This window comes from Microcaecilia unicolor, chromosome 2 (assembly GCF_901765095.1).
Source record: "Microcaecilia unicolor chromosome 2, aMicUni1.1, whole genome shotgun sequence".
Lineage (NCBI taxonomy): Eukaryota > Metazoa > Chordata > Amphibia > Gymnophiona > Siphonopidae > Microcaecilia > Microcaecilia unicolor.
Genome location: NC_044032.1, coordinates 350,470,843 through 350,615,021, shown reverse-complemented (window position 1 = coordinate 350,615,021; position 144,179 = coordinate 350,470,843). Strand labels below are relative to the sequence as shown.

The following is a 144,179-nucleotide window of genomic DNA, read 5'->3' as shown; positions in this document are numbered from 1 at the left end:
GCATTCTCCTGGACAACTGATGAGTGAACAGATGATGTATGAATTTATTTACAGATTGTAAGTTGCCTAAAACCCCTATGGGGAATAGAAGCAGCTTAGAAATGCCCAGACTAAACCAAACTAAATATATCTTGCTATGCCCGTAAGTAGAACTAGAAGACATGAGCTGAGGTTGTGGGGTGGTAGACTTAGGAGTAATTCAGGAAATTCTTTTTCACGGAGAAGGTGGGCGATACCTGAAATGCCCTCCCGAGGAAGGTGGTAGAGACAAAAACATTGACAGAATTTAAAAAGCTGTGGGATGAACACAGGATCTCTATTTAGAAAAGGGGTGGTAATTTTTTAGAAAACCTTGAATAGTTGTTTTCCGGCTTGGGCGCTAACTGGGCATTCTCAGTAGCACTGTCTGGTTAAGTGCTGCTGAAAGTGCGCAGTTAGCCCTAGACTGGTGATTTAACTGACCAGGAGCCTTTCCTGACCATTTAAATAATTTTGAATATCAGGCCTAATATTTTGGTTACCACCATTATGGAGCATTTTGTGGGGAGAATTCCTCATTGGATTAATTCAGTTAAGCGTTTATCTCCTTTTTCTCTTCCCCCCTCCCCCGAGGTTCACCAGCACAGAGAAAGACCAGGACCTCTAATCTTTCCCAACTTTGCACCTTAGAGAGGGTAGAAGAGGGAGAAACTGTATCCAAGTCTAGTGTGGCATCTGATCTGATTCCTTTTCAATGAAATCCATGAGTGGAAAGCCTGAAGCACTCTGCCTTTTACCAATGGTGCAAGCCCATGGATTCCCATGCAAGCACAGATATATACTGGATGTAGCTGTTTACTATAAATAAATATGCACTAGCTAGAAATGTCTGTGAAATAGGTTATTTCCTACTACTACTGCCTTCCCATTTTCTTGGGGATTCTGGGGTTCCAACTGTTGGATTTCCTCCTTCTACTCATCATCTGGGGACTCTTGGCTGAAGACCCTCTGGAGGAGTTAGCCTGCAGATCAAGGCTACGTTATGGAATGTAGATCAGGCTAGGAAAATGTCACATGCCTTGGATGGGTGCTACAGGAGCTCACCCCTGACCTGTCCAGCCACCTGAAGTGTGTCTTTCACAGGACAAAAATCCATTTAGTGATTGCCCTTGTCTGCCTGTGGGCCATGTTGTAGTGCTTCTGTGCTTCACCATGGGAATTCGTGATAGGGATCATAAGCCATCTCTTCTGGAAAAGAGGGCAGAGGAAAAGAAAAGTGAACAGGTAAGTTGTAGTGTGTGATCCTGGTAGGCATTGTTGGAATGGCACTGGTGCTTCCTCAGCTGAATGGGCAGAGGTCAGAGAAGGTTTTATGGAGAGAAAAGGGGGGTGTTGAGATGAAGCAGGGGCGGACTGACCATATGGGAACTGGGCAGTGCTCGAGGACCCAGAGGCTCTAGGGGGCCCAGTGGCTGTCTCTCTCTTCCTCCCCCCCCACGCACATTATAGCCCCCTGATCCTCAGTGGGCCCTCCCTGGTCCTACCTTGAAGGGCCTTGGTGGTCTAGTGGCCTCTGCAGGGGTCAGGAAAGAACCCCACTCTTTCCTGCCCAGCGCTGCTGTGTTTTAAAAATGGCTGCAGAGACTTTCTGCGGCAGTCTTGTGAGACGGCTGAGACCCGCGGGAAGTCTCGGCAGCCATTTTGAAAACACAGCGATAGGCAGAGTTGTGGCAGTGGGCAAGAAAAAGTGAGGTTCTTTCCTGCCCTCGCAGAGGCCACTAGACCACCAGGGACCTTCAAGGTAGGAATGAGGAGGGCCCTCTGAGGCTTGGGGGGTCTGTAGTGTGCAGGGGTGGCAATTGTGGTGGAAGGGGGTGGTGGCAGCAGCAGCAGCATTGCAATGGGGGGGCAATGGTGTAGCGGGGGGGGGGGGGGTGGCAGGCAGTGGCCAGGGGCCCAATGACCTTTACTGCCTGGAGACGCAGATCACCATCAGTCTGCCCCTGAGATTGAACGTAAGAAGGAGGCTCAACAAATTATGTAATTTTAGTAGAGAGATACTGAAAATAATCATCATATGTGAATGAATGAATTTAACAATTCTGTTTGTTTCTTTGTAGAATGTTCTTCCGTGTCTGGCTTCTATAGAATTCGTGCTGTCGACTACTGGGGCAAGCCAGGACTATTCTCTATACCGGTGAAGTACATCGAAACACCGTAGCAAGTTGCACTGAACAAAAAGGAAAAAGAATCATGTTTCTCAGCTGCATATTTTTTCTTTCTTTTTCAGAAGTGAAAATTGATCACTGTATTAATAAACCTTGTTATTAAGCATGCTGCCAATTTTAAATAAACCAAGCACTGATGTATAGAGGGTAATTTAATAAAGACTTTTTCACACAGATATGCCAGTGCATGTGTGTACAATGCTGCTCATAACATTTCCACATACAAGTATGCACAAGGACAAGAATGCACTCACTTGTACAGAATTCAGGAAAAGGTGTGTTCAGGGGTGGGCTCGAGGGTGGAGTTGTAATTTACATGCATTTTTTAAAATGCATGTAGTTGCAAGTGTATATTTAACACATTTGATATACCACTTAAGCCTTCACTTAGGCAGAGTGGTTCACACACAAATATCACATTTATACCAGCTCCTGAACTGATGTACAAATCTGTGGCGTAATTAGCGCTGTGATTTCTGCAGCTTTTCAGGGACAATTTATTAAAGGTACATAGATGCCTGCGTCACCTCTCAGTCTAGACGCCCTGTTATAAAATTATTCTCCATGGGATTTTAAGGGGCCTTTTTGCTAATCTGCGTTAGGCATTAACACATGCTTAATGCAGCTTAAAATGGCATACCATAGGATGCGCTCAGGTGTCCTGTGGTAATATGTGCACTAAAAATATTTTAATTTTTTTAAAGGGGCAGAGAGTGAGTGTTCCTGCGGTAATCAGTGCAGCTACATTACTGTGCACTAACTGGTTATTTATTTTCAGATTATTTAATATATTGCCTTTCAAAATTACAATTATCAAAGCAGTTTACAAACAGGTTCAGTTAACTGAAACACTGACAAATTTGTTGACAGACATCTAACAGGAGGTGGCAGTAATATAGTAAAATTTTCTAATGACCACATGCTAATGGTAACATTAGCACATGGCCATTAATACAAAAAAGACCATTTTTAGAGCTGCAGTAAGAATGGCCTCAGTGCACAAGAAATCTCCCTGTAAGGGCAAGCTAAGACCACTTTCTGGGGTGGATGGTGAGCAACCCTTAAAAACCAAAGTTGTATTTTATGCAGGCTGAAATAGAAAGCCAGTATTACGGTTTCAAGAGAAGTGTGACTCAGAGCGATGAGAGTTGTGTAATATTTTCACGACTGTGGACTGGATTAGCTGTAGGCATTATGAAGCATAGTCTGGAATATAGTGAGTTACAGCATTCCAGATGAGTTATCACAAAACTAAGAATGAGTGACTGGATACAAGGGGTGAGGAGATTTATTTATTTATTTGTAGCATTTATACCCAGCTCAATAGCAGGTTCAGTGCGGCTTACAATAAATGGGAACAATGTGTAACAGAGATAACACAATGTATGGATACATCAAATTACAGAAATAACAAGTTGTAAAGAGAATAAGATGAAGGGATATGGGGGCAAGATAAGGTGTGGATAGTGTTAGTGGTTTGGATTAGTGATGTAGTATGGGTACTTAGATTAAGTTGGTTCATTCGAATAGGCTCGTTTGAAGAGGTATGTTTTCATCAACTTTCGGAAGGGTAGAAGTTCGTTGGTTGTTCTAATGTGTCTTGGTATGGCGTTCCAGAGTTGACTGCCTATCACGGAAAAGTTGGAAGTGTAGTAGGTTTTGTATTTGAGGCCTTTGCAATTAGGAAGGTGAAGATTGAGATATGTTCGGGAGGATTTGGTCCTGTTCCTGTCTGGGAGTTCGATTAGTTTGGTCATGTAGCTTGGAGATTCTCCATAGAGGATCTTGTGGATCAGTGTGTGTATTTTGAAGTTTATTCGCTCTTTGATGGGGAGCCAGTGTAATTTTTCGCAGAGTGGTGTTGCACTTTCAAATCGTGATTTACCAAAAATTAGTCTGGCTGCCGTGTTTTGGGCGGTTTGGAGTTTTTTCAGGATTTGGGCAGTGCAACCAATGAAGATGCTATTGCAGTAGTCGGCATGGGTGAGTACTGTGGATTGTACCAAGTTGCGGAAAGTTTTTTGAGGGCGGAATGGTTTTACTCTTTTCAGTACCCACATCATGTTGAACATCTTTTTCATTATTGTTTTTGTGTGAGATTCCAGAGTCAGATGGTTGTCCAACGTTACCCCTAGAATTTTTAGATTGTCAGATATCGGGATTGTAACATCGGGAGTGATCAGAGTGGTTGGGAGTAGAGTGGAGGGTTCTGATGATAGGATTAAGCATTGAGTTTTTTCTTTATTCAATTTCATTTTGAAGGCATTGGCCCAGGAAGCTAATATGTTCATGTCGGTAATTATCTTTTCAGAGATTTCTGCAAGGTTGGACTTGAAAGGGATGAATATGGTGACGTCATCTGCGTAGATGAAGGGGTTTAGACCAGCTTTGGATAAGGATTTAGGTAGAGGAATCATCATAAGATTGAAGAGGATCAGGGATAAAGGCGATCCTTGGGGGACTCTGCATTGTGAGGACCACGCGGATGATATAGATGAGGTTGATTTGACTTGGTAGGTTCTGGTGGTGATGAAACTATTTATCCATTTAATGATATTTCCGCCGATCCCTAGTTTATCCATTAGTTTTGTGAGGATATCGTGGTTTACCATGTCAAATGTGCTGGATAGGTCGAATTGCAGAAGTAGTTTGTTTTTCCCAAATGCAATTTCTTGTTTGAACTTGGTTATTAGGGTGAGTGGTACTGTTTCAGTCCTGTTTCAGAGATGTTCGACCACTCGGACATGGTGTAGCACAAAGAAAGAGGCTCAAAGGGTTGTATTTATCTGAGGATTAAAAATGAGTGTGGGGTCAAATGTGATGTCCAGAATCTTAATATAGGGAAGCGAGTGGTTGTTTATCATAGGCTGAGGGGTTCAGGAGTGTAGGGGTTTGGAAAGTGGATCGCTTTGCATTCAGCGGTGTCTAGAAACAGGTGGTGGTCCATAAGCCAGTCAGAAACAAGTTGGAGACAGATGTTTCGCCAGGTTCTGTTATAGTACACTAGTGTAACTTGGTATTGATGTGTCTTCTGTTTACATGCCCATGTTAATACCAGCCATACACCTAGTGTAAGTGTGGCTGCCTAAATGCAGCAGTGGTGCAGGAAACATACAGTATTTGCCCATCTCCTGCTCGTGCTCCACCTCCTTGCATTTACAAGCTATGTAAGTTACGTGCACCATTGGATAATAGGCACCGTTCTGGCACTTTTGTGGGTAATTGTACACTTACGCACATAAGTGCTAGTATTTTATATATTTACATTCACAAGGGTTGCATAAATACAGGTGTCTCGATTATAGAATTTCCTTTTCCATGTGTACACATGTATTTTATAAAAATATGCTCATATATCACAACCCCACCTCCATTCCACCCAACTATTCCCCTGGGAACACCTATATACATATCACATAAAAGTATATATAATAAACCCAGCACTAAATTATCTTTTGTGCTTGATGAGATACTACAACATGCAAAATCTCCACATAAATCTTCAGACCTCAGTGATGACTCTTTTCTCATAGGAACTCAGTATTATGGCTCACCAACATCATCATTGGTCTGTTAATTATAAGGTAATAAATAGAAGTAAAACAAAACATAGAAAATAAAATAAGATGATACCTTTTTATTGGACTAACTTAAAACATGTTATTTCTATTTATTAGCTTTAAAAGTGGACTAACATGGCTACCACATCACTTTACTCTGTTAATTTTATTTTCACCCATTTTAGCTGCTCTATGATATACTTTTTAATTTTAATAAACACTAAAACTGTACTTACCTAACTGAAGGACCCGCAACCAACATGAGTCATGTTTCACCAATGGCTGCATCAGAGTATGGCCCTTAGACATTCAATCTCTCAAGGCAAGGTTTGAGCATTCAAGATGGCGACTGCTCAAAAATGCCATCATGTATCACATGGATTCCTAGATGACATATTTTTTTCTTTGGGAAAGCACTGTGGCCCAATTGAAAGGATTTTTGAATTGACTCAATGAGAAATCCTCTAACTTGCAATTGACCATGACTTATAGTAATACACAATTGGATTTCGTTGATGTGCAAGTTTTTTGCACTACCGTTGAAACTACTTTATATCAAAAGGAGTTAGCTAGAAATATGCTGTTACATTTTCAGAGTTTTCATCTATTCAAACTGAGAATAAGTCTACCTTTTAGTCAATTCTTGTGAGTTCATAGGAGTTCTTCAAGTATAAGTGAATTTGATCATCAAGCTCATTTACTGTTTCAGTGGTTTTTTGGAGTGGGGATATCCCAGCTATGTGTTAAGGAAAGCGTATCTGAGGGCAAAGTTTGGCCAACAAGACATTGCTTCAATACAACATGAATTGAGTTTTGTAACACCTTATCCCCTGGATTCTATATAGTGTGCTTAGATTTAGGTGCCGAAATTGGCGTGGATTCTATAACACAACGTGTAACTTAATTGGCTTAACAAGCTAATGGTTGCTGATAGCAACACTTATCAAGCAATAATGAGCACTAATTGGCACTTATTAGAATTTAGGTGCACAATTAGGTAAGCGTATTCTGTAATGATGTGCGCCAAACTTCTAACACATGGAGACAAAAAGGGGTGTGGTTATGGGTGGGGAAATGAGCTTCTTGGGCATTCCAAAATGTAGGCATCTAGTTATAGAATATGGCCCAGTGCACCTAAATCTACGTGCTGAGATTTACACCAGGTTTTCATTGGCGTAAATAGATGCACGCAGGTATCGGCGCTAAAATATCAATTGAACATATTCTATAATCGGCTCCTAAATCTAGGTGCCGATTATAGAATATGCTTAGTCGGTACTGATTTCAGTGCCAATTTTTTAGGTGCCATATATAATATCTCTTCTTATATGTCCTTTGTTTCCAAATTGGTAACTCTTTTATTTAAACATTGGAAAGTTTTGACTGTGCATGACTGTTTTTCAGATTATCAGACTATAGCTGATTCCAGGGGACAGACTATTGGGGAAATGCTGATGTACAAGTGTACTGATTATTTACCATCTCCAAGTACTATAGTTGGCCATGTCAAATGCGGTAAATGCCAGTGGTGTGAATGCACCATTGCGAGACAATATTGATACCACATGCAGCTCAGCGAATGTTTTACATCATCCAGAGGGGCATAATCGAACGAAAACGGCTATCTCCATGGGCATTTATCTCCGAGAACGGGTCCGTGAAGGGGCGGACCGAACTGTATTTTCGAAAAAAATAGACGTCCATGTTTTATTCGACAATGTGTGAGCTGGGCGTTTTTGTTTTTCAGTGATAATGGAAAATGAAAGCGCCCAGCTCAAAAACGAATAAATCCAAGGCATTTGTTCGTGGGAGGGGCCAGGAGTCGTAGTGCACTGGTCCCCCTCACATGCCAGGACACCAACCGGGCACCCTAGGGGGCACTTTTACAAAAACAAAACAAAAGGTAAAAGAGCTCCCAGGTGCATAGCACCCTTCCCTTGTGTGTTGAGCCCCCCAAATCCCCCTCAAAACTCACCGCCCACAAGTCTACACCATTACTATAGCCCTAAGGGGTGAAGGGGGGCACCTACATGTGGGTACAGTGGGTTTGGGGGGGTTGGACGACTAATAAGCATTAAGCAGCACAATTGTAACAGGTAGGGGGGATGGGCCTGGGTCCACCTGCCTGAAGTCCACTGCACCCCCTAACAACTGCTCCAGGGACCTGCATACTGCTGCCAGGGAGGTGGGTATGACATATGAGGGTGAAAATAAAAAGTTGTGAAACTTCATTTTTTGTGGTGGGAGGGGGTTAGTGACCACTGGGGGAGTCAGGGGAGGTCATCCCCGATTCCCTCCAGTGGTCATCTGGTCATTTAGGGCACTTTTTGGGGCCTTATTCGTGAAAAAACAGGGTCCAGGAAAAGTGTCCTAAATTCTAGCTAAAAACGCATACTTTTTTCCCATTATCGGTGAAATGCGCCCATCTCTGTTCAGCAGATAACCACGCCCCAGTTCCGCCTTCGCCACACCTCTGACACGCCCCCATCAACTTTGTCCGCATCCGCGACGGAGTGCAGTTGAAAACGTCCAAAATCAGCTTTCGATTATACCGCTTTATTCGTTTTTGTGAGATAAACGTCCATCTCCCGATTTAGGTCGGAACTTGGGCGTTTTTCTCGTTCGATTATAAGCAGGCCAGTGTCCTTGTGACCTCTTTTATATGGGCAGGACTTTGAGACCCATTAAAGTGAGACTGTCTGAACATAACTCTAGAAATTCGAGGGAAGTTAAGATGGCGCCTTTAGTGTCTCATTGGCTGACTGATATTCATTGGAGAATAATAGACAAAATTGAGCTGGGGTGGGAGGGAGGTGATTCTGACCATTTGTTAAATCATAAAGAACAGAGTTGGATTTTTACCCTGAATATGGTGGCCCCTATGGGTCAGTTTGGAGATTGATTGGGCCTCCTTGATTTAGTTTAACATTTCAACATTCTATCAGATGATTGGCGGTCATGACCATGTAATACATTTAAATGATGGTGGTGTTTTTTGAGCAGCCGCAATCTTGAATGCTCAAGCCTTGAGAGATTGAGGGGCCCCTTTACTAAGCCACGTAAGCGTCTAAGCGTGCTCAATGCATGCCAAAATGGAGTTACCAATGGACTATCGCGTGGCTCTTGTGGTAATTTCATTTTTGGCGTGCATTCGATATGCGCGCCTGAAAAATATATTTTATTTTTGGGCGCATGTAACGGATGCACGCCGTGGCATTTGGCACACATAGGTCATTACTACCCGGTTACCACGTGAGTCTTTACCGCTAGGTCAATGGCTGGCAGTAAGATCTCAGACCCAAAATGGACAAGTGGCAATTTTCATTTTGTCGCACGTCCATTTTTGGCAAAAAAAAGGCCTTTTTTACAGGCGTGGTATAAAATGGATCGGTGTGTGCCCAAAACCTGCGCCTACACTACTGCAAGCCATTTTTCAGCACGCCTTAGTAAAAGGACCCCTGAATGTTAGAGGGCCACACCCTGATGCAGCTATTGGTGAAACCTGACTCATGTTGGGTGCAGGTCTTTCTGTTTAGATAAGTACACGTTTAGTGTTCATTAAAATTAAAAGTATATCATAGAGCAGCTAAAATGGGTGAAAATAAGAAATACAATCCAAAATTTAAAATTAACAGACCAATGATGATGCTGGTGAGCCGTAGGACTGTGTTCCTATGTGAAAAGAATCTGAAATTTATAAGACTTATTTAGATTTTGATCACACCTTTTTCAGTAGTAGCTCAAGGTGAGTTGCATTCAGGTACTCTGGATATTTCTCTGTCCCAGGAGGGCTCACAGTCTTTGTACCTGAGGCAATGGAGGGTTAAATGACTTGCCCAAGATCACAAGGAGCAGCAGTGGGATTTGAACCGGCCACCTCTGGATTGCAAGACTGGTGCTTTAACCACTAGGCCTCTTATGTAGAGAGTTTGCTTCTTGTAGCACATCTTCAAGCCCTAAAGGTAATTTAGTGCTGGATTTATTTATATGTATCAAATTGACCGCTGCTATTAAAATTATAAGGCCCTTAATTAAATTGATATCACATTAATTTGAATATCACACAGGTTAATATTCAAAGCGATTTCATGGGCCACAAATGGATTCTGGCTGCTTAAATCATTTGTGTGGTGCTGCTGAACATTACCACAGCACAGACTGCTAAACTCACAGCTGGCTGTTTTGTGGGTGGTTAGTGCAGCAGACTCTGATCCTGGGGAACTGGGTTCAATTCCCACTGCAGCTCCTTGTGACTCTGGGCAAGTCACTTAACCATCCATTGTCCCAGGTACAAATAAGTACCTATATATATTGTAAACCGCTTTGAATGTAGTTGGAAAAACCACAGAAAGGCCCATTCCCTTTCCCCTTATGTGGTTAAGTGCTGATATTCAGCATTGAACTGCTAAGTTTAGAGGTCAAATCAGACTGCATAAAAGTCAGTCCGGCTATATAAACCTGGATATTGAATGCCGGTGCCTGGACGTGGCCCAGCATTGAATATCCGGGAATAACGCTGGTGTCAGCTAAAAAAAAAACACTCACCGCCACCGGCTGAATTTGGATCCTGCTCTTTCATTATGCATATTTTTTATATGTGTATACTGTTATGTGGAGGAGTGGCCTAGTGGTTAGAGAACCAGTCGTGAAATCCCGAGGTGGCCAGTTCAAATCCCACTGCTGCTCCTTGTGATCTTGGGCAAGTCACTTAACCCTCCATTGCCTCAGGTACAAACTTTGATTGTGAGCCCTCCTGGGACAGAGAAATATCCAGAGTACCTGAATGTAACTCACCTTGAGCTACTACTGAAAAAGGTGTGAGCAAAATCCAAATAAATAAAATTTTATAAAAAAGCTTTATAACGTTTCCCGCCCCCCCCCCCCCCCCAAGCATTAATTATTAACCTTCAATAAAGCAAAAGGGATATTTCTTTTGGACCTCTTTTCCTACTAAAATCATACAATGGCGTTTAAGTTTGGTGATTTTGCAAACAGTTATGAAATGTTTTACTGTTTTGTGTTGCTGTGACTACATTTGTTCTGCCATCCTGCTTATTATTTCTTTGCCTTAACTCATTGAGAGAAAATAAAATCTGTTCAAATATCATGTTTATCTGTTTATTATCTACTTCCCCCCACCCCCATACTCCTGAGAGAACACCTGATGGACCTTTGACTAAAATGCATCAAGCAGTTAAAGCAAGAATTATGGTCATGGAAACAGTTGCCACGGTGATATGGAACTTAGCATATGCTAATTCACTCATTAAGGAGCCCTTTTACTAAGGTGTGTAGGTGCCTATGCACATTCAACGTACATCAAATTGGCACTACTGCCCAGCTATTGCGTGCCCTGGGCAGTAATTCTATTTTTGGCATGCGCCCAAAACAAGCGTTAGAAAAGATTTTCTATTTTCTACCGCGTGGCACTTACCCAGTGGTAATCAACAGTTTATGCACATTGAAACCTTACCATCCAGTTAGTGCGTGAGACCTTACCGCTAAGTCAACGGGTGGCAGTAAGGACTCAGGCCGAAAATGGACACGTGCTGGTTTTAATTTTGCCACATGTTCATTTCCCAGCACAAAAAATGCCACGTTCAAAACACATGCCTACACCAGTGCAGGCCACTTTTAAGCATGCCTTAGTAAAAGGGCGGCCCCTAACTGCATACTATGAAAAGCAGAGGAGAATGTGCAGGGACTGTGCCTCGCAGTTAGTGCATGATAACTTACTGCATACTACCATCACAGCAAACAGCACAGATTACAATGCCACCTCGATAGGAGTGGTGAAAAACAGGTAAAAGTGAATCAATTTTTCACTGTTTCAAAATGTACAAAGACCAGGGGACACTCAATGAAATTATATGGAAATACATTGATAACAAATAGGAGGAAATATTTTTTTTCACTCGAAGAATAGTTAAGCTCTGGAACTCATTGCCAGAAGATGTGGTAACATTAGTTAGTTGTGTCCGGGTTTTAAAAAAAAGGTTTGGACAAGTTCCTGGAGGAAAAGTGCATAGTCTGTTATTGAGATGGACATGGGGGAAGCCACTGCTTGCCCCAAGATTGGTGACATGGAATGGTGCTACTAATTGGATTTTGGTCAGGTACTTGTGACCTGGATTGGCCACTGTTGGAAGCAGGATACTGGGCTATATGGTCTGACCCAGTATGGCTGTTCTTATGTCTTATAAGTGGATGTCTCCATTTAGGCTTCCCGATGCTATGCAGTGAAATGCTATTCAAAAAGGGTATCTGGCACCTAGATTCCATTATAGAATACTAGCATAATCTGAAGTCAGCACCCGCAGTTACAACAGCCATAGAGCTGGCATAACTGTGGTCATGTGAATGCGGCCCTGCCCAAGTTCTGTCTATGCTCTACCCTTGTATACAACCCCTTGCATGTACATGCTATGCCACTTGCACAGATCAGCGCTTGGGCCCCCTGCTGGCTCATTTGAGTGTAAGTGCTAGTATTCTGTACATTTTCATGTTCTCTTCACATGTGCAGTAAGTGTTTTTGCTATGAAGAAACTATATTGAAAGATGCTGGGCATGCCCTCGATATTTACTGCATAGGCTGTGCACTAACCATGCATAAGTTTTTGAAACTAATATGCAGTAACTGCACATCTTTACTGCATTTTATGTTTAATTTCTTTATTGGTTTTAATTTATAACATTCACAAAGGAACGCAATAAGAGAAATTATAGAAAACTAAATCATATTCAAAAAATAACATACAGGAAAATATTCTCATTTTCATAGACCACTACCAGTGAGATCCAAGAATCAGAAATTAACTTAAACACAATATCATCTTAAATTTAGAACAGAGGTTAAACCAACTTTACAATCAAACAGCAGCATTATTCTGGTTAATTGCCCCAGAGGGATTTCTCAAACTTTCTTTAGCAATTACAAATTCTTGAAGTTTCATGGGGTCGGTAAAAAGAAAATTATTAGTTTCATAAGAAATTAAACATTTACATGGGAACTTAATAAAGAAAGATGCCCCTAGGGCTAAAACTCTTGCCTTAAAGGCAAGAAGTTTTTTCCTCCTCAACTGAGTTTTCCATGATAAATCAGGAAAACATTTTATCTGTCCCCCCATGAAATCTTCTTTCATATGTTGAAAATATATACGTTGAACATTGATTTTATCCAGTTCAAAAGCGAAGGATACCAATAAAGTATCCTGTTATCACAGAGGATTCTAAGAGTTCTGTTACGTTTAAAAGTTCTTCGCCTGCATTTGGTAATTGTTCAATCTCCCTTTTTCCTTTTATATAGTAAACTTTTGTCATTGGTGGGTAATTGTCATTTGTGAAACTCAAAATTTGTGAAAAATATTTCTTTAACAGCTCCATTGGGGAAATAAATGTTGAGACAGGAAAGTTCAAAAATCGCAAGTTATTCTTCCTGAGTTGGTTCTCAGGGGACTCATATTTTCTAGCAGCTACATTTCTTTCCTTAATTAGTGCTGTTATAGTTTCTTTTGAGGATCCCATTTCAATTTCCAGTTTTTTTATACCATCTGTGTTTCCCTCTACTTTACTGGATTATTGTTGAAGATTATTTCTAAGTTCCTGGGTCTCTCCTTGAAGAGATTCCGAAATTTTAATTAAAGATGAGTCAAGCCTCTGTATGACATTCCAGAGCATGTCAATTGTGACTGAGGCAGGTTTTACCAAACCACAAATTCCCCCGGAGATACCTTCTCTGGGCTGTAACGGCGTCGAGGTAGATCTCAATCCCTCAATTGATGTTTCTCCAGAGAGGGATTCAGCGAGTAAGCCTCCTCCGAGCGCTTTAGGTAACAAGCCCACTTCGGACGTCCTCGAGCGATCACTGCTTAGAGCAACACTGCTTCTGGGTTGTGGCGGGGTTAGGCCTTGCGAAGGAGGACTGCGCGTCACTCCCTCGCTACTGCTGTGTGCGGATGTCTGTGCTATTGAGGTAAGCATTGGAGTCTCCGGCGCCCGGATCCCGTATGCCTCCAGAGTAGATTGACGTGAGGTGGAGTTCCCAACCGGTCCCGAGGAGGCAGGGGCACCGGTTTTCCCCTTTCTCTTGCCCATTTCACTGGGGACGCGCCGCACTGCCAAACACACAACGGAGGTGCGGGAGCTCTCACGACGCACGTCTGTTCACATGCGCCATCTTGGCTCCTTTACTGCATTTTAGTAAAAGAATCCCTTTGTTACTAGATTTGATGCATGATTTTTAACAATTCTCCAATTATTTCACAGAGCCTTTTGTGAAATGCACATAAGGATACTGGAAAATACAGAGGCATAGCCAGGTTTTGACATCAGGGGGAGCAGACTTTTGTAAAACAGGCGCCAGTGCGACACTTGAAGGGCCGGGAGAGAGGGAACGGTTAAAATCCTCATAGGCATATGTGTGATCAGTGGAAAATAAATCTGTTTGCTCAGGCTGCTTGTTATGTGAATATTCCATCACCGTTTCATTACTGCTACCAAGTATTACATATTAAGGTCATTTGCTTTAGGCAAATCCTAAGGGTGGTAACCCAAGTTTGCTTGGGATAATGTGGGATATAAATATTTAAAAAAAATCCTTTATCCTCCACCTTTTAAGACACTGCCTATCCAGCAGGATGGTGCTGGAACAAGGAAAGCAAGTTTGGTCCAGTGAAGACTAACTCCTTAGCTGGGCTCTAGTAAATTGGAAATGCGACCATACCATGCCTCTATGGTTATGTTCCACTAATAAATGATTAACTGGCTTTCTTGAAAGCATTATATAACATTGGGATGCATGACTAGGAACAAAAACAAACTTATTTATTCAATATCACAATTCCTCATGTACAGCCACAAAACAACCTTTTAGGGTGGATAGTGCTCACAATGAGCTCCTTTTATTATGTATTTATTTATTAGTTTATTTGGTTCACTTGTATCCCACATTTTCCCAGCTTATGCGGGCTCAATGTGGCTAACAAAGTTACTAGAAAATTACATAATGCAACAGGATAAAAAAAGTTCCAGAAAAAAGTGTCAAATACAAGTACAGAAGCAGCTGAAATAAGAGAATACGGATGGGAATAGAAGGAGCAACAAAGGGAAGCAGAAAGAAGGTAAAAAGTGGGAAACCAAAACGGAAAAAAAGGTGTTAAAGAGCATTGTGGACTGCAGGGTAGGCTTTATTGAACAAATAAGTTTTTAGTAATTTTTTTAATGTTTGATGATCCGGTATCTCTTTCAGGAGTCTCGGCAAAGCATTCCAGGTTCGCGGGCTGATGAACAAAAAGGAAGATGCGTATATCGTCTTGTATTTTAGATTCCTGCAGGAAGGATAGTGCAGATTAAGATAAGTTCGAGATGATGCCAATGAATTTCTAGGAGGTAAATCAAGCAAATCACATATGTAAACTGGTGCTTCTCCGTAAATGATCTTATGAGTTAAGGCGCAGATCTTTAAATCAATTCGGTCTTTAATGAGAAGCCAATGAAGATTCTTACGGAGAGGTTGCGCACTGTCGAAATTAGATTTTCCAAAGAATAGTCTGGCTGCGGTGTTTTGAACCGTCTGAAGCTTCTTCAAAATATAGAGTGTACAATCAGCGTAAATTCCACTGCAGTAATCGATGTGGCTGAGGACCATGGAATGTATCAGGGTTCGAAATATATCTTTTGGCAGGAGTTGTTTGATGTGTTTTAGCTTCCACAAAGATAAGAACATTTTTTTCTTAATCTGCTTTACATGACTATCAAGTGACAGATGGCTGTCCAGAGTGACCCCAAGAATTTTCAAACTATTTGAGATTGGGAGGGTATAATCAGGAGTAACTAGAGCTTTGGGAATAGACTTTGTAGGAGTATTTGCTGTGATCTCACCCACCCGGTGTGCACATGAGAGCACCTTTACAGACAACATGGACGCTGCAACCTTTCACCTATATGTCTGACTACCAACTGTGCAGAAGTCAGCATTTCAGCTTGTAATAGATTTACTGAAGCCTGCACCACCTCCAAGGTCACTCTGTATCGGGGGAGAATGCATGTCCCTGAGAGAGAGAGAGTTTACGAGATAAGACGGACAATGGAAGCTTCATACAGATGCTGGGAGTACATGGTGGGATTATTTCTGATTGGCTCCCAGAAAACGGATGGGTCGGAGAAGCGGGAACAGAAGGAGAAGAAAGTTAGTTGGCGGGAAGAACGGAAGAAGAACAGAAGAAAAGAAGAGGAGAGGACTTGCATTTCGGCAAGCACCTGATTTACCTGAGAGACTTACTGATAATACCTGGCAAAGCTTTTCCCCAGGTTACAGCTGTCTACAGGATCTATACTGAGTCTGTATCATCTGTTGCTGAGCAAGACAAGTGCATCACCTAAGCTCCTGGGACCTTGCTGAGACATTCAGCTGAGGTATCGGAAGGAACCTGATCTGGTGACCGGAACGGTGAGATCATAGCTTACTTCCTTCAGGCTGGGTTAGATAATTGGTCTGTGCTCGGACCCATCAGATGCGTGACGTCAGGATTTATGATCTCTACTCGCTGTTAGCCTAGTATAAGATTTGTGTGGTAATCATTAGGATCTCGGTATTGTGTTTAGCTGTCATTACAGATTAGCCAATAGGATAATCATAGTTATTCTCTATATTTTTGGTATCATTGTGCATGCAATCAGGAATTGCTGATGCTATAAGCTGATAAGGATTTTTCTATATTTTTGTATATAACCCTGTATAAATAAACTAATATATTCCATTGGTCTGTCCGTTATTTTCCATGTAGCGATTGTCGGGCGGAGGCCACACCCCCTAGACATAAGCGAGTACGTATGTAGGAATTGGCCTCTTACAAAATCTATATAACCACCTACAACTTGCTATGTTGTGAAGAAAAAACAATACATTGAGTTTTATCCTTATTGAGTTTAAATTGAAACGCATTAGCCCAGGATTCCATAATGGAAAAACTGGCTTGGATTGTGCCAGAAATTTCAGTCACTGTGGACTTATTATCAACCAGATAGAAGAGATAACAAGTTTTCAGTTTTGGCACAGTATAAGTCATCACAAGAACAAAATATAAGAAAACCAATGAGCTAAATTAGGGGCTTATAGCTCATTAAGTTATGTTTAAACAAAAGAAATCTGCATGAAACAAAATATTTTATTTTGAGTTATAAAACCACTTGTCTGTGAAATTTGCTCAAAACAGAATAATCTATGTATCTAAAATGTAACCTTCTACAAAACATGAAGTGAAGATGTGATTCCATGAGCCCCAATGAAAGGAGAGTTTAATTTTACTTCCATTTAGTTTCAATATATTCCATTTTCTTTATAACACCAGGCTTCCCAAGGCAGATTACAACAGTTAAGACGAACCCATCAAGAAACAGGATATCCTCACTGAAATCTCGTAATCTGTATTGTATAGAATAGTGTAGAAAAATTAGCACAAAATACAAAGTTTTTAACTGGTGTTTCTATCAGCTGAACGCGTTATGATTAGCTCAGGGACTTCCAGGTCTCAGCTGAGTGAAGCACTGCCAGAAAAGACATTTTTATTATTGCAGGGGGGGGGGGGGGGGGGGGGAATGACGGCCAAAATGGATGCCCATCAAAAAAAACCATCCATCTTGGCCGTCATTCCCCCCTGCAATAATAAAAACGTCTTTTTTTTGGCAGTGCTTCACTCAGCTGAGAGACCAGGAAGTCTCTGAGCCAATCACAGCGCATTTAGCTCGGCTGAACGCGTTGTGATTGGCTCAGGGACTTCCAGGTGCCAGCTGAGTGAAGCACTCTCAGACATGATCATTTTACCCCTCAAGAACACATTGAAGGAGGCAAGGAACTACCTGACCCTTCACTATCCCAGATGTCACAATAACATCTATGAGTCAGTTCACTCAGCGAATTTCCCCTACCAAAGCACCCATCTATGGAATGGCCTAACCAAACACTAAGGTCCTTAATACCATACACTAACTTTAGGAAACATCCCACCTGTTCAAAATGTTCCTACCCACAGACAACAAAAATGAACCAACCTCACCCCCACGACAAGCAACCAGTCCTCCCTATTGCAAACACAATTCAAGACAACAAAATACATAACCAAGCACCCTGGATGAAGAACAACTAAACCCCGAACACGTAGATCCCCTTCTACAATTCCCCTCTCTTGATTCTCTACTCCTCCATCTTTTCTCGTAAAATGTATTTCTCTATCAACTCCACCACCTAACTTTGAAAGCCACATTGAACCAAACATGTTTGAAAAATGTGAGATATAAATGCTGCTATAAATAAATAAATAAAACAAATTATTTCTGTCTATGTTTACGGATGAAAGGCCAGGGGTAGGACCGCAGAAAACAAATGCTAATAGGAATGGATGTTTGGTAGACTAGGACTTTCTCAGAAGACTGTGTTTGTGAGGAGCTAGCTAAACTAAAAATAGACAAAGTGATGAGGCCTGATAGGATACATCCAAGGTTACTCAAAGAGCTCAGGGAAGTTTTGGCAGCTCCATTGTCTGACCTCTTCAATGCTTCCTTAGAGTCTGGAGTTGTCCCGGAGGACTAGAGAAGTGCGAATGTAATCCCTTTGCACAAGAGTAGAAACAAGGAGGAGGTTGGGAATTACAGACCTGTTAGTCTGACCTCGGCGGTGAGTAAACTAATGAAAATGCTTCTAAAGCGGAGGATTATGAGGTTTCTAGAATCAAATGGACTGCAGGAACCGAGACAGCATGGTTTCACTAGAGGCAAGTCTTGTCAGGCAAATCTAACTGATTTCTTTGACTGGGTGACCAAACAGTTAGATATGGGAGGGGAGCTAGATGTGGTGTACTTGGATGTTAGTAAAGCCTTTGACATGGTTCCACACAGGTGACTTATAAATAAACTGAGTGCCTTTGGTATGGGTGCTAAAGTGACTCACCGGTTTAAAAACTGGTTAAGTGGAAGGAGACAGAGGGTAATGGTAAATAGAGTTTACTCTGAGGAAAAGGATGTTATTAGTGGTATACCGCAGGGATTGGTCCTTGGGCCGGCTGCCCGGCTCTATTTAACATCTTTGTGAGTGATATTGGGGAAGGACTGGTAATGTTTGTCTCTTTGCGGACAATAATAAACGTTGTAATAGGGTAGACAACCAGGAGGGTGTGGATAGCATGTGGAGGGATCTGGCAAAGCTTATTTGGCAACTCAGATTTAATGCTAGAACATGCAGGGTCATACACTTAGGTTGAAAAAATACAAGGGAAAAATATAGTATAGGAGGTACATAAGTACATAAGTAATGCCATACTGGGAAAAGACCAAAGGCCCATCAAGCCCAGCATCCTGTCCCCGACAGAGGCCAATCCAGGTCAAGGGCACCTGGCAGCTATGAAAGAAGAGTGAGACATGGGGGTGATTGTGTCTGATGATCTGTAGGTAGCCAAATAGGTAGAAAAGGTGATTGTCAAAGCCAGAAGGATGATTGAGTGCATAGGGAGAGGAATGGCCTGCAGGAAAAAAAAAATAGGTGATAGTGCACTTGTATAAGTCTGTGGTGAGGCCTCATTTAGAATACTATGTGCAATTCTGGAGCCCACATCTATGAAAAGATATAGACAGGATGGAGTCGGTCCAGAGGGCGGCTACAAAATTAGTCAGTGGTCTCTTTCTTAAAGAGTATGAGGACAGACTATAAAGCTCTCAATATGTATACTCTGGAAGAGAGGTGATATGATAGAGGTGTTTAAAATACCTGTGTGGCATTAATGTACAGGAGGTGAGCCTCTTTCAAATGAAGGAAAACTCTGGAATGAGAGGGCATAGGATGAAGTTAAGAGGTTATAGGCTCAGGAGTAATATAAAGAAATACTTTTTCACAGAAAGGGAGGTGGATGCGTGGAATCACCTCCTGGTGATGGTGGTGAAGACAAGGACTGTGTCTGAATTTAAGAAAGTGTGGGACAGGCACATGGGATCTCTTGGGGAAAGAAAGAGATAGTGGTTGCTGTGGATGGGTAGACTGGATGGTTCATTTGGCTTTTATCTGCCGTCGTGTTTCTATGTTTCTAGCACCACAGATTTTGGTTTCTGGCTTTTCTTTTGCTTCTTTATAGCTAGTGATCCTTTGTGCCTATCCAGTGGCATACCAAGGGGGGGGGGGGGGGGGGGGCGGTGGGGGCGGTCCGCCCCGGGTGCACGCCGCTGGGGGGTGCCGTGCGTCTGTCGGCTCTTCATTTTCATGCTCCCTCTGCCCCGGAACAGGTTACTTCCTGTTCCGGGGTAGAGGGAGCATGAAAACGAAGAGCCGGCAGGCGCGCAGCACCCCCTCTCCAGCGGCGTGCACCTGGGGGGGGGGTTCTTTCGCCGGGGGATCGGGGGTTCTTTCACCGGGGGGGGGGCGTCGCGCTGTTCCAGGGGGGGGGGGCGCTGCACCCGGGGGGCGGGGCGCATCGGCGATCCACCCCGGGTGTCAGCCCCCCTAGGAACGCCACTGTGCCTATCTCATGCTTTCTTAAATCTATAACTGGTTTTGTCCTACACCACCTCTATTTGGAGATCAACCCATGTGTCAACCATCCTTTGAGTGAAGAAATAGTTTCTGATGATGTGCATGATGAGTCTACTACCTTAATGTTTTAATGGATCTCTGACCATCTTTCAGCCTCAGTATATAACAATGTAGGACAAAACAGACTAGATGCATTACTGCTAGACATGTTGCACATACTCAAAATAAAGGAATCCTAGTAATCAATGTAGCCCAAGCATTATACAGCTGAATAGTACACACATTTATCATTAATAAATGCTTTAATGCATCCTAATAATTTTATTGGCACTGGAATTGCTGATCTAACGAGGTTAATGTGGTTTGGGCATGCTGAGACGGTTATTCTTGTTTAGAATTTTAGAACAATGATAGAGCGAGCAGATACTTGCAGACTGAGTGTTTCTCCACCAGTCCACTGACTCTGCACTTACAGGATCAACATTTGGAAGTTTCCTCTTTACTCCTATTTAACTGATCAATGTTGCAAGTCATAGCAAATGAGGAGGATTTAAAACCTGAAGCAAATTGCCTGGGGAATCACTGAAATCTTATAGAGAGGAAATGTTATATATGATGATGGTCAAGGTAACCAGCAAAGAGTTTTTTTTCCTGTTCTCATTATTAAAATATTTGTTCAAGTATAGATCATCCACTTCATTTACTTACTATTGTTTTCATTTTTTTTTTTTCACAAATGACTATTTTCAAAGGTTACTGGAATGCCACTAGGTGTTATCTGCTTGTCTCCCTGAGTCATCTGGCAGTACTTTAGCATAGTCATGGAGCACTTATCATGTTTCAGCAGGCTCTGCTTCAGATCATGGGACCTCTCCCTTTTTGCAGCGTGTAAAGAAGGTTCACAAGTGCCTTGGTGGATTTTAAAGAGAATGCACAATTTCATACTTTCTGCAATCTACATGCTAAAATAGGTAGGAAACATGATTAAAAAAAAAAATAACTGGCATCTCATAGACTAACCAGTTTATTGAGGCATGAGATTTCAGGGATCTTTCTTGTCAAATTTTGTTCCATGGTTAACCCTTCTAATAAAATTATGTCTAGTACATCTAGTAGACGTGGAGATCCTTGAAAGCTCATGCCTCAGTAAACTGGTTAGTCTATACAGTGCCACCTGCCTTTGTTAATGTTATATATATAATTGTATTTTTTAAGGTCTTAATTCAAATAAAGTTGCATAGGGACAAGTGGGTAAAACTTCTTGTGTCAGTTACACTGCATTAGCATGACAGTAGCTTAAGCCTGCTGGAGAGGGGTGAGAGACACCCTTAAAAATGCCTCTACTGGTACCTGGGTAGGCTAGGCTGTACTTTGATTGCACGGTGGTACTTCAAGAGGGGAAGACAAATCCTTATTTGGGTTCTGATCCTATCCAGAAAACAAATAGGATATTTCTCCTTTTCAGTGCTATGTGAAACACATTGAGGTCCTTTTACTAAGCTGCAGCAAAATGTGGCCTGCGGTAGTGTGGGCTCGTGTTTTTGGCATGCACCGGGCCAGTTTTTACCGTATCTCCGTAAAAGGGCTTTTTTTTCAATTGGCCGGGAAAAGGGACTGCGGTAAAATGGAAACCAGCGCGCCTGAGCCCTTAATGCCACCCACTGATCTATCGGTAAGGGCTCATGCGCTAAATAAGCGGTGACTGGTTAGCACGTGCCAACTGCCAATTAACGCTGGAAACGCCACTCGGGGTAGGAAATTAAAAAAATACTTTTTCCCAGCATTATGGGAAATTACTGCCAGGGGGGTGCGCTAGCCTGGCAGTAGCCTTGTTTTGGCATGCGCTACATGTGCATAGAGCCTACCGAACCTTTGTAAAAGGGCTCCATTGTTACTGAATAAGATCTTATGTGAGCTTCCTTTCCCATTGCTTAAGGCTGTCAGCCCTATAACGGAAAGACAGAGGACTCAAACCCCTGTCATATATTTTTTGTATAAGATATTTTGAAAACGTACAGAAGAGGGCAACCAAAATGATAGAGGGTATGGGGGTTACCAGATGGCTCCAGGTCATGGAGGACAGATTGAGCCAGTCCGGGTTATACTTTCATTGACAGCAAAACCCAGGCTGCCTCAATCTGTCCTCCATGACTTGGAGCCATCTGGCAACCTTCTCACTTACGAAGAAAGGCTACACAGGTTAGGGCCCTTCAGCTTGCAGAAAAGACAGCTGAGAAGTGATATCATAGAGATTTATAAATCTATGCAGAGATGCCAAGTTACCCAGTTCCAGGCTGGAGATTTTGGGCCAGTCCTGGATATCTGACCACTCCATCCTGGTGCATTATGGGACCTGCAGCATGAATTTCAATGGGCAGGATCAGGTACTACAGATCCCACACTGCTTTGGGATTTCAGTTCAAAACCAGAACTGGCCCAAAATCTCCAGCCTGGAACTGGGTAACCTGGCATTTCTGTTTATGAGCAGGGTAGAATAGTTAAATAGGGAAAGTATATTTTCACTCAGTGCACAATTAAGTGGTGGAATTTGTTTCTTCTGGAGACCTTGCCACAAAGTGACTAATGCTGTGCTATTGACCATTTTACATTCTTTTGCCATAAGAAGGTAAATTGGTCGACAGCACAGCATGAGTTACTTTGTGGCAAGGTCTCCAGAAGAAGCCATTGTGAAACGGGTCCCTGTCGGACCTTAGCCTGCTTTGGAAGAAAACTCAAGCACTACACAGTGCACGGATGCTATTGCCTGTAATAAGTTTGAAGACTTGGTTATCCATTTCCTGGATTCTGTGGAACTGTTAAAACATAATACAGTCAAGCCATTTTTGCTGTGTGCCACAAGCTAAGTGCCGTTTCATTATTATGTTTATGATTATTATTATTATTATTATTGCTTTGCACTTTTTGGACACATGATTGTTTGGTAGACATTATGAATGATAATTACAGTTTTTGGCATTGTTAAATCTACTAAACAAATTTTGGTGGTTTTTCTAGACCGATGATTATTTGTTGACCGATCGCATTATAAAGTGGCTATACTTCAAATGAGCCTAAGTACTGTGGATCTTGGTCTTTATGAGATCTTTTCCTCCTTATTTTTGAAAGAAAAAATATTTTTTTCTTTGATTCTTGTATATCCTTATAGAATTTGCCATTGTTTACTTACTTCAGATAGGCCTTCAGTTTTGGACAGATTTCACTTATTCGCGCTTTACATAGTAACATAGTAGATGACGGCAGAAAAAGACCTGCATGGTCCATCCAGTCTGCCCAAGACAAACTCATATGTGTATACCTTACCGCTTTAATTACTTACGACTGAATTATGCTAATGTCTATGCAGGTTTGCCTGCATCAAAGATAGAATGATAACAAATAAAGCAGAATCACTCTCTAGGGTAAAGAGATTTGACCATACAACTCCTTTATTTCAATATCATTGGCTTCCAGTACAATTCTGGATCCAAGCATCGCTCAATATTTATTTTCCTCAGTCCTCTCTTATGTATCAGCATGAATGCTATACCACTGTATCTGCATTAAGGTACTGGAATGTTCAATGGATTTTCATCCAGTTCTTCCACCCTCCACTGCACGAGTTCATCTAGAATCAACAACACTTTCTGTGTTCTTTTTCCTTGCACCAGTGGCGTTCCTAGGGGGGGGGGCGGTGGGTACGGTCCACCCCGGGTGCATGCCGCTGGGGGGGGGGGGTGCCATGCGCCTGTTGGCTCCGCTCGTTCCGTGCTCCCTCTGCCCCGGGACAGGTTACTTCCTGTTCTGGGGAACAGGGAGCATGGAACGAGCAAAGCCGATAGGCGCGCGGCACCCCCCCAGCAGGTAAAAATGCACCCAGGAGGGGGGGTCCTTTTGCCGAGGGGGGGTGCATCAGCGATCCGCCCCGGGTGTCAGCCACCCTAGGAACGCCACTGCCTTGCACCGTCCCTTTGGTTCAGAATTCTCTCCCTTGACAGCTCAAGGAAGAGTTATCCTTAGGCTGCTGAGAGGGTGGTGTGGCAATTTTCTAACCTTTTAAAACTTTTAAGTGGGTTTTGTGGGGTTCTTGTGGATGTTTTTTTTTTTTTTTAAACTTTCTCTGTCCTGTATTACAATTGAAGTTCCTATCCTTTTTCTTCATAATGATTGAGATCTTCTTATAGACCACTTTGGTGCTTGGCATATTACAGTATATCAAAAAATAAATGCAGAAATAAACTTCCTAGATCCTCATAATCAGATGTGTGCTCTTTGTGCTTTCTGAGCTGCGAAGATCCAAATTGATTCCTTAAGATCTAAGGTTTGATCTAACTGATGCTCAATTGATACTGTTGCAAGCTCGACTAGCTGTTCTTGAGTCATAGTGGAAAGCAGGTATGTTTTTTTAAAATCAGCTTTAGTTTAGGGAAACGATGCTCTCCACTTGCAACAGTTTCTACAAGTGTCAAAATCATATAAAGGCAGTGGAGGCATTTGGAGATATCGTAGATAATTTTTTTTTTTTTGTATTTGTATTCCAAAACTACCTTTGGAGTGGAGTCTTCTCCACCACCGCCAACTCCAGGCTCCGCTCATTCTGCCTCGCCTCACCCTATGCTTGGAACAACCTTCCTGAACCCTTACGCCAAGCCCCCTCCCTGCCCGTCTTCAAGTCTTTGCTTAAAGCCCACCTCTTCAATGCTGCGTTCGGCACCTAACCCTTACCGTTCAGTGAATCCAGACTGCCCCAATTTGACTGCCCCTATCGGACCGACCGTTCACTTGTCTATTAGATTGTAAGCTCTTTAAGCAGGGACTGTCTCTCTTTGTTAAATTGTACAGCGCTGCGTAACCCTAGTAGCGCTCTAGAAATGTTAAGTAGTAGTAGAGTCTGCCAATATGTGTCTAGAAAGTGTACTCAGTTCATGAAACAAATCAACTGCATCAACATCATGCAGTTCACCACTGGAAAGCACACTTTCGCTTGTGGACTTCAGGTGCAGTTTCTTGGAGTTTTGGAATACTGTACAGAATCTCAAACATCCTCCAGGCTGTGTCCTCTGAGCTGGAAGAACCATTCATGGACTGACTGAATTGCAACATCAAGGACTTTGAAGAAAAAAATTTACTTTAAATTACTGTTTTGGTTCTGTGATAGGGGCATCTCGTGATTCAAAATCAAAATGTGTCTTTGTACGGCGAGACCTTACAGGCTCATCTGGAAAACTGTCTTCAATATCAAATTCCTCTGTCATCTTCTGTGTATTTTTCAGGACATCTTCGAATTTATTGTCAGAATGGTAGTTTTGGAGGAATAATTTTGCAGCCTCCAGTTATGTTATGGTTCCAGAAATGTTCATCTCAACCCACCTTAGTATCTTGCTTGTTAGATTTATTTCTAATAGAATATTACATTTCATCTGCCAATTGGAAGACTGGACATCCAAATGCCAGTTGAAATTTAATTTGCACAAATGCAAGGTGATGCACATTGGAAAGAATAATCTGAACCATAGTTACCTGATGCTAGGGTCCACCTTGGAGGTCAGCACTCAAGAAAAAGATCTAGGTGTCGCTATAGATAATATGCTGAAATCTTCTACTCAGTGTGTGCTGGTGACCAAAAAAGAAAACAGGATGATAAGAATTATTAGGAAAGGGATGGTGAATAAGACCAAAAATACTATAATGCCTCTGTATCACTCCATGGGTGACCACACCTTGAGTATTGCATTCAGTTCTGGTCGCCGTATCTCAAAAAAGATATAGCAGAATTAGAAAATGTTCAAATAAGAGCAACCAAAATGATAAAGGGGATTGAACTACTCTCTTATGAGAAAAGTCTAAAGAGGTTAGGGCTGTTCAGCTTGGAAAAGAGATGGATGAGGGGAGATATGACTGAGGTCTACAAAATCCTGAGTGGTGTAGAACGCGTAGAAGTAAATCGATTTTTTTACTTGTTCCAAAAGTACAAAGACTATGGGACACTCAAGGACGTTACATGGAAATACTTTTAAAACGAATAGGAGGAAATATTTTTTTCACTCAACAAATAGTTAAGTTCTGGAACTCTTTGCTGGAGGATGTGGTAACAGCGGTTAGCGTATCTGGTTTTAGAAAAGGTTTGGACAGGTTCCTAGAAGGAAAGTCCATAGTCTGCTATTGAGACAGACATGGGGAAGCAACTACTTGCCCTGGGATTTGTTGCATGGAGTGTTGCCATGATTTGGGTTTCTGCCAGGTACTTGTGACCTGACTTGGCCACAGTTGGAAACAGGATACTGGGCTAGATGGACCATTGATCTGACCCAGTATGGCTACTCTTATGTTCTTATGTTATCATGCCTTAACACCAAACCACAAAGAAATTTGAAATTTCAGATATGGTTTGCGATTCTCGTTGCTTCTGCAATTGTTTTCATGTGAGTAACTCCTGTTAATGCTTCATCTTCCATGACTGCAGTAATGGCATCTTCGACTTTCCCAATCTGGTTGTGGAGGCTGGAGGGCCTTTACTGCCTCCACATGACTTTCCCACCATGTTGTACTCAGTGGTTTCAGTGTAAGATGTGATGTTCCCAGATGTTATTTTGAGAGTTGCCATCGATGAGTGGAGGCACTGAAAAATGCATATGTACTTTGAACAGTGTCAAAGAATGTGCACGTTTCAACAGACACAGAGGCATCATCTCTAACTACTACATTCAATGTGAACTGCAAGACACAAAGAATGCTAGTGGGCTTAGCTCCTGCACCCTAGCATGCATGTCACTCCTTCTCCCTTTCATGTTGGCTCCATCGTCATAGCCCTGTCCTCTCATCTCTGCAATGTTAATGTCCATTTCCTTCAACTTTTGAAGGACCACATCTGTCATCCCAGCTTCTGTACTGTCATCTATGTCAAGGAATTCCAGGAAATGTTCTTGGATAGTTACCAGAGAAGTTTCATTTTGTAATGGTTCTTCTGCTGTTGCAAAATGCACCATTAACATAATTTGTTCTGTATTGCTGATGACATGAGTGCAATCCAAAATGATGGAGTAATATTTTGCATACTTCAGGTGTGCTGAAATCTGGATAATCTCATTCTGAATGTATTTTTTTTATTTATACTCACACCTTTTTCAGTAGTAGCTCAAGGTGAGTTACATTCAGGTATACTGGGTATTTCGCTGTCCCTGGACGTCTCACAATCTAAGTTTGTACCTGAGGCAATGGATTGTTAAATGACTTGCCCAAGATCACAAGGAGCAGCAAGATTTGAACTGAGCACTTCTGGGTGTCAAGACTGGTGCTCTAACCACTAGGCCACTCCTCCAAGCTAGATAGTATGAGTTTCTTTGGAGGTTATTCTTCTTATATGTACCTTAAGTACTGAATCAAACTCTGCCAGCAACTACAATTTTAAGAAAGTTACCGTTACTTGGCAGTAACAACTGATCTGACTTCCCATGCAGAGCAAGGTTCTGAGTAGCAAGTACTCTAACAATTACATAGTAACATAGTAACATAGTAGATGACGGCAGAAAAAGACCTGCACGGTCCATCCAGTCTGCCCAAGAAGATAAATTCATATGTGCTACTTTTTTTATTTGTACTGTCCTCTTCAGTGCACAGACCGTATAAGTCTGGCCAGCCCTATTCCCGCCTCCCAACCACCAACCCCGCCTCCCAACCACCAGCTCTGGCACAGACCGTATAAGTCTGCCCAGCACTATCCCTGCCACCCACCATCAGTATTTTTAGAACATGTTTCCAATGATGAGTCTCAGAATCAAACTTCTGTTGATTGCTTTCATCTATGGTGCCTTAACTCCCTAACGTGTCTGTAACACATGAACTGTACTCTACTACAACATCATTCTGTTATTTGCTCATACCGGTATTGGCGATCGCCTGTATGGTACTATGTAAGCCACATTCAGCCTGCAAATAGGTGGGAAAATGTGGGATACAAATGCAACAAATAAATAAATAAACAAACAAACAAACCTCAGTCTTATCACTAGCTCTGTAGTGGTTTGCTGCCTTATCATAAGTTGCCAGTGTTCTAGCCAGGTTATTCCAGTTTTTTGCTGAAGTAGAGCTGAATGCAGATACAACGGTGTCAGCTGGGAACAATTTGCAGCAAAGGCAGTATGCAGCATCTTGGCTTGGAGTACATGAACCATTGTCTTTCTACTTTCTCACCGCTGGGTTTTTTACGCCAGTAATGATCATGAAGGAAGCTTCTTTTGTATACAGGATCTTTTGGAAACTTGCAAACTTTCACGTTCTTTGGACCATGTAGTACAAGAAAGTCTCTCTGTTTTCTGATCATTTTAGTTCACGGCCCTGGATCTTCTAGGAAGCATGGAAGTAATTCTGAGGAAACTGCAATCTCCAGTTCCATCACACTCCCACATGCAACTGCTTCTTCAACAGGCACAAGCACCTCTTCATCCATCATTGATGTTGGTGTAGATGTAGTGGCAGTCAGTTCTACAGCAGCATCTGTAAGAGCTGTACTGAACTCTGGCACTTGGCCGGGCTAAACCTTATTATCGAAAAAAAAAGATAGCCGGCCATCTTTTTCAAAAATATGGTTCCGGCCAGCTGTTGCACCCCCGCCAAACTAGATCGCTGGCGACCTATTTTGCTGGCGACGTTCGATTATGCCCCTCCACGTAACTTTGTAAGTCTAAGCGCTTTGAAAATACAGCTCACTGTTGTCTCACAAGTTTTTAACTTTTCATGAGTATCCAGATCATTTATTTGTGGGTTTTATTTTGGAGTAGAAAGTGATTTTGCTCCCTACAGTAGATAATCCTTTTTTATTTTTATTTCTCCTATGCTGTATTGCTTACAGAAAATGTGATTTCTCAGTGTTTCCTTTTCTAATTTTGATCCTTTATCTGCAATTGGTGAGGATTGGTCTATGTTCTGTGAGTGACCAAGGTGCAGTGGCGTACCAAGGGGGGAGCGGTGGGGGCAGTCCGCCACGGGTGCACGCCGCTGGGGGGGTGCCGCGCGCTGGTCAGCTTCCTTCGTTTCCATGCTCCCTCTGCCCCGGAACAGCATCGGCGATCCGCCCCGGGTGTCAGCCCCCCTAGGAACGCCACTGCCAAGGTGAGAGATTCTGCTGGCATGTAATTTGTGCGTGAATCCATAGGAGTCTGACTTGTCTGGATTTTCCAATCGGAAGCATATTGCAGTTCTGTATATTCAGTGCTGCCTTTTTAAAGGTACAGTTACTGATATTTGTGTGTTCTGAATTGGTGCTGTTCAACTTGCTACATAGGCTCTGAGAAGCTTATTTGCAGGATTTAGTGTTACTTCACAAAGTAATTTGACAGACAATCCTTTGATGTCTGCTCCTTCGTATGGAGAACGGGGTGGAAGGAACACTGTCAGGAACTCCAGGGACTTGAACTGGTTAATGTCAGCTTCAGAAAGGAGAGAAAGCAGTAGAATCAGAGGAAGGGACAAGATGACTTATTTTATTAATACAGCTTAATAAGGCATTTTACATGTATTATAAACTAAAGTAGAGGGATATTTGCCACAGCAGTAATTATTTTCCAGGACTCTGTGATGTGTGTTGAGAGGTTGACCAGACTCTACTATAATGGTAAAGTTTAAGTTATGGGATATTGCAACTTCATTTAAAAATGTCAGTGTTTCCAAGGTTTCCATAAGTGTGCACGTTTTTTTTATGTTGATGCAGGACAAACTGTTGACTTAGAAATCCAGTATCAAGTGCACTCTAAAGCATTATTTAGGAGTATACCACGCACTACTCACACCTATATGCCTAGTGCCCCCTCCCCTCAAAGAATGTCAGGTCTGGCTACACTTCTGGTCGAAAGTGCAAGCAGAAGAACAAATGGCTACTAATGTAAGAAGGGGAGACAAGAATTTTTTCAGGTATATTAATGAAAGAAGGAAGACTAAAAATGGAATTGTGAGACTGAAAGATGCTGTGAACTGCTATGTAAAGAATGTTAAGGAAAAAGCAAATCTGCTAAACAAATACTTCTGTTCGGTGTTCACGGAAGAAAATCCTGGAAAAGGACCACAATTGACTGGCAAAGGTAAATATGAGAATGGAGTGGATATAGCACTGTTCATGGAAGAAATTGTTTATGAACAACTTGAAAATTTGAAGGTGAACAAAGCCATGGGACCGGATAGGATCCATTCCAGGATATTGAGGGAGCTCAGGGAGGTTCTGGCAGATCTTCTTAAAGATTTGTTTAATAAATCTTTGGAGACGGGACAGGTTCCATGGGATTGGAGAAGAGTGGATGTGGTCCCTCTTCACAAAAGTGGTGACAGCGAAGAAGCTGGAAACTACAGGCTGGTAAGCCTCACTTTGGCGATTGGAAAAGTAATGGAAGCAATACTGAAGGAAAGAATAGTGAATTTCCTGGTTTTACAAAAGGTAGGTAAATTGTGCCAAACAAATATGATTGAATTCTTTGACTGAGTGACCAGAGAACTGGATAGAGGATGTGCACTAGATGTAATCTACTTAGATTTCAGCAAAACCTTTGACACGGTTCCTCATAGGAGGCTCTTGAATAAACTTGACAGGCTGAAGTTAGGACCAAAGTGGTGAACTGGATTAGGAACTGGTTGACAGACACCAGAGGGCGGTGGTTAATGGAATTTATTCTGAGGAAGGAAAGGTGAGTAGTGAAGTGCCTCAAGGATTGGTGCTGGAGCAGATTCTGTTCAATATATTTGCGAGTGATATTGGCATTGTCGAAGAGTTAGAAGGTAAAGTTTGCCTTTTTGCAGATGATACCAAGATTTGCAACAGAATGGACACCTCAGAGGGAGTGGAAACATGAAAAAGGATCTGCAAACGTTAGAAGAATGGTCTAATGTTTGGCAATTAAAATTCAATGCAAAGAAGTGCAAAGGGAGTTGAAATCCAAGGTAGCCATATATGTTAGGCGGCAAGAGGCTGATATGCACAGACAGGGAGAGGGATCTTGGGGTGATAGTATCTAATCATCTGAAGGTGACAAAACAGTGTGACAAGGTGGTGGCCTTAGCCAGAAGGATGCTAGGCTATACAGAGAGAGGAGTAACCAGCAGAAGAAAGGAGGTGTTGATGCTCCTGTACAAGTCATTGGTGAGACCCCACTTGGAGTATTGTGTTCAGTTTTGGAGGGCGTATCTTGCTAAAGATGTAAGAAGACTTGAAGTGGTCCAGAAGAAGGCAACAAAAATGGTATGGGGCTTGCACCAAAAGACGTATGAGAAGAGACTAGAAGACCTGAATATGTATACCCTACAGGGGAGGAGGGAAAGGGGAGATATGATACAGATGTTTAAATACTTGAAAGGTATTAATTTAGAAACAAATATTTCCCAGAGAAGGGGAAATGATAAAACTAGCGTACTTGAATAGAGGTTGTGGAGTGGTAGACTTAGGAGTAATGTCAGAAAATTCTTTTTCATGGAGAGGGTGGTTGATGCCTGGAATGCCTTCCTGGGGTAGGAAGTGGAGAAAAAAATGGTGGTGGAATTTATAAAGGCATGGGATGTACACAGATGATCTCTAATTAAAAAATGAATGCTATAAAAAAGAAAACTTAAAGGGTTGCATATGTGTTTGCATGTCAAGTGGTGCTTAGATGGCAACTCTGGCTGTAAAAACTAAGGTGGGTGCTGGGCTTGCTTGTATCGTCTATGTCCCACATATAGCAATCCAGTTTAGGATGGGCTGGAGAGGGCTTTGACGGAGACTCTAGTAATTTGGAACGTGAGGACAGTGCCGAGCAGGCATAGGCGGTCGGTGGCCCAACTGTTTGGAGAGGCTAAGGGGGCGGGGTTAGGGGTGGGGCCAGGGGTGGAGCTTAAATCCATAATTGTCTGATAACACACACACACACAAAAAAAATAAAAATAAAAGTCACAATTAATACCTTTTATTAAATTTAGATATTAGATATGTATCATATGTCAAATAATAAAGTGGTTGCTCAAAGCATATACTAACCACAATCGCTCAAATGCAAAACACTATGCACAACTTTGTGCAAAAACACACTCAGAACCTTACTGTACCATAAATATTACACTGGGCACAACCTAATACACCAATATACCACTCATACGGACAACATCACAGACCATCAACAATATGAAACAAGGGATCATAATATCACAATTCTCATGTACAGCCACAAAACACCCTAATTCATGTTTAATGTGGGATAAAATGCCATAAATAAGTAAATAAATATAAACTTTTAATGTTGAGCACCTGATTCTCAAAGTGGACATATTCCAAACACTATAATGAAAATAAAATGATCTTTTCTACCTTTGTTGTCTGGTGACTTTGTTTTTCTGATCATGCTGGCCCAGTATCCGATTCTGCTGCTATCTGTCCTCTTAACTCCATTTCCAGGGCTTCCTTTCCATTTATTTCTTTACTTTCCGCTTTTCTTCTTCATTTCTTGTCCTACATCCGTAAGTAAAAGCTGGGTCCTCCGCAGACTTGACTGTCCAGTGGATCCAGCTTCTGCCTATTTTCTCCATCCATGTGCAGTTTTTCTCCTCTCTTCCTTTTCCCTCATCTCATCTCCTTCCTCTCTCTTCCCTCCCCTCCCCTCCCCTCTATGTCCAGCAATTTCTCCTCTCTCCCTGGGCCCAGCCCTCCCATCCATGTCCATCCATGCTCCTCTCTCCCCTGCCCCCTCCATTCATCCATATCCAGCAATTCCCCTCTCTCCCTGGGCCCTGTCCTCCCATCCATGTCCATCCATGCTCCTCTCTCCCCTGCCCCCTCCATTCATCCATATCTAGCAATTCCCCTCTCTTCGTGAGCCCTGTCCTCCCATCCATGCTCCTCTCTCCCCTGCCCCCTTCCATTCACCCATATCCAGCAATTCCCCTCGCTCCCTGAGCCCTGCCATTCCATCCATGTCCATCCATGCTCCTCTCTCCCCTGCCCCAACTACCCACCTTCTTCTCCCCCCCCCCCAAGATCCCTTTCCTTTTTTTTTCTTTTAAATTTACCTCCGAGTCCGGCAGCGCAGCGTCAGTGAAAGCGCTCCCAGTGAAAGCACTTCCCTTCGCTCAGTGTCCCGCCTTACACCTTCCTCTGAACCACTTCAAGTCTTTTTACATCCTTAGCAAGATACGGCCTGAACACAATATTCCAAGTGGGGCCTCACCAATGACTTATACAGGGGTATCAACGCCTCCTTTCTTCTCTATACAGCCTAGCATCCTTCTGGCTACAGCCACCGCCTTGTCACAGTTTTGCTGCCTTCAGATCCTCAGATACTATCATGCCAAGGTCCCTCTACCCTCTCCCCCCTTAACTCATAGCACATATGGCTCCCTTGGATTTCTACTCCCCAAATGCATCCCTCTGCACTTCTTCACATTAAATTTTAGCTGCCAAAATTTAGATCATTCTTGCTTTGGCAGATCCCTCTTGATGTTTTCCACTCCCTCAAGGGTGTCCACTCTGTTGCAAATCTTGGTATCATCTGTAAAAAGGCAGACTTTACCTTCTAACCCTTCAGAAATGTCGCTCACAAATATATTGAATAGAATCAGCCTTAGCACCAATCCTTGAGGCACTCCACTACTCACCTTTCCTTCCTATGAGTATTCATATTCTGTTACATGGATATCAAATTGAATAGCATGGCGGATCCCTGATGTTCTGTCAGTAACTGGAAGTCCATGAGACCCAATTCCCACTCTCTTGGGTCTAGAGCCGGTCTGCTGAAAAAGTCCACTTGAACATTGCTCACTCTGGCAATATGGGCTGCTGATATTGCTGTCGGATTGAGCACTGACAAGCTGCAAACATAGAAACAGAGAAAAGGAAGGCAGATAAAAGATTACATGGCCTATCCAGCCTGCCCATCAGGGGCGTAGCCAGACAGCAGATTTTGGGTGGGCCTAGGCAAGAAGTGGATGGGCACCAAGTGTTCTCCCCAGTGGCGTTCCTAGCCTGGATGACACCCGGGGTGGATTGCCGATGCGCCCCCCCCCCCCGGGTGCAGCGCCCCCCCCCCCCCCCAGCGAAATGACACCCCCCCTGGGTGCACGCTGCTGAGGGGGGGTGCCGCAGCGCGCGCCTCTCGGCTCCGAGTTGCTAACTTCACTCGTTTGCTGCAGCTCCCTCGAAGTAACCTGTTCCGGGGCAGAGGGAGCTGCAGCGAACGAGCGAAGTTAGCGAATCAGAGCCAACAGGCGTGCGCTGCGGCACCCCCCAGCGGCGTGCACCCAGGGCAGACCGTCCCCACCGCCCCCCCCCCTTGGTATGCCACTGGTTCTCCCCCTCCCACCAAAAAAAGATCTCAGCTGGTGGGAAAATGCTTCTCTCCACCTTGGAAGTCTGCAGCAGGCATGTGCTGAAAACAGCATGTGCAGTTGCCAGTATCATGGAGTAACATTTTCGTTACCATCAGAGGGAAACTTCAGCTGGTGGAGCTTGGGATCCCCACCAGCTACCGCTAAACATGTGCTACTGTTGGGTGGGCCTGAGCCCTAAATGGAGGGCCCTAGCCCACCCAGGCCCACCTGTGGCTACGCCACTGCTGCCCATCCATACCATCTATCACTCCTTCCTCTCCCTTAGAGTGAATTCCATTAACCACTACTCTCTGACATCTGTCAATCAATTTTTAATTCAGTTCACTACTCTGGGTCTTAACTTCAGCCTGTCGAGTTTATTCAAGAGCCTCCTATGAGGAACCATGTCAAAGGTTTTGATGAAATCAATAGAAGAAACATAGAAAAATGAAGGCAGATAAGGACCATAAGGCCTATCCAGTCTACCCATCCAGGCCATCTACTCTCCCTTTCATTCCCTTAGAGAGCCTATGTACTTGTTCCAAGCTTTCTGGAATTCAGAAATTTTCGTGTCCACCTTCTCCAACAGGAGGCCATTCCATGAATTCACCACCATTTCTGTGAAGAAGTATTTCCTCAGGTTACTTCTATCTCCTTTCACCTTCATCCTATGGCCCCTCATTCTAGAGCTTCCTTTCAACTGACAGAGACTTGTCTCCCCTGAATTTATGCCATATAACTATTTAAATGTCTCTATCATATCCCTCTCCCACCTTTCTTCCAAAGTATACATATTGGGCCTTATTCTATAAAGGTTATGCTCCTAAATTTACACACCTAAAATTTATGGTTCTAAATGTATTCTCCTAAATTACGAGCATACTCTATGCTCCAAATAGATTATGTTCGTAATTTAGGAGCATAAATTTTAGGAGCATAAATTTAGGAACATAACCTTTATAGAATAAGGCCCATTGAGATTAATGATTTATGATGAAGACCATTGACCACTTTAGTAGCTGCCCTATGGACCAACTCCACCCTGTTTATATCTTGTTCAAGGTGCAGTCTCCAGAACTGACCATAATATTCTAAGGGCTGGATGCTCAAAAGATTTGCAGTAGAGGGAACTCTCCTCCCCCTAAAACCTAAAAAATCCCAGCGGTCCAGTGGACCCCTCCTAGCCCTCTCCTCTAGTCACTGAAGCAAGTCCTTCAACCAGCGGACCATACAACAGGATTCCTTCTGGAACCTGCAATCATGGGCCCTGAATCATAGGAGCCAACTTTTCAAAATGGGTGCTAAACCCAATAGAAAGCAACCCTCCCTGTACACAGTCAACGAGTTTGCTCAATATTGAGAGTGCACAAGCACCCACAAAGCTGGCTCCTAAGCTCTGAATTTAGGTTTCATCTCACTCAAGGCTGTAAATGCAGCAAGGGGCCTGACTCGGAGACTACACCCCAGATCTTCTGCATAGGAGTAGACAGAGCTGTACTGAGTCAGCCCTTGTCTAATCTATAGTGTAAGACTTTCTGAGGAAAGCCCATTTCACTGTATAATGCTTATAGCAGCAGCTCTTTGAAGAAACTGCCAAGAAGGACACTGCATTCTTAATTTTTTTATTTTTCTCTAACCTAATGGATGTTTCTTTATTATGACATCCATTAGATTAGGAAAATATAAACTATTAAGGATGCAGAATAACTCCTCACCACCCTGTACGTGTATGTCTCTGACTGTGTGTTTTCTGTGTCTTTGACTTGGAGTGACAAAAACGTAAAGGGTTTGTAAAGAATTCAGTGAGCAAGCTCTGCAAATTTTCCCCCACTTGTGTTTTCAGCAAACTCTATACAGCCCATACTTAAGAGAACAGCAAATGCAGATATGCTTTCACTCTTGCTTGTATTTTATTAGGGTTATTCATTTATTTGTAGCCTTAATTAATGAAGGTATATCATTGCTAATATGATCCTTATACCATAAGTTTGCACAGACATACCTTTACAGTTTGATAAGAAAGAAGCACATCACCCTACCACAGTGGTCAAACTAGATAAGACCATATGGGTGTGCAGACTAGATGTTTGGTGGGGGTTTTATTTCTTAAGCCACTCCTTTTGCAGAATGCAACTGCAGTTCCTTCTTGATGTTTCTCTACTAATAAGGTACACCATTTTACTGAAAAATAAAGACCACAAACGACAAATAGCAGAAGAATTCTGCAACCGATTTTCACAGACATGGCTGATCTAGAGAAGGACCATCCATACTCCGATTTCACTCCGCAGCACCCTGCTGCTGCTGCTGCTAGGGAGGAGGAGGAGATTGAATGGCGCGAAATTCCAGGTAAAAGTGAGGGGAGCAATTTTAAAATGCTGTAGCTTATGCATCATGTAACTGATATAGCTGAACTGAAAGTTGCATTGCTCGATTTTATCATTAATTTATACCTGCTGAGGTGACCCCTAAACCTGCAAGGTCTGTGTGCACACATTCCCTGGATTTAGTGAGATCCTGTTTAGCAGGGGTCCTTTTTTGTTTGTACTGATAGGGGAAACAATTCATGAACCATCTCCATAAAAAGCACCAAATCCATTTGACAGGCAGTGTCATCAGTGTCTGGGCTGTATAGAGTTTGCTGAAAAAACAAGTAGGGAAAAAAAATTGCAGAGCTTGCTCATTGAATTCTTTACAAACCCTGTACATTTTTGTCACTCAAACTCAAAGACACAGAAAACACACAGCCAGAGACACGTATACACATACATACATACATACATACATACATACATGTATAGGGTGGTAAGGAGTAATTCTGCCCCCCATAGAGGCATTCTTGGTTCGAATAAATAGAAACTAATTCAGTGTAAAACTGAGACTTGTTAAAAAAAATGGCAAGCATGTATTAATTTTGTCATGGTAGGTAGATTTGGGAAGATTTGGCTGAGAATCAACAGATATATTCTCCTTTCACATTCGGCTCTCATATTAACTTTATTATTAGTGAATTGAGAAACTCTAAGTTTGTGGTACTGTTTTTTTATTCTTTTCAATAAAATGAAGGTAGCACAGTTGGGCAAGACGTTTCTATCTCCTTTCTGTACTCTTGCTTGACTGCTTTTACTTACGTTGATGTTATGCCATATTGTAGTTTTCAGGATCATCATTTTTTTAAAACTTATATAAGGTATCACTACCATTGTCTTACAGTGTTAACAGTAGGTGTATTAAACTTACTGTAATAAAATAACAAAATACAATACGAACCTTTTCACTTAGTGTTGATAATACTTTTCTTGATAATTTGAATTTATACTTGAGAGGAAATAAGTTGGGTCTTTTTCAGTATCCAGTGTAAATTCAGTGTGACATTCTTTCAAGGGTATAGAATAAAAACATCACTAAATATTTTTTCAGCATTTATATGCAGTACCTCAGTCCCGTCACAGTTGTGTCTTGTTAGGATTTCTCTTTCTTGTCACCTTTTCTTTGACCACTTTCAAACAACCAAAATGCACATAAGAATAACAATATTTAGTCAGCCAGTGAAAAATATCACAACATGAAATCAAATGTAATGGCTGGTCTCTGAGGATTACTCTTTCATTGTTAGACATTAAGAAGGTGAGCATTTAAACAGTACATAAGTTGAGCAGCAATAATTTTAAAAGCTTCTACATTTCCCTTTTTGTATTTTGGCTTCTGATGGTTCTCCCCCCCCCCCCCCCCCCCCCCCCTGGCCCTCCCACACTGGTAAACTTTCTGCAACTCCTGCACATCTCTCCTAATTGGAATGTTTCAATCCTATTGATGGGATTGAGGTGGTAATGCACTCTTCAATGGATGCTGTGGATCTTCATTCATGGCTGCCAGAGTATTTTACCTTTGATGGTTTAGGGATGGCGCTATCTCCACAGTTTTCTGTCAGTACTGATATGTTTCTGAGCCAGCCAGCCAGCAGAGGTCACTGCTGAACAGCTGACAAAGGGTACCAGAAACAAGATTGCAAATTCCTACATTCAAGCAGGTAATACCAGGACCTGGATTAGCCTGTTGCTTGAAACATGGTGCCAGGTGGCAACCCTGCTTGTAATCTCAGTGGTTTTCAACCTACTCCTCACGACTCACCGAGTCAGTCTGGTTTTCAGGATAGTCACAGCAAATATGCATGAGATAGAATTGTATACATTTTCACATTTGAAATACCACTGAATCAAACAGATCTACGAGCACTGCCTTCATTGTATGCCAATCTGCCCTGTGCATATAAGTTGTGGATATCCTGGAAACCTGAATGACTTGCTGGGTCAAAAACCATTACTCTGACCCCTTACTGGAGTGGGAGTCAGGACTGAGAATCAAACCCGAGTCTCCTGCATAGACCAGAGCAACACTGCTATTGGATCATCACATTAACCCTCATTTTGTTAAATAAATAATACATTTTATTGACTATTTCATACTCTCCTTTATTAATCTATGCTTCTCTTCTGTTAATTGCCTGACTTCTGTTCACAATTACAGTAACTTGGATGTAAAATTTGGATTTCTAGTACTGAGTGGCAATCTGAATGCTCTTTCAGTATAGTTGTTTGTTATTTAACATATATTATAATTTGGATTTAGTGAGTTATATTCAAGTATGGTAAGTACTTCTTTGTCCCCAGAAGGTTTATAGTCTGACACTGAGGCAATGGAGAGTTAAGGGGACAGTTCTATAAGTGGGGGCTTCCATTTAGGTACCCCAAAGGTGCCTGGTAGGAGCCTATTCTAAAACAGATCCAAGATGCCTAGATTCTGTTATACAATACTAGCATAAGGATGCAGAGCACAACTCATAAAATTCTTTCCAACTCTTTTGCAGGTGTATGTGTGTGTCTTGAGTGTGTATTTTATCAGTTTGTCTGGCTGATTTTCAAAGCAACTTAAGTTGGCAGGAGCCTTTCCTGCCTGCTTAAATCGTTTCTTGCCGCCTAAGTAGGGATATTCAGCAGAACTTAACTGGAGAGTCTCCCTGTCTCCCTAGTGGTCCAGCAGGGGTCTTTGGGAGCAGGACACAGCATCTATGCTCCTGCCCCTTCACAGCTCCATGTCAAAATGGCAGCCGCAATCTCTCACAGCAGCTCACAGGACCTTATATAGTACCACGAGCTGCTGCGAGAGGTCACAGCAGCCATTTTGAAATGGAGCCACGAGGGAGAAGGACGGGGGCTGCGCTCCTGCCTCCAAAGACCCCGCTGGACCACCAGAGAGACAGATAGGCCCAAGTGGCCTATCTAGATATAGGGAGATAAAGAACAGGGGATTCGTTTGGGTAGGAGGGACAGGGCATCGCAAAAAAGGGGGTAGGAAGGAGGGGGTATTAGAGAGGCCAGGAGGGGGATCAGGAGGGTTTTAGAAAAACATTTTTATGCAGGCGCCGGCCCAATATTCAGAGCCGGCACCCTCATAACTCTCTTATGCGCCCCCAGCTGAATATAAGCTCCGACGCCTAACCCACCCACAATTAATTTCCAATATTCAGTGCTGGTGCTCGGATATGGCCCAGCACTGAATATCGGGGGGCTAATTTAGGGCTTGTTTTACAAAGCCATGCTAGCAGTTTCTGCATGGTAAATGAGAGGAAGTCCATTCAATTCCTTTGGGCTTCCTCTCATTTGATGCCTTTAGCCAGCAATGGTCAGCACTGAAAAAAATGCTGACCATCACTGGCTGAATATTGGGGTGGGGGAGGGGGGTTGTATATCTCTGTTTTGCATTTTCATCTGTTTTGTTTCTGTGTTCATCTATTTTCTTGTCTGTGAGTGTTTAACAGTTAGATGTGAATTGCTTATTTACTCTTTCCAAAAGTACAAGGACTAGGGCTCACGTAATGCAGTTACTAAGTAGTACATTTACAACAAATTGTAGAACATATTTCTTCACTCAACATATCATTAAGCTGTGGAAATCATTACCAGAGAAAGTGGTAAAAGTGATTAGTATAATAGGGTTTAGAAAATGTTTGAACAAGTTCCTACAAGAAAAGTCCAATACTCTTTGGGGATCTTGCCAGGTACTTGTGACCTGCATTAGCCAATCTTAGAAACAGGATGCAGGTCTGTCCCATTATGTCAATGCTTAAGTATCAATGTACTTAATATGTGTGTGTGTGTGGTGTGTATATTGTGTGAGTGTGTCTGTGGTGGGGGGGGCTAGTTACGGGGTGGAAAGTGTGGAGTGATAGATCTAGTTGGTAATAGAGGCACTTACAAGGAGGTAGTTTATTTATTTATTTATTTATTTGTTACATTTGTATCCCACATTTTCCCACCTATTTGCAGGCTCAATGTGGCTTACATATTATCGGAGAGGCGTTTGCCGAATCCGGTAAGAAAACAAATACAAAGTAGTGTCTGGTAAGAAAGACAAATCCGTTGAGAAACAAATACAAAGTAATGTTGGGTAGTATAGATTGTAGTGGAACAAACACAGTTATGGCATCTTTGAGCGGAAGAGTTATGTACATTTCGGGCTTTGGGTTCGTTGTGTTGCAGAGTCCGGGCAATCGGTAGGGTAGGCCTTTTTGAATAGGTTGGTTTTTAGTGATTTCCGGAAATTTAAGTGGTCATACGTTGTTTTCACGGCGTTTGGCAGTGCGTTCCACAATTGTGTGCTTAAGTATGAAAAGCTGGATGCATAGGTAGATTTGTATTTAAGTCCTTTGCAGCTTGGGTAGTGGAGATTTAGGTATGTTCATGTGGATCTGTGTTTCTGGTTGGTAGGTCTATGAGGTCTGTCATGTATCCTGGTGCTTCACCATAGATTATTTTATGCACTAGGGTGCAGACTTTGAAAGCAATACGTTCTTTTATAGGGATCCAATGTAGTTTTTCCCGGAGGGGTTTTGCGCTTTCGAATTGCGTTTTTCTGAATATGAGCCTGGCTGCCGTGTTTTGAGCGGTCTGAAGTTTCCTTATGGTTTGCTCTGTGCATCTCACATAGATTCCATTGCAGTAGTCTGCATGGCTTAATACCATTGATTGTATCAGGTTGCGGGGCTAAAATAGATCTAGGGTGTAGTTTTGGGGCAGGTGCAGTTTGTAGGATGGGGAGGCAGTTGCAAGGAAATAGTTCAGGGGTAGGGCAATTTGTGGGGTGGTGAAACAATTAAGAGTGATGTTTTGGGGATTGGGGCAGTTTGGGGGTTGGCAAGCAGTTGCAGGAGGTAGTTTTGGGGGCTCAAGCAGTTTGTGATGTAGTGCAGCAGTTGTGGGATAGTTTTCAGGAGTGAGAAAAGTTGTGGGGTGATAGGACAGCTGTTGAGGGTAGTTTAGGGGGTGGGAGCAGTTGTGGGGTATTTATTTTGATATTTATTGGGATTTATTAGCCACCTTTTTGAAGGTTGCTAATAAAGTACACCAAGGTGGTGTACTGCAGGATTGTTTGCCCTAGGCCTAGCTTGGTCTCTCAGTGGCCCTGGGTTAGAGCCTCAGCAGGGAAAACTGGGAGGGAACACAGTCCTGGCCAATCAGTGGGAGTGGAAGCAGGAGAAGGAGGATTTAACAGTACTGTAAAAGACAGGAGACAAGACCAGAGCTCAGTCTCTGTTGAGAGACTAAAGACTGAATAGCTCCTGGCCAGAAGACCTACAAGCCTGACAAGCTTGCTATTTTCCTGTCTTTGTACTGTGGCATTAAGACTGACTGTTAGGGAACTATTTTGTCTAAATCAGAACTGCTTTTGTTTTGTTGTTACTACCTGCCGATGGGAGGATATATCCCTGGAAGGCAGGGGTGTAGCCAGCCAGCCAATGTTGGGTGGGTCTGAGTCCAAGGTGGGTGGGCACAGAATTCATGCTCCACATCCCTAGCCCCCTTCTGCTCTGCTTTGCTGCGCTGTTCATCCCTGCCTCCACCTGCAAGCCCACAATATTAAATACCTGAGCAGGAGGGGATCTACAAACCCCGCCAGCTGAAGATTTACTCCTGCTCAGACAGTCAGCACTCTTCCAAACAAGCCAACAGCACTTTCCTCGAGCTGATGCCACGGACAGCAGGCAGTGCATGCATGAAAACTAAGGCTTTCGACACGGTTCCCCACAGGAGGCTCTTAAATAAACTAGACGGCCTGAAGATAGGACCCGAAGTGGTGAACTGGATTAGGAACTGGTTGATGGACAGATGCCAGAGGGTGGTGGTGAATGGAGTTCGCTCGGAGGAAGGAAAGGTGAGTAGTGGAGTGCCTCAGGGATCGGTGCTGGGGCCAATTCTGTTCAATATATTTGTGAGTGACATTGCCGAAGGGTTACAAGGTAAAGTTTGCCTTTTGCGGATGACACCAAGATTTCCAACAGAGTGGACACCCCGGAGGGTGTGGAAAACATGAAAAAAGATCTGAAGAAGCTAGAAGAATGGTCTAACGTTTGGCAATTAAAATTCAATGCGAAGAAATGCAAAGTGATGCACTTAGGGAGTAGAAATCCAAGGGAGATGTATGTGTTAGGCGGGGAGAGTCTGATAGGCACGGACGGGGAGAGGGATCTTGGGGTGATAGTATCTGAGGACCTGAAGGCGACGAAACAGTGCGACAAGGCGGTGGCAGTAGCTAGAAGATTGCTAGGCTGTATAGAGAGAGGAGTGACCAGCAGAAGAAAGGAGGTTTTAATGCCCCTGTATAAGATGTTGGTGAGGCCCCACCTGGAGTATTGTGTTCAGTTTTGGAGGCTGTATCTTGCTAAGGATGTTAAAAAAATGGAAGCGGTGCAAAGAAAAGCTACGAGGGTGGTATGGGATTTACGTTCCAAGACGTATGAAGAGAGGCTTGCTGACCTGAACATGTACACCCTGGAGGAAAGGAGGAACAGGGGTGATATGATACAGACGTTCAAATATTTGAAAGGTATTAATCCGCAAACGAATCTTTTCCGGAGATGGGAAGGCGGTAGAACGAGAGGACATGAAATGAGATTGAAGGGGGGCAGACTCAGGAAAGATGTCAGGAAGTATTTCTTCACGGAGAGGGTGGTGGACGCTTGGAATGCCCTCCCGCGGGAGGTGGTGGAGATGAAAACGGTAATGGAGTTCAAACATGCGTGGGATATGCATAGAGGAATCCTGTGCAGAAGGAATGGATCCTCAGAAGCTTAGCTGAAATTGGGTGGCGGAGCAGTTGGGGGGAAGAGGGGGTGGTGGTTGGGAGGCGAGGATAGGGGAGGGCAGACTTATACGGTCTGTACCAGAGCCGGTGATGGGAGGCGGGACTGGTGGTTGGGAGGCGGGAAATACTGCTGGGCAGACTTATATGGTCTGTGCCCTGAAAAGGACAGGTACAAATTCAAGGTAAGGTATACACATATGAGTTTGTCTTGGGCAGACTGGATGGACCATGCAGGTCTTTTTCTGCCGTTATCAACTATGTTACTATGTTACTATGTAAGCATGTGCAGAGGGGCTGGTGTTGGTGTCAGCTCAAGGCAAGTGCTTCCAGCTGCTGTTTGAAAGAGTACTGCCTGCCTGAGGAGGAGGAAATCTTCAGCTGGCAGAGTTTGAGGACCTCTGCGAGCCATAGCAAAAGTGCACAATTTTGGGTGGGCCCGAGTCTAATTGGGGTGGGCCCTGCCCCCCAGCCCCCCCCCCCAACATGGCTATGCCACTGCTGGAAGGAGGAATAGATTCCAGGAGATAAGAGGGTGGTGGCAGGCAAGCTAGCAAGCCTGGCCTTTCTTTTTTGTTTGTGATTACCTGGAAACATTCTTTTGAATCATATGATATGAAGCAAAAAAAGTGAGGAGAATGAATGAGGATACCAAAAAATGTGTTTATTCACATAAAAAAATTACATTATTCACATAAAAAGTGACCCGACACGGCCGTGTTTCGGCCCAAAGGCCTGCCTCAGGGGTCTTTAAAACCTCAGAGAATGTGACGTGAAATGTGTACTCCAAGGAAAATGATGAAACAGAACTCTCTTGGGTCTCCTCTCTTCGAAAAAAAATTTTTTGTATGACCAGGAACAAGCCTGTTATACTCCTCTCCAAAGAGACGTTTGCAAACACATTTCACGTCACATTCTCTGAGGTTTTAAAGACCCCTGAGGCAGGCCTTTGGGCCGAAACACGGCCGTGTCGGGTCACTTTTTATGTGAATAACATCATTTTTTTATGTGAATAAACACATTTTTTGGTATCCTCATTCATTCTCCTCACTTTTTTGCTTCATATCTCACGGTTTCGTGAGGGTTTTCACCTCCTTTTTGTTTTGTCTTTGAATCATATGAACCTTGAGTATTGTTGCCTTAGAGTTGTTTTTCTTTTTTTTTTTTTTTTTTGCTGTTGTTTGTTTGAAAACATTGAAGCGAACTGTGTAACATCCTAATGACCTAGGGAAGAATGGGACATTTTCACCTTCCCACAGGGGCTCGCCCTGGGGAAAGGCATAAAGGAACCTAAGTCCAGAAAAGGACCTGGATTCAGTGTTGGAGAGAGACTGGGTGACTGTTGATAATCCATTTTGTGCCAGATTCCAGACACAGCAGCTGTTGGTCAGCTGGAGGATATTGGCAGCCAGCTACTGTTGAAAACACTCCACAGCAAAGGACGCATCTCAGGGGGTTATTCCTGAGAAAACTTGCTGGCAGGTATCACATCGTGTAATTTCTTTTGTTGAAGGTACAGATAGTGATGCTCCTTGAGATGACCTTAAGAGGCCTCAAAGGTGTGTAGAGGGCTATCTTATTTTTTAAGTACCCTGGCCCATTTTGCCTGAGGACTTTGAAAATCAAACAGAATTTTAAATTTAGCACTGTAAGGTATTAATAGCCAGTGTAGTTTTTGTAGGAAAATTGTGATATGGTCATTCTCCTTTTGCAGCCTTTTATCAGTTCAGCTTCAGCATTCTGAATTAGTTGAGGGTTGGGATAGTTATGAGGGAAAATCTTGAGCGTGGGGTAGTTTATGGGGTGCTGGGGCAGGTGTGGGATTGTAGTTTTGAGGAGTGGGGGCAGTTTGTGGGTAGTGGGGCAGTTGCTGGGGTTATTTTGGGGTTGGAGGGCAGATAGTAGGATGGTAGGTAAATAGCAGGAGATAATTCTGGGGACTGGGGCAGTTGTGGAGGTAGTCCAGGGGGTTGGAGCATATAGTATGGTATGGGGCAGTTGTATGGTAGTTTTGGAGGGATGTGCTGCAGAATCTGGAACTGCTTTTCCCAAACAAATGCACTAGGTCATTTTTTGGAGCGGCTTATTTGTGTGGAAACCCCTGGTCCAATCTGGTCTACATTTGAACTTGATGCATCTTTAACCGGTTTTTCCCCGTGCCATGTTTTATCCTATTCTGTTAAATTTTCAGAAAGTTATTTTGCCCCAACAGACAATTCTTGACCCCTTTTTTTTATAATTCTTTCCAAATTCATTTGGGTTGGAAAGAATAATAATGGGAGACTTTAAGTATCCAGAAATTACTAGAATAAGAAACAATAAGAATCTTCCAGTGATTCTTCCTTGCAATGTGATTTTATATCAAATTCCTTGAGTGTTCCTGGTCTAAATGTAATCAAATTTCCTGCATAGAAACTGCACAACTGCTTTCTACCTCGATCTGCTACTTGTTCTCTTGACCCTTTCCCCTCAAATTGGCTCTCTTTTTCTAATCTTGGTCTTCTGCCTTTCATTCAGATTCTTATCAACACAAGTACACTTACAGGAGTTTTCCCTGATCTCTGGAGGCAAGCACTGGTTTGTCTTTTGTTGAAAAAGCCAAGTCTTGATTTTTCATTAACGGAAAATTACTGGCCAGTGTACAGTTTGCCCTTTCTAGCCAAGATTTTGGAGTGAACAGGTTTTCAGCAACTTTCCCAGTACTGTGAGCAGTCTAAATTATCCATCGCAGGGAATCTGGGATTTGAACAGGCCATAGTACAGAGATGATAATTACATCATATTCAATGACCTTCGTATTGCTTTTGAGGCCAAAAAAATTGTCTTAGCTGCTTCGCAAGATTTGTTGGCGGCGTTGGATCTCATTGATTATTCTCTGCTTCTAACCAGACTCCTCTCTATCAGAATTGGGGTCAGGTTCTGAATTGGTTCCAGGCCTTCTTAGAAGACCGTTCCTATACTGCTCACTTCCGTACTGATTCTTCTCCCTTTCAAAAGTTGGTATGTGGTGTCCCTCAGGGATCAGTGCTACCACCATTGCTTTTGCAATATCCTTTTGAGCCCTTTGGCCACAGTAATAGAGAATGCAGGGACTGCAGTCTATTATTATGCAGATGACATTCTGCTTATCCATACTATGGATTCTCATAATCTGGACCTCAGTGCTATACAACATTGTCTGCAGTTGGTTACCTTCTGGCTTTATGAAAACAAATTAGTTTTAAATCCATCAAAGACTACTGCATGTTTGTTTATACGTTCAATTCCTCCTATAATGGATTCCAAAATGCATCTTGCTGAGTCATTTAAATATTTGGGCATCTATTTGGACAACCATTTATCATTCCAGATGCATATTATGGTTGTTAAACAACATTTCTTTATTCTTCATCAGTTTCATTCTGTTCACTCACTTCTCAATTTCTTTGCTCAAAACACAATTCTCTGTGCACTTATCCTTTCAAGACTGGATTGCTGTTATACAATTTTGACAAGTTTACCTCAGACTACTATTAAACGGCTCCAAACAGAACAAAACACTGCAATAAAGATTCTCTGTTAGGCCCATAAATTTGATCATGTGACTCCTCTGCTAATTCACCACCACTAGCTCCCACTTCATTTTTGCTATCAGTTCAAAATCTTGACTATTGTCCATAAATGATTGTATTCTAGTACTCTATCACATCATTTTTCACAGTTACGTTCATATAAACCATCTCTGCATCTACGTTCATCTTCTGAAGTTTTGTTTTTTTATGCCAAGTCTTTTGCGTGCTTGCTTAGGAAGCACATGTCACTGAGTGTTTTATTTTCTAGGACTCAAGCTTTGGAATTCATTGCCAAAGGATATTAGGGCAAAACCGACATTTGCTAGTTTTAAAATTAAATTGAAACTTGCTTGTTTTCCTAAGCTTTCCCTATTTAACTTGGGTTGGGATATTGTAGTGGTGTATAGTTGGATACAGTAGGTTTTTTGTGGGTTATGAACAGCTCACCATACAACATAAGGGGGTAATAGTGAGATGTGTACCTAGGACCTTTTATGTGAAGTCCACTACAGTGCCCCTTAGGGTGTCCCACTGCTCTGCTGGGATGCCTGTATGGCCAGTCTACTAGGAAAGCTGGCTTCTCCTTCGTTCCAATGGCTTGATTTCATGTGTTTTTCACTTGGACACTTTTTATTTTTAATGGTCCAAAAAGACAAAAGACTTAAGACATAAGCATCGCCACACTGGGACAGACCAAAGGTCCATCTAGCCCAGCACCCTGTCTCCAACAGTGGCCAATCCAGGTCACAATCACCCAACAAGATCCACGGAGCAAAGCATTTTGTACTGCTTGTCCCAGGAATAGTGGATTGTTCCCTACGTTCCTTTAATAACATTCTATGGCCTTTTCCTTCAGGAAGCCGTCCGAACCTTTCTTAAACTCTGCTAAGCTAATTGCCTTAACCACATTCTCCGGCAACAAATTCCAGAGTTGAATTACGCGCTGAGTAAAGAAAAATTTTCTCTTGTTTTAAACTTACTGCACTCCAGCTTCATCGCATGCACCCTTGTCCTAGTATTTTTTAAAAGCGTAAACAGACGTTCCATATCTATCTTTTCCACTCCACTCATTATTTTATATACCTATCACCCCTCAGCCACCTTTTCTCCAAGCTGAAGAGCCCCAGCTGCTTTAGCCTTTCCTCACAGGAAAGTCATCCCATCCCCTTAATCATCTTTGTCGCCCTTCTCTGCACCTTTTCCAATTCCACTATATCTTTTTTGAGGTGCGGCGACCAAAATTGAACACAATACTCTAGGTGCGGTCGCACCATGGACCTATACAGTGGCATTATAACATCCTCATTTTTGTTTTCCATCCCTTTCCTAATAATACCTAACATTCTATTTGCTTTCTTAGCCACAGCAACACACTGAGCAGAAGGTTTCAACTTATCATCAATGATGACTCTCAGGTCCCTTTCTCGTTCCGTGACTCCTAATGCTGAACCTTGCATGACGTAGCTATAGTTCGGGTTCCTCTTTCCCACATGCATCACTTTGCACTTGCTCACATTGAATGTCATCTGCCATTTAGACGCCCACTCTCCTAGTCTCGCAATATCTTCTTGCAACTTTTCACAATCTTCCCGCGATTTGATGACATTAAACAACTTTGTGTCATCAGCAAATTTGATAACCTCGCTAGATACCCCCACCTCCAGGTCATTTATGAAAATGTTAAAAAGCAACGGTCCCAGCACAGATCCCTGAGGGACCCCACTAACTACCCTTCTCCATTGCAAATAGTGACCATTCAACCCTACTCTCTGTTTCCTATCTTTCAACCAGTTTTTAATCCATAACAATACACTACTTCCGATCCCATGACTCTCTAACTTCCTCTGGAGCCTTTCATGAGGGACTTTGTCAAACGCTTTCTGAAAATCCAGATACACAATATCCACTGGCTCACCTTTGTCGACATGTTTGTTTACCCCTTCAAAGAAATGCAGTAGATTGGTGAGGCAAGACTTCCCTTCACTAAATCCATGCTGACTTTGTCCCACCAGTCCATGCTTTAGAATGTGCTCTGTTATTTTGTTCTTAATGATAATCTCTACCATTTTGCCCGGCACCGACATCAGACTCACCGGTCTATAATTCCCTGGATCTCCCCTGGAACCTTTCTTCAAAATTGGCGTTACATTAGCTACCCTCCAATCTTCCGGTACCACGCTCGACTTTAAGGATAAATTACATATCAACAACAGTAGCTCCGCAAGCTCATTTTTTAGTTCCATCATTACCCTGGGATGAATAGATAGACGTACTAAGCACAACATCTAGGAAATGGTCATTTTCAAAGAAAAAAGATAGACATTTTTCTGTATTGAAAATGGCAATTTTCAGTACTTGATTTTTGGATGTTTTCAGTAAAGAAAGTTAAGAAAAGCTAGAGAAAAGCCGAAACTGGAGACTGGGACAAACATGATTAGAAATTTTTAAAAAACAAACAACAAAACAACCAGACAACAACAGTAGAAAGAAGAACTTTATTCTTAATTCAGTGAATGGAAAATGTCAGTTTTACAATAAATTTACACGGCTTTATTTATAGTTTGAAGAGTGCAGGTGCTGTTTTTCTTTCTCTAGTGTTACACTGTCTGTAGAGTGTGGCTTCTTGATGTTTAAGTTTAATCTTTGTCTACGTATCCATATTTTGTATTTGTGGCCACTTATTTTGTACCTTGCAAGGGTCTATTTGTGGTCAGTGTTTGTGACTGAGGCCAGGTAGTCTGTTTCCATGCAGTTTCTGTTTCAGCCTCTATAATAATTCAGCGTGTTCAGTTTCCCACTAGGTGTATTGATGTTCTAGGCCCAACTGCAATATTCATTGTGTTGCATTATCCTAGGTAGGGTCCTTGTTGGGTTACTTCTGTAAGTTAGTGGTGTTATGGTAAAGTAGGTTAGCTCTATAGGTCCTGAGTGATTTTTGTAGGTTTTATAATCCAGTATGCTTTGGACTGGAAATGATCTATGTTTTTTAATTGAGATTACACCAAAATCAGCTTTTTTTTTTCTTGTTGTATGACAAGTTCCTGGGGAAATGACATTTTTCTGCTTTGCATCCATTCTTCGAGGAGGAGCTATGGGGATTTCTGTGGATGTAAAATACGTGTTTAAATTAATAGCTTGACAGTCCCGTGTGCTATGTTGGGGGTTGTTTTTTTTTATATTAAATTTTTTAGGATATGTACAACAATGGTACATATCCTTTAACTCTGCTTTATAATAAATATAAACACCTTAATAAGCTGTATTAATAAAACAGGTACATATTTTTGAAGTAGCTGTTTAAATATATAAACAGCTACTTCAAAAATATGTACCTGTTTTATTAATACAGCTTATTAAGGTGTTTATATTTATTATAAAGCAGAGTTAAAGGATATGTACCATTGTTGTAATTATTTTGCAGGATACTGTGATGTGTGTTGAGATGATGACCAGACTCAAGTCTACTATAATAGCAAAAGTTTAAGTTATGGGATAATACAAATTTATTTTAAAATGTCGGTGTTTCTAAATGGTTCTTTTTACAAAGCTGTGGTAGAGATTCCCGCGTGGCAAATGCGACGAAGATCATAGGAATTGAATGGGCTTTGTCACATTTGCCACTCCGGGAATCACTACTGTGGCTTTGTAAAAGGAGCCCAAAGTTTCCATAAGTATGTATGGGGTTTATGTTTGTTGCAGGATAGACTGTTTACTTAGAAATCCATTAAAATGACAGATACAAATTAAGGAATAAAATGGAAGTGGGAGGACGACCAAGGATTCCAAAGACTGAAAGGATGTATAGTAACAAGAATGTTTATTGAGGTATAAAGACTCGACACAACGTCGTGTTTTGTCCGTTAGGCCTACAACAGGAGTCTTAATGTCAAATGCCTTTGGGTACTGTTGGTGAAGGCAAATCTTGAGGATTTGCCTTCACCAACAGTACCCAAAGGCATTTGACATCAGTGGCGTACCAAGGGGGGGGGGGCGGTGGGAGCGGTCCGCTTCGGGTGCACACCGCTGGGGGGTGCCGTGGTGCGCGCCTGCTCTGAGTTCGCTAACTTCGCTCGTTCGCTGCAGCTCCCTCTGCCCCGGAACAGGTTACTTCCTGTTCTGGGTCAGAGGGAGCTGCAGAGAATGAGCGAAGTTAGCAAACTTGGAGCAGGTGTGCGCCGCGGCACCCCTCCCAGCGGCGTGCACCCGGGGGGGGTGTCATTTCACCGGAGGGGGGGAGGTGTCATTTATCAGGGGGGGGCGCGCTGCACCCGTGGGGGGCGCATCGGCGATCCGCCCTGGGTGCCATCCAGGCCAGGAACGCCACTGTTTGACATTAAGACTCCTGATGCAGGCCTAACGGCCAAAACACGACGTTGTGTTGAGTCTTTATTCCTCAATAAACATTCTTGTTACTATACATCCTTTCAGCCTTTGGAATCCTTGGTCGTCCTCCCACGTCTAGAGTTCTCCGCCCTTTGGCGGATTTCTTCCCTATAGATACAAATCAAAGTCAGGTATACACAAAAAGTAGCACATATGAGTTTATCTTGTTGGGCAGACTTGATGGATCATACAGATCTTTCTCTGCCGTCATCTATTATGTTACTATCCTGCTTATTTTCGAAGGAGAAGGGCGGCCATCTTCCAACACAAATCGGGAGATGGCCAACCTTCTCCTAAGGCCTGCCAAATCAGTATAATCAAAAGCCGATTTTGGCTGTCTTTAATTGCTTTCCATCACAGGGACGGCCAAAGTTCAAGGGGGCGTGTCAGCAGTGTACTGAAGGCGGGATGAGGCGTGGTTAAGAGATGGCCGTCCTCGGCCGATAATGGAAAAAAGAAGGCCGGCCATGACGAGCATTTGGCCGACTTTACTTGGTCCCTTTTTGTTCACGATCAAGCCTTGAAAAGGTGCCCAAACTGACCAGATGACCATCGAAGGCTACCTGCTAACCAGCTACAGTATATGGCACAACATAGCTGGTTAGGTGTAGATATTCAGCGCTAAACTGGCTGTGTTGAGCGGTCAAAATAGGCCACTTAAATAGCAGGCCTACCTTTGACCGCTAAAAAGTTAACTTGGTGCTGAATATCGGCATAGCCAGTTAATTTTTTAGCAGTCAAAATAACCTCAGATATTCAGTGCCTGTCGCTGGAAACAGCCCGGCATTGAATATCTGGGTTTAACACCAGGGGCGGACAGCAAACGAGCTGCTCACCGCTGGCTGAATATCAGTCCCAGAGAATCCCTTAATAGAAGGAGGATAGTGACAAAGCAAGGGGATAACCTGCATGGAACCATAAGCCAGCCCCAAACAGCTGTAACATGATTATATTGTGCTTCTAAGAAAGTGCACACAGCAGTTACAACCCTAAACAGAATGGTATGAGGGAAGATCATCTGCACAGCATGTCACTTAATAGCCATAAACCTTGTTTGGCAGACTGGATGGGCCATTTCTATCTTCTACATCTGTTATTATGTTACTACGCCGTTGTATCGCTCCATGGTGCACCTAAAGTATTATGTTCAATTCTGGTCGCAGCACCTCAAAAAAGACATAGTGAAATTGGAAAAGGTGCAGAGAAGGGCGACAAAGATGATAAAGGGAATGGGATGGCTTACCTATTAGGATAGGCTGAAGAGGCTGGGGCTCTTCAGCTTGGAGAAAAGGCGGCTGAGGGGAGATATGATAGAGGTCTATAAGATAATGAGTGGAGGAACGGGTTGATGTGGAGCTTCTGTTTACGCTTTCCAAAAATACTAGGACAAGGGTACATGCAATGAAACTGCAGTGTGGTAAATTTAAAACGAATCGGAGGAACTTTTTCTTCACTCAACGCGTAGTTAAAGGTGGTTAAGGCGGTTAACTTAGCGGACTTCAAAAAAGGGTTGGACGGCTTCCTGGAGGAAAAAACCATAGAATGTTATTGAATGGACGAGGGAATAGTACACTATTTCTACTACTACTACTACTTATCCTTTCCAGTGGTGTACCAAGGGGGGGGGGCGGTGGGGGCGGTCCGCCCGGGTGCACGCCGCTGAGGGGGGTGCCGCGCACCTGTCGGCTCTTCGTTTTCATGCTCCCTCTGCCCCGGAACAGGTTACTTCCTGTTCCGGGGCAGAGGGAGCATGGAAACGAAGAGCTGACAGGCGCGTGGCACCCCCCCCCCAGCGGCGTGCACCGGGGGGGGTTCTTTCGCCGGGGGGGGGGGTCGCGCTGCACCCGGGGAGTTATTTCGCCGGGGGGGGTCACCCTGTTCCGGGGGGGGGGGGGGGCGCTGCACCAGGGGGGTGGGGTACATCGGCAATCCGCCCCGGGTGTCAGCGCCCCTAGGAACGCCACTGATCATTTCTATAGCGCTATAAGGCATACGCAGCGCTGTACACCATACACAAAAAGACAGTTCCTGCTGAAAGAGCTTACAATCTAGATAAGACAGGTAAACAGACAGAACAATTAAGGGTAAGGGAATAAAGAGGTGAGGATAAAAGGACAGGGCAAGCGAGTTAGGAGTCAAAAGCAGTGGTAAAGAGGTGGGCTATGAGTTTGGACTTGAAAACGGCCAAAGACGGGGCTAGACGTACAGGCTTGGGAAGTCTATTCCAGGCTTGAGGTGCAGCAAGATAAAAGAAACGGAGTCTTGAATTAGCAGTAGAGGAGAAGGGGACAGATAAGAGAGATTTATCTACAGAACAGAGTACTCGAGGGGAGGCGTAGGGAGAGACAAGAGTGGAGAGGTACTGGGGAGCAGCAAAGTGAATGCTAGGATGGGTGGGACAAATTGCTTGTTCTTTTGGCCGCTGTCGGTGACAGGGTGCTGGGCTCGATGGACCCTTGGCCTGTCCCAGCATGGCGATACTTATGTACTTATGTAAGTATTACCACGCACCCCAGTATATACAGATCAATATTCACAGAAATGCCAAGTTACCCAGTTCCAGGCTGGAGATTTTCACCAAATCCAGGATTTCTGTCCTCCTCATCCTGGTGCATTATGGGACATGCAGTACTGATTTCAATGGACAGGATCAGGTACTACAAATCCCACACTGCTATGGGTTGTAAGTACAAAATCAGGACTGGCCAAAAATCTCCAGCCTGGAACTGGGTAACTTGGCATTTCTGTATTCAGTGCTATTTAACTGGGTAGGAGAGATTCTTATCTGCTTAAATAGTGCTGACTGGGTTCCGACATGATATTCAGTGGCTATGTCCAGTTAGTGCCAGGGCAGTCTGGGGGCAGAGTTCAGCGCTGGTGCCCAGATAATGTATGGGCAAGTTGGTCCATATAAGTGACAGGCCTAACTTGCCCAGATAGTTATCTGCCTACTGGTTCTGAATATCAGCCAGATACGGATAATTTCCAGCAGCTGCAAAAGACCTGGATAGGTTCAGCACAGAATTTCTGGGTCTAATGCATCTGGCGGTGATCAGTGTTTACAAAAATGCTGCCTGATGAATATCAGGGGGATAGTTTTTATATGGGTTTGTCTCTTTTGTTGTCTAAATATTTTTGTATTGTTTGATATGTACAACAGTTTTCTTTATTATGATCAGTCTTGAACAGGATTCTTGCTAGACGGATTATACATTTTGGGCCTGATATTCAAAACGACTATTATGCTTATAAATGTAGGTCTACCATTCATTTGCCTAGATTTATCAACCTAATTTGGAGTGGAGGAGTGGCCTAGTGGTTAGCGCATTGGTCTTGAAATCCAGAAGTGGCCAGTTCAAATCCCACTGCTGCTCCTTGTGATCTTGGGCAAGTCACTTAACCCTTCATTGCCTCAGGTACAAACTTAGATTGTGAGTCCTCCTGGGACAGAGAAATATCCAGAGTACCTGAACGTAACTCACCTTCAGCTACTACTGAAAAAGGTGTGAGCAAAATCTAAATAAACATGTATGATGAGGGGAAATGAGACAGAAGTCCCTATGACCAAAAGGAGTAGAGTGAGAGGTAGGCACTTCCAAGAACCACAGGAATGATGAGAAGGATCTTGAATGTAATGTTTATTGGAAATACACCAAAGAAACTCAACATAGCAGCTGTGTTTCAGCGCTACAGTGCCTGCATCAGGAGCCTTCTAACAAGGTGCATAGAGGAACTCAGTTCAAAGCAGGCTGTAACGCAGATCCAAAAATACTTGTCGCGTCAGGGTAAAGGTTTTGGCGGTATGATACCTACCAAGTAACCAGCAGAGGTCCATCAAGACAGGAATGATACAATACCCCTTTTAAGGCCAGTAATGAATATGCATGAGATAGCATTGCCAAAGAAACAAATAGGCAGGCGATCCGCAATATCCAGCACAGAACAGAAAAGGAGCAGATCACAAAGATTTAATCCAAAATGTCCAATCTATTCACCACACATATAAAAATAATACAAATAAATAATCTATATAAATAAAACTCACCCTCAACGTTCTATTGGCTTCTGACGTCACTGAAGCCAAGGTTCGTATGTTCGAAGCTCTGAAGCCTCGAAAATCACAGTCTCTGGGCCCCGCCCTCGCGTCAAACATTATGACGTTGAGGGCGAAGGCGGAGCAATTCACCGCCCTCGCGTCAAACGTTATGACGTTGAGGGCGGAGGCAGAGCAATTCACCAACATCGACGACGGGTGGGGGGGGGGGCACAGGAAAGCCTTGCTAGCGCCCGTTTCATTGGCTCCAGAAACGGGCCTCTTTTTACTAGTATATCATAAAGCTCGACAAGTTTCTGATGAAGTGAGCTTTCAGATTGATATGTTTTATGTATTGTAGCAGACCACAGGCGGCTATGATTAAGGTTATTTTCTTTAAACTGTGGATGATATCTAGACCGGACTTTTTTTCCCTGGAGAATTTTCGTACTGTGCTGCAGAGTTATGTGTCACCTTCTTTTGATTATTGTAATGCTTTGTTGTGCGGTTTGCCACATACAACTTTGCGGGCCTTGCAGTTTGCACAGAACTCTGCTGCACGGGTTCTTTTGAGTTCGGGTCGGGAGGCGCATATTACGCCTCAGTTGAGGTTGTTGCTTTGGTTGCATGTGGTGCAGCGTATTGAATTTAAACTTTTGTTATTAGTGTTTCAAGCGCGGCAGTGTATTGCTCCTGAGGCCTTAGTGTGCAGTTTGCAGTTTTATTGTCCTTCTTGGGCGTTATGGTCTCAAAAACAGAATTTATTGGTCATTCTATCTTTTTTATCTGGTACGTTTGAAGGAAATTTGTAGTCAAGTTTTTTTTTTATTGCTGGTCCTCGTTTGTGGAATTTGTTACTGTTGGTTATGCGCCGGTTGGCATCTGCTCCCCAGTTCAAGGATTTGCTAAAAACCTGGCTATTTTCTAGGGCATTTGGCTGTTGGGGGTTCTGAGTTTTTAGAGTCTGTGATTTGTAAGATTGTGTGTGTGTTTTTTTTAATTAATGTTTTATTGTACCTCACCTAGATGTTTGGATAGACAGGTTATAAATAAATAAATAAATATTTAGGCAGAAAGGTGATATATTCTGTGGAACCATCTTTTGAGTATGTATTCAATATCCAAATGCGCTTCTATTTTATGCATACCATTGCAGTTTCCATTCATTATTTAATTATTTATTTCAAATGTTACTTCTAAATGTTTTATTGTCAGAATATATAACTTATTTATTTTCTTTATGTGAAAGTTGGTCTGTCGTTTATAGCATTATTTTATACTAACATATTTTTATGCTTGTTGACAATCTTTGTGATTGAAGGCCCTGATGCAGCCCACCGCAAGGCAAAACAAGGCCTTGTCGGGCTTTATGATATATTATTTTTATATGTGTGATGAATAAATTGGACATTTTAGATTACATCTTTGTGATCTGCCGAGATAGCATTGCCTGCTCACTGTTTCAGCTAAATGCCTACAGTACCTGAATGTGCACCGCTTTGAAAGCTTTCAGGTTTGCAGGCAGTAAATAAGAAAATAAATAAGTTAAGAGCCCTTTTACTAAGCTGGGGTAAGCATGAACGCATGCTTACTGCAGGTTAAAATTCACTACCGCGGGTGTGCTCAGACATCCTGCAGTAGTTTTTGCATGTGTACGTGCTACCCACACGCTAAAAAACAGCTTTTATTTTTTAGAATGGGGTGGTTCGGGGGCGGAGAGTAGGCCTGTTCTGCGCTAATTGGTTAATGCAGCTACATTGCTGTGCGTAGTTGCTGTGTGAGCCCTTACAACCTACAAAATAGGTTATCAGTAAGTGCTCACACACTAATGGTCACATGCTAATGGGAAAATTAGCGCATGGCTAGTATTGTCAAAATAGAAAAATCATCCAGTTCCCAGCAGCGCTAAAAGTGGTCATAACACACGGGAAGGACCTGCACTGGGGATAGCGCAGGCCACTTTTTAGTGCTGTTTAGTAAAAGTGCCGGTAAGTAAGGAGGGGCATTTCTGGAGCAGAGAATGAGTGTTTCTATGCTAATCAGTTATTGCAGCTACATTACCGTGCGTTAACTGAATAGCACAGGAGCTCTCACCACTTACAAAATGGATGGTGGTATGCGCTAACGTTTTTTAATGGCTGCATGCTAATGGCAACATTAAGATGGAAAACAACGAAGCAGATCAGTATAAGTGTAAACAAATTTATTGAAAATGTATAAAGTAAAATGCCTGACACAGGCCGTGTTTCGCCCTGCAGGGCTGCGTCAGGGGCTACTCATTGGTCTTTACTATAAATATTTTCTGATACATATGTGTTCCAGTGGCAATTTATTGTTCAGGAGACCAAAAGAATAAATTGTCTGAAAAACCCCCCAGCACAAACCATATGATAACATGCAGAGGCTGTCACGTCTCTACGATTGCTATTTTCTTGCACCCCCTGCTAATGGCAACATTAATACATGCAATCACAAATCCAATCCTACCGTCAAAATATATCTATTATAAATTTGTGAAAACCTCAGCGGTTTAACTTTCCTGCTAACTTTCACAGCTGCAAGACTTTATAACACCAACCTCGTCATCGGTTCTCAGTTTTATACACAATGTCCGACATGATCATGTTTCACCTACCATGGCTTTCTCATGGACCGTCCCCTAAATCGGCTATAATGCCAGCCTAGCTCATCTATATTAAGGATGTTGTGTCCCCCATCTGACATCATCTATATACTTTTAAGATGAGTTTTGAAATATAAAAAATATATATCAAAGCATCAAAATATAAAAATAGTATTGAAAAGAATTGATAAAACTGAGAACCAATGACGAGGGTGGTGTTTTAAAAGTTAGCTGGCAAATTACACTGCTGAGGTGTTCAGAAATTTGTAATAGATATATTTTGACAGTGGGACTGAATTTGTGATTGGATTTATTGCATCCCATTGTAAACATATTGCCCTATAGTGTAAGAACATTAATTCATGGCCATTAATACGAAAAATTATGACTGCAGCAAAAATGGCCTTAGTGTTTGGGGAAACCCCATGCAAGGGCGCACTACGACCACTGTTTGCCATAGCATACTAAAAAGGGCCCTAAGTAAATTAATATGCAGACCCGTCTCATGTATATTCATTAGGAAGATCCGGAAACCTGAGTAGGTTCATACTCTCAGAGACTGGAGGTTGTCTACCCTTTGGGAGGCACTGTTTTTCACAATATTTTTTATCTATACTTTCACTAAGTGCTGCTTTGCCTTCTGTTTTGTTCTTCTAGTGGTCACAACACGTCTTAGAGATCGAGAGCTTCTCAGGAAAAGGAAAGCAGAAGCACAAGAGAAAGAAACTTTCCAGTGGGTTCTTGGGTAAATTGTGACATGGTTGGAGAGAGAAACAGAACTGAACTAGGGTTAAAGTGGTTCTAGATTCTCCGAACAGGGTTGATTCAGTCCTGGGATTACTCCATTGCACACAGGGACTTATACCAAGGACGTTTAATTGACAGGAGATGGCGTCACATGACAAGGCTGAAGCCTTAGCCACCATCTTGATACACTCAAAGCAAAGCATACTATTGGTCCACACCAAGCTACACATAGACAGCCCTTATTTATAATAAGTGCTTGCTATTGTTTTGGGTGACTCAATATGGTGGCAGGCTCCACTTACAGGCTTCAGGCTACATAATGGGCCAAGCGTGCTCCCACCATCTCCTGTCAATTAAGCCTCCTTGACTTATACTCTTGCTTTTCTTAGGGAATACAAGTAGGAAATCAGAACTATAAGTTCCTGCATGCAATTGGATAAACCCAGGACTGGATTACCCCTGTTGGGTGAATCTGGAACCAGCTGGCAACATTAAACTGTACCTAAGTTTGATCTTTCCATATGCTGTCTTCTAATCCTGTGCTACACCCATCTGACAGATAAATTAAATTGAAGCAGAACTTGGACTAGGCCTCATCTCTTTGATGTACATTAACAAATCTGTAGAGCCCGGAAGCTCTAATTCAGCATTATAATCTGGTGAATATTGTCTTCCCAGGGCTTTTCAAACTCATCCACTGGGACCCCACAGCCAGTCAGGTTTTAAGGATATCCCTAGTGTGTGAGATATATTTGCATACAGTAGAGGCAGTGCATTCAGATCTATCTCATGCATATTCCGTGTGGATTTCCTGAAAACCTGAATGACTTTGGGCTTCCTAGGCTGTGACAGGTCTGGGAAGCCCTGGTCTTACAGAGAGGTTGAACTGATCTATCTGATCAATCTATCTGACTCTTTTTGAATATTACACCTTTGTGTGTAAGGGGGAACTACACAGGATGAAGAAAGCTTGAACTGGACCCAAAAGCTATGACACATTTGTCACTTGTTATTTTGTTAATGTGCTGGTTGTAGAATGCTCATTTTTCTGAAAAATGTTTCTGAAACAATGCAATCATCGTATACCTTTCATTTTTAGATCTCATTCAACTGTTTATCATTTCGCTCATCTCCTTTACCCCACACATCCTCTTTTCCCCAGTTATAATCAGGCAAATCAAGATCTGCAATTAGTTGCTCACCATGGTCTGTGCTACATTTAAATGACACATAGAACAATAGAAAATGTGGGCTACAAATATTTTAAAGAAATAAAATACATTGGGATCCAGTTGCATCTTTTGCGAGAGGCTTTCAGATCACGTCAGTACAGTAGGAACATTGGAACACAAGTTTCCTGTGTTAGAATCCTAGTTTGATTTTAAATCAATGTTATTGAATTATGTATTCTGAATATTAGAAGAAAGCTACACTTATGTATTGTGAAACATTAAGAAACTGCTCAAGGCAGACACTAATATACACCAAGGGGACACTTTTCAAAATGATTTGTGTATGTACAATAGAACGGATGAGCGGCAATTTTGATTGCCAAAATGGACTTACTGCCTGACTACCATGTGGCTCTTGTGGTAATTTCATTTTTGGCGCGTCTGAAAAATAATTTTCATTTTCGGACGTGCATAGCAACATGCGCCAAGTGGCATCTGACACGCATAGGTTATTACCGCCCAAATTCTTTACCACTAGGTCTATGGCTGGTGGTAAGGTCAAAGACTCAAAATGGATGAGCGGCAATTTTGATTTTGCCGCACGTCCATTTTTGGGAAAAAAAGAGACCTTTTTTACTGGCACGCTGAAAAATGATTCTGTGCATGCCCAAAACCCATGCCTACACTACTGCAAGCCACTTTTCAGCGCGCCTTTGTAAAAGGAGCCCTTGGTTATTTTCTTGTGTATTTTTAGGGATAGAAATCCCTTGGTTATTTTAGAAATCCCTAAAAATACACAAGAAAATAACCAAGGGCTCCTTTTACAAAGGCGCGCTGAAAAGTGGCTTGCAGTAGTGTAGGCATGGGTTTTGGGCATGCACAGAATCATTTTTCAGCGTGCCAGTAAAAAAGGTCTCTTTTTTTCCCAAAAATGGACGTGCGGCAAAATCAAAATTGCCGCTCATCCATTTTGAGTCTTTGACCTTACCACCAGCCATAGACCTAGTGGTAAAGAATTTGGGCGGTAATAACCTATGCGTGTCAGATGCCACTTGGCACATGTTGCTATGCACGTCCGAAAATGAAAATTATTTTTCAGACGCGCCAAAAATAAAATTACCACAAGAGCCACATGGTAGTCAGGCAGTAAGTCCATTTTGGCACTCATAGGCGCCTATGCAGCTTAGTAAAAGGGGCCCCAAGTGTAGATTTAGGCCATCATCTATATATATAAAACTCACCCTCAACGTTCTATTGTCTGACGTCACTGAAGCCAAGGTTCATATGTTCGAAGCTCTGAAGCCACGAAAATCACAGTCTCTGGGCCTCGCCCTCGCGTCAAACGTTATGACGTTGAGGGCGGAGCAGAGTCTCACTTCCAACATTCTACTCAGGCCACAAACTCCGGATTTCCACACTGTAGCTCTGCTCCGCCCTCGCGTCAAAACGCGATGATGTCGAGGGCGGGGCACAAAAACCGCTACCCACACAGAGCTACGACAATGGAAACAACAGCGGCGCATGCCACGAACCAGGTAAAACCGCGACGAGCCATGCAGGGCTAACAAACCATGTCGCTCCTGCCCCTCACCAGAAATGAGCCACCCGCCGCCAGAACCACATTGCCCCCCCCCCCCCCCAAGGAACAACAGCGGCGCGGATGACGGTCCTGTCCCCTCCCCCGCCACACACGACACTCACAAACAACATGACCCCGCTCCTGCAAAAAACAAACACATCTTCCCCCTGAAACGGAGACATCCAAAAGGTCAGAGGGAGGCAGGCGAGCAGGCAGCCAGCCTCAACTTCTCAGAGAGCCAGCCAGCCAGCCTCAATGTGGTGCAAGGGAAGAAGGGAGGGAGCCAGATGCATCATGCTGGCAGTGGCAGCAGGGAGGGAGCCAGATTGAACAACACAAGGCGACGGATGACCCTGAAAGGCTGAGGGAATGGGACTCACCACCCTCAGGCAGGGAAGGGGGGGGAGGGGAGGAAAGGGGGGGGAATGATGGGGGTGGGGAGGGAACACAGGGGGGAAAAGGAAAGAGGGGGAACCCTGCCACACACTCTCATTCTCACACACACACTACCGCATTCACGCTGTCTGTCTCTCTCTCACACAGTCACTCACACACACACTCTCCCAAACATACACACTACCATGAAACCCTTGCTAGCGCCCGTTTCATTGCTCTCAGAAATGGGCCTTTGTTTACTAGTTTCAGAAGAATAGGTCTGCACTCAGCTAAAATTGATATATCTCTGCTCCCCAGAATACACATAGAAAAATAAACACACGCATAGGAGACACGTGTCTAGGTCACAAAATAGGAAAAAAATGTACATGCCCATGTGACTAAACAGACAAATACACATGGAAACAGTGGGAAAATAAACGTGTATTTCTGCCCCACTCGCAATGTACCTGTGTAAATTGAAATTCCATGTAAAACATGGGGAAATTTTTCATGCAGCACTGGCAGGATAGGAAACCCATGTATTTCCATCCTGTCAGCAAAACATGACATGTAATGAACATCCGGCATCTTCAGGAGAATGTTAACTGTAATGGAGACTACTTGTCTCACTTCTCCAAACACCGGCAGCGCAAGCGTCGGCGTTCTGCCGTTGTTTGGAGAAGAAGACAAGTAGACTCCATTACAGTTAACATTCTCCTGAAGATGCCGGATTTGGCGAAACATGCCAGCAAGTAGAAAACACTGAGAAGGATGAAGGAAGAATGCACTTAATAAGCACAGCACTGTTCACAATGTATAAAGAACTGAGAGCATTATAGATAATGTGAATATCTATCAGAATATTGAAGAGCACTATATAAAAGACACCAAGAACATCAATACCTTAAAGAAACTTCAGACCGCAGAAAACACGGCAGCTAGGGTTATATTTGGAAAAATGCGATTTGAAAGCACAAAACCCCTCTGTGAAAAGCTACACTGGTTCCCAATCAAAGAACGCATTGCGTTCAAAATCTGCACCCTGGTTCACAAAATCATCTATGGTGAAGCCCTGGGATACATGACAGACTTGATCGACTTACCAACTAGATACACATCCAAATCAACACGAACATTTCTAAATCTGCACTACCCAAGCTGCAAAGGACTTAAATACAAATTAACTTACACATCCAGTTTCTCCTACATAAGCACGCAACTGTGGAATGCACTACCAAAAGCTTTACTCATACTACCCCTCTCCTCAAGACCCTTCACTGGCTCCCTATCCGTTTTCGCATCCTGTTCAAACTTCTTCTACTAACCTATAAATGTACTCACTCTGCTGCTCCCCAGTATCTCTCCACACTCGTCCTTCCCTACACCCCTTCCCATGCACTCCGCTCCATGGATAAATCCTTCTTATCTGTTCCCTTCTGCACTACTGCCAACTCCAGACTTCGCGCCTTCTGTCTCGCTGCACCCTATGCCTGGAATAAACTTCCTGAGCCCCTACGTCTTGCCCCATCCTTGGCCACCTTTAAATCTAGACTGAAAGCCCACCTCTTTAACATTGCTTTTGACTCGTAACCACTTGTAACCACTCGCCTCCACCTACCCTCCTCTCTTCCTTCCCGTTCACATTAATTGATTTGATTTGCTTACTTTATTTTTTTTTTTTTGTCTATTAGATTGTAAGCTCTTTGAGCAGGGACTGTCTTTCTTCTATGTTTGTGCAGTGCTGCGTATGCCTTGTAGCGCTATAGAAATGCTAAATAGTAGTAGTAGTAGTAGTAAATCGACGTATGACCACCTAAACTTCCAGAAATCATTAAAACTAACCTGTTTAAAAAGGCATACCCTACCAATCCAACTTAAATGCTTGATCTCTGCAACACAACTAAACTAAAGTGCATAATGGACAAAACTCAACTCTTCTGTTCACGATTCCCTAATGTGGCCATGCCACATGAACTTTATCCTACCACAACATCACTTTGTATTGGTTCACAACGGAGTCTGCAAACGCCTCTCCGGTACTATGTAAGCCACATTGAGCCTACAAATAGGTGGGAAAATGTGGGATACAAATGTAACAAATAAATAAATAAATAAAATACATACAGATAAGTTCAACTTTTGAAAATTATATTTGATTTCTGATATAGTTGAGTAAAATGTGAATGAAGAGTCAGGCAGGGAGGTGGACTTTAATGCTATGATGGCTATTAAAAGAGCTGGTTTCTAGATCTTGATATACAGTCAGTTCTGAGCACTATTCACTGCAAAAAAAAAATGTTTATTTTTATTTATTTATTTGCTGCATTTGTATCCCACATTTTCCTACCTATTTGCAGGCTCAATGTGGCTTACACTATGCCGCAATGGTGATCACCATTAACGGAATGATAAATACAAAAGGTGTTACAATCAAGGTACATGAAAATATCGCATAGATAAATTTGATATAACAAAAAATATATATGTATAATTAGAAGGTTTCTCTATTAGTTTGAGAGTTAAAATTTAATGCTAAGAAATGCAGAGTGATACACTTGGGGTGCAGAAATACCAAAGAGATGTACCGGATAGGAGGGGAGAGATTGGTAAACTTGGCTCAGGAGAGGGACCTTGGGGTGATGGTGTTTGAAGATCTCAAGGTGATGAAACAGTGCGACAAGATGGTGGCCATAACCAGAATGATGTTAGGCTGCATAGAGAGGGCTACAACCAGCAGAAGAAAGGAGATGTTGATGCCCCTGTACAAGTCACTGGTGCGGTCCTACTTGGAGTATTGTGTTCAGTTTTGGAGGCCTTATCGCGCCAAGGATGTAAAATTACTTGAAGTGGTTCAGTAAAAAGTGATTAAATGGTAGGGGGATTACCTAGCAAGACATATGTGGAGAGACTACTGACCTAAATATGTATACCCTGGAGAAAAGGAGAAAGAGGGGTGATATGATACTGACATTCAAATATTTGAAAGGTATTAATCCGCAAACAAACCTTTTCCAGAGGCAGGAAGGTGGTAGAACTAGAAGACATGAATTGAGGTTGAAAGGGGACCGACTCAGGAATAATGTCAGGAAGTATTATTTCACTGAGAGAGTTTAATACCTGAAATGCCCTCCTGCGGGAGGTGGTAGAGATGAAAATGGTAACGGAATTCAAAAATGCGTGGGGCAAACACAAAAGAATCCTGTTTAGAAGGATCAGATCCAAAGAAGCTTAGCGGAGATTAGGTAGGAAAGCCGGTGCTGGGCAGACTTCAATGGTCTGTGCCCTGATTGAGGCTGAATAGATTTGGATGGGCTGGAGTGGAGCTATTCAGGGGCTTTGACAACTACTTCAGAAATGTTAGAAGAAGGCCAGCGCTGGGCTGACTTCTACAGTCTATGTCCTAAAAATGGAAAGGATAAATCAAGATCAGGTATATATATGATGTTTCACTTCATACTGTATGTAATGAGTTTTTCTTATTGGGCAGACTGGATGGACCATACAGGTCTTTATCTGCTGTCATCTAATATGTTAATATGTATGTTAATATGTTAATGTCAGGTATGTGCCCACTTTTCTTAGGAATCCATAGCAGCTCAGTTTTACTTGGGTTCAGGCAAAGTTTGTTGTTTTTAGCCCATTCCTTAACTGATGTTTATTCAGTTTATTCAGGGCTGCAGAGGAGCTGGGATCTCCCGCCGAGTGGCCTCCCCTTCCAGCAGCAGCAGGAGAGGCCTTCCTAAGATGTTATCTCCTGCTGCCATTGGTCCTGGACGTTTTAGGATGGCCTCTCCTGCTGCCATTGGGAGGAGAGGCTACCACTGGTGCCACTGTGGGTGGGGTTGGATCGAGTTGTGGGCGGAGCAGAGTGAGTTACAGGTGGGTAGAGGTGTGGGCGGGGATGGGTGAAGTTATGGGTGGTGCAGGGCAGTTCCTAAATTTTCTGATAGGTTGGCCTCCTTGGCAGCTCTGCATAAATGAACAGAATACTCAGATGTTAAAGTGCTAGCAAATATTTTATAGAGGATAAGGGATAATATAAAAAATACTTCCAGCTTTTAGTCAAGTAAATGTTCTTCATATTTTTCAGAGATCAGAATAAACACAAAAGACAGAGGAAAGGGAGGGGGACTGGACGAGGGAGAGGCAAACGTCAAACCAAAGAACCTGAGGTAGAGGCTGAGCCAGAAGAAGTTCCAGAAGCACAAGAAGAGAATGGGCATGTCCATTTGGAGCATGAGAAAGAAGCAGTTGTGACACTGCCAGAAGAGATAGGTGATGGGGCACACTCTGAGATAGTGGAAGATGTCCCTGAGGAAAGCACTGCTCACACTACACATAGAGGTAGGTGGCAACTTCAGGGATACCATGATGCAGCAGTGGATGCTGGCTATATTCTTCAAAGTATGAACTCATCTCATTGGTTTACTTTGTTCCTCCTTGTTTTGGAATTATTCTTTGGTCTCCTTTCTTTGGTTGTAACTTCCTGTGGGTGGGACACAGCACAGGAAAGGCCCTGGTGATTTGGTCTATCCCTCTCTCGCCTGCATGCCATATGGTCTCGCAAATATCCCCCCCCCCCCCCACACACACACCTTTTAAATAGCAGATTTTCACTGGCAGCGAGCAGCAACTAATACCCAATGCTCATGTTGGCCCCACAGCCTTCCCTCTGATGCAACTTCCTGTTTCCGCATAGGCAGGAATACATCAGAGGGAAGGCTGTGGGGCCAGTGCGAACAGTATGTATCAGTCGCTGCTCACTGCAGGCAAAGATCTGCTATTTACAAGGTATGCAGGAGGGAAAGTTATTGAGAGTTTTCAGAAGGTGGGGCTTGGGGATCCCTTCCAGCCACATCATAGGTGTGCTGCTACTGGGTGGGCCTGGGCTAACTAACTTGGCCTTAACAATGTAATGCACATTAAGGACTATATTCAGTAAATAGCACAAAAAAAATATTGGCACTCAATGCTAATTCTATAATGGGTACTCAAAATGAGCACCCATTATAGACTAGCATTTGGGAACCAGGCCTTACACTTACTGAAACCAGGTATAATTCTCAGCGCATAATTCTGAATTACTATGGATTTACAGCCTGTCTCACTGACACAGACTACCCAGTAATTACTGTGGATTCTTTTGGATTCGTGTCAAGTAAATAAGACCTTTATTAGAGGAGCTAAATTCTACAATGATTAAGGTATATACAATGATTAGCTCTATACACACAATGATTAGCTAAACAATCATTACATCACTGGTGTCTACATTTAAGCAATGCAAAGAGTTCTTAGACCAGGAAAAGAAGCAATAATACATACACTATATATACATCACTGGTCTCCATCATTCAGGCTCTTATCATCAGCTGGAGGGGCCCATTATAGCAAAAGCCAGGAGCTTTTTTTTAGACCAAGGACAGATCCTCTGCGCAGTCCATACATTACTCACAGATGAGCTCCCACTCTGCTGTGACAAGCCCTCCCTTTTTATTAGGCTCTGAGCGCCTATTCAGAGCTAGGGAAAGTTTACAGAATGCTTCTAAGGAAAATTACAGAATGCTTCTCTGTTTAGGACTGTGGGAACGTGGTCACATGCTTTCTCAAGCCCAGGTGGCCAAGCTGGACTTCCGAAAACAAATGCCATCCTCCCCTTCACATACCAAATTAGTTAGAGCTGTGTCTTATTAGCACTGATTGGTTTAAGAGCCAATATTGTTGGGCACACATCTTGGATTGGCGCCCAGATATCGGAACCCAATTTTTTAACACCATCCAATCGATATTTAAAACTATTTAACCAACCAGCAACTAGCCAGTTAAGTAGCCTTAAGCTGGCTAAGCGCTAATATTATGCACAAGATACCCAGTTATCTGAGCTGTATATTACTGCTTAGTGGGTGGCAATGTCACATGACATAACTGGTTAGCATTAGCTGCCCAGCTTAGTTTAGCAACCAGATAGACCTGCGTAAATAGCAGCCAAAAACCCCCAGAAATTCAATGCCGGTCATCAGATATGACTGCGGCACTGAATTTCTGGGTTCACCGCTGACTGCAGGAATTAGCTGCAGTCTGAATATCGGCCCCCATATATAGAATCTGGGGGTAAGTGGATATAAATAATAGTGGCATTTGCCTTATTTAACATACCTAATCACATTAAAACATGGTAGCAAATGGAGTTTTGAGTTTGAACCTGAAGCAATGGAGGTGAAGTGACTTGCCCAAGATCACAAGTAGCATCAGTGGGAGAAACAAGATTTGGACACTGTCTTCCCTGGTTCTCAGTTTGCTGCTCTAATCATTAGACTACTTCTCTAGCCCATACAATATAGAACATATAAGGCCCTGACTAGCTTAAGTGGTAGAATACAATGTTCTGAGTCAGTCCTGATATGGAATTAGGGAGAAACAACCATATATATTTTATACTTGCTTCTCCCTAATTCCATTCTAGAACTGACTCAGAACACTGCATTCTGCCATTTACACCTGTGAAGGCCATCACGATTACACCAACTGATTCCTGCAGTTTAAAACTTCTATTTTGGAGCTGTTATATCTATTCCTGCATAAGCTGGTATTAGTGATAGATCTCAGCTAATTATCCATACTTGCTTGGGGCAATTTCTATCACACTCTAATTAATTCCTGCATTATATCAATATTCTTATTACAAAATATTTTTCATCAACATACTAACTGAAATGGCAGATCACAGAAAACATGAAAGTTATGACACTTTTATTTCAGGGATTCGCCAGAATGTTCTGGTTAAACACTTCACTACATGAATGCCTAATCTAATGCCTAAGGGGCCCTTTTTACTAAGCCACGGTAAAAAGTGGCCTGCATTAGTGTAGGCGCGTGTATTGAGTGCGCACCAAGCCAGTTTTTCCTGCATCTACAAAAAATGGATCTTTTTAAATAGGACGGAAAAAGGGCCTGCAATAAAAATGAAAGCAGCCTGCCCAAAACCGGCCTGAGCCCTTAATGCCACCCATTGATCTAGCGGTAAAGGCACGCGTAGGAGGAAATAATTCATCCACTTGTTATGGGCGCACGCCAAATCTGAAATTACCGCCAGGAGGGCGCACTGGCCTGGCGGTAGTCTCATTTGGGCGCATGCTGCACGCACATAGAGCCTACTGTGGCTTAGTAAAAGGGACTCTATGACTTTTGCTTTTTTAGTATATCTTCATTTTATTTTCCTTACAGAAGTACCAGAAAGAGATCCTGAGTATGAAACATCAGATGTTCTCAATCTTCCTCAGGATAGTCAAGAAGCAGAAGAAGAAGAATATTACATCCCACTGTTTTAAGTATTTCACTAAGAAATCATATTTTGAAATTTGAAATGTATTTGTGAATGCAATGACATAATCTTGTAAAAGTCTTCATTCACACTTCTGTACATTTTCACATTCTGTTGTCTAAAAATAAGAATTCAAAATGCAATTAAAGTACGTCTCTTGTTTCACTGATGTATACAACATGCTCTATGTTTTCAATACAGAAGATCAATTACAGAAATATTCAAAAATATTTAAAGAATAAAAAACCAAAAATGTCTTGGATACAATCTCCCTGATATTCAGTGTTATTTAATGGGCCAGGAATGGTTCTTGGCCAGTTAAATAATGTTTAGCCAGCTAACCACTAATATTTAGCGGGAGATAGCCGGTTATCTCCACTGAATATTTGCGGTTAGCGCTTAGGGGAGGGAATTCTATATATGGCACCTAAAAAATCCATGTAGAAATAATTTCCGCCTAAGCGTATTCTGTAAGCTGCACCTAGATTTAGGCACGGTATATTGAATACGATTAGGTGGCAATCATAGCGCCAAAACCTACGCATCTCCATTTACACCAATGAAAACATGGCATAAATTCCAGGACATAGATTTAGGCGCTGAGAGCCATATTCTGTAATTGCGTGTGCAAATTTCAGAATGCCCATGAAATGCCCCTTTCCCCATCCACAACCATGTCCCTTTTGAACTGCACGCATTAGAATTTAGGCACAGTTCATTACAGAACATGCTTAGCGAGTTATGCACATAAATTCTAATTATTGCCAATTAGTGCTCATTATTACTTGTTAAGTGCTGTTAAAAATGCTAATTGCCAATTAACTTATGCACGTTATTATAGAATCCACCTGGATTTTGGCACGAATCTCTAGGTGCACTATATAAAATCTTGGGGATAGTGGCTAACCGGCTATATTGTGTCATATAGCCAGCTATCCATGAATATTCAAGTGTTAGCCAGTTAAGTTTAGTAGGCAAATTGGACTGTGTAAATAGCAGTCCTATCTTTGCCCACTATTAACTGGCCAGCACTGAATATTCACGGATAGCTGATTAAGTTAGAGCCAGTCCAAAAAAAATCCAGATATTCAATGCTGGTTACTGGAAATGGCCCCAGCATTGAATATCCAGGGTCACTGCTGACCACGGCGTCAGCTTAATATCAGCCCCAATAAATCTTTAAACCACTTTCCTCAGTACTTGGCAGAAGCCTCTTTTGTAGCAATAAGAGTCCTAAGTTATTTAGGGTAAGTGGTTACCAACTTTATGCAAGGTAACAAAAGAGAGGGTAAACCAGTACACAAATACAGGCAAGAAAAGAAAAATGCTCAGTCAACGGCGATTGTTCAAAAAGTGTGGATGATAGAGTTTACATCTCCTTGAGAGGTATATCATTGCCGCTAGGGATCTGTTTTTTTGTTTTGCATTTTTTGAACATTGCAACTGTTGATTCTTGAGGCAGGCACTTTTGCGCCGAAACACGGCCTGTGTCGGGTCTCTCTCAGAATAAAAGGACTCCACTTGTCTCAATCCTGAAGGCCCAGCTGTGCTTTTTTCTTTTATTACCAACTTTATGCAGCAGGACAGTGCAGTTTATACCCAGTCTTCCTGGCAGAATAGCTTAGGTTCTTTCAAATTGGCTGGAGATTGTCTGTGTACTGTACTCTTCAAGTCTTATCACTGATTTTTCTAATGGATTCAGATTTGGACTTTGATGGGCCAGTCAAGGACATGCCTTTTCTTCTTGCTGGACTCTATTGTTGTACTTGCATAGGATCATTTTCCTGCTGAAAGGTGATCTTCTTCACAAGTCGTAGTCTGTGGCAGACAGGAACAGGTTTCCTTCTAGTATCTGTCTGTACCTGGCACCATCCATCTTTTCTTTGATCTTTACAAGTCTACTTGTCTGCTCTGCTGCAAAGTATCTCCACAGCATGGCATAGGAAACCGTGACACCCTGCCCCAGCCCCTTAAAATTCTGAACATGAATTAATAAATAACATTCACGTTGGATTAAGTGGGAACAACTTGGCTGCAGCTTTATTAGATGACATAACTGTATATAATACAATCAAAACAGCATACCCAAGCCACCCTGTAAGCTCTTAAAAAGCTACAATGAAAGCATCCAGTCTGCCGCTACAAGTAAGACTGACAAATGCACTATATGCAGTACACAGGATACTCCCGCCACCCAGTACACGTGTCCAACCCGAGTGCAGCGAACCCATCTCCATCACTCAGGCTCGGGTATTCCTGCCCTCCAATCTGCGATATGTGTAATAGAATATAAACAATAAATAGAGCAAGGGGTGGGTGGGAGGGTAGGCTAGGCTGCTCCTGTTCACGTCCTTAGGAAAGAAAGAGGGAGCAAGTAGTAACTGTAGGCTTTAAGCCCATGGCTCCATCCCCTTCTTCCAGTCGACATGGCTCCCCGCCTTATCACAGCTGCCCCCCCCCCCTCACAGCTGAGACATGGGTGCATGGTGCCGGTAAGCCCCAAAATCAGTTTCTCTGCCCCTGTAACAGATGTTGTAGTCGATCCTCTGGATAGCTGAGTACATTGTCCCAGTTTTTGAAGGCCGTCCCTCAAAATCTGTCCACAAAACAACACAGAGAGGGTTCAAACACAATCCAAAGCACAAAAGCACCAAACGCCTTCAAAAACGGAACAAGTCTTTTAATTCACAATGTAGATCAGTCTCTGTGTTGCTTTGTGGACATATTTTGAGGGATGTCCTCCCAAAAACTGAGACAATGTACTCGGCTATCCAGAGGATCAACTACTACATGTTACAGGAACCATCTGTTTTGAGGATAGTGATGAAAATTCTTTAACTGACAAATGGCATCTAATATAATAATTTACTATGTGAACATTCTAAAGTGTCTCACTGGGATCGTAACCACCTGCTGACGTCACTGGCCAGCAGTAGAACCCTGCTTGCCTGACGTCAGCAGGGGGTTACGATCCCAGTGAGAGATGCGCATTGAAGAACAGCGGGAGTGGGCAGACACCCCCCCTCCAAAATCGCCAACCCCCCTCTGCTACCCTCCCCTCCCCCCTCTTACCGGGGTCCCGGCGGCAGCAGTGAAGAGCCTCTGGTCCCGCCCTTGTGGAAACAGGAAATGAGGGCGGGACCAGAGTCAGAGCTGAGAGCGAAGAGAAGGGAAGGCAGCAGACTCGTGAGGCTCTTCACTTTTGCCGCTGGACCCCGGTAAGAGGGGGGAGGGGAGGGGAGCAGAGGGGGGTTGGCAATTTTGGAGGGGGGCAACGTGCACGTAGGGGGATGGGCGGGGCCAGGGGAGGGGAGGGCCGCAGGTGGAGGCATCGCAAGGACGTGTCTGTGAGACAGAGAGGAGGGGGGACTGGAACTCGGGGGAGGGACAGAGGGAAGGAGAGAGAAGAAGGGAGAGAGAGAGGGAGGGAGGGAGGGCCTGGAAATCAGAAGGAAAGAAAGGGGGTCGTGGGACTTGGAGGGGACAGAGGGAGAGAGCGAGGGAGGGAGAGAGGGATAACCTTGCTAGCGCCCGTTTCATTTCATACCGAAATGGGCCTTTTTTACTAGTGAAAAAATCCTGTTCTGAGGGAATGGATCCTCAGAAGCTTAGCTGAGATTAGGTGGCAGAGCCGGTGGTGGGAGGCGGGGCTGGTGGTTGGGAGGCGGGGCTGGTGGTTGGGAGGCGAGGATATTGCTGGGCAGACTTATACGGTCTGTCCTAGAGCCGGTGGTTGGGAGGCGAGGATATTGCTGGGCAGACTTATACGGTCTGTCCTAGAGCCGGTGGTTGGGAGGCAGGGATAGTGCTGGGCAGACTTATACGGTCTGTGCCCTGAAAATGACAGGTATAAATCAAGGTAAGGTATACACAAAAAGTAGCATATATGAGTTTATCTTGTTGGGCAGGCTGGATGGACCATGCAGGTCTTTTTCTGCCGCCATCTACTATGTTACTATAAGTATATGTTACTATGAAATGATAAATTGTAGACAAGGGTCACTGATGTACAAGGCCGATCTATGTTGCGAATTAAAAGACTTGTTCCGTTTATGAAAGCTCTTGGTGCTTTTATGCTTTGGATTGTGTTTTGTACTTTGAACCCTCTCTGTGTTGTTTTGTGGACACATTTTGAGGGATGGCCCTCAAAATGTGGGACAATGTATTCAGCTATCCAGATGATCAACTACAATGTCTGTTACAGGAACCATCTATTTTTGAGGATAATGATGATGATGATTATTAACTAACAAATGGCATGAAATATTAAATTGTAGACAAGGGTCATTGATGTACAAGACTGATCTATGTTGCGAATTAAAAGACTTGTTCCATTTATGAAGGCTCTCTGTGTTGTTTCACTGCAAAGCTGACACTGTAGGAGGGTGATGGGTGACTATTTCCTTGCTGGTTCTTAGTCCTAATTTTCTATCAGAAGCAGGATCACTGGAAACTTCTTCTTGCCGCTTTTGCAAGCTTAATTCAAACAAATAAAATAAGGGAGAGATCAAGTTAGACACATGCTATTTGAACTTCCACTGCCCTATTTATATCATTTCATTAATTTTATTTATTTATTTATTTATTTATTGCATTTGTATCCCACATTTTTCCACCTTTTTGCGGGCTCAGTGTGGCTTACAATAAGATATGAATAATGGAAATACATTTGTTACAACTTGGTTATGGATTACATTGTACAGAGTTATGCGAGACATTCGAATATCATTAGGAATATAACAATGGGACATCAACATAGAAACATTGGAAGGAGACAATGGGAAGCTAAAAGGGCAGTGTTAGACACAAAGACATATGGTGTATATAGTTCCGTGAATAAATGTATGATTGACTGGATTACGGGATGAGGGATCAGAAGTGGATGTATGTTGCATTGATGAACAATGAGTATGGACTCTATGTGTTTTGGCTCTTTCCGTAAGTTTTTTCAAACAGGTGAGTCTTCAGTAGTTTACGGAAGGAAGCTTGTTCGTTAATCATTCTTAGGTTGCGCGGTAGTGTATTCCAAGACTGCGTGCTCATGTGGGAAAAGGTTGACGCGTGTAGCGTCTTGTATTTCAGGCCCCTGCAAGTAGGGAAGTGGAGGTTGAGGTGTGTTCGGGATGATCTTTTAGCGTTTCTGGGTGGTAGGTCTATTAAATCAGACATGTACGCTGGGGCTTCGCCGTAAATGATCTTATGGACTAATGTGCAAACTTTAAAAGTAACGCGTTCCTTAAGTGGAAGCCAATGTAATTTCTCTCGTAGTGGTTTTGCCCTTTCATATCTTGGTTTTCCGAAGATGAGCTTGGCTGCTGTGTTCTGGGCTGTTTGAAGTTTCCTCAGTATTTGCTCTTTGCAGCCTGCGTATAGTGAGTTGCAGTAATCCAGATGGCTGAGGACGAGGGATTGCACCAGGCTGCGGAAGACGAATCTTGGGAAGAATGGTCTTATCCTTTTCAATTTCCACATGCAGTAGAACATCTTCTTGGTTATGTTGTTTGCGTGGGTTTTGAGTGTTAGGTGGCGGTCGATAGTGACTCCAAGGATTTTTAGCGTTTCTGAGATTGGGAGGTTTAGGTTTGGTGTATTTATCGCGTTGAATTCATTTGTGTTGTATTGGGAGGTGAGTATCAGGCATTGGGTTTTTTCTGCGTTTAATTTCAGGCGAAATGCATCTGCCCATGTGTTCATGATGTGTAGACTTTGATTGATTTTGTTGGAGATTTCTTTGGTGTCTTGTTTGAATGGGATGTATATTGTCACATAATCGGCGTATATATATGGGTTGAGGTTATGGTTTGATAGGAGTTTTGCTAAAGGGATCATCATTAGGTTGAATATAGTTGGTGAGAGAGGTGATCCTTGTGGGACTCCACATTCAGGTGTCCATGCCTTGGACGTGGTTGAATTTGATGTGACTTGATACGAACACAGGGTTAGGAGCCCCTTGAACCAGTTCAGGACATTTCCTCCTATGCCAAAGTATTCAAGTATGTGTAATAGGATTCCATGGTCAACCATGTCGAAGGCGCTTGACATGTCAAATTGTAGGAGGAGTATATTGTTGCCAGTTGCAATTATTTGTTTGAATTTGGTCATAAGGGTGACTAATACTGTTTCTGTGCTATGATTCGAACGGAATCCTGATTGGGCATCATGCAGTATTGAATGTTTGTTTAGATAGTTTGTGAGTTGTTTAGTTACCATACCTTCGGTTATCTTGGTTATTAGTGGTATGGATGCTATTGGCCTGTAGTTGGTTATTTCGCTCGTGTTTTTCTTTGTATCTTTAGGAATTGGGGTGAGTAAGATTTTTCCTTTTTCTTTTGGGAAGAGTCCATTTTGTAGCATGTAGTTTATATGGTTTGTTAGGTCTATTATGAATTATTGAGGAGCAGATTTCATGAGGCTATTTGGGCATATCTCTAGTTTGCAGTTGGATTTGGCATATCTTTTGAGAGTTTTAGAGATGAGGTCTTCTGACAGTAGTTCAAATTCGGTCCAGGTTCTGTCTGCTGGGTGTGTTCCTTCTTCTGGATCTAGACAGTCTAGAAGAGTGGTGTATTCTATAGGGCTGGCGGGTATTTTGTGTCATAATAGTATAATTTTCTCCTTGAAGTATTTCGCAAGGTTGTCGACACTTGGTATATCTTTGCCGTTGGTTGTAACTGGTGTGGTGTCTAACAGTTTGTTCACGAGGTTGAAGAGTTTATGTGTGTCTTTGTAGTTTGGTCCTATTAATGTTTTGTAATGTAGTCTTTTTGTCTGTTTTATGGTATATTTGTATTTTCTCCGAAGTAGTTTCCAGTCGTTTAGTGTTTGTTCGTCTCTCTTTTTGTTCCAAGCTCGTTCTAGTTTCCTGACTTGTGTTTTCAGTTTTTTTAGCTCTTCGGTGAACCATGGATTTGCATTTTTCCTGTGTGATGTTCTGGTTTGGACTGGGGCGATTTTGTCTAATGTTGTTGTACTTATATCGTCCCATTCTTGGAGGAATTGGATGGTGTCAGCGTTTGTAGTCCATTCGTTCTGGTAGATCTGTTGCCAGAATGTTGTGGGGTCTATTTTTCCTCTCATTGTGTAGGTTGTTCGCTCATGTTTATTGATCGTGTTTAGTTGTGTTTTTCGCCAGCAAAGAGTGACATTTGCTTTATGGTGGTCTGACCATAATGTAGGTGTCCATCTTGTGTCAGTGAGTATGATAGTTGAGTCCGGTTCGAATTTATTTGTTATGATATCTAGTGTGTGTCCTTTTTCATGAGTTGGTTGCATGTTGGGTGTTTGCAGATCCCAGAGTTTTAGGAATTCTTTGAATTCTCGTGTACTTGGTAAGGTGTCATAATGAATGCATTAACCACTATCAAGGAGGTAGTTTGATCAGGCTGCTAAGCCTAAAGACTTAATTAAAAAAAAAAAAAAGTAGAGTGGTCAGGCCTGGCTCCGTAGGCTATGGGTGAGCTGGATGACGAGGCCTGGTCAAATCTTATATTTTCCTTGGGAAATGTGGAGATCAAATCTATCATGGAAATTTGGAATCAAAAATTTCCAAGCAGCTTGATTCCAAGCTAGGTATAGATTCCCGCATCAGTCCAACCTCCTCCATCAATGCTGCAATATCCCCATTTCAGGTGCATTTGAGGGCCAAGGTGGAGCATCACTTGTAGATATCCCTGGAGAAGGTGCATCAGGTCCATATGGTGGAGGAGATAGGGACTGTTGCTGGGGAACATGTTCCTCTTCCACATCTAGAAAAATCCTCCGCAGGAATGAAGAATACCAAACACAGCGAAGGTGACGAATAACACTAAATCCAACATCAAGGTGTAAAAATTAGACTTTAATTGATAGGCAGAATCAAGACTCTACACAAATCATGTTTTGGTCATAGGGCATTCCTGAGGAGTCTCTATGAAACCACCACAGTCTTGTTGAATGACTGCATTGCTGTGTTCAGACTATTAGCTCCCCTTACGTTCCCGCCCGTAACCTCCGTTCACAGGATAAATCCCTCCTCTCAGTACCCTTCTCCACCACCGCCAACTCCAGGCTCCGCTCATTCTGCCTCGCCTCACCCTATGCTTGGAACAACCTTCCTGAACCCTTACGCCAAGCCCCCTCCCTGCCCATCTTCAAGTCTTTGCTTAAAGCCCACCTCTTCAATGCTGCGTTCGGCACCTAACCCTTACCGTTCAGTGAATCCAGACTGCCCCAATTTGACTGCCCCGATCGGACCGACCGTTCACTTGTCTATTAGATTGTAAGCTCTTTGAGCAGGGACTGTCTCTCTTTGTTAAATTGTACAGCGCTGCGTAACCCTAGTAGCGCTCTAGAAATGTTAAGTAGTAGTAGTAGTAGTAGTGGTATAGAACACACATTATTATTAGCATTTGTATAGCGCTGAACACCTGATACAAAGAGACAGTCCCTGCTCAAAAGAGTTTACAATCTAAATAATACATCATGTGAACTTTGGGAAACTATGGGGTGAAGTGTCAGTGACTGAGGCAATGACAAGTCAAACTAATGTAACAGCTGACTGTGGCGGTTTCATAGAGACTCCTGAGGTGTTGGATTTAGTGTCATTCGTCACCTTCACTGTGTTTAGTATTATTGTTTCTCTTCTACACCTGAAATTAAAACCATTTCCTGATCTGTGTCCTACTCTTCCTCAGGTGGCGCAACAGGTAAGCCAACATGGGTGGGTGGGATGGAGGGCCAGTGGGGTAGAGGATGCATTGAGGGATTTGTTGAGAGGGTGGTGATGGCAGCAAGGCAGTTTCTTGTATCTGCTTTGGCTCAGCCTCTTCCTGCTCCATGAGGGCTGTCTCATTGCTCTTTTCCTTCTCCTCCATGGTGGCAGCTGGGCCCTGGCCTGCACCAGCGCTGTGGGGGATGTTGCAGCTTGGTTTTCAATTGTATATAAGGAGAACAAAGGCAGCTGTTAAATTCATCATCTCCGTGTCTTATGCAGTGAAAAAAACATCACTGGATATTCATTATTGGGTTGGGGGCCCAAGTGGTATCCCCCAGGGAAAGGATGTATGCATTTAGGAGAATGAAACATGAGTGCTTGCAGTGTTATGCATATTCACTATCAGTTGATTGTTGTCTACTCTGTATACGTGGCTAAAGATGATGCTGGAGAGACCATCTTTCATAGGGGCTTAACATAGTAGGTGGGTGTGTTGCAGTTGCTATGCAACCAGCTGCAGTGGAGCCTTTCAACAAGTCCTGGAGAGATGTGTGTTTCTGAGCAGTAGATGGGTTCTGAATGGGTAATGCTAGGTAAAGGTGCAATTGTTGGGAAACTGTGGCCTGGTTGTGTAGTGGAGTTGCACACAGGGACCATGTTAGCAAACCACTGTCAGTTACAGCAGTGCACTGAGTGAAAACAAACCACATACAGTGCATGAAAACGTTGATGCCGAATTCTCGCTAGGGTAGCTGAGCTATCTTGCAGCACTCTTTATCATCACTAATAGGGAGAATTCAGCACATGACAAAGCATGGTACAACACAGCACAGCCCCACCCAAGACTTATTTAGACCCATACCGAAAGGGAGGAATATTAGCTGTTACACCTACGGGAGTCCCTAGCCTTACACTATCTACCTAATGTAAGAAAAAAACAGGGCAAGAAATTCTTACCAATAAATGTTGGGCACCTGAGAACCTGGCAGTGAGGGATGCCTACTCAGATTCACAGTGCCTCTACTTTAACCAATGAGAACTCCTGTTTGACCTCACTGATAGGCAAGCAGAGTCCAGTGTGTCCACTGACCCTGACCTTTTCCAGAAAAGGTCATTTGGAGTACTGCGTGCAGTTCTGGAGACCGCACCTACGGAAAGATATAAACAGGATGGAGTCGGTCCAGAGGGCGGCTACGAAATTAGTAAGCGGTCTTGAATGCAAAAATTATAGGGACAGGCTTATGAACTTCAACATGTATACGCTGGAAGAGAGGAGGGAGAGAGGAGACATGATAGAAACATTTAAATATCTCAAGGGCATTTATGTACAGGAAGAGAGCCTTTTTCAAATGAAGGGCAGCTCTGGAACGAGGGAGCATATGACAAAGTTAAGAGGGAATAGGCTTAGGAGTAACCTAAGGAAGTATTATTTCACAGAAAGGGTGGTGGAGGCGTGGAATGGCCTCCCGGTGGAGGTGGTGTAGTCGAGGACTGTTCCAGAATTTAAAAAGGCATGGGATAAGCATGTGGGATCGCTTAGGAACAGGAAGAATTAGGGGTTACAGAGGATGGGCAGACTGGATGGGTCATATGGCCTTTATCTGCCATCATGTTTCTATGAACAAAAAGAAGCTGGGAGAAGCTAGAACAATTTTAATTAGATGGAGTGTACAGGGTGTAGAATGAAACTCCTACTGGCTTTATAACTGTAACCCAATGGTGAAACCCTGTCTTTGACTTTCCACAACCTTCCCAGCCACTGATCTTAACTACTAGGAGAGAACCTTCAAGCCAAAACCTTAACAAGATAGGTCCCAGAAGCTGAAGCCAAATACTACGCCACCCAAGCAAGTGCAAGAAAGGGAAATGGAGTAAGACTGATGTACACTGCTTATGTTGCTGCCCTGTTTCGATGTGTATGGGCATGGGGAGCCTCCCCATATCTCTTCTGTTTCAGTGAGGAGAAATTGAGCTATCATTGTGTGTTTTTTTTTCAACAAGGCTGCCTGGCTACATCTGCTGGATCCAGGCACATGAAAAGGCTGAAGAACCCCCCCCCCCCCCCCTTCTATAGTATCTACAGGGTTCTTGTGGATCCCTTCACACAATTTGGGATCCCATTCTTATAGAGCATGCATCAGAGCTCAGTCCATAGCTTCTGAACTGTAAACTGAACCTTACAGTGAACTGTGTTACTCTGCTGCCCCCAGCAGCAGTCAAGAGATAAAGAGAACTGTGTGTGTTTAAAACCCTGCCATGCTCTGTGGTAAGAGATAGGATAGGACTAAGGAAAGTAAACCTCTGAGACTGTAAATACTAGTTTGTTCCTGTTGCCTCTGCTACTGCTAACTTTGGGGCTGATGCAGAAATCCTCGTGGTAGAGCCGGTTTAATGTGCAGCTCTACTGCTAAACTATCATTCCAACTATCACGCTACAAGCAATGCACATGCAAATTACTGCTGCGTTAAAATCACAGCAGTAATCTGCAGCTCACTGCAAAACGTCACTCTTCCTGTCAGTGCAAAACTCCCTTATATGGCAGACTGCAGTGCACATCTTGTACAGCGCTGCGTAACCCTAGTAGCGCTTTAGAAATGTTAAATAGTAGTAGTAGTAGTAATTTTGAAGATGATGGTGCTGGAGGCATGAGTGAGTGGGCATCACTGGGTGTCACTAGTCACCAGGGATATAATTTTTTGTACTAGAGGAAAGGGGGTGCTTAGGGAAATGACTGCTATTAAACTATGAGGGAAATGTTTTTAGGGTAAGGGGTTGGGTAGGGGAGGAAGGGGGCCACTAGACCACGGGGGGGGGGGGGGGGGCGATGCTAGGTATCCGGGGCAGGGTGATCAGTGGTTTACATCCACTTCTCTCAACTAACCCTTCCATGCTGCCCCAGACCTTGTGAAAAATTTCCCACAGTAACTGCATGTCTGAATCTTTTTTTATTTTTTTGCATGTCACAGGTTAGCAAATCCACCACATTTGCATGTAGTATGAGGTCTGGGTTTCCGTGCAAGTTCTTATCTGCGCTGAAATTCTTTCTGATTGCTATCCTGCAGTAAGGTTGTGTGAAACCCACAGTAACTGTGTGGGAAATGTTCTGCATCAGCCCCTTTATAATTGCTTTTAAGTGATTAAGAAGCTCATTTTCAAAGCACATAAACTTACAAAGTTACAAATGTTCCTATGGAACTTTGTAAGTCTATGAGCTTTGAAAATGAGCACCTAAGTAAATAGTTGGTCCAGAACAACTTTACTAAAGTCGGCTAAGTTATTGAGTGGATGTGATTAAAAGTTTGAATTAAGTTGTTTATTCGACCTCCTGATTAAAAAAAAAAACTGTCCAGGCTCTGGTCTTAACAACAAATTCATTGGGTTCCCACTACACACACTGGACGACTGCCTGGGCAAATTACACAAATCTAGCTTTCATAAACAATTCCCCCCCAACCTGGGTGTCTGTATTTTGATTTATATCCTCTTTTCTGTGTGGTTGCTCTCCAGCTTCGCTTAGTTCTGCCTTTGCCACTTCAGTCTCTCTGCTTTTCTCCTCTCTCCCTAAGATGAATATTTTAATCCTTTATCTCTTTGGTCTCGCTTTCTACATGCTCTTCTTTCGTCATTTCTCCCCTTATCCTACATTGTACCTTGCCTTTCCCATTCTCTTCTCCTGCATTATCTCCCTGGATTCCTCCTCCCAGTCCCAAAACCAAATCTACCCCAGCCTCTTCTTCCGCTGTCAAAAGAACAGCTCTGTGTCTGCGAGTCAGGCTTCAGTGCGCATGGTAGTGACGTCATCACAAGGCGACGAGGAAGAGTTTTTAAACCTTAGAAAGTGCGAAGGGGCAGGGGGACAAGAGTAGGGTTCATTTCGGGAGAAATAATTAAACAACTGCTTTAAACAAACGGGAAATTTCTAAAATAAGGGTGCCTTCTTTTTTTTTTTTTTCCTTTAGTAGATTCAGGAAGCATCAGAATCCATGCGCAATGCATAGTCAAAAGCGCTCGTCCGGCTCTTGGTCTGAATGCTGTACCAGATCTTCTTTGGAGTCAGGTGAGCGAGCTTGGTGGTGATTGATGAGGACCACAGCAAGGTGTTCAGTAAAGCATTGTAATCATAGGAGCCAGCTCTGTGAGTGCTTGAGCACCCCTGATATTGGGGGGGGGGGGGAGAAACCCTCCTTGATTGTGTGTAGGGAGAGGTCATTTCTGTTGGGTAACTTTCAAAGGTTGGCTGCTATGATTCTAATTAAACTGGAGGTTACAGTTTGTATTTCACCGTGCAGAAATGAAAGGTTTCTGTGTGTGTGTAATATATATATATATGTTTTTCTCCAGGCACAACAGGCAAAGGTTTTTGGAAATTGCTGATGGGAGAGTTCACAGCTACACCTAGGTCTAGTTTTCAGAGTGGTCATAAACATTGCTGCATTTATATCTCATGTGTCCCAAAGTGCAGGATCTTCAGCAACTAGCCCCCGTTACTTTTCTTATAAGGGGTTCCTGGTCTTTAGGCTGTACCAAAGTGGCTTTCAGAAGAATTCTTCCTTAGGACATCAAGGGGCTGGAGTTGAGCACATCTGTTTAGGAGAATTACTGATGCTCCCTGGTTTCTTTTGCACAGGCATTTGAATGCCTAGTATACGGATGATAAGACTAGCATCAGACAGTATTTTGCTGGCTGAATTAACTGTCAGATATTTAGTACTTAAATTACAATCTCTGTAGGCCCAAGAGTGATGTATACTGTTGCAAGGAGTTAAGGAAATCTTTTAGGGGTTCATTTACTAAGCACTAAAAATTGGCCATAGCGCACTCTTTGTCTTTTTCCGTGCACTATGACCATTTTTACTGTGGACATAAAAACCCCAATTTTCTATTTTTCCCCATTAATAGCCATATGCTAATGTTGCCAGTAGCGCATGGTTATTTTTTTTAATTACCATGGGAGCACTTACCTGACACCTGTTTTGCAGGCAGTAGGGGCACCGGTGTTATCCGTATGCTAACCCAGTTAATGGGCAGTAATGTAGCACAGGAGCATTCCGCCCCTGACTTGCTGCCTCGAAAAATACCCCCTCCCCCCCCAAAACAAATTAGTGCACAGTTAACTCGTGCACATGGCAAAACTAAGTGGAGTGGAGGAGTGGCCTAGTGGTTAGAGCACCGGTCCTGCAATCCAGAGGTGGCCGGTTCAAATCCCACTGCTGCTCCTTGTGATCTTGGGCAAGTCACTTAACCCTCCATTGCCTCAGGTACAAACTTAGATTGTGAGCCCTCCTGGGACAGAGAAATATCCAGAGTACCTGAATGTAACTCACCTTGAGCTACTACTGAAAAAGGTGTGAGCAAAATCTAAATAAATTATTTTCCAGTTTTTCACAGTTAGCATAATGAAGAATATTCTTTAGGTATATTTGCTTATAATTCATTAAAGAACCAGGTTAACTGGCATAATTTTTACTATTCTGCTATTGTGGACCAGACTTGCTATTACTGATCTAGTGTTAGCAATATATGATCTATGCTTCCTTCTTTAAACTCAGAAATTTTTCTTTTTCTTCAGGAAACATTGTAACTATTCCAGTTGGTTACATAGACTCATGTTTCTCAGCAAAGAATGGAACTCCGCGACAGCCATCTGTTTGTAGGTTGTCACGTGCTTGCTTGACAATAAACAAAAGTGTCTTCAATAATCCAGAGCACTGTTTAATGGGCTTAGAGCAGTTTTCACATATTTGGTAAGTGGTTCCTTCGTGGGGGGTGGGGGGTTCTGGATCAAATAGAACAATTGTTTTTATCATCCAGTCTCTGTCTTTTTTGGATATCCATTAAACTGTATATCAATAATATTAATAGTGGGTATTCCAAAACCAGATTGGCTTTATCTGCAGAGGTCAAATGGACGTCTGTATGGCAGCATAGGAACGTCCATGACCCTTGTTTTCTCCTCCATTTATAGTTTGGACATTTGTTTGTAAAGTGGATGTTCACGGTGGATGTTTCCAACACATTGGCATCCATTTCACATGTATTTTAGAAAAGGCTGCATTCTGAGATGGATTTCCATTTGTGGCATACTGACTTGGACGTCTGTATTCTGAGCTGGATGTCCTTTCTAAAATGCCACTATATATATATGTTAAAGAAGAAAACAGATAGCAACATGGAATCCTTTATGGCTAAAGAGAGCGAGAATTCTGGTCGTTCTGTACTACCAACCACCAAGCCAGAGTGAACAGACAGATGATGAAATGTTAACAGAAATTAGGGAAGCTAGCAAATTTGGCAACGCTATAATGGTGATTTCAATTACCAAACAAAAAACAGGGTAACAGAAAATACAACCAAAAATTCACAAAAACACTGCTGCACTTGAAGGTGAGCAGGTGAAATACATTAATGTACCAAACTAAAAAATAAATATATTTGAGAATTCCTCAGTGTTCTACCACTCACCCCTAAACAAACCGGTGTGGTGATCCAAACCAAAATTCCATTATGTCCCAAGGATTTTTATTTATTTATTTTTATTTTAGTTACATTTGTACCCCGCGCTTTCCCACTCATGGCAGGCTCAATGCGGCTTACATGGGGCAATGGAGGAAGTGACTTGCCCAGAGTCACAAGGAGCTGCCTGTGCCTGAAGTGGGAATCAAACTCAGTTCCTCAGTTCCCCGGGACCAAAGTCCACCACCCTAACCACTAGGCCACTCCTCCACAAATGGGTTGTGACCATCTACCAGCAGGTGGAGGTAGAGAACTCTAGTGAGTTGTGCCTCATAAGCTTCTGTGCTTAACAACCAAGCTAGCATTCTCTATCTGCAGCAGGCAGGATATCAGCTCCTGTGCTCTGTGGTGACTTCTGTGTGGCCTCCTGTCCTGCTTGCAGGTTCAGGTGAGTTTGGGGTTGAGAATATCCAGTGCTTCAGGTGTAAACCTAGTGGTCTAGGTCCCTCCCTGCTCTCCGTTTGCCACTTTCTACCTCTTTATCACAGTTTTCCCTTCTCTTTTCTCTGCATTAAAGAAAAAAAAGCAGCCACTGCGGTTCTTTTTGAGAACACTTCTGCTGTGGGAAGATTGTGGGGCTCCAGTTTTGTGCGTGCTGCAGGGGTAAACTCTCAGCTACCGGTTCCTGCATGCTTTGCTTTACTTCTCTGGACATGCTGCTTTCACCTGCTTTGGTCGTGAGTACTCCGTCTATAGGAGTTCAATCTGGCCCCGCTCCGATGGCAGTTTTGGCGGGCTCAGCGCCAACGGCTCCTGCACTCCGCGAGGCTTAGGTGGTCATTTGGCAGCGGGTTCCTCGCCCGCTATCCTGTCCCAGGATGTTGGTTTTTCAGGGGTAGAAGTCTCTGCCCTGCCGTTTTTGCCTGAAGTTTTTCTTTTATTACATCGGGCCTTTTTAGTAAAGTTGGCTCAAGCTGCCTCTCCTTCTTCCCCTTATGTAGCTTTTGAAGAGCAGCTTCCTAAGAAACGAAAACTTTCCATTTCGCAGGATTTGGAGAACGTTCCTCCTCGGGACTCAGAGGATGTTTTATCTGTGTATTCTGACTGTCCTAGTTCTGCTGATAGCCCTGACTTGGATGTTTCAGAGGCAGATGGGTGATGATCCTACTGTAGCTAGACAGTTTTTGAGAGCGGAGTTGCCTCTGTTAATCACAAAATCTGTGGAGGCTGTAAACATTTCTTCCCCTGCTTCTCAGTCCTCTGTTCCTGCTGCATCTATTATATTGGGTATTGTGAGGAATATAAGGATGAGAGGGAGAATGAAGGACCGAGGAGGCTCGAGAGGGAGGGAGACTGGGTAGAGAAAGGAAGGAGTCTTTTCCCCTGGGGGATTGGAGAAAAGGAAAAGACTACAATTCCCAGCAGCCCCTGAGTAGGTCACATGGTAGAAACAGGGACTTCAATCCCCAACAGCCCCCAGAGGAGGTCAGGAGACGGGCAAGAGAAGGGAGTTGGAAAAACCTGTCCCAGAGAGCCAGGATGCGGGAAGGAGTTCAGAACCTGCCCAATCAAGCAAATGGAGAGCAGCTGAGCAATGGGTGTGGGGAGGAACCTATGGACTGGCAAGGGGAAGAAAAGGGGAGGAACTAGAGGAAGAGGAGCCGATGGAGATTGCTGCTCTGACTAAACTGGAAGGAAAGGATGTGAAACAGGAGAGGGCTGCTGGGGAGGAGAGCCTGGTAGAAGAAGGGAAAAGGTGGCTATGCTACGAGGGGAGCTGAGAGAACAGGTTTACCACGGAAGGGTCATGTGGGTGGTGGTCAGGGTATAATGCTGGCCTGGTTGGGGAGGGAACCTTTACACTCTTCCTAGGTTGATTTCTTTTGAAAGGGAGAGAGGAGGAGTGGTGGTTTTGGGCATAACTGCTATACATGAACTGCTGGGAGTTTGAACCCTTTCTGAACTGTGTTTGGGGCATTGTTTTGCATAACTGCTTACATGAACTGCTGGGGAGTTTGAACCCTTTTTGATCTACCAGGTTTGGAGAATTACTTTGCATAACTGCTATACATGAACTGCTGGGAGCTTGAACCCTTTCTGAACTGCTGTGTTTGGGGAATTGTTTTGCCTAACTGATGACATGAACTGCTGGGGAGGGTTTGAACCCTTTCTGGAGCTACTGTTTTTGGAGAATTACTTGGTATACCTGCTATAAATGAACTGCTGGGAGTTTGAGCCCTTTTTGAGCTACTTTGTTTGAAGAATTGCTTTGCATAATTGCTTTGTATGAACTGCTGAGATTTTGGAACCTTTTTGTGTTTGTTTGGTTTTTTTTTTAATACTATGCTGTTGAACTGCTATGCTTCTGGAGAAATGCTGTGGTGGGAACTACCTTTGGAGGAGCAGTTGACACAAAGGGATTACAATAAAGTATAATGATCTGACCTTGCGGGTTGTCGTGTGCTCTTTAGCAGTGGATTACAGCACACAGCTCAGCTAAAGGGCCGAGGGATTCAAGAGTCTCCCAGTGGTGGAGACATTACAGTATTAAGAGACCTGTATCTTTCCATATTCATGGAGACCCCTGATTCTAACCTCCAGGCAGCTCACGCTGTGTCCAAATTATATTCCCTTTTGCCGTCTGATTTAGAGCAGTTTGCTCTGCCTAAGGTTGATGCCCTTATTACGACAGTTACTACACATACCACTATCCCTGTTGAGGGCAGCACTGCATTAAAGGATATGCATGACTGCAAGCTTGAGGCTTCCTTGAAGCTTGCCTTTCAACTAGCTGCGTTAAATTCCAAGGCAGCAATTTCTTCTTCTTTGGTAGCCAGGGCTTCTTTATCAAGGGACTCACATCCAGACTTTCTCCCTACCCTAGAGGCAGGGTTGTCCTACTTGTCAGATGCTCTTTATGATATTCTCCGAGCGTCAGCTAAGGGTATGGCCTTGGCCGTTTCGGCACGACGCTGGCTGTGGTCGAGGCATTGAGCCGCTGATATGGCATCCAAATCTTGACTGGCAAAGTTGCCCTTTCGGGGGAAACTTCTCTTTGGTGCACATTTGGAGAAGATTGTTAAAGACCTGGGAGATTCCAAGGTCCAGCAAGTATCTGAGGACGAGCCTAAGCCTCATCTCTGGGTGGCTAAGCCTTGTTTTTGAGAAGTGCAGAGGTATAGACTAGGGAAGACTAATGCTTCTGCTTTCCTCAGACTCAATCTTCCTTTCAAGGCTCAGGCAAGATGCTTCTTCAAGAACCTATCCCTCTTCACAGCCCTCGCAATGACAGGGTTCAGGCTCATTCCTTGTATGTAGACATAGGTGGGCTTCTTTCCCACTTTCATAAGGAGTGGACCACCAGTACTGCAGACCAATGAGTCCTCAATATCATTCTCCATGGCTACAAGCTAGAATTTTCAAAGCCACTCACAGATCTTTCCATGCTGTCCCCTTGCGGCAGATCTGCAAAGAGGCAGTGCTAATTACCTTAGCCTCTTTTAAGGCAACTGGGGCCATTCAACGTATTCCTCCGGCAGAGAGGGGCATGGGTCGATATTCCATCTATTATTGTCCCAAAGAAAGAAGAGACTCTTTTTGCCCAGTTCTGGATCTCAGAGGGGTGAACCATCTATCAGAGTGCTGCACTCCTACATAGAGTCTCTGTCAAAGCCTTGGTCCAGCCAGGCAAGTTTCTCACCTCACTGGTCCCAAATTGACCTCTTCATAGGAAAGTTCTCCGGTTTGCGATTCTGGGAGATTGTTTTAAATTCAAGGACATGCCTTTTGGCCTCACCACTGTACCTTGCACATTTTCAAAAGTTATGGTGATGGTGTAGCCTTCCTTCACCCACCTAAAAAACGTGGGCAGTCAGACTTTTTTTGCTTGCTGCCACAATCGGGGCATTTGAGGTTTTTTCCTCCTTTTTATTTTTATATTTATCTTTATTTTCATAGTGATTGAAGTAAAATACGTCTCCTGATAGAAGGGAGCAGTTAGAATCAATTGAGCTTCAGTTTGAGATTGAAACTTGAAGTGAGATTCGCTGAAGATTGCCTAGTTGAGTATTGAGTGACTACAAAAGTAACGTGTATAATTAAAAACATACACCATACATTAAAACACATAATTCTAACAAAAGGTTGAACGAAATCAACCTTATGACATATCAGAGAATCACCTTTGATAAAGAAACAATAAGCAATAACTAAACATTATTGTCTAAAAGCATGTTAAGCTAGGTGTTTAAGTACATAAGCATTGCCATACTGGAACAGACTGAAGGTCCATCAAGCCCACTATCCTATTTCCAGTAGTGGTCATTGCAGGTCACATTTACCTGGCAGGATTCCAAAAGAGTAAAATAGATTTAATGCTATTTATCCCAGGAATGAGCAGTGGATTTTTCTAAGTCTACCTTATAATGGTTATGGACTTTAAGGAACCCTTCTATCCCTTTCCTGAAACCCTGCTACACTAACCTCTTTTGCTCCTATTCTCTGACAGCAAATTCTAGAGCTTAATTACACATTGAGTGAAAAAAAATAATTTTTCTGATTTGTTTTAAAAGTACTACTTAGTAGCTTGATTGCATGTCTCCTAGTCCTTGTACTTTTGGAAAAAGTACTCCTGGGAGAATTCTGTGGACAATATTTGAAAGTTCTGTGCACTTTATTTGTAATTTATTTGTGCAGAATTCCCCTGTTATAAGGGCTGGCATCTCCCTCCAGGTGCACATATCACCCAGCCACCTTTTTCTAGCCCTCCACCACATGACACATACACTATCCACCTTTCCCTGGATCTGTGGGGAGGGAGGGGGCACTGGAAATGCGGGAGGGGAGCTGCTGGACCCATGGGGGGGGGGGGGCGTAGAAGGAAGGGAGAGAGGAGCTGGACCGCGGGGGTGATATAGAGGGTTGTCTGGTTGTGGAGGGAAGGGAGAGAGGGGCTGGAGGGAAGGGAGGAAGGTGCTGTACCCATAGGGGGGCTGTGGGAGAGGCCCTGGACCCATGGAGTGGGGCTGGAGGGAAGGGGGAGAGAGGCACTAGACCCATGAGAGGGAGCCTGCTGGAGGGAAGGTAGAGAGGTGCTGGACCTGCAGGGAGAAAGATGCTGAACCAAGGGGATGAAGGAAGAGGGAATGGCATATTGAACACACAGTGGAGGGAAGGAAGGAGCCACATTGCTGTTGGGGAGAAATAGAGGGGAGAAGCTGGACCTGGGGAGATAATGGGCATGGAGGGGAGCATAGGGACAGGAACACAAAGGGGATATGCTGCATGTGGATGGTGTATGGACACAGGGGCAATGCCAGATACGGGAAGGAGTATATAGGGACAGAGGGAAGATGCTAGACATGGAGGAGAATAGTAAAACAGAAGGGAGATGCTGGACTGGGGAGGGGGGTGTAGGGACACACAGGAGTGATAGTGGAAATGGGAAGGGGATAGGTACATAGAGTGGTGGTGATGATGAGTTTGGGGAGATGGACATAAGAGAGATCCTGGACAGGGAAGTATAAGGGGACACAGAGAAGGGAGATGCTGAACAAGGGGAAAAATAGGTATATAGAGATGGAAGATGGATGGTGAGCATGGAGAGAGAATGAATGTCAAATGGACAGGACACACTAGTGAGTGAGTTGAAGAAGGGAAGGAAACAAACCAGAGCCTGGGACCAATATGATTTGAAAAATAAAATGACAAGACAACAGAAGGTATACAAATAATTTTTTCTATTTTATGATTAGAATATGTCGTATGTGAAATGTGTATCCTGCCAGACCTGGTGTTAGACATAGCTGTGGCCCAGTTCAGAAATTTTGGAAGGGACCCCAAAGCCCACTACCAGGCCATGCCACTTCAGGGGGCAGTTGTCCTAGTTGCACTCCCCTAACACCATTTCTGGCATGTGTGATCTATATATTTTGCACAGTATAGGAGGAAATGCATTTCTTTCTGTTTCTTTGGTGTAGCTTCTTGGGGTTTTGGTTTAATATATGTTTATCATTTTTGGTCAGCTATTATGTATTTGGCATTTGTATTCTGTGTGCATGTTAGCATGAATTTTCTGTGTAGCATTGTATAGTAATTTGGCTTGTTCAATTTTCCCAATACTGGAGGAAATATTTGTGAGGGGGGAGGGGAGACGGATTTTTTTGATCCTTGTACTGTATTTGTGATTTATAAAATGACAGTTGTACAGAATATTGTTTCTTTTTCTCCTATATAATAATTTGCACCTCCAACATTCTACGTCTGGATGCCTGGGTTCGTAACATCCATTCCCACTCATTGCCCTACCCTCGCGTCAAAACATAATGACGTCAGAGGGCGGAACAATGAGGGGGAAGGGAACGCTGGAGGTGAGATGTCAGGAGAAGAGAATCACGGGACATTGAGTGGAGGGAGGGAGGAAGGGGAGGGCAGGGAAGAGGAGAATTGATGGACATGGATGGGATGGGAGGACAGTCATAGGCGCCCCATATAAGAGGCTTTCCCAGCCCAGCTGTGACCCTCCCCTGGCTGCTGGCCCCCCAAACGCAGGGCAGCCTGGCGCAGCAGCGCTGCTTCCAGGCAGCTCTCGGTTGGTCCCTCCGCTCCTTCCCGCCCTCAGCTCCTTGATCGACAGCCCTCCTCTCCGTTCCTCCCCCCCTGCGTGTGTTTAACCCTTTTACTTTCAGGCACAGCGACGGCAGTGAAGAGGACAACGCAGCTGGCTCGCCTCCAGCTTCTCCCTTCCCTCACACAGTGTCCCGCCTTCTGCGATGATGCATTTCCTGTTTCTGCGAGGGAGGGACACTGTGTGAGGGAAGGGAGAAGCTGTATTGTCCTCTTCACTGCTGTCGCTGTGCCTGAAAGTAAAAGGGTTAAACACGCGTGAGGGGGAAGGAACGGAGAGGAGGGCTGTCAGGGAGCTGAGGGAGGGCAGTGAGAATCGCTGGACATGGATGGGAGGGCAGGGCAGGGTGAGAGAAGAGATTTCTGGAATTGGAGGGGAGGGAAATCAGGAAGGAGATGCTCATGGTTAGAGGGGAGAGGAGAAATGCTGGACATGGATGGAGTCTGCGTACTCTTTATCTTTTAAAAAATACTATAAAAATCACAAAGATTAAATTAAAAAAAAACATAGATAAAACAATCCGTATCTTATACCCCTGGAGCATATTACTCATTATACACCCTTCCCAATTATTACTTATCATGACAGAACATTTCTCCTAACTGTTCCCTTAAAAACATAATCGCCATTACATGATAACCTTCTAGCGCCCGTTGCATTTGTGTGAGAAACAGGCCTTTTTTACTAGTACTTTAATAAAATGATTTAAATATAGAATCATAGCTGTTCGAGGCTTGTGCTGATGGGATCAGACGGGACAGTGATTGCGGGGACAGAGACAAACTTTGTCCCTGTGTCATTCTCTATGTGAAACCTTGCATCATATAGCTATAGTTTGGGCTCCTCTTCCCTACGTGCATAGCATTCATTGTTGATTTAATCATGAATTGATAATGAGTGTAACAGTTGGGCAGACTGGATGGACCATTCATGTCTTTATCTGCAGTCACTTACTATGTTACTTTGCACTTGCTCACATAAACTTTTATCTGCCATTTGGATGCCCAATCTCCCATATTCAGAAAGTCCTTTTGCAAATGCTCACAATCCTTTTGTGGTTTAACAAATTTGAATAGCTTTGTGTTAGCAAATTTGATCACCTCACTTGTTTTTCCTGTTTCCAGGTCACTTATAAATATGTAAAAAAATAGCAGTACTATTTACCGTTCTCCATTGAGAATATTGACCATTTAATCCTACTTACTGTTTTCTATCTTTTAACCAGTAATTAATCCACAATAGGACACTGCCTCCTATCCCCTGACTTTTTAATTTCCTCAGGAGTTGTTCATGACATATTTTGTGAAATGCCTTTTGAAAATCCAGATAAATAGTATCAACCATGTGTTTGTTCACCCCTTCAAAAAATGTAGTGGATAAGTGAGGCAGGATTTCTCTCCTGCTTGTGCTGGCTTCAATGTCAAAATGGCCTCTGCCATTTTGGCGGAGGAGAGGATATAGGCAGGCGTGACTGGGAATCACTCCTGCCTCAACTACCCAGTAGACCACCAGGGGATGGACGGTAGGCCTGGGGGGGGTCCAGGAGGGGGCTTTTTCTATGCACTAGCAAGGAGGGAGACTCATTCTGTGTGCGGGAAGGTTTGAAGGGAAAACAAAAATGAGGACGTTATAATGCCTTTATATCGGTCCATGGTGCGACCGCACCTCGAATGTTGTGTTCAATTCTAGTCTCCGCATCTCAAAAAAGATATCGTGGAATTAGAAAAGGTGCAGAGAAAGGCGACGAAAATGATGAAAGGGGTGAGACGACTTCCCTATGAGGAAAGGCTGAAGTGGCTAGGGCTCTTCAGCTTGGAGAAAAGACGGCTGAGGGCGGGACCAGAGGCAGAGCTGAAACAGAAGGGAAGGCAGTCTGAAGCGCCGTGCCTTGCCTGCTCGACTTCACTGTTGCCGGCGGACCATGAGGTAAAAAGTTTTTTTTAAAGAACAGCCGGCACTTACGAAGGGGAGGGGCAGCTGCACATGTCCTGCTTCCACTCAGAGGGCACAGAGAGAGAGGGAGGCGCGGGGTGATGGAACTCGGAGTAGAGACAGCCGGCACTTCCGAAGGGGAGGGGCAGCCGCACATGTCCTGCTTCCACTCGGAGGAGACAGAGAGGGAGGGAGGCGCGGGGGTGTGGATTTTGGACGGCAGGGGGTGCATGGAACTCGGAGGGCAGGGGAGGAGAGGGAGGGAGGTGAGGGGGTGTGGAACTCGGACGCCAGGGGGTGCATGGAACTCGGAGGGGAGGAGAGGGAGGGAGGGGGGTCCTGGAACTGGAATGGGAGGGGGAGGGGTCTTGGGACTGGAACGGGAGGTGGGGGCCTGGAACTCGAAGGGGAGGGGGGCCTGGAACGCAGAGGACAGGAAAGGAGGGAGGTAGGGGCCATGGAACTCGGAGGGGAAGGGGCCTGGAACTCTGAGGAGAGAGAGGGACGGACACGCGGGGGTGTGGAACTCCAAAGACAGAGACCAAGGGAGGGAGAGCTGGAACTCCAAGGAGAGGGGAGGATGGAACTCCGAGGACAGGGAGGGGGCCTGGAATTCACATGAAAGAGAGGGAGGCAGGAGGCCAAGCTGCAACGGCAAGGAAAACCTTGCTAGCACCCGTTTAATTTTTATCAGAATTGGGCCTTTTTTTACTAGTAGATAATAATTATTGGGACTTTCTAATATGTGAAGTGTTAGTTTCATTTTCACATACTGATACAGATCGACATTAAAGGGCAGAAAGTTAACCTGGTCCAAATAGTATATACCCTAAGCTACTAAAAGAGCTCAAAAATGAAAATTGTAGATCTACTATTAGTAATCTATAATTATGCAAAAAAAAAATAATGTACAGGTATAAATTTCTTTGGGAACCAGCAGGACATGTCCTGAGCTAACCCTGAATATCTTACATTGGAACCTAAGCCAAATAATTCCACTGGTTGAACATCTCTTGATTTTAGGCCAATCAGTTCAGCTAATGAACCTTGCAGAACCCAAGTTGTTGTGAGCAGATTTTTAGACATATGTCATTTCTGAAGATCATGCCCTATTGTTGCTGCCAAAATAGAATTAGAGCATCTCAGTTAAGCTAATTAGCTCTTTGCTCTCATCCACCTGCTGGGCAAGTAGTTTTATTAGAAGTAATTGCAGTGTTTCTCTGCTCTTAACACCTCTTATTTATTTTAAACAGGATTCTGTTTATTTTTCATAAAAATGGCCACCTGAGTTGTAAGGCAAAAGTACAGCCACCTAGATTGAATGGAGCAAAAACTGGAGTTTTTTCTACAAGAAGCCCACATCGTCCCAATGCAATCGGACTGACTCTTGCCAAACTGGAAAAAATTGAAGGTAATACCTCTAGATTTATTCTTGCCTGCTCTGTATATAATTTTAAAAAGAACAATCTTAGATGAAAAAATACAGTACTGAAACTTGATTTCTGGTTGAGTAAAACATTGTAGTTGTTCATATTAAATCAGAATAGTTGCTTTAGTAATCCACTTATTTTTCAAAATATAGTAGTGACCACACTGTAAAGCAGTGGTTCTCAACCAGGTGGCATGACTCACCAGTACATAACCAAAAATTGATGTTGACAGTAAGCCTACTTTTTCTATTATAGTCGCATGCACCTGATAGCTGAGAAGTGCAAGGAACCAGATATTTGAAATTGTCATATTGAGTATACTGTCATTCAACAGTGAAATTATGTCATGACAGTTTATTAAAAAAAAAAAACAGCACGAATAAAGAGGGGTATTTCTATAAAGTAGGTACTGATACTAAAAATACATCAGTGGAGCTTAATGTAACCTATCTTTATTTAATATCAACTTAATATGATAGCTCCAAAAACAATGGAGGAAAATACCTGAGCTGTTTTAGGCTGTGCGATTCAGTTATTTGGTACACTTCTTCTTTAACCAGATTCACCACGCTCACAGCAGACTTCTATCATTGGCAAAAACCTCCACTGAAATTTTATTTTTTATATTTTTGTAAATGCACAAATCTCAAATCAAAATTCTTCACTCATTTTTTTTTCAATTCAAAGTAGGAAAAATAGAAGCGCTTAAAGTCTCAAAAATGATACAAATGGGGACCTATTTCACCTCACGTGGCTTCTTCAGGGGAAATGAGTGAAGATTTTTGATTTGAGATTTGTGCAAACATTTATAAAAAAATTTAAAATTTCAGTGTAGCTTTTTGGCCAATGATAGAAATAAGTCTGCTGTGAGCAGGGTGAATCTGGTTAAAAAGTGTATCGGTAACTGAACTTCTGTGATGCTACTGTGTGCCCGAAGGTGTAAGCTTTGTATCCGGATCCAAGATGGCGACGGTTTGAACTCGCGCTACGGACGTGTTTCTAGTGGCGCTAGAGTAGAGCTGGAGGGAGTTACCTTGCCCGCTGTTGTGATGGGCAAGCGACGAGGGAAAGTCAGGGATTTTCCCTCAGACCCTGGCGCAAAGCCCCCACTCTCCCAGCCGACACTTGAGCGCTTTGGAATAACGCCCGGAACTCCATCGACTTCAACCCCTGTTGCTGGTGCTAGCGTCTCGGCGCTAACCGACAGTGTCGACGGGGCTTCCCTAAGCCCTGTCTTTCGTGCAGCGCCACCTCAACCAGGAAGTGAGCGCTTCCAGCCGAGTCCTGCAGCCTCTGCCCAAAGTGGTGAAGGGAGCGAGCAGGGAGGGAACTCGACGGCAGCACAAAGATCATCTCCTGGACAACTGGTGATTCCAGAGCAGAAAGCAGCGACTGTTGTGGATTCTGCAACAGTGAGTATCCTGGAACAAGTAGTTCAAGTGGCTCCCCTGGTATTTAATGCAGGTCAGTTTGAAAAACCGGCTGTAGTGACCTTAGAGTCACTTTGGGAACTGAACTCCACAACTCTCTTTACATTACAATCGGTTATTTCAAAGAATAATGAAACTATTAAAGTTTTGGCACAGTGCTCTCAAACAATTTCAAATTAATGAGTCTCATGCAACTGAAGTAAAAGCTCTTTCTCAAAAAGTTGAAAAAATGCAACTTGTGGATCAAACATTAATAAAAGAAAGGAACTTTGCTTCTAGACGCATGGAATACCTGGAAAATCAATCCAAAAGACTTAACCTACGTATGATTAACTTTCCAAAATCGCCCATCCTTTCTCCTGTACAGATGGTTAAGAAATATCTTGTTGATATTCTGGGAATGACCGAAAATTCACTGCCACCAATCACAAGGGCATATTATATTCAAATTGCTGGGCAAGTCCCAGGAAATCTAAACCCTCAGAATGCAATGAATTTAACAGACTTTCTGGAATCTTCTTTGGAGGTGGTCACTCAAAGGACTACTTTGTTAGTGACTTTTGCACTAGAGTTGGATCGAGACGCAGTACTTAGGTTATCCTTAAGACACTTGAATTCTTTATTTTTAGGTTCAAAAATAAGAGTTTTCCCGGATTTATCAAGGGAAACTCAAAAACGTTGTAAATTATTTCTTGCTTTGCGCCCAAGGGCAACAGCCCTGGGGGTTAATTTTCTTTTGAAATTTCCTTGTGTTTGTAGGATTTTATACCATACTAAACAATACCAATTTTTTGAACCTAATCAGTTGGATATTTTTTTGAAAAGTAAAGAGAGTATAATTGTGAAAGTTTAGACCCAAATGAACACTGTATAGCACTTAGGAGTGAATCTATGGGGCCTAGCGCAGCTCTTGCTTTAATTTGAATTTTTTTGAGTTTGATTTCCTATGAATCTTGGATCATTTCTTAATTATTGTGGACGATGGGTATATAGTCAATTTTCCTTATCTGTAATTACTATTGAAAGAAAGTTTGCAAATTTGTAATATTATTCTGTTTTGAATATTATGTATCTCAAAAGGTTTATAAATAAATAATTTAAAAAAAAAAAAAAAAAAAAGCTTTGTATCCATCAAATATACACCGCATACCTGAAGGTGTAGGCTGAGTATCCAGCAATCACTTGCTGCCTATCCGAGGGTGTAAGCCAAGTATTCTCCACTGTCTGTCCACCATGAATAATCCAGCCAAATGGCAAACAGTCCATCCATGTCTTTAATCTAGCAAAAGTTATTCTGTGGTATCTTTAGCAAAAGGTCTATCCACAACAAAAGACTTCTTGCCTCCCAAAATGGAGAGATCAGTCTTTGATCTCTTGGGCTCCCCTGCCATCAGGTCCTGATCAGTGCGTCACTCTTTAGTCAGGGTGAATCCAAGACCTTCAAGATTTTCCCCACTTCTGGGCTCGGTGCAGTCCGGTTGGCACCTATTCTCCCTCCTCCCCCCCCCCTCACCTTGGCCCACCTAGGGTAAACAGGGTCCTGTTCCGCTCCTCTTGGGCTAGCCAAAATTCTCAGGTGGTCTGCTTATGCAAATTGTATGCTAATTAGGTTGTAATTCAATTTCTGAGTGCTCTATCACTATAAACACTCCAGGAACTATTCAAACAACTTCTGGATGGGTTAGTTCTCCCCTGCCATCTCTCATGTAGTTTTTCCTGTCTAGCTACAACTGCCCAAGCAGGATTCCAGATGTTCTTCCTAACTGTGTTAGTGGTGACTAGACCCAAGTTGTCCTTTTGTATGATATGGTGTTTCTTTTTTGGGTTGGAGGATCCCTCTGCTCTGTGATGGAATGTACACCCTTTCATAACTGCACATCCCAAAACAGCTCAGGTCTTTTCTTCCACTGTTTTTTTTAAAGCTATCACAACTTAAATGAAGATAGAGGGTTACATTAAGCTCCATTGATGTATTTTTGGTATAAGTACTTAATATAGTGGAGGGTTTTCTCCATTTTTTGGAAATTTATAGTGTGTGTATAAAGTAGGTACTAACATTTGTGTGCTGGTTAGGTAGAAACTTAGAAAATAATGGCAGATAAAACCATATGGCCTATCCATATCCTCTATTATCCTTTCCTCTCATTCAGGGATCCTGTGTGCTTGTCCCATGCTTTCTTGGATTGAGATACAGTCTTCATCTCCACCACCTCGGCCGGAAGGCTGTTCCACATATCCACCACCTTTTCTGTGAAGAAGTATTTCCTGAGTCTATCCCCTTTCACCTTCATCCTATACGCCATCATTCCAGAGAGCTTCCTTTCAGTTGAAAGAGAGTAGCCTCCTGTTCATTTATGCCATTAAGTTATTTAAATGTATCTTATCATATCTCCCCTTTCCAGCCTTTCTTTCAAAGAATACATATTGAGATCTTTAAGTCTGTCCCTAAAAGCCTTATGATAAAGATGATCATTTTAGTAGCCACCCTCTGGATTTACTCCATCCTGTTTACCATGAGGCATATTTTCAAAGCACTTAGCCTTCCAAAGTTCCATAGAAACCTATGGAACTTTGGAAGGCTAAGTGCTTTGAAAATATGCCTCCATATATACTCGACTATAAGTTGAGATTTTTGGGCCCGAAGAAAGGCCAAAATTTGGGATCCTGGCTTATAGTCGAGTTGTTGCGATTATTCTTTCCTCCCCCCTCCCCCACCACAGTGACCAGCATTTCTCCTTACTGGTAAGACTGGATGCTGACCGACACAAAAGTAACTGCAAACAGGGCCAGTCCAGGACCTTGAGCATCTGCACATACTGTCAGGCTCAGTCGCCAGATCTGCACCACTCTTTCTCAGTCTCTTCCTTTCTTCACCAAGCACGCCCTTCACTCCCGAGTCGACAGTCTGCAATCAGGGTCTCCGGACAACAGGCAAATCACCAGAAGTGCTTTATTATCTCATGAGTACATTTAATCTGCTTTAAGGCTTCACAGGCCTTCCCCTCTCCTCAGTGTAGCTCCACTTTTAAACACAGTTCATTGGAGCCCTGCTTGCAATATAGTTCAGCTTGGGCCTGCTTTCCGCACTGCTCACAATTCAGTTCAGTTAGCAATGTTTTCCTCCTCAATTCAGTTTAGCACTGCTTTCAAACACAGTTTAGTTTAGCATTGCCTTCAAACACAGTTCATCTTAGAAATGAAATTAAACAGTTCAATTCAATGGCAATATGGTCTAAGTCACTTTCTCACTCTTAGACCTAATGACCCACCTCCCTCGTTTGTCAGCACAAAACCACCTGACATCCACCCACCGGGTCAATTCACCAAGGCTTCATTCACTCTCTCCAGTTCAGTTCATAACTCACTTTAAGAGCCCTCCACCAGCACTTCCATTTCCTCCTCATTCTCCCCGCCTTCCACCTCCTCCAGTTCCATTCTCTCCTCCCCTTCCTCTCGGTCTCGGGGCTCCTCCCTTCCCCCATCTGATTCCATCTCCCAATCACATCCCGGCTCCTCCCTCTCTTGCATAGAATCTTCTCCCTTCACCTGATCCCTCTGCTGTTGCTGCACTGTCTTCTGGACCTTGTAGTTTCTTAGCTCCTGGCTTCTCTGACGTTGCCCTGCCTTCTGGGCTTTGTAGTTCCTTGGTTCTGAATCTCTCTGGTGCTGCACTGCCTTCTGGGGCTTGTAGTTTCTTTGCTCTTCACAATACTCAAGGCTTGCCATCTCCCAGCTTTTGGGTTGTAACTTCCTGCTTTTTAGACAATTGTCCAACTCTATTTACCAAAGAGGATAGAAATGAGGACCACTTGGTAATCCCAGAGTTCATTTTCACCAACATCTGCCAAATTGTATTCAGAGAGACCTCTGAACCCAATGCCAACATAGTGAGGTATCAGAGTGCTCCTGAGTCTCATTCCCGGGATTGGCAGCCACAGTCAACAATGCTGGACCACTATCACTCTGTTCTGGCTGCTGCAAGGCGGTTTCCCCTCTTCCGGGGGGCTGCCTGTTCTCCTCCCAGCTCCTCCGGTGTTGCCGACTGCACAGCTGCTATTGCTTCCGGGGTCAAATCAGAGGAACCGGGAGTGGTGTGAGAACCCGGACTCAGAACACTTCCTCCAAGCAGTGTCGCTGCTCCACCAGCAGCAACCACAATAGAGGACTAGCCTGGGGAAACAACGGGAAGAGGGGTTGGACATAACGCTGGATGGTCTGCTGAGCCGACCCCACTGGATTCTGCTGAACGGGGTAGGTCGGAACCTTGCCCTGGCACTTTGGAGCCATTAAAGCTTATCGTTCCAGAGGAAAAGATCCGCAGGAGCTCATGTGTCTCAACATGCTGCCGCCATCTTGACTCCGCCCCAGGATATAATATTCTTACTGATGGATGATGTTATCTGATAGAGCCAGACACAGGAATTCTTCCCAGTGCTCTTTCTAAAAGCCTTTGGAAGTGGCTTACCGTGCACATGCATGCCTTCCTGTCTACCATCAATGGACTGCTGTCCAACGCTCATCACGCAGAACAAAGGGTCCCTTTATCCTGACCTCCAGAACCTAACCCTCACTGCTTGGATGTTGAGAGATTAGAAGTGGACTTCTTGAACTTTACCAGAGGGTGTCTCTTGTGTTCTGTTTGCTTCCAGGAGATATTCCACTAGGAGATGTTATAAATTCAAATGGAAGAGGTTTGCCCTCTAGTGTGAGAGAGCGAGGCCCTAGATCCCTTTTCCCGTCCTACACAAAAGTTGCTTGAATACTTTCTACATCTGTGAGAGTCAAATCTAAAGACCAACTCCTTAAGGGTTCACCTCAGTGCAACTGGAGCTTATCACCCTGTAAAGAATAAATCCATCTCTGCTCAGCCTTTAATTGTTCTTTGGCTTGCTTTTACTAAAACCTCCTATCAAGCTCCCAACCATGTTATGGGATCTCAGCGTTTTCCTTACCCAGCTGATGAAGGCTCCTTTTGAGCCACTTGATACCTGACTTGGAAGATTTGGTTTTTGGTGGCATGCACAACAACAAGATAGAATAGCTCCCAAAGTAGGCCATCACCTCCTTGGCTACTGGAGTGCAAGCAATGGTGTGTGGGGCTATGTAGCCCATGCACTGCTCTGCTGGGTTCAGCAGTTGCCAGCCTTTCCCATGATGGCTCACCAGGAGTCCATGGATGCCCTTCTAATTTATGTGCTCTGATTTGTTCCAGATCTCCTCCTTGTCAGTAGTTTCAGTGGTGGTTGCACATAGGTGATTGTGGCTTCAAAAACATACTTCTACAAGCTCCCCTTTCAGGACAATCTACTCTTTAGTCAGGACTTGGAGATGCTTGTAAAGGACCTGGAAGGGCTATGCCACAGCTCCTCCTGAAGGACCATCCTCGCCTAGCATCATGCCTGCCCCCCTCCCCCAGTGGGCAAGTCCAGGGCTAAGTTTGGGGGTCACTTGTTGTGGTGTCTGTTCCTATGGGGCTTCTGGTTCCAAAGTGCTGAAGGACTGACCCTTTCAGGGAGTGTGGAGATCGAGACACCTGTATGCAAGCGGGCACTCATCATTCTCAAAGTGCATACTGGAGATGGTGCATCAGAGGTAGGGCTTGGAATTCACAAAATCTGTTCCTGACACCTTTAGAGTGTTCCTCCATGTTTCCACTGCCAAGAGAGGCTGTTGAGGACACCCTTCAGAGGCTGTTGCAGCTGGCAACGGTGGAGTTGGTTACTCAACTGGAGAAAGGCCAGGGGCAATATTCAGTCTACTTCATGGTGCCCAAAAGGAGGGGGGGCTCCTTCAGGCCCATCCTGGATTCAGTGCCTTTCTCCTGCATTTTTGAATAGAGACCCTGCAGTTGGTAATTGCCTCAGTTTTGGCGGGGTGAGTTCCTGACCACCCTGGACCTGCATATTGCCATTTCGGGAGTCACACAAATGTTTTGTGCATTTCTGTGTCATGGCCTTTCCATTTTGGTCTTATGACAGCACCACGAACCTTCTCCAGGGTTATGGCAGCATTGCTGGATGTTGTACATTTCTTGCTGACTGTGAAACAGATTTGCCTCCCAGTCCATCCTGCTCTCCTGCAATGGGATCTTACCTTTATTTCTCAATGTCCTAGCAAGTCCTTCATTTAAGCCCGAAAGATCTTACTCTGAAAACAGCTTTCCCTGTAGTTATTTTGTCAGCATAGTGGGTGTCCAAGTTGTGAACCTTGTCCTATAGAGACTTACTTATCCTTTATGGAGGAGGCAGTTTGTCTTTGAACAGTACCATTGTTCCATCTAAAGGTAGTCTCCTCATCTTATTTGAATTAGGCAGTTTTTCTGCTGCCATTTCTGGATTGGAGGCAGCAGGGGTCAGACATTCGGAGGGTCTTTTTGCATTAGCTGGAAGCCCCCAATTCCCTCTGTGTGTGGCTAGACAATTTGTCCTGTGTTCAGGGGTTGCGTAAGGGTCTTGTTTATTTACAACATTTATATTCCACACAATCTTAGTATTCTCAGCTGATAAATTAAAACATACATAATTAAAAATAAAGAGAGAGCTTCTTACTAAAATACATAAAAACAATACAAGGTAAAATATACTTATAACAAAATAACAAACTTCAACCATACAATTCAGATCTCTTAAATATTATACAGCTCCATGAGCTCATAGAAAAATAGTCCATCCATACAGATTTATCTCTTGATTATACAGTCCCATAAGCTTATTTAAATAAGAATGATTTTAGCTCTCTTCTACATCTACCCTTGATCTTTAATGCCTGAACTGTTTATTTACTCCTTATAACTTGCACTTTAAATGTAATAATATTCTGTGTTTCTCTTTCCGGAATGGCGATCTCCATTACGGTATATGTAAGCCACATTGAGCCTGCAAATAGGAGGGGAAATGTGGGATACAGATGCTGCAAATAAACAAATAAATTGCTTCAGTAGTGCATTGGGTTAAAGGCTTAAAGCCACCATTAAGACAGCAAATGTTTGTTTTATATATAGTGGTGGTATGTGACCCCTGAAGCAGGCGGCTCACCCACCGAAACACGGACCCATGTCAGGTCTTTACTATTGGTTCTAAAAAGTATTTTTTTTCTACAGCTCCCAGCCTGTGAGTCATGTCATCCTCTATTCCTTTGCTGTTTGTCTTGGATCCATTGTGGAGGGCCTTCCTGGGGTTTTTTTTTCTCTCTCCTTTGGATACTGGTCTGTCGGAACTCAAGGAAAGGAAATTAAAAGATTTATAAATAAATTTCACCTTCTCAGCCTATAATACTGGCAAAAACTTCCAAAGTGTAGGGGCCAAACAACAAAATCAAGAGCTTCATTTAATATTGTGTCTTAATACTACAGGTGACACTATAACCAGAAATTTAATTTAAGATGGGCTATTATGGAATTGAGCACAAATTCAGACAAGCTGGAGCCCCAGAGGAAAATGAGTGATGAGATCAATGACATCTTTTCTTGTTGTTTCATTCCAGCCCTGGCCAGGAATGTTGGGTTCTTCTATCTTTCCTCTCCTCCCCTTCCTTCCAGTTTGATCACTGGGTGGAGGGGTTGAGCCGGCATGAATGTTTTGAAGAAGGTGATTGTGTGAGGAACAACTGGCCACCACTATGACCAGAGGGGCTCCCTTTTCCTTTGTGATGGTCCTCTGTGTAGTGTCACAACGTGAGCCTCTTCTCACGACAGGAAACTGGTTGCAAACTACAGCTCTAAAGCAAAAGTACTGGTGAAACTATGTTTATATTACACTTCTTCCTGTTTTCCCTTTCACCTCATTGATATTTTCACACTCCTCTGATGCCAGCAGTGTGGTACGAGCAGGGAAATGGGCAGGAAATACTTCTTTTGGTTGCTGCTGTTCCTATCTTTTCCTAGTCTCTGTGGTTATTAGCACTTTTTTATAACCAGTAGGTTGCTGAAGGGGAGGGATGCAGCAGTGCCCGAGTGAGATGTTTCCTGCTCACCACAGTGACTTGCTTCTGCTGTACAGCCAGCATCGCAGTCTTTTGCCAAACTTAAATTTCCAGTTACCATAAATGAGCTGCTATCCTTGAATTTTATGCTTATGTCATATAGACCTAAGCGCCATCTGGTCATGCTAAACTGGGTGGATTGTGGTTTATCACTTCCATTAAATAATGATGTCAGGAGGAAAATCTGTGAAAAAGGAACACAGTAGGGAAGACCAAAGGAGGATGGAGAGACCTGGGTCTTAAAAATGTTTTTTTTTTTCTTTTGTCTTGGTGGAACTCGCTGTCAACAATTGCAACTGCTTTCTCCCATTTGTGTGTAGAATTTTACAGCCAATCCTTTATATTGCCTTATCTCAGTATTGACAGGCTCCTGATGCAGGCAATAGTGCTGAAACATGGCTCGTGTTGTCGTATTAAATATGACCTTTTGACAGGGTTTTGCTCCAATCTACAATAAAGAACATTTTCAAGACACAGGTCTCTCCTTCCTCTGTTGATCATCCCTACTGTGTTCATCATTCGTCATGGTTTCTGGGGTTCCAGTTCTTCTCCCTTGTTGTGAGAAGGAAAATCTGCTACATTTTCTGATATGAAATTCATTAATTGCTAGTTGGAAAACCAAATCATGAGTTTAGGTGGAGCTAGTCTTGTTGGTAAGTAGTGTTGGTGGAGCCAACATAGTGTGGCATTCTTAATCATGTTTTCTAGTAACAAAGTTATTACTATTGATATTTAAAGTGCAGTATTAAGTTCAAAATTTGTGCATGGTGACTAGCCTGACCTTTAGCATAGACAGCATTTAATGTCATGTTGTGCTGTCATTTTGCATTTAGGTGGAACCATATATCTCTCTGGAATTGATATGATACGAGGTACACCAGTACTCGACATTAAGCCATATATCTTGGAATACGATTCACCACAGAATGCTGACCTCTCTGCTAATACACATAATGAACAGGATGGCAAGCTTGAAAGCAGATATTCACAAGAAGCAGTGGATGTGACTCATAACTGGGATGCACCCGATAAGCTGCAAAGTAGCAAGACACGGCCCTGCCAGAGCCAGGACACATTCAGTGGTTCTGACTGCCCAGTTTCAAAAAGCAATCGAGACAAATATTTGGACCGTGAGAATTCCAATAAAACAGAACTAGGCAAAGCAGAATGCAATGTTCAGAGAGTAGATATCACCCCTGCAATGACTCAGAGCCAGAGATCACATCCTGTTACCACAGCTGACACACATCTGTCACAGGACACTGGAGGAACTGTAGGAGAAGAAAAATCCATGTCAATCCAGCATGAGCAATTTTCAGAGTTTCAGCCAGTGCAGGAGCAACATGTACCTGCAGGGGGTAACTTTACACTTTCAAGTAGTGTGCCACCTTGGGTAAGGAACTCTTCTGTTGCCAATTTGCAGGTCAGGTTTACGCCTCATTCGGAAGCGGAAATTAAGCAGTTTAAAGCTGCAGGATCTCCAGGTACAGTAAAATGCAAAATGACTTATTTTTCTAGGGCTGTTTCCTTTCTTCTTTTCCTCTAGGCATAAAACTTGTAAGGTTAAAAAAAGAAATAATACTAATTATATATATATATATATATATATATTGCCCACAGAAGGACACTATTTCTGTTGTTACTGATTTAATTGCTGTGGCAGTAATTTTTGTAGTCACTATAATAATCTATTTGGGTTCAAGTATCTCAAACTGGTGTAATTACTCCAACCACTTGTACTTAACACCAGTAATTCATATTTTAATATGTGTCTAAAAAGTGTTTTATGTTTTTTTGTTTGCAGTGCTCAGTGTGTGTCTAAGTGCTCTATATCCGTATAGTTATAACAACTATATTAAGCACAGCGACCATATTCCATCATTGCACTGCCCCCTCCTGTCCTGCCTATACTAATAATGGATCAGTTGCTCTTAAATTGTTAATGCAAAAAACAACTTGAATTTGTAGAAACTCAGACACTTAGCTTAACATGAAGTGCTGCAGGACCGGTTCAGTGCTGTTGGTGCGTGCTCCTGAAGTCAGTGTCAAATGTGTTGTTATTCGTGTTTAAAAACTGATTAAATTAACATCATCTCCGCTGTTGTCTGTTCCCAACATGGGTGCCATGTTTCACCTACTCGGCGTCCTCAGGGGAATCAACTAAAACAGTTAATAGCACACCACACCTTCATTGATTCATTTTTAGATATTATTCAACTAAAGGTAACATTTACTTATCAATATAGTAATTTTAAATCCTTACTTGCGGTCACAACTCAGGGCTCGAAGCCAGAAGACCAACAGACATTAGTATTCAACTTATTATCCTCTAAACAGTTATCCAGCATACAATATCAAGTACTTAGCCTGGGGTTATCATTTGTGCCCACTCAACGGTCCGATCCATTTTATGTAAGAAAACATCTGTGCAGATTTTTTAGAACATTGAAGCTGCACCTATTTTTTGATCAATCATCAGACCATTCAGAACAACCACAAGAGGGAGATATATCTTTCATGAGACAACATAGGCTCCCGTCCACCTGGGGGCCCCTGATGCCACGATAGAAACATTTTCCCAATCAGTTCTTAGAGACCTAAAGCACATGGAAAGTTCATTACAGCATCCGAGGCACAACTTAACAAAACAACAGTGGCAGGCTCTAATGGACTTACAATGTGATCCCACTATAGTTATCCTAAGAGCAGACAAGGGAGGAGCTATTGTGGTACAAAATGTAGATCAATACATGAGAGAAGCTCAGCGCCAACTATCAGACACTGAATACTATGAACTTTTTAAAGATCCCACGCCTCAGTACCAGTTAGAGATACGAGACATTAATTACAGCCAATCAGAAAGGCATGATTACCCTTAGGGAATTCAAATACCTGTACAAATCTTATCCCCAGACCCCCCCGGATTTACTTCATACCCAAAATACACAAAAATTTGAGGGAGCCACTGGGGAGACCAATAGTTGCGGGCAAGAATCCACTATTGGAGCCTTTGTCCCAGTACTTGGACCACTTCCTTCAACCCTGTTTACATTCCATTATTTCATATATCAAGGAGTCAACTCATTTATTACATATTTTAGCATCTTGTTGATCACCTACAGACAGAAAAGTCATCTTAGTAACGTTGGACATTCAGGCACTGTACACCAACATTCCCCAAAGGGGAGCGATAGATGCCATAGAGGCCAGCGTACACAATTTGGAAATTATCTCCAGATAAAAAAATGATTTCTGCTGACCATAGCGCAGTTGGTGCTACAACGCAATTACTTTCGATTTGAACAAACACATTTTTTACAGATCAAGGGAGTCGCCATGGGAGTTGCCCCCACGGTTGCTTGCCTTTATATGTCAGAATATGAAAAATCTTATATCTATCCCTTGGAGTATCAGAAGAACATTGTTATATGGTGCCGTTCATTGATGATGTCCTACTCTTGTGGGATGGCAACAGAGCAGAATTAGATTTTTTTGAGGTACCTAAATGGATGTGACCCCAATATACAATTTGCATTGTGCATAGGGGATCAAAGTATGGACTTTTTCGATATCCACATCACGATAGAGCAAGGGAATTTCAATACAACATTATTCAAAAAGCTCACTGACAGGAACAGTATTCTTTATTATAATAGTTGTCATCCACTACCTCTGAAAAAGGGAATTCCGATAGGACAATTCCTGCGAGCCAAAAGATTTTGTAGTAAAGAAGAATCATTTAAACATCAAGCGCACCTGATGATTAATAATTTCAAGCAAAGAGGCTATCCTGGTAAAGTAGTCAAACAAGCCTACAAACGAGCAAGGTATGCACATAGACAATGGTTATTGGAACCACGGCCCTTAGACAACAGCTACAGAAATACGGTACAGTGAGTGCTTCCATATACCTCTCATGGGTCAAAAATATCACAGATTATTCATAGGCATTGGCCGATTTTACAACTGCACTCACAATTTGAGAATAAACCTTGTATTGCTTATACCCGGGCACATAATATGGGAGAGCTGTTATCCATATTCCAGTGCTTAAACCCGTAGACAGAAGAACAAGATAGAGGACATATGAGCTGTCAACATTGTATTGATTGCAGGCATGCCATGGAGGTTCGCTTTGTGATCAATCCCAGGAAAACAATACTATTTACGAGAGCGCACGGACTGTAATACATCACAAGTGGTCTACGCGATCCAGTGCCCATGTCAGAAATGGTACGTGGGCCAAACAAAACCAAAAATGAAACAACTTATTGGGGAACATTTGAGCAGCCTTCGGAACAAAAAAAAGGAAGCCCCTTTAGTAGACCATTGGGATCAACTTAAACATCAGGAATCAGAGTTGAAGTATGTAATATTATCACACATTCAGTTACGGTGGGGGTGAAGATGTCTCTGCAGTTTTGATTCGCGTGGAACAGCGGTTCATTATCAATGGGACGCGGTTCAGCCTAAAGGTTTAAATAAGGAAATTGGTTCATTTAACTCAATTCAATTTAATAGGTGCCAATAAGCCTCAGTATTGACCTTAGGTGGATTCTATACTTATCAGCTGGATGATATAAATACATAGGATAAGGAGCATGCGTCAGAGACCTGATTGCACGGAGAACAGACAGGGATCCCATCCTGGAGTGACCGCAAGTAAGGATTTAAAATTACTATATTGATAAGTAAATGTTATCTTTAGTTGAATAATATCTAAAAATGAATCAATGAAGGTGTGGTGTGCTATTAACTGTTTTTAGTTGATTCCCCTGAGGACGCCGAGTAGGTGAAACGTACCCATGTTGGGAACAGACAACAGTGGAGAAGATGTTAATTTAATCAGTTTTTAAACACAAACAACAACACACTGACTTCAGGAGCACGTACCAACAGCACTGAACTGGTCCTGCAGCACTTCATGTTAAGCTAAGTGTCTGAGTTTCTACAAATTCAAGTTGTTTTTTGGATGAACAATTTAAGAGCAACTGATCCATTATTAGTATAGGCAGGACAAGAGGGGGCAGTGCAATGATGGAATATGGTCGCTGTGCTTAATATAGTTGTTATAACTATACAGATATAGAGCACTTAGACGCACACTGAGCACTGCAAACAAAAAAACAAAAACATTTTTTTTAGATACATATTAAAATATGAATTCCATATCATCAAGCTGATCAATCCATAGACTGGTGGGTTGTGTCCATCTACCAGCAGGTGGAGATAGAGAGCAAACTTTTGCCTCCCTATATGTGGTCATGTGCTGCCGGAAACTCCCCAGTATGTTCTCTATCTCAGCAGGTGGTGGTCACACACAGCAGCAGCTCTGGCTAGGCCTCCAAGCCTAATTTTTAGGTTTTGTTGAGTGCCTGGGGTTGAGGGCTCTTTTGAGCAAGTGCAAACCTGGTGGTGCCAGGTCCCTCCTTTTCTCCCCCCTCCCGCTGGCTCCGTTAAAAAAAAAAAAAAATGTTGAACGTCCTTAAAGGCGTTTATTTCGACGTTTATTTAAGTGTCTATTGCAGCTACTCACTGGGACACCAGGTCGTTACAACTCGGAGCGGACAGCAGGTAATTTTTACCTTTTTATAGCGGGCAGGGGGTTCCCCGATTCTTCTCCTCGTGGCATATGGCGTCGGAGGGCGAGGGCGCAAAGGGTCGCTCCCCGGGTCGCTTGAGCGCTTCTAGAGGGGATGCGGGGGTCTTAAAGCCTGATTCGCCCTTGTTGGGTGACAGTTTCGTGACCGATGAATGTCCCGGTCCTTCCTCCGGCGTGGCGGTTTTTCCCGCCATAAACGCCCATCCCCCGCTCCTCGCCTCCACCATCTTGGCCGGCCACGCGGCTCGGACGGCTTCTTCTTGGGCCGCCCTTGAGGTTGGAGACATTAATGCCATGAACGCCCTTAATTTGGGCGACGGCACAGAAGCGGCTAAAGTTAAGAGCCGTTCTTCCCGTGCGGCTCCTTCGCGGAGTTTCGCGCCGGACGCCATTTTGGATGCGCAGCATGTCTCTCCCCCGCTATTGCGAGCGCCGGTTGAGAGTGCGTCTAGGGCTGTTGCCCAGGCTGCGGAAGTGCACAGTCTGGGGGGTTTCTCCCCCGAGTTTGTTTTGCTGCTGCATCAGGCCTTCCTCATGCACAACGCTGCCCCTGCTCCCTCGTCTGGTAAAGAGGTTGAGGTTCCCAGAGGTAAACGCCCTCGGGTTGATTCCCAGGCCTTGGAGGAATTTGTTTCCTCCGATGTAGATGAGGGCAGCGTGTCTGAGGTCTCCCAACGGTCCTTTGCGGATTCCTTGGAGGAGACGGATCCCCGCTCGGATGGAGCGGATGACCCCTCTGCAGCGTGGCTTTTTAGCCCAGAGGATTTGCCCAACCTGTTGTTACAGGCCATGGACACTTTGAAGATTTCCTCTCCGGAGGACGTCTCTCCCTCAGCCCCTGTTGGCTCTGCCATTATGCTGGGGACGAAGCGCCCGCCTAGAACCTTCCACGTGCATGATGCCATGCACACCTTAATTTCGGCTCAATGGGATGTCCCAGAAGCGAGCCTTAAAGTGGCTAGGGCTATGTCCCGCCTCTATCCTTTGGCTGTGAGTGAACGTGAGGCCTATCTGTGGCCTACCGTGGATTCTTTAATCACTGCGGTGACTAAGAAAACGGCGTTGCCGGTGGAAGGTGGCACGGCCCTAAAGGACGCCCAAGACAGAAGATTGGAGGCGGCCTTAAGGTCGTCCTTTGAGGCGGCTGCTTTAAGTTTGCAGGCCTCAGTTTGCGGCTCCTATGTGGCCAGGGCGTGCCTGACTATGGTGCAGCGGGCTTCCCCCTCGGATCATTCCTTGAGGGCTGATTGGCCGGCCCTGGAATCGGGCTTAGCCTATTTGGCAGACTTGCTGTATGATGTCTTGAGGGCCTCAGCGAAAGGCATGGCTCAGACAATCTCTGCGCGGCGGTGGCTTTGGCTGAAACATTGGTCTGCTGACCACGCCTCTAAATCCCGCCTGGCTAGGTTGCCTTTTAAAGGCAAGCTGCTCTTTGGGGTCGAGCTGGACAAAATCGTGACCGATCTCGGCACGTCTAAGGGCAAGAAATTACCAGAGGTCAGGGCTCGGGCTAGTACTCGTCCCGGTACCTCCAGAGGACGGTTGCAGGAAGCCCGTCGGTACCGCCCGGGCAAGTCTGGTTCCTCTGCCCCCTCTTCCTTCAAGAGGAATTTCTCCCCCAAGCAGCATTCCTTTCGCAGAGACCGCCGTCCCGGAGGTGCTCCCTCCGGTCCTCCCCCAGGGTCTCGTACCCAATGACGGGGTCTTGGTCCACGCCCCAGTGCAGATTGGAGGACGGCTGTCCTCGTTTCTGGGCGAGTGGACCACAATAACTTCAGACGCGTGGGTGCTGGAAGTCATCAGAGACGGCTACAAACGAGTTCTGCCGACCCTTAAAAGACGGGTTTGTACTCTCTCCCTGCAAGTCTCCGGTCAAAGCTGTGGCAGTGCAGCAGACCTTGGACAATCTGATCCGCCTGGGCGCGGTCGTTCCGGTGCCAGAAAGTCAGCTTGGCAAGGGACGTTACTCCATTTACTTTGTGGTACCAAAGAAAGGAGGTTCTGTCCGGCCTATCCTCGACCTCAAAGGGGTCAATCGGGCCTTGAAAGTGCGGCACTTTCGCATGGAGACTCTCCGCTCTGTTATAGCGGCAGTGAAGGCAGGAGAGTTCCTGGCATCCTTGGACATCAAGGAAGCGTACCTGCATATTCCCATCTGGCCTCCTCATCAACGCTTTCTGCGTTTTGCAGTCCTGGGACGACATTTCCAGTTCAGAGCCCTCCCTTTCGGGTTGGCTACTGCTCCGCGGACCTTTTCCAAAGTAATGGTGGTCATCGCGGCCTTCCTACGAAAGGAAGGGGTACAAGTCCATCCTTATCTGGACGACTGGTTGATCCGAGCCCCCTCTTATGCAGAGTGCGGCAAAGCTGTGGACCGGGTAGTTGCTCTTTTGAGCTCCCTGGGATGGATCATCAACTGGGAGAAGAGCCAGCTGCGCCCGACTCAGTCCCTGGAGTACCTGGGGGTTCGATTCGACACCCAAGTGGGCAGAGTGTTCCTGCCAGACAATCGGATTGTCAAACTTCAGGCTCAGGTGGACCAGTTCCTAGTAGCCTCTCCCCTTCGGGCTTGGGACTATGTGCAGCTGTTGGGCTCTATGACGGCCACGATGGAAGTTGTGCCCTGGGCCAGGGCTCATATGAGACCACTTCAACACTCTTTGCTGCAGCGCTGGACTCCGATGTCGGAGGATTATGCTGTGCGCCTTCCCTTGGACCCAGCAGTGCGCAAGGCGCTGAGCTGGTGGATGCAGACAGACAAGTTGTCTGCGGGAATGCCTCTGGTGACCCCAGAGTGGATTGTCGTCACGACGGACGCCTCGTTGTCGGGCTGGGGAGCCCACTGCTTGGGAAGGACAGCGCAGGGGCTCTGGTCTCCTGCAGAGGCAAAGTGGTCTATCAACCTCCTGGAACTCAGAGCCATTCGGTTGGCGCTTTTGGAGTTCATCCTGGTACTGGTGTTGAAGCCTGTACGGGTCCTGTCGGACAATGCCACGGCTGTGGCCTATGTCAACCGCCAGGGAGGTACCAAGAGCGCCCCTCTAGCCAAGGAGGCTATGAGTCTATGCCAGTGGGCGGAAGCGAACCTGGAACAGCTGTCAGCGGCCCACATTGCAGGAGTCATGAATGTCAAGGCGGACTTTCTCAGTCGCCATACCTTGGAGCCCGGAGAGTGGCAGCTATCTGCTCAGGCGTTCTTGGACATCACGAAGCGCTGGGGCCAGCCGAGCCTAGATCTGATGGCGTCATCGGCCAATTGCCAAGTGCCGCGCTTTTTCAGCAGAGGACGGGACCCTCGATCCCTGGGAGTAGATGCTCTTCTCCAACAGTGGCCGACACAAGAGCTTCTCTATGTGTTCCCGCCCTGGCCCATGTTGGGCAGGGTGCTAGACCGGGTGGCAAAGCATCCCGGCAGGGTAATCCTGGTGGGTCCGGATTGGCCCAGGCGTCCCTGGTATGCGGACTTGATCAGGCTCTCAGTCGACGATCCTCTGCGGCTGCCAGTGGAGCAGGGCCTGTTACATCAGGGTCCCGTGGTGATGGAGGATCCCTCCCCCTTTGGTCTTACGGCCTGGCTATTGAGCGGCAGCGTCTGAGGAAGAAGGGCTTCTCAGACAAGGTCATCGCCACTATGCTGAGAGCGAGGAAGCGCTCTACTTCTACTGCTTACGCCAGGGTTTGGCGTATCTTTGCAGCGTGGTGTGAAGCAGGCTCACTTTCTCCCTTCACTGCTCCAATTTCTTCAGTGTTGGCGTTCCTGCAAGAAGGTCTGGAGAAAGGCCTGTCGCTCAGTTCCCTTAAAGTCCAGGTAGCGGCTTTGGCTTGCTTCAGGGGCCGCCTGAAGGGTGCTTCCCTGGCTTCGCAGCCAGATGTGGTGCGCTTTCTCAAGGGAGTTAATCACCTGCGCCCTCCTCTGCACTCAGTGGTGCCTGCGTGGAATCTCAACCTGGTACTAAGAGCATTGCAGAAGCCGCCTTTTGAACCCTTGTCGAGGGCATCTCTGAAAGACCTGACGTTGAAAGCAGTCTTTTTGGTGGCTATCACTTCAGCCAGAAGAGTTTCCGAGCTCCAGGCGCTCTCATGTCGAGAGCCTTTTCTGCAGTTCACTGAGGCAGGAGTGACTATTCGCACAGTGCCTTCCTTCCTACCCAAGATTGTTTCTCGCTTCCATGTGAATCAGCAGCTCTGTCTCCCTTCCTTTCGTAGGGAGGACTACCCAGAGGAGTACTCTGCTCTTAAATATCTGGATGTGAGACGAGTCATCATCAGATACTTGGAAGTGACCAATGATTTCCGGAAATCGGATCATCTGTTTGTCCTGTTTGCAGGTCCTCGTAAGGGTCTGCAGGCTGCTAAGCCTACAGTGGCAAGATGGGTCAAGGAAGCCATTGCAGCGGCTTATGTGGCCACGGGGAAGGTGCCGCCTATCCAGCTGAAGGCTCACTCCACGAGAGCTCAGGCGGCCTCGATGGCAGAGGCCGGATCCGTCTCCTTGGAAGAGATATGCAAGGCGGCAACTTGGGCTTCGGCTCATACATTCTCCAAGCATTACCGTTTGACTGTGGCTGCACGGGCGGAGGCCCGGTTTGGAGCTTCAGTGTTGAGGTCAGGGATTTCAATGTCCCGCCCTGGGTGAGTACTGCTTCGGTACATCCCACCAGTCTATGGATTGATCAGCTTGATGATATGGAAGGTAAAATTATGTATAATCATACCTGATAATTTTCTTTCCATTAATCATAGCTGATCAATCCATAGCCCCTCCCAGATATCTGTACTGTTTTTATTCTGGTTGCATTTCAGGTTCAAGTTTAGTCTTCAGTTACTTCAGAAAGACTTCGTGTTAAGTTTTTTCACTTGGATTCTTCAAGAGTTAAGACGAGTTTGTGTTACAGTGAGCTGCTGCATTCCTCTCCCCTCCGTTTTACGGGGCTGGATTGAGACTTAAAATTCTGCCGGCACTCCCTCCCGCTTCGTGCGGCTGTAGGGCAGCTTTGTACCCCTCCCGCTTCGGCGGTGTTAGGGTCAGTCAGCTCCTCCCGCGGTTGCGGTTGCAGGATAAGCCAGATCCCCCCGCATCGGCGGGTGTGGTGTCCCTCCCCCGCTCCGCGGGGATGAGCTGGACGGATTCCCCTCCCCCACTTGTGTGGGGATGAGCTGGGTTAATTCCCCTCCCCCGTTTCGGCGGTGGTGAGCTGGGCAGAGTGTCCCTTCGTGGGTGTAATTCTCTAAGTGCTGAGTCCTGCGGATGGAGCTTTGATATCGACATACTGAGGAGTTTCCGGCAGCACATGACCACATATAGGGAGGCAAAAGTTTGCTCTCTATCTCCACCTGCTGGTAGATGGACACAACCCACCAGTCTATGGATTGATCAGCTATGATTAATGGAAAGAAAATTATCAGGTATGATTATACATAATTTTACCTTACTGGTGTTTTTGTAAGTCAGTTTGAGTAACCTGATTTAATTGATCTTTGGGTAGCTTATGCCATTTCTCAATGACGAATGCTTGTACTCCAGGTATATGGCTGACTACTTCAAGTTGCCCTGCTGCAGAAGTAAACAGCCCAGTATTGTGGAATGATAATAGCTCTTTTGTATTTCAGCCATCTGGACTAGATCAGCCTCTCAGGATCATTTTTTTCTAGCCAAGAGCAAGTGCTTCACTAAATAGCATAAGCATATTTAGAGGGGCAAAATCGAAAGGGGCGCTCATGTTTTCTTGAGGACGTCCTCGTAGGATGTCCCGGCGAAGGGGCGGGGAAACCTGTATTATCGAAACAAGATGGGCGTCCATCTTTTGTTTCGATAATACGGTCGGGGATGCCCAAATCCTGACATTTAGGTCGTCCCTAGAGATGGTCGTCCTTAGACTTGGTCGTTTCTGATTTTCGGTGATAATGGAAACTAAGGATGCCTATCTCAGAAACGACCAAATCCAAGCCCTTTGGTCATGGGAGGAGCCAGCATTCGTAGTGCACTGGTCCCCCCTGACATGCCAGGACACCAACCGGGCACCCTAGGGGGCACTGCAGTGAACTACAGAAATTGCTCCTAGGAACATAGCTCCCTTACCTTGTGTGCTGAGCCCCCCAAAACCCACTACCCACCACTGTACACCACTACCATAGCCCTTACAGGTGAAGGGGGGCACCTAGATGTGAGTACAGTGGGTTTGTGGTGGGTTTTGAAGGGCTCACATTTATCACCACAAGTGTAATAGGTAGGGGGGGGGGGGGTGGGCCTGGGTCCGCCTGCCTGAAGTGCACTGCACCCACTAAAACTGCTCCAGGGACCTGCATACTGCTGTCATGGAGCTGGGTATGACATTTGAGGCTGGCAAAAAATATTTTTAAAACATTTTTTGAGGGTGGGACGGGGTTAGTGACCACTGGGGGAGTAAGGGCAGGTCATCCCTGATTCCCTCTGGTGGTCAGCTGGTCAGTTCGGGCACCTTTTCATGACTTGGTCATAAGAAAAAAAGGACCAAGTAAAGTCGTCCCAAGTGCTCGTCAGGGACACCCTTTTTTTATTTTCGATTATGGGTCGAGGATGCCCATGTGTTAGGCATGCCCAAGACCCGCCTTTGCCTTGCCTCTGACACCCCCGGGAACTTTGGTCATCCCCGCGACGGAAAGCAGTTGGGGACGCTCAAAATCAGCTTTCGATTATGCCGATTTGGGCAACCCTGTGAAAAGGACGCCCATCTCCCGATTTGTGTCGAAAGATGGGCGTCCTTCTCTTTCGAAAATGAGCCTGATATTCTCTCTGAGGCTACATAAACAGTTTTGTTTTTTAACTTTCTTTCACAGTGTGGTGAAAGTGACCTGTCCTGGGTTTAACAGTCAGGCTTTCTGCCTGACCTATACTGCTGTCACCCATTTCTGGGAAAATTGTTTTGGTTGCCCTCCATTTGTTTTTCCTTATAATTCATGCCAGACCAGTCCAGATGAGTGGGTTATGCTCCCACTGTCAGTAGTCTGAACCAGAGAAAAATAGCTCAGAGATTACTTTATTTGCCTTATAGGGATCTGGTGCATTCAGCTCCCCAGTAGTTCTCTGATTCCTGCAGACATGTGACCAGATGCACCAGCTACGAGTTAGCTATTCCAGGGAAGGCTGTAGGCTAAGATTCCTGGTAGAGCATAGATTCTATCACACTTGTAGATTCTAGGGGATTGTGCGGGTAACTGGGTCTGAGTGACTTCCTTCTTCCCTTGGGAACATTCAGCGAGAGGCTAAGTTTCCACATTAAATGGGTCCAGTACCTGGTGACTTTTCCCCCTACAGTGGGAGCTACTGACAGCCTGATAGCTATGAAACTTTGCCCTGATTCAGCTTGGAGGGGCTTTTTTACATCCTTCAATCCTGAGCATTGACCCACAGATCTTAGAGAGTTAAGTAGGCTTATTTGTCCTACCGTCCACCAGAAGTGCTATGTCAGATGTAAAGGGGTCTGGTCTGAAGTGATCTGCCCTCCTCTTTCCTCTACTTGTTTCTAGTATATCTGAGGAAAAAGAGGGTGACAGCCTGCAGGTGAGTGATAGTAGTTCAGTGTGTTAGCAGGTGCATTTGGCTTGGGAGCAGGCAGGCAAGCAATCAAGCAGGTGGATGGGTGCAATTTGTGGACTAAATGCATTCCTGGAGGGGTCCCCAGACTGAGTGTGACCCATGTGGTATGCATGGAGTAAGACATTGCTGCCAAGTTACCCAATTTCAAGAAGATTTTATTCCAGTCTTGGATTTCACAACATTATCCTGCTGTATTATGGGACCTACAACACTGATTTTGATGGTTAGGAATCAGGGACTACAAATACCATGCTCCTTTGGGATGTAGGTTCAAAACCAGAATTGGCCAAAGTGTCTCCCTCCTGGAACGGAGTAATTTGGCAGTTCTGATAAGATCTGGTCGGCGCCCCTGTATTGCTGGAATGAGCAGCCATTTTATTACTGTTTTAAGATAAAGGACCAGGCACGCTTCGTTTATGATATCTTTATCTCCCGCTATTCCTCTGATAGCTCTAGTTCCCTACTGAGTTAGTGTTTAAGAAGGTGACCACACTCACATTGGAGCTTCTCTCTTCTCCTTCTTCCCTCTCCCAATCTGGCACATTATCTGTCTGACCCCCCTTTTGTAAGAGAACGAATTAACAAGTTATACAGCCATTTGCAGCAGATGACACCGGAGCCAACTGGCTTAATTTCTGGGCAGTCGCTTTGAGGTCAATTAATTAATATTTCCTGTACCTGCTCCAGCTATCCTTTGGAAAGGGTGAGCCACACGTATAGCTTGTGGGGGAATAAATAAACAAAGTCCCGCTGCGTACAGCAGGTTTAGGAATTCTACTGGTAGGCCTGAGTCAGTAGCACAAGTATTTCTGCCTCTAGTGACTAGGGCAAACCTGTTAAGAGAACAAAGCAGCACAATAGTGCAGAAAATAGACAAATGACAAAATGTCCAGACTTTCACTTTGCACATAGATTAGTAGTTTCTCCATTCAGTGCTGTGTACAAGCATCAGTCAGAACGTAGATTGGATTGGAACTCGATAACAGGCCCAATCAGATACTCACTCTCATGTGGGATTCAAATGTAACCAAGGTATGCAGGAAGTCTCCAGACTGGCTGAAATAATGTAAACAATGTCTCCTCTTCAAGGATTTCTTGGTTCTTCCAAGCTAGAGACTTCAGACTAGATCAGAGGTTCTCAACCAAATCCTTGGGACACACCTAATCGGTCAGATTTTCAGGATACCCACAATGAGTACAATGGAGGTAATGCATGCAAATTTATTTCATACATATTCATTATGGGTGGGTATCCTGAAAACCTGACTTTCTGGTGTGTCCCGAGGACTGGGTTAAGAACCCCTGGACTAGATTCATCTGGCTCAGAAGAGAAATAAACACTTGGAGGGGCATTTTCGAAAGAAACGTCCAAGTTGCGATTTAGACGTCTTTGCAAAACGTCGAAATCCGGGGGGGGCGGGGAAAACCGTATTGAAAAAAGATGGACATCATCTTTCATTTTGAAAATACCGTCAGAGACGTCCAAATCCAAGGACGTCCATAGACATGGACGTCTTTCATTTTCGGCGATTTTCGAAACCAAAGACATCCATATAAAAAACGTCCAAATGCAAGCCATTTGGACATGGGAGGAGCCAGCATTTGTAGTGCACTGGGCCCCCTGACATGCCAGGACACCAACCGGGCACCCTAGTGGGCACTGTAGTGGACTTCATAAAATTCTCCCAGGAACATAGCTCCCTTACCTTGTGTGCTGAGCCCCCCCAAAACTACTACTACTACTACTTATCAACCCACTACCCACAACTGTACACCACTACCATAGCCCTTACAGGTGAAGGGGGGGGCACCTATATGTGGGTACAGTGAGTTTGTGGTGGGTTTTGGAGAGCTCGCTGTTTCCTCCACAAACGTAACAGGTAGGGGGGGGTCTGGGCCTGGGTCTGCCGGTCTGAAGTGCACTGCACCCACTAAAACTGCTCCAGGGACCTGCATGCACTGTCTTGGACATGAGTATGACATCTGAGGCTGGCATAGAGGCTGGCACAAAATATTTTTAAAGATGTTTTTTGAGGGTGGGAGTGGGTTAGTGACCACTGGGGGATTAACGAGAAGTTATCCCCGATTCCCTCCGGTGGTCATCTGGTCATTTCGGGACACCTTTTTGTGCCTTATTCGTAAAAAAACAGGTCTGGGTGAAAACGTCCACGTGTTCGTCAGGGACATCCTTGCTTTTTTCGATTATGGGTCAAAGACGTCCAAGTGTTAGGCATGCCTCCGACACGCCCCCTTGAAATTTGGACATCCTTGTGACGGACTTCAGTTGGAGACATCCAGAATCGGGTTTTGATTATACCGATTTGGATGTCTCTGTGAGAAGGACGTACATCTTCTGATTTATGTCGAAAATGAGCCTGTGGGTCATCGACCATTTACACACACAAGTGGCTTGATGCAATTTTAGTGTAAGCAAATCCACAGAGAATCCCTGTTTAGTTCAAGCCTCATATACATACAGAATGGTTGTCCAGGCTAAACTCTACATATCTTTTTTTTCTGTTTCTATAACCTCACCAAAATTTGTCCCTTCCTTTCTGAACATACCACCAAACTCCTTATCCAAGCTCTTTATCACCTTCTGCTTAAAATACTGCCATTTTCTCCTTACAGGTCCCCCACTAAACCATCTCTCTCTCCTTTTAATTTATACAAAATTCTGCTGTACGATGTATCTTCTGCCATGCTTCACTCTTTCCCCATAATAAATAACATATCCTAATCTATAATTTTTCCCGTTTGTCTTGAATTGATTGTAAATTCTGTCAAGCAAGGAATGTCTCGCGTGTTCATGTACAGTGCTACATACATGTAATAGCACTATAAAAATAAGTAACAGAGAGAAACAAGTGACCCTTAAGACTTGAGCTCTGGGAAGCTCTTGGATAGATTATGAGAGATTGTAATGTGTAGGGGAATCCTATATTCCTAGGTGGTCATAGGCCTGTCCTCCCGCAAGTACTTCCTGCTATATCTCGTACCTGTAGATGGGATATCCTCAGGCTGAGACCCCTGAATTTAGCCTTGTTCCATTCTTAGTGGAAAGAATGATGTGGCGTTACATTACTTAGGGGTTTTTCCTTATCTTGTAAAACCACGATGGGAAAGTACAACATTTCAGTCCCTCTTGATAGAAATATTTGAGTTTCTGTTTAAACAAATCTTTCTTTTGTTTATAGCTCTCTTTCCAGGCAGCTATATGCAGTGGCCCCATGATTCAAGTTGTCTTGTGTTGGCCCCAACATTCCCTGGAAGGGGCCATGGTGACATTCCTGCAGGTAACAGTATGCAGAGGAGAGAGTGGTCTTGAACATCCATATGTAGGAACTAACAGCTCCCAGACACAATGACTGGTGAGCCTTGGATGATAAGGGGTAAGTGATGCTAGGATCTCCTTTGGTTGGATTCTCCATATTGTGTGGTCGGGTCACAGTGTTCATGGCCATGCTTTTTTCATGAACTCCTGTACATTGTGGCAGATAAGACGGTGTCAAACTTGTGGTGCAGTTTTGCCTTCTTCAAGAGGTAATGGCCTTTTGGAGAAATCCCAGAACTTGAAAGGACCAAAATTCAGAGGCTCATTGGAAGTAGTTATAGGAAGCCCCTCCTCACGTTCCCAGGCACTCCCCTTCCAGTTATGGTCCTGGTTGATCATAATTCGGAGGATATGAACAATACTACTCGGGCAGCTCCCTGCTTTCCTTAGGAAGGCAGCCCTGGGCAGCTAGTTTGATTGAGGTGGATCCCTTCTTGTTGCAATTTGCTGTGTTTTGGCTGTACGCCTTCATGGCAACATTTGGTCTTCTCACTGGATGGTTGGTCACTACTTGGGTGGGGGGGAGGGGGGAAATTTCCCTTTGCCCTCAGTTTAGGCTTCAGGGCAATGATAGGCTGCTGTAGTGGGTTTTGGGCTTAAGAGAGATGCGAGTCTACCTGTTTTGGGGGTCCTCATGTAGAATAATACAACTCTTCTCAGGGTAGTTCCTTGCAAAGATACACAGGGACATTCCCTTCAAGGGTTACATATTTCACAAATTCAGTATCCAGAATCCCTCACAGACAACTTCAGGCTTTCTCCCCCTTGCTAATTGTAGCTCCATTTACTGATTGGTCAAGGGATAATACATTCAGTTATCTGGCTCTTTAGAGCCAACTAACTACAGGAGAGTTCCTCTCTGTCTAGGAAGCATGGAAGGAGCCTGACCAGGTGACTTTTTTCATAGTTGTCTCTGGCAGGGAATGGATCAGGAGTCCCCTTAATGGTTATTTTACACAATAAAGGGGAGCCTGATAGGGTAGGAGGAGAGTTGTGCACTGGGGCAGCTGAAACTGTGACACTGGTCCTGGTAGAGAACCACAAGGTTCAAGTTTAAGCCAAAGGCCAGAGCCACTCCTCTAGCTTTCCAGAAATTCTGGCCTCTAGCTTGGGAGATGATAGTCCAGGTGGTGGCAGACAAGTCAATGCTATTCACTGATGGGAATAAGCTGAGAGATTTTGGTAGCACTCGGATACCCTGGTCTAATTTAGTCTGGAATGGAATCCCTGCAGGATTTTGCAGCAGCAGATATGACTAACACCATTGTTGTTCAGAGGAATTCTCTGAGCCAACCATTTTTGGGACCCGAGGTATAAGGGCTGGAAGAAGCTACTGCGATTCTTCTAGGGTGTTCAGGTAGGGCACCTCTGTGAATGAACCTCATTTCAGCTTGGCAAAACTCCAAGACAAGCAAGTTGTTTTGGTAAACAAAGAAAATCAGGATCCATGAGGCTGGAAATCCAGGTTTGGGTTTCGGCCAAAAATGCCCCAATGGGGGTGGGTTTTCTGTTGGGGGGGAGGAGGCTGGCTCAGGAGGATGGACTTGCAGCCAGGAGGGGGGGAGACGGGCCACGGTTTTGGCTTTAGTTCCAGCCTAAGTGGAAGATTTTGGCCGCAGATTTGGTTTTGGCTAAATCCAGAATATTGGTGCCCAATACTCTCTCCCTTCTTTGCGTAGTTTTTCACTTCAGGCAAAATCAGGCTTTCTCTGGTCTTATAGTAAAGAAAAGTGATGTAAGTTAGAACAGGCGTGGCTATTTTCAAGTCACTTCATTGTCACCTTTGAGGTGTTTGTAGATGTCCATTTTCTTCTGACATTTGAAGTATCCTGGTAGAGTAGTCTTTATTGCACCAGTTTCAGAAGGTGTAAAAGAGATTTATCACTTTAGACTATACTAGCAAGAGCTGGCAGATTTCAGAGAGTTGGTAAGGCCTGTTGATTAGAGGACAGGAGTCTTGTGTAGGCAGTAACAATCTATCTTTCTAGAATATAATGGCTTGCCTCCATTACAACTCTTTTCTAAGGGCTTCAACATGGATATATAGGTCTGGAGGGTCTACCCTTTAGGTGTATGAGACCTGTGAGCTACTGTGGCCTCCTCCCAGCTGGCCTAGGTAGTGCTTGGGTACATCCCACTTGTCTAGACTGGTCTGGTATTGATGACAAGGAAGGTGAAATTTGGACTTGCCTGCTAATTTCCTTGAATTCTGTTAGACCTGTCCAAAACCTATCCATGGAAGCTGTGGTGGTCAAGGGCTTTGATAAACTCAGAGAACCAACAGTGAGTATGCTGTAGCCCACTCTGAAGGTAGTTGTAGCCCCTTGATATATGGAGTTATCTCATTCCTGAGTTAGTGACCATGAAATATAGTGATTTGATTGCATCAGACGTAGCTTTGGTAGTGAATTGGAACCCCAGAATATAATAAATGCCATCAAGTGTCTTAGCTTTGATATAGGATACTGATGAGCTGAAAGGAGCACCAACCCTCTATAAGGTGAATGAAGTCAGCTTTGAACTGTTTTACTCAGGTTCCATCTGCTTGTAGGGGGATATAACTAGCTGACCTAGACTTGTCTGGTAGGAGTCCAGAAAACTTCATGTTCACCCTTTCTCCCCCACCTATTTTTTACAGATGCAGCAAAATCATTCAGGTACTGCCGATCCCCAGAAGAAATGAAGCATGTAATCACCACAATTTTATCAGCAGACCCTCGTTCTGTATACCGAAGGAAGCAGTGCCAGGATCGTCTCTTTTACTTCACTGTTGACACAGCCCATATTACATGTTGGTTCGGTGAGGAGTTTGTAGAAGTACTTCAAGTAAAACCACTGGAAGCAAGTCGGGATGCTGCCAGTAGTGTATAAGTTTTCATTCTGTATTTATAGCAGCATATCTGAAGAAGGGACTGTGAGATTTAATCTTTGTGTAGCTCTTATGTTGAGCTAGTAAAATGTTTCACAGTCTGCAAAGAAGTTTTACATTTTCTCCAGGGCTAACACAGCTACTAGAAAAATGCACTGTATTAAGCTTTTTTTGGAGCAGTGTTTTAGTTTTTGTACTCCTTTTTGACTTCCAGATCAGTTGGAACTGGCAATGAGATTCAGTTCCATAGGCTTTTCTTTGCAGCTAGTCAGAGATTTCTCCTATTTTACATTGCCCCCCCCCCCCCCCCCCCCACCTCAATTTGCTTTAATCTATTATTGCTGTAACCCTTGGTTCCTTCATGAACATTGAAACCATGTGCCCTAAATCTGGCCACTAGATGTTGCTCTTACAGTGCCTGGTGCTCTCCCTTCATAGGAGCCGTGAACACTGTTTCCACAGCATTCCCAGCACAGATGCAGGAATCAAACAAGAGGTCCCAATCACATCCCCCACATAGCAGCCCTGCCACAGAGTTTCTGGGTTGGTCCCTGCCCTCTGGTAATTCACAGACAGCAATGCAAAAGACCTGGATTCAATTTTGCTCTGTGTTACAAAACAGTTTACTCCATTTCAGCTTGTTTGGTGAAAATGATGATTTGCAGTGCTTTCTTATCACTTGGGATATAACCGCAATGTAGGAACACAGGTATCACTTTTCACTTGGCCAAGAAATATCTTAGCTGCCAATCATATAGTGTGACCACTAGTAAAATATCTCTCATTTTCCAGGACAGTTTTTGTCATCTTCCCTCTTTGTACTCTGCTGTCTTGGGCAGATAAGCATACAGTATTTTCCTATGTAGTTTATACCAAGGAGTGCAAAAGTCCTAAATTGCTGTCATTTCTACTGTGCTTATTGCACAAACATCTGGCCTCATAGTTATCCTGCATATCCTAACAGAGAGACCAGACTACACAAGCCCCTGTATTTTTGCTAAAACTTCTAGTTATTGTATTTTGCAGTCTTCCAAGCAGACCCAGCTGCTATTTATTTCTGTCTTTTCAGCGTGTGTGTGTATTTAGATATAATGCACACACAAGGGGTTACATGTTTCCAGTTGTGACATTAGTGGGAAGGGAGAATAGAAATCAAGGAGGCCTAGGTTACAAAATCCAAGAATATACAAAATAAAAATAATCACTAAGACTATAAAAATAATCACTAAGACTAAAAAAAAGTGGTAGGGAAGGAAAGGAGCCAAGTAATACTAAGATAATAACCAAACATGAGGGAACAAGATAATACTGATAAGCTGAGTATACAGGACTCCACCCCAGTCCAAGGGAAATTGAGCAAAGTAAAAGGTTTTTTATGCAGCTTGAATGTCACATAGAATACTTCAAGACAAATATAGAGTAGTAAATGATTCCACAAAGTAGGCACCACAATACTAAAACAGGATTTTAGTTTCAATTTTCTTGTTAAAAACATCCCAAAATTCCGGTTTGGACATGTTTTGGTTTCAGCTGAAGCAATGACCATTCTCTGCCCCCATCCCCAACCAAAAGCCCCTACACTCTGGAACTTCTCCCCTAGGGGAGACAGGTGAAAGCCTGGCTCTTTTCCCAAACCTTTAATACTTGTGGTGACTGACTATACCTGGACTATATTCCTGCACACCCTGTAATTAAGGCTAATTCCTCATACCTTTTTCAACTGTTCATATAGATCGCATTCTGTTTATCCCAGTTGACTTTGCACTACTCAGGAAAAGGGGATGGGACTTGATATATACCGCCTTTCTGTGGTTATAATCAAAGTGGTTTACATATTATATTCAGGTACTTATTTTGTTAGGGTCAAGTGACTTGCCCAGAGTCAGAAGGAGCTGCAGTGGGAATTAAACCCAGTTCCCCACAAAGTCTGCTGCACTAACCACAAGGCTAGTCCTCTGCTCACTACTCATCTTGTCCACCCTCTATCTCTCAACTGCATTTGACCCCTCCTCAGCTACACAGTAAGATATTTCTTTGTGCTGTAAGAACAGCATTAGCCTCATATCTGTTATTTTGATGTAATTTATTTTGATTGTTCTCCAGTGCTCTTTAAATGTTCATATTTCTGAAACTGTTTCATGTTAGTCCTTTTATTAGGTTTCAATTTGCCTTTTCCAAGTTTACCTCCTTTATTATACCTATGTTTATATTTGGTCATTTTACTACTGTCGTGCTGTTAACAAAATTGTAGGTTTTATGTTAAATCGTATCTGCTGAGCACTGCCTTGAGTGAATCTCTTCATAAAGGTAATTAATAAATCCCAAAAAATAAATAAATGCAATTTTGACTGTCAGATCTCTTTTTTTTTTTTTATCTATTCTTTTAGGAGGTTGGTATAATTGGGAAATATTGACATATATTGTTGCTCCTAGGGTTTTTTTTTTATTTTTGGACAAAATGTTGGATTGTATATGCAAAAGCTGTGAATCTGAAATGACATCTGCCAGATTCTATAAATCTGGGTACCCAGACTTCTGACTAGCGCTCAGGGTATAGAATAGTGCCAGTTCCACATTTAACCATAGATGCCAGCGCAGGCCCTCTTTTATGAAGCTGCGGCAAAGGAGGCCTGCGCTTGCATCGGCATGTGTTTTTGATGCACGCCGAGTCCCACTTTTACCACAGCAGGTAAAAGGCAGGTCTTTATTTTTTTCAGAAAATGGCTGTGTGGCAAGTGAAGCACTTGCGTGGCCATTTGGGGGGGGGGGCACTTACCGCCACCCATTGAGGTGGTGGTAAGGGCTCCCAGTGGTAACCGGGCAGCAGTGCCCGATTACTGCCAGGTACACACCGTGCTACAAATATTAAAATATATAACACGTGCTGGGGGTGGGAACTACTGCTGGATTGCTGCGGTAGCCCAGTGGTACTTCCCTTTTACTGAGCGGTAAACCCGCGTTGGGCTTACTGCTGCTTTGTAAAAGGGCCCCTTTTACAAAGCTGCACTAGCAATTCCAGTGCAGCAAATGCAGTGAAGCCCATTCAATTCCTGTGGGCTTCATCACGAATGCCATGCCGGAATCACTAGCGCAGCTTTGTAAAAAAGGAGCTCTAAATTAGGTGCCAGGTAGCATTAAGTACCAGTAGTAGCCCTTGAGTGGCATTAATTATTAGTAATTTGTAGTTACGTACATAACTGCACTTAGGCGTAATTCTATAAATATACTTCCGGATTCTATATAGTGTGACTTAAGTTGTACACGCAAATCCGATCGTATTCTGGAGTTCAGCGTACAGCTTAGTTAGCAAGCCAATCAGCACAAATAGTTGCCACTTAAGTAATTATTGACACTAATTACTACTACTTATCATTTCTATAGCGCTACTGGACGTACGCAGCGCTGTACACTTGAACGTGAAGAGAGAGTCCCTGCTCGACAGAGCTTACAATCTAATTAGGACAAACAATCAAGAGATAAGGGAATATTAAAGTGAGGATGATAAAATAAGGGTTGTGAACCAGTGAATAAGGGTTAGGAGTTAAAAGCAGCATCAAAAAGGTGGGCTTTTAGCTTAGATTTGAAGATGGCCAGAGACGGAGCTTGAAGTACCGGCTCAGGAAGTCTATTCCAGGCATATGGTGCAGCAAGATAAAAGTTGGCATTAATTAGAATTTATTCACAGAACTAAGTGTATTCTGTAACGTGATGCGTGTAAATTCAAAGTCGTATAGTTGGAAAAGGGGCACAGAATGGGCAGGTTGTGGGCATTTCTCAAATCTATGTGCATTGTTATAAAACACACCCAGTCTGTATCCAATTTAGGCGTTGGCATTTACACCAAGTTTTACTTGGCGTAACTGCCTTCTACTAAATTTAATCATGTGGCTGGGTGCTCAGCGTATTCTATAAACGGCGCAGAAATTCAAGTATATTGTAAAAAGCACACCTAAATTTAGGCGTACTTCATAGAATACGTCTAGGTGTATTCTTTCCAGCACCAATTTTTTTTGTAGGCGTGATATATAGAATCTAGCCCACAGCCCCTAAATGCTGTAGCGTGTAACTACAAAAAGCGGGTCAGGGGTAAGTCTTGCAGTTGCTTGTGTAAGTGATACTATTCTATAATGAACATGCCCAATTGCCAACCTTAGGCCGCCCGCATTTTCGCCAGCTGTGGACATGGCATAAATGCTCACATCTAAAGTTAGACACGTTCAAGCCAATTTATGCCCTATTCAATAACGGCAATTTCACATGTAATTGCTGTTACAGAATTGGTGCTTAGCACCCATATTTGTGGCACCTAAATTTTGGTGCTTTTTCTTGAATCTGCCCTCATGTCCTTTAGAATTATCTTCTTTGAAAATGTACAGTTAAGAGAATAAATAGTTCCATGGCAGTTTGTTTATTAAAAATGTGGATGGATAAAGGAGCTTGAGAGCTGTATAGATGAGTGTATGTGTATTGAATCTTTTTACTATGTGTAATTCAAAATTTGTGAGTCATATTATCGTGTCCTTACCTGCAATTATATAGGCAAAACACCAAGAATGTGGATTATGGAACATCAGAGCTGTCTAAAGAGAAAATGTTTGGAGGTGCCTCTTTGTAACTCATTGCTTGGAGAGCCAACATTCTTTGAGTCACAAAAGTGCTTTGCTATAGATCAAAATGAGAAATCTACACAAGGAGAGATGATTTTTAATTTGAAAGCAGTTGGGTCAAAAGAACTGAATTCAGCCATCCAATGGCATCATTTTTTTAATGAGATGTGTTGTAATTCGTTGTCTGTATATACAGAAACCTGAAGCATCTAGTGAGATTAAGATCACTTCCAGCATTGGTCAGTGTTTCTTATATGATCTGTTTGAGAAGATTCATTGGTTTAAGATTCTTGGCCATGTTTTTTTGTGAAGAAGTTTGTAGACACCAGTCACTATGGATCCTTTTACTAAGGTATGCTAATGGATGTAGTGTGCACTAACGGCTAGATTCTATATATGGTGCCTGAAAAATCCACCACGCGGAAAAAAATATGCCTAGGCGTATTCTCTAAAGTATGTCTAAATTTTATAGAACTAGAGGACATGAATTGAGGTTGAAGGGGGCAGACTCGGGACTAATGTCAGGAAGTATTTTTTCACGGCATGGGTGGTGGATATGTGGAATGCCTTCCCGCGGGGGGAGGTGGAGATGAAAACGGTAATGGAATTCAAACATGCGTGGGATAAACACAAAGGAATCCTGTTTAGAAGGAATGGTTCTGTGGAATCTTAACGGAGTTTGGGTGGCGACGCCGGTAATTGGGAAACAAAACGGGAGCTGGGCAGACTTCTACGGTCTACGCCCTGATCGTGACTGAATAGATAGGGATGGGATGGAGTGTAAATTTTAAGGGGCTTCGATGTTAACTTCAGAACTTAGTACAAGAACAGTACTGGGTAGACTTCTACGGTCTACGCCCTGATCGTGACTGAATAGATAGGGATGGGATGGAGTGTAAATTTTAAGGGGCTTCGATGTTAACTTCAGAACTTAGTACAAGAACAGTACTGGGTAGACTTCTACGGTCTGTGCCCTGAGAAAGGCAAGGACAAATCAAACTCGGGTATACATATAAAGTATCACATACCATGTAAAATGAGTTTATCTTGTTCGGCAGACTGGATGGGTCTTTATCTGCCGTCATTTACTATGTTATAGAATAGTTATAGAATAGAAAAATTTCCATGTGGTATATAGAATGCGTCCATTTAGGCCACATTTTGGTGTAAATCCCAACAACTAAATTAGGCGCTGATGGAGTGTATTCTAAAATAATGCGCATAGATTTTAGAAATGCCCATGCCCTGGTCATGCCCCATTTTCAACTATGCGACTTAGAATGTAGGTGCACCATGTTATAGTATACACTTAGTGAATTGTGCACATAAATCTCAATGCCAATTAGTTCTGATAATTGCTTAACATCCAATATTCCTGACATATGAAGAACAAGTAGCTCCAAGTGTCCTGCATTGACATCAATTCTGATAACCACCTGCGTCAATGCTGATAACACTGTTCTTTATCAACAGCTTCTGTACAGTAAACAAGAGTTGTTATTCTTCTATTAGACTTGTTGTCTTCACAACGTCTTAATCTTGAAGAAATGTCTGAATTTGCACATTATAATCAGGTTCTTAATGCTGGATAGTACCATGCATGTAGGACCATGTTTGTTATGTAGGTCCATATAGTCACATGGATGACTGAGCTAGCGCTTGCATTGCTCCTACACTCCCAGCACAGCCCACCACAGAAAGGCAATATGCCTACGTCCCCTTCCCCTCATCCCCTCTGTGGTGCACTTCAGCCCTCATTCCCACCTCCAGCAGCTGCTGAGGAGGTGTCCCTTGCAACATCAGCCACATTGTATGTGTCTTCCCCTGTCAAGCTTGCACTGTCTCCACTCACACTGGAGGTGCCTGCTGCTTCTGCCACCCTCTGAAAATCTGGCCATCTGGCTGGCTGGCTGGGGGTCAGATGGAGGTAGGCCAACCTGGGGTGCGTTAATTTATGCACCAGTGCTAGCACTTAAATTAATGCACATATTAATTGCTGTTATCCATGCAGGTAGTGTTGCTGAATATATGAATTGAGCAATCGCTTTGCTGGCGCTATCTGTTTTGGCTACGTCTGCTGTTTGTCAGGCCTAAGTTATTCATATAGCAGCTGAATATGTCCTTATATAGATACATTTTCAGCCTGCCATCACCCCAGCCCTGAAACTGGCCCTTTCATATACAGATAAGTGTTGCTATTCAGTCAGCAGTGCTCAGTGATTTTTTTTTTTGTCCACCGCTGGCTTTATGCCTGAATATTCAATGCTGAGCCGTATCTGGGTATTGACATTGAATATCCAGTTGTCTGTGGCTGGCTAAAACTTATGTGGTTAAATACAACTTTCAACATAAGGTGAACTGCATAAAGGGGTCCTTTTAATAAGCAATGGTAAGCCCAATTTGGTAGTGCCAGCCCTAGTGCGTGCCATTTCCCACGCTAGGGAAAATTGGCCATGATTTTTTAGCATTGCGCTAACCCAGTGGTAATCAGGCAGTGCCACATGCTACCTGGTTAGTGCGGGAGCGCTTACCGCCACCTCAGTGGGTGGTGGTCAGTGCTTCCCCTCACATGGCCACGCGGTAAGAGTAATCTTACCGCATGGCCATGTTTGTTTTTCAGCCTTTTTACCTACTGCAGTAAAAAGGGCCACAGAGTGCAGCAAAACTGGCCCCTGCTGCTAGCTCAGGGCCCTTTTTGCCGCAGCTTAGTAAAAGGGCCCCAACAATAGAACTCGGCATTTACTGCCAGCTGATTTCTACTGCGAGCTAAAAACACTACAGTGGCTTAGTAAAAGACCCTCTATGCTACCTCTTCAAATTAGTATCCAAAATTTCTAGGCAAGAGTACGGTTTAAACTTTGTACTGTAGCCTATAAAATCATGGGTGGAAATGCCCCATTATACCTGATTGATTCTTTCAAATGCTACTCAGTTTTCCTTCAGTAAAGCAAGTTAAACAGCGGTGAGTCAAGTGTTTGACTCTTCGATGCATTATCAGATAGTGTTGGTATGGAACTCGTTACCAATACAGATTCACATTCTACTGAATTATTTCATTTTTTGAAAGGAAATGAAAACTTACGCCTATGTTTACTAAGGTACGCTATGGGCGCGCTAGCATTTTTAACGCACGTAAATGGTTTATGCACATTAAATGCTAACACACCCATAGAAATGTATAGGTGTGTTAGCGTTTAATGTGCCTTAAATGTGCAGGGACGGTAGAAACACTAACGCTCCTTAGTAAACATACCGTTCATTTTTTCAACAAATACCTTTCATAACGTAATTTAATATTACAATTACTGTATTTTTGTATCTTTTGTGAATTCTCAGATTATTTAACTGGTTGTCTTGTTATTGTAATTCCCATTGAACTATTTTTGGTATTACGGAATAGAAGAACTGTATAGCATAGCATAACTGAAAAGTTTAATGGGTGCCCTTTGTTTGCCATAGATTTTTTTTGTAGGCACACTACCTGCCAGATTCAAGAAGTAACTAGATTTTACATATACCGTGCTGGTTTTGAGCACATAAACCCAGTACCTCACAAGAAACTGGATTAGTCCTTCCCAGAACAAACCAACGGCATTTCCACAAATGTGTAGATAGAAGTGCTAGCAGTAAACACTCATTATTTGTTTTTGTTTTTTTCAATTTATAAGTGTGGCTATTGTATTTGTCTACTTAAATATGTGGGAATAAAGCTTAATGCGTAAAACTATAAGAAAAAGGAGTAACTGAAAACGTGTTTTCACTAGGTTTCAGGATCCATACTGTCTTCATCAGGTCAGAACAACATACTTTGATTTGCTCCAGAAAGCTAGTGAAGAAATGTATTAGTCCAATAAAGAATATCACTTTACATAGTTTTGTTTATTGACCTTTTGTACATGAATATTTAGTTTGTAACTCTCCTTTCATATATTTCTAAGTAGAAAAGATGATTATTGTAATCATGGTTCCTTTATGCTTATATAGAGAGCCAAAAATAGGCTCAAAGCAGGGAATTTAATACTGGTAAAGGATTTTCCACATTACCCCCTAGATTCTATATAGCACGCCTAGAGATCCATGCTGAAATCCAGGCATATTCTATAAAAATGTGTGCATAACTTTAATTGGCTTAACAAGCGAATCAGCGTTAACAGCACTTAAGCAATGATAACTAATTGGTAATAATTAGAATTTATGCGCACAACTCGCTAAGCATATTCTGTAATGGACTGCGCCTAAATTCTGATGCACACAGTTCAAAAGGGGCGTGGCTGTGGGTGGGGAAATGGTCATTTTTGTGGGCATTCCCAAATTTAAACGTGTAGTTATAGAATATGACCCAGTGCGATTAAATCTACATGCAGGGATTTATACCATGTTTTCATTGGTGTAAATGGAGGCACGTAGTTTTAGGTGCTGGGATATCAACTAACCATATTCTATATACTATGCCTAAATCTAGGCACCGCTTATAGAATATGCTTAGGCGGAAATGTTTATTGCATGGATTTTTTAGGTGCCTTATATAGAATCTGGCCCTTCAGGTGAGAAATGATGTATATGCGCATATGGGTTTGCACGCTGACAAGAGCACATGCAATTTTATGTGAACTTCACCTAGACATTCTCAGGGGTGGAGTTTGGGTGGAGTTGTGAAGTACACACATTCAGGACAATTGTATAAATGGGCACCTTGAAGTACTAGCTATGGCGCATAACTGCAAGGGACAACCAAGAACAAGTAGAGGCTAATCAAAAGCTGAATCACCACTGGAGATGTTGCTTGTTTGTTGTGACCCCTGAGGCAGGCGGTTCCCCTGCTTAAGCACGGCCAGTGTCGGGTCCTCCTACTGGTGCTTTGAATAAAGTGTTTACAAGCAACATCTCCTGTGGTGGTTAAGCTTTTGATAAGCATCTACTTGTTCCTGGTTGCGCCTACTTTCCTGTAGAGGTTTTTTCCTGCTCGTTGTACCCATGCATAACTGCAAGGGGCCTGGGGTGGACAGAGGGTGGTATGGGCCCCTGTGCACTGAGGGTGGTCTGGGACCCCACCCGGCTCCTGCCCAATACCCCCCTGCTGCCCCGGTTTTACCTGAGGGATCTTGATAGTCTGGTGACCTCTGTGGGGGGGCATGCTCTTTCCTGCCCACTGTGCTGTTGCTATTCCCCCACCTGCTGGCAGTACCGTGTTTTCAAAATGGTGACCGAGTCTTCCCATGGTAGTCTCACAGATCTCGACAGTTTTGCAAGACTTCTGCAGGGAGTTTCAGCCGCCATTTTGAAAATATGATGGTGCCAGGCAGGGGGGAATAGTGGCAACCTAGTGGGCCAGGCAGCAAAGAACATGTTCTCCCCTGCTGAGGCCATTAGATCACCAGCAACGCACCAGGCATCAGGGCAGATCCTCTGGGCCTTTGGGCACTGCCCGGTTGCCCGACTGGTCAGTCTGCCCTTAAAAGGGCCATACACATGAATGGAGCATGGGCAGGCCATGAGCCTGTCAACAAATAATGTGCACAACTTATAGAACGCTATCAGTTGTACATGACTGGCACACCTAGGTGTGCCCAATTATACCAGTCATTGACCTAGTGTAAGGGACCATGCCTAACTTTTGATGTGCCGAAGCTGGTTTGCGTTAGTATTCTATAATGACTTAGGTGTGTGCCTATGTGCCATGAAAGAATTGACAGTAACCCCTTAACCCCCAGATTCTATATAGCGCCTACAGATCTGCGCTGAAATCCAATTGTATTCTGTAGCAAGTTACAACATGCGTAACTTAATTGGTTTAATAAGACAGTCAGTGTTGTTAACAGCACTTAACAAACAATAATGAGCACTAATTGGCAATAATTAGAATTTACGCGGACAACTCCCTAAGTGGATTCTGTAACACACTGCACTTCAATTTTAATGTGCACAGGCTAAAAGGGCCTGGTTATGAGTGGGGAACTAGGCATTTTGTGGACATTTCAAATTTTATGCTCGTTATAAAATATGGGCCTCTGCACCTAAATCTACATGCTTGAATTTTCGCCATGGTTTTGTTGGTGTAAATAGAGACGTGTAGCTTTTGGCACTGGGATATCAAGTATGTATATTCTATATACTGTGCCTAAATCTAGGTGTCCCTTATAGAATACACTTAGGTGGAATGTTTTCCGTGTGGCTTTTGTAAGTGGAGGAGTGGCCTAGTGGTTAGAGCACCGGTCTTGCAATCCTGAGGTGGCCGGTTCAAATCTCACTGCTGCTCCTTGTGATCTTGGGCAAGTCACTTAACCCTCCATTGCCTCAGGTACAGACTTAGATTGTGAGCCCTCCTGGGACAGAGAAATATCCACAGTACCTGAACATAACTCACTTTGATCTACTACTGAAAAAGATGTGAACTAAAAAACTAAAATATATAGAATTTGGCCAAGTCTATAAAAGTCACCAAAAATTGAGTGCACAAATTTATACATGGAATATAATTGAATAATAAGCTAATCAGTGCCAATTGCCATTTTAACAATTATTCAAGACTAGATAGTCCCCCCCACACACACACACAAATTGTTTTTTTATATATCCGTGGGGGTATCTATGACAGTGTTAATGCAACAACCCAGCACTCAAAAGTTTTCATATGCTGACATCATATTATATCTCTGTTATTTGAATTTCAGTGCTGTTAAATGTGGATATTTCTGATCCTGTTTCATCGTAGTCTTATTAAGTTTCAATTTGCTGTTTTCAAGTTTTCCTCTTTCATTGTACTTATGTTAATTCTTGGTTATTTTATTATTGTTATGCTGTTAACGTAAATTTGATGTTAAACTGTACCTACTGTACACCGCTTTCGGTGAATCTCTTTGTGAAGGCAGTTAAATAAATCCCAATCAATAAAATATAATAAAATAAATATTCAATCATAACTTAAAGATAATGTGTGAGTATTCAACTGTGAAGGAGCCTCGGTACGACTCATTTCACACCAGGTCCTCAGCCCAGTGATTCACTGGCGCCAAGCAAATTCCACAGTTGTATCAAATTATACAAATTTTTTAAAACTTTTTATTCCTTCATAAAACCGTTAACTTCTCTTAATCTTGAGGTCCTGGCAATCAGTGAAATTTTGTGGAGATACAGAAGATTACGAGAAGTTAACGGTTTTATGAAGGAATAAACAGTTTTTTTTAAAATATTTTGAATAATTTGATGCAACTGGGATTTGTTTTGAGAAGATGAACTAAGCGAATCACTGGGGTGTGGAAACGACTTGGTACTGAGGCTCCTTCACAGTTGAACCCTTCTCCACCACCGCTAACTCCAGACTCCGTTTCTTTTATCTTGCTGCACCATATGCCTGGAATAGACTTCCTGCACCGGTACGTGAAGCTCCATCTCTGGCCGTCTTCAAATCTAAGCTAAAAGCCCACCTTTTTGATGCTGCTTTTAACTCCTAACCCTTATTCACTTGTTCAGAACCCTTATTTTATCATCCTCACCTTAATATTCCCTTATCTCTTGTTTGTCCTGTTTGTCTGTCCTAATTAGATTGTAAGCTCTGTCGAGCAGGGACTGTCTCTTCATGTTCAAGAGTACAGCGCTGCGTACGTCTAGTTGTGCTATAGAAATGATAAGTAGTAGTAATATTCACACATCTTGGCTGTGATTAAATATATATAAGAATTTTAACAATTATTGGCATTAATTAGATTTAATTGGAACTTATGCATCTAAATTTAGGCATGGGCTCTGTGCCTAACTGTACATGTGAATAAAAAATGGGGTGTGTGGAAATGGCAGAGTCATGGGATAACGGGGTGTTCCTAGCATGTATGCATGTTATTATAGAATACACGGGATACACGCTTAATTTAGGTGTGCACATTTGTACCACGTTTCAGTTGGTGCAAATGGCCGTGCCAAAACTAGGCACAATTCCCAGCAGGGGCATAGTCAGACTTTGGCGGGAGGGGGGCCAGAGCCCGAGGTGAGGGGGCACATTTTAGCACACCCCCCCCCCCAGCGCCACCGCCACCACCAACCTTGACCCCCCCCCCCTCCCGGCGCCAACCCTTTCGACCCCCCTTCCTACCACCACCAACCCTCCCCAGCCATCACTGTCGGGTACCTTTACTGGCGGGGGACCCCAACCCCCACCAGCTGAAGTCCTCCGTCGCGGCTGCTTTGCTGGCTGATCTGCAAGGCTTCATTCTGTTTCTGTGAGTCTGACCATCCTGCATGTTGTACGTGCAGGATGTCAGACTCACAGAAACAGAACAAAGCCTTGTAGATCAACAACGCGGCCACACCAGAGAAGAGGACCTCGGCTGGTGGGGGTTGGGGTCCCCCGCCAGTAAAGGTACCCGATGGTGGCGGGTTGGCGGCGGGAGGGGGTCGAGAGGGTTGTCGGCAGGGGGGACCAGGGTCAAATCTACGAGGGCCTGTGGCCCCACGTAGATACACCCCTGATTCCCAGGCATAAGCGCTATTCTATAAACCATGCCTAAGTTTAAGCGTGGCTTATAGAATAGTGCTTTTTATTTTACTTGGTAGAGTGTGTCTTGGAGGGTCATAAGAATCTAGGCCCTTTGAGATTCTCTTTTGTGCAATTCGGGGGGAGGTGTAGACGAGGGGGGTGGGGGGGGGGCAGGGGATCAGGAAGGGATGTTTTAGTATGGTTTATGAAAACAATATGTTCTTTGTTGCTTTGTTTAATATGATACCATTCAATAAACAACGTTTAAACATAGAATAGCACTTTTTGGCATTGATTTTTTTGGGGGGTGCCATATGTAGAATCTAGCCTTAAGCGTATCCCTTTGTGGTGCCTACTTCTTGGCCCTGAATTATACAATTGCCCCATTCTATATAAGATATGCATGTACCCACTCAGAGGAAGAAAGATTTTCCTGCCTCAGAGCAGTTGTAACATTGTTCAAGAGAATTGGTTTGTTCCTGGGAATGAATTGCTGTCAGCCTTTTATTCAGGCACACACCCTGGTTATTGCCTTTACAAAACAGGGGTATAATTGGCATGTATAACAATAAGTCCCAAGCACAAAATGTTATCCGGACATAGAATGACAGAGCAGACAAGGCGCTGTTAATTTAAAGTGGTGACTTCTTAATGTTTACAATTATGATTACTGGGATCATCAGAGTCTAATTCCTCAGTGCTGCTTGTTGAACTCGTCATTAGGCAGCAATGTGCAATTCTTCATTCATCCACATTATTGTTCTATGCAAAATCTTTTTATTTATTTGCTGCACTTGTATCCCACATTTCCCCACCTATTTGCAGGCTCAATGTGGCTTACAAAATGTTACAATGACAGTCACATTAATAAAATAAGAATTTCAGAGCGACGGAATAATAATTTCAGAATTATTACAAATATAGTTTCTTCAATATAACATCTATAATATCAAGGGTGACTGAATGCAATCACATAATATCACTTTTATCTGGCAGCAGGATTGCTTGTACAGGGAACCTCTGTGCATTGCTGCCTAATGACAAGTTCAACAAGCAGCACTGATGCATTTGACTCTGATGATCCCGGAAATCATAATTGTAAACATTAAGAAGTCACCACTTTAAATTAACAGCGCCTTGCTTAATCTGTCATTCTATGTCAGGATAATATTTTGTGCTTGGGACTTAGTTTTTAGAGTCATTTAGCTGTCCCTGCCTGTGTGAATATTAATTCATCCTCTCTAGTTGATTCTTCAAATTTTTACCGGCATCCTCTTTAATATGATCCAAAAATGTTTAACAAAAGTTGAAACTTTCAGTGTCCAAGAAATCTTTTTTTTGTTTTTAAGTAATGCAGTGTTTCTGCTTTCCCTTAGTGAAAGGTTTCCAGTATAAAAGGTTCTAGAGAGCTCATTTTTATTTCAGGCATTTAAAATTTGGAATGATTTCCGTCCTATCAGGCTACAATTTTGTTACATGTCTTTTTGCTGACAATACTTTTTTTTTTTTGAAATATGTGACTACCCATGATGGGAATTAAATAATATAATTTTAATGTAATAATGTAATTTTAAACTAAAATTGAATAGAGAGAAAACTAAATTTCTGTTATTATCTAACTCTGGCCGTGTCATAAACTGTCAAAACTTCACAACTGATAATGTAACTATCCACTGGAGTCCCAACTAAAGATACTTGGCATAATAATTGATTCCTACGTGGTATTTGACATCCTAGTCCATGCAGTCATCACAAAAACCTTTAAAGCAATGTGGACGCTAAAAAGAATCAGACATCTCTTCCCTAATGATATGTTTAGAACCTTAGAACAATCATTAGTATTATCACACTTCGATTATTGCAGTGCCATTTATGCTGGCTGTAAGAAACCTTCCTTGAAAAAACTGAAGACAGCTCAAAATACAACAGCCAGATTAATCTACAACGCTACGAGATTTGAAAGTGCAGTTCCTTTGCTTATAAAGTTACACTGGCTCCCAATCAAAGCCAGAAGAACATTCAAACTATGTATATTTGTTTTCAAAACTGTATGGCTTGACCCCTGATTATATGCAACCTTTAATTGATCTCCCCCTTCGCAACGCTCTCCCTGGTTCAAGAGATTATCTATCTGTCCACTATCCCAGTTGCAAAAATGTGATCTGCAAGTCAACATTCCTTCAAAAAGGCAGTAAATTAATCCTAATAATAAATCTACATGTCAGGATTCCCTTACCTCTGTACCAAATGGTGGAAATCCTTCCCCAAATTCATCAGATGGGAACCTAGGGACCCGTTTACTAAGCTGCATAGGTGCCTACGTGCACCCAACGCATGCCAAATTGCAGTTACTGCCTGGTTACCATATGATGTGGCCCTTCCGGTAATTTCAATTTTGGCGTGTGCGCCTCCGCTACGTGCGTCTGAAAAATATTCTTTATTTTCTGATGCGCGGCAGCTACGAGCGTCGAGTGGAATTTGACGCGCTTAGACCATGACCGCGTGAGACCTTACCGCTAGGTCAATGGCTGGCGGTAAGGTCTCAGACCCAAAATGGATGCGCGGCAATTTTCATTCTGCTGCACATCCGTTTTTGGCAAATAAAGGCATTTTTTGTAGGTGTACTAAAAAAGAATTCTGCGTGCGCCCAAAACACGCATCTACACTACCACAGGCCATTTTTCAGGGCACCTTAGTAAAATGACCCCCTAATTATTTGATACTCCGGAAATACCTTAAAGCCTTTCTGTTTATGCAGTTTCTCACGGATGATCGTAATTAATATAAACCCCTAATTGTACAATTATTCCAATTTCTCAGTTTCATTCTAATTGTTATTATACATGGATGACTATAAATTACATAAGTACATAAGTAGTGCCATACTGGGAAAGACCAAAGTTCCATCTAGCCCAGCATCCTGTCACCGACAGTGGCCAATCCAGGTCAAGGGCACCTGGCACGCTCCCCAAACGTAAAAACATTCCAGACAAGTTATACCTAAAAATGCGGAATTTTTCCAAGTCCATTTAATAGCGGTCTATGGACTTGTCCTTTAGGAATCTATCTAACCCCTTTTTAAACTCCGTCAAGCTAACCGCCCGTACCACGTTCTCCGGCAATGAATTCCAGAGTCTAATTACACGTTGGGTGAAGAAAAATTTTCTCCGATTCGTTTTAAATTTACCACACTGTAGCTTCAACTCATGCCCTCTAGTCCTAGTATTTTTGGATAGCGTGAACAGTCGCTTCACATCCACCCGATCCATTCCACTCATTATTTTATACACTTCTATCATATCTCCCCTCAGCCGTCTCTTCTCCAAGCTGAAAAGCCCTAGCCTTCTCAGCCTCTCTTCATAGGAAAGTCGTCCCATCCCCACTATCATTTTCGTCGCCCTTCGCTGTACCTTTTCCAATTCTACTATATCTTTTTTGAGATACCTTTTTGTGTCCGGCATTCATTACACTTCCATCTTATTTCTCACGCCGAAATGAACTGATTATCTAATTTAATTTGTGATTTACTCAACCATCTATGTACTTAATGCAATACTACTTTGTATTCCTCATACCGGAAATGGCGATCGCTACTACGGCATACTGAAAGCCACACTGCGCCTGCAAAAAGTGGGAAAATGTGGGATACAAATGCGATAAATAAATAAATAAATAAATAAATAATCCTCATTTAGGGGACCCTTTTACAAAGGTGTGGGATGGCTAACACGCGGGTAGCGCACACCAAACCGTCAGTACTGCCGGGCTACCACATGCACCTGGTGGTAATTCTGAGTTTGGCGCATGCCAAATCCCAGGGTAGAAAATAAGTTGCTATTTTCTACTGCAGGGGCCATTTCCGACAGGATTCAGCAGATGGCACGTGCTGCATGGTTACCGCACGGGTAGCGCGTGAGCCCTTACCGCTAAGTCAATGGGTGGCGGTAAGGGCTCAGGCCATAAATAGGCCACTCCTAGTTTTAATTTCAATGCACGCCCATTTCCCAGCACATTTTTGAAAACGCCCTTTTTCTCAGCCATGTTTTTAAAAAATGGCCTAGCGCGTGTCTAAAAGAACACGTCCACACTACCGCAGGCCACTTTTTACCGTGGCTTAGTAAAAGGACCCCCTCACTTTGTTATTACTACTTAACATATACTACCCTGCATCACCTTTTGTACTATTAATTACAATAATTTGTTAGCCACATTGAACCTGATCTATTGGGATAATGTGGGATAGAAATGAAATAAATAAACGAGGTATTTGTAAATACTGTAAGAATTGTTTTAATTATTGTATAATTTCCCTTTATTCTGCTGCTGGTATCTTTCTGGAAATTGCCTCTTGGCATTTACTGCTGATTTCTACCACAAGCTAAAACCACTGTCACAGTTTAGTAAAACACCCCCTTAACCAGGCAGTGCCACTGAATAGCAGCACTGATTACCATGGCACAGTTTGGGCTGTGCTGGAACGGTCTGGGGAAGGTTGGGGTGGTCCCTGAAGTTATGCAGGGAATAATATTCCGTACCGGTGCCCACATAGTTAAACCAGAATGTAGGCCCACTTAAACAGCAGTGCTAACTTTACACAGTTTGCCGGTACGGCATAAACATCAGCCATATACCCTGCATAAACTCCTGGCATCGCTGCTGAGCCAGATTTTCCACGCTGGTGCCCAGACATGACCTGGCATTGAGTATCTTGGTCTAAATTAGCCAGCGGCAGACCACAGTTACAAAAATGCTCACTGCCAATGGCTGAATATTGACCCAAATATTTTTAAGCTTGATTATGTTTTATTTTTCAGCCAGATTGTCATATTTCAGCTTTTAGCAATTAGAATGCAAAAACTGTTAATACAGATAAAATACGTTTACTTCACCTTCCCCATAATCTTCTGAATCATGCTGGGTAGAGCTTAATATTGCATAGAATTTGTTTAAAATAGATGAATTAATTTCTTGCAGAATTCCAAGGTAATAAGAAAACATTTGCAGCATCTCTCGGGATTCAATGTTACCTCTCGCCCAGCCTCCTATTTTTATAAAGGTGAACCATCTTTTTAAACCTCAAAGGTGTAATTTACTCAGTCAAGCTAAAACACTGACTGCTTTAACAGCTAGTCTTTTATTGCAGGTATAACTTGTAAACCAAGAAAGTTTTTTTAAAAAACGATATAAAAATATGGTGCCAATCGGGTGTTGTGTCTGCTACAAAACCAAACTAGATTTAAGCAAAGCAAAGCCTGTTTGCAAAACTGTGCTTATGTCTCGCTGTACAATTCTCCCCCCACTGTGACACATTAGTGCATACAGAATCATTTTAACATTGCCTTATTAATCCCACGGAGGAAAGGAATGAAGAAAGTCATTGCCCAACTTCTGTAAAACTAGAATGCAAAACTAACATATTATTGCAATCATGGTTCCTTTATGCTTATAAAGATGACCCAAAAATAGACTCAAAGTGGCGAGTTTTAGACAACATTTTCCACATCACATGCCAGAAATTGCTGTTATTGTGCAGGTGCATACGCGCCTAATTCCACTTACAGCGCCATATTTTTAAAAAATGTATACGCATCGGGAATAGCACTATCCGATCGAATGAAAATTCCCAGCGCTTCACGCGTGTTCACACTGATTTTTTTTAACCAGCATACAAGAACAAAAAAATATATAACTGCCAGGTATACTTCCAATCTTTCCCCCACTGAATAGTTAATAAGAGTTGCCCTTTGTCACATTCCTGATAATAAGGCATCTTTTCTTTTCACTGCAAACTTTTCTCAAATTGCAGACACAAATCTTTCCACGTTGCTGGAGTACGTTGCGTGCCTGAAGTATGCATTGGAGCCGCCAAGCTGCCCGTTGCCATTATAGCTGCTAATTGAGGCATATTGGCTAGGAGACATCCTCCCATAGAAGTCCATCGTATCGCTGCTTAGAGCCGGAGGCGTGGGCACGGCTAACCGACTGGACGCCCCCAAGAGGTGGCTGTTGCTCTGAGAGCAGGACCCCTGATTCATCTGCAGATGCCCGTTTGGAACAGGGTAATGATAGGGCACTGGATTGGAAGACCTGGGGTAAATTGCACCCGCGCAAGCTTGCCCCTGGTAGCCGCTTCCGCTCAACGTGCAAGAGCTGGTTGAAGAACTCAGGTCTGGACTCAGTGCTCTGTTGGACTGTTGGATGAGCTCAGAGCCAGGGCTGCTCAGGCCACCGGGGTAGCCTATCAGAGTATTAATGCTGAACATCCTGGACTGTCCAGAGCTAAACCCAGGTGAAGAGGACGGGTAGTACATGGAAGAGTGCGGAGTAATCTGTTGGCTATAGCTGGGACTCACTGTCATGGTCATATTAGGATACATTGAACTAGGGTAAACTGGCCTGCCAACTTGCATCGATGAGAACACGCTTGTGTCATGTAAATAGGACGGGTAGGTGGTGATATCGCTTCGTTTAAAGCGCTTTCTCCTTCTCAGAAAGCTGCCGCTGTCAAACATATCTTCCGCATTGGGATCTAAGGCCCAGTAGTTGCCTTTCCCGGGACGGCCCGGCTCCCTGGGGATCTTGATGAAACAATCGTTCAGGGTTAGGTTGTGCCTGATAGAGTTCTGCCATTTCTTCGAGTTGTCCCTGTAAAAGGGGAACCGTTCCATAATGAATTTGTAGATGTCCCCCAGAGTGAGCTTTCTGTCTGGCGAATGAGCAATGGCCATAGCTATGAGCGCTATGTAGCTGTATGGGGGTTTTCCCCTCTGTGGGGTTCTTTTTCGTCTCCTTCCCTTTGGGGTCTCTTCTAATTCGGGGTCTCGCACTTCAGGCATTGAGTCCTTCTCTAATTTGACCACCGGCATGCTAAAATTGTGGGTCTGATGAAGATTAGAACCTGCAGAGGTGGCTGTGGAAGGCGGGTGCTGGTTTTCCGCTGTCATCCCCTACTTAGTTTATTGAAAAAGTTGTCCATTTGGTCACAGTAGGAGGTCAGTCACTTATAAAATCACACTAACCGTTAGCTTGGAAGTGATAATTTGCATATAAAAATATTGATTTTTAAGTGGAGTAAATATATTTCAGAACTGTAGACATCTTTAAGCTTAATTAATTTATGGCACAGGAGTTCAAGCACATTTTCTTCTCAGTTGCTGAGTTTTCACAATTTACAGAGAGAAAGTAGGGGAAAATGCTTCAGATCTCTCTGAGTCTGCTACCCTTCAGGCAGATTTTTTGATTATACAGGTTATTATGATGAAAGATGATTTCGTGCAGGCTACATTCTATACAGAAAAGTCTCATATCGCTGGACTACAATCTTCCACTTTTGACCCGTATAGTAAAGATGAACGGGTCCAACAGAAAAAGTGGCAGCAAAATCCCAGAGGAGGAAGGACTGAATTCAGTTCAAGTTCCATGAAGTAATGTAACTGCAGTGACTCCGCATCTCCCAATTAAAAAAAAAAAAAAGAGGAAGAAAGAAACAGAAAAGAAAGCTGTGCAAGGTACATTAAGTAGAGAAATCCATTACTTAGGTCATTGCTTCTTCTTTGCCTGGTAATCCATCACTCCCATTTCGAAATGTCATACATCCTCTTCATCGCATGAACGGTGATCTTCAGAGCTGAAGGTCCATATGTATCTTAAATCAGAAACAATGA

General features: G+C 43.5%; 4 protein-coding genes across 8 annotated transcripts in view; 3 read left to right on the top strand and 1 right to left on the bottom strand.

Moving 5' to 3' along the window:
• Nucleotides 1-2,383, top strand: part of IDUA (iduronidase alpha-L-) — a 225,068-nt gene extending 222,685 nt beyond the window's left edge. For both annotated transcript variants that reach the window (XM_030194465.1, XM_030194464.1), the window contains one exon: nucleotides 2,100-2,383. In XM_030194465.1, coding sequence (XP_030050325.1) covers nucleotides 2,100-2,200 — 101 coding nt within the window. In that variant the 3' untranslated portion in view covers nucleotides 2,201-2,383. The remainder of the gene's footprint in view (nucleotides 1-2,099) is intronic.
• An 18,795-nt stretch (nucleotides 2,384-21,178) lies between these two features.
• On the top strand, nucleotides 21,179-69,679 carry HEMGN (hemogen). 3 transcript variants are annotated; one of them, XR_003940865.1, is made up of 4 exons: nucleotides 21,179-21,250; nucleotides 58,975-59,050; nucleotides 66,284-66,537; nucleotides 69,418-69,679. XR_003940865.1 is itself a non-coding variant. In XM_030192463.1 (4 exons), the coding sequence occupies exons 1-4, from the start codon at nucleotides 36,833-36,835 to the stop codon at nucleotides 69,519-69,521; spliced, it is 540 nt and encodes a 179-aa protein (XP_030048323.1). In that variant the 5' UTR covers nucleotides 36,697-36,832; the 3' UTR covers nucleotides 69,522-69,679. The 3 variants fall into 3 exon arrangements, 2 of the variants coding, with proteins under 2 accessions (XP_030048323.1, XP_030048322.1); XM_030192463.1 differs by lacking the exon at nucleotides 21,179-21,250 and adding an exon at nucleotides 36,697-36,938; XM_030192462.1 differs by lacking the exon at nucleotides 21,179-21,250 and adding an exon at nucleotides 36,697-36,938 and having other exon boundaries at nucleotides 58,975-59,062.
• A 12,385-nt stretch (nucleotides 69,680-82,064) lies between these two features.
• On the top strand, nucleotides 82,065-123,697 carry TRMO (tRNA methyltransferase O). Of its 2 annotated transcripts, XM_030194460.1 has the most exons (5): nucleotides 82,065-82,264; nucleotides 83,777-83,951; nucleotides 94,471-94,628; nucleotides 104,891-105,541; nucleotides 123,208-123,697. In XM_030194460.1, exons 1-5 carry the CDS (start codon nucleotides 82,198-82,200, stop codon nucleotides 123,438-123,440), a joined length of 1,284 nt encoding a protein of 427 aa, XP_030050320.1. In that variant the 5' UTR covers nucleotides 82,065-82,197; the 3' UTR covers nucleotides 123,441-123,697. The 2 variants fall into 2 exon arrangements, with proteins under 2 accessions (XP_030050320.1, XP_030050321.1); XM_030194461.1 differs by lacking the exon at nucleotides 83,777-83,951.
• Nucleotides 123,698-142,310: 18,613 nt separating this feature from the next.
• On the bottom strand, nucleotides 142,311-143,459 carry FOXE1 (forkhead box E1). Its single transcript, XM_030192460.1, has one exon. The coding sequence runs from the start codon at nucleotides 143,457-143,459 to the stop codon at nucleotides 142,311-142,313; it is 1,149 nt and encodes a 382-aa protein (XP_030048320.1).
• Nucleotides 143,460-144,179: the final 720 nt, after the last annotated feature.

Coding starts and splice junctions, on each gene's coding strand:
- FOXE1 (XM_030192460.1), bottom strand. CDS start 143,459: ATGACAGCGGAAAACCAGCACCCGCCTTCCACAGCCACCTCTGCAGGT.
- HEMGN (XM_030192462.1), top strand. CDS start 36,833: ATGGCTGATCTAGAGAAGGACCATCCATACTCCGATTTCACTCCGCAG. Junction 36,939..58,974: donor TGAATGGCGCGAAATTCCAG/GTAAAAGTGAGG, acceptor TTGTTCTTCTAG/TGGTCACAACACGTCTTAGA. Junction 66,538..69,417: donor TGCTCACACTACACATAGAG/GTAGGTGGCAAC, acceptor TTTTCCTTACAG/AAGTACCAGAAAGAGATCCT.
- TRMO (XM_030194460.1), top strand. CDS start 82,198: ATGCATAGTCAAAAGCGCTCGTCCGGCTCTTGGTCTGAATGCTGTACC. Junction 82,265..83,776: donor CAGATCTTCTTTGGAGTCAG/GTGAGCGAGCTT, acceptor CTTTTTCTTCAG/GAAACATTGTAACTATTCCA. Junction 94,629..104,890: donor CAAACTGGAAAAAATTGAAG/GTAATACCTCTA, acceptor TTTTGCATTTAG/GTGGAACCATATATCTCTCT.